The sequence below is a fragment of the Artemia sp. Qi Xiang Cuo genome, chromosome 8 (genome assembly GCF_049724085.1).
Source record: "Artemia sp. Qi Xiang Cuo chromosome 8, ASM4972408v1, whole genome shotgun sequence".
NCBI lineage: Eukaryota > Metazoa > Arthropoda > Branchiopoda > Anostraca > Artemiidae > Artemia > Artemia sp. Qi Xiang Cuo.
Window position 1 is genome coordinate 16,778,728 of NC_142801.1, and position 144,179 is coordinate 16,922,906.

The 144,179-nt window shown below is 36.2% G+C and overlaps 1 protein-coding gene across 3 annotated transcripts; it reads left to right on the plus strand.

The window, feature by feature from the left end:
• The first annotated feature begins 28,690 nt into the window (after positions 1-28,690).
• Positions 28,691-92,263, plus strand: rngo (DNA damage inducible 1 homolog rngo). Of its 3 annotated transcripts, none has more exons than XM_089092866.1 (9): positions 28,691-28,822; positions 37,999-38,082; positions 48,175-48,275; positions 51,693-51,855; positions 55,176-55,361; positions 57,594-57,848; positions 77,604-77,836; positions 88,403-88,532; positions 91,462-92,263. In XM_089092866.1, the coding sequence occupies exons 3-9, from the start codon at positions 48,195-48,197 to the stop codon at positions 91,686-91,688; spliced, it is 1,275 nt and encodes a 424-aa protein (XP_088948992.1). In that variant the 5' UTR covers positions 28,691-28,822; positions 37,999-38,082; positions 48,175-48,194; the 3' UTR covers positions 91,689-92,263. The 3 variants fall into 3 exon arrangements, with proteins under 3 accessions (XP_088948992.1, XP_088948994.1, XP_088948993.1); XM_089092867.1 differs by having other exon boundaries at positions 28,754-28,822; positions 37,958-38,082; XM_089092868.1 differs by lacking the exon at positions 37,999-38,082 and having other exon boundaries at positions 28,711-28,822.
• Positions 92,264-144,179: the final 51,916 nt, after the last annotated feature.

The window sequence follows — 144,179 nt, forward strand, 5'->3', positions numbered from 1 at the left end:
TTCTAGACACTCTCCCAAAAGATTCATCCTTCAGCTCAGATAGCTCTTCACACATGGATATAAAATGAAAGAATCTCATTGACACATTAAGCAAAAGTAGGGACTGCTTCCCCCTAGTGCTCTTTAGCTCAGGAGTAAAATCTCAAAGATATGGATTTGTCTTTTTGGGCTTGCCACTTGAATATCCTGGTTGGTTATGGTTAGCTGTACTTCCTTCCATGCTTACACAATCTCATCCATCAGTCCTTTTCCATCATTCTACATCTCTGACAGGCCACAATGGTCCATTATTTTTCAACTAAATTTGGCATAAATCACATCCACCATCCTTCAAATTCTCAAAATAAGGGAACCTACAAATCCAAACTCTAGGTAATCTGACTATTTTTCTTCCAAATTGTGCCATTTTAATCAATCTAGTACTGCTTAAAGTAAAAAGCCAAAAATCTTCTTTTAGCGATTTCTGAGATTATTGAAATTATTAAAGAATTTCAATGGGATGTTGAATTATAATCAAAAAAGTGTACCAACAATAACTCTCAATAAGCTAAAGGTATGAAGTTAAAATGTTCAGGGAATGTTTAACAAAATCAAAAGAAACTACATGGATCCACATTGTGAAAAAAGCGTACCTGCAATATCTCTGGATTGGCTTTAGGTATCGAGTCGACACTTCCAGTGAATATTTCACTGAATATATGACACACATAGGAAAAATTCTTTGGCAATTTCTCAGTTGGAGCCTAGTAAAGAACAAACCCCATGGAATTGGGAAGCAGAATTACTCAAATAAGACACCATATCAAAGAACAAAAACTTGCAAAGGATGCTTTTGTTACATCATCTTAAATATAAAGACACAGGATTAGCCAAAACATGGCTTTTATTTTAATACTATCTTTTGTTACTTAAAAAAGGTAAATATATATAAAAATTAGCTTTCAATTTTTTCTTAAACATCTCTTATGAAACTTGAACTTCTTAGGAAGGAATACAGAGCAGGGGCGTCCCGAGACTCATTTCATTGGGGAGGGGGGGGGGGGTTGGATCTTCGTAAATTTTACCGATTTGCTACCTGATTATGCCGAATTTTCTGCAGAAATCAAGAATTTTGCTAAATTTCGGGCAATTTTACGAAATTTCTCCCGAAACTTTTGCCTTCAGCGAAAATTCTATTGAATGCCAAAAATGTTGGAGGGGCGGCGCGCCCCTCCCCGCCCAACACCCTCCACCCCTCAGGACGCCCCTGATACAGAGTGATGCTTTGAATATAGTGGTGGAGGAGGGACAGGAGAGTGTGCTGCAGCGCAAGAAATTAGACAAGCAAAAAAGCCAACCGTTCCTAGATAAAAAAAATAACCCTGCAAAATGGGTCTTTTAGCTAGTCTATGTACAAAAGTCAATGGTTTTTTTGTTTTTGTTTTTTTTTTACACTGAAGAATAAGCTAAACTAATAAAGGTAGATACCAAACAACTAATGCAGAGGATAATTAGAACCATGAGAATGGAAAAAGACTATAAAAACCCAAAACGTTCAAACTAAAAAAAACCTAGGACTTTCATGTCATGGTAACAGGTATGGAAGGACACATTCTGTATACATTTTCTTATTTTTAGCTTGATATACAGGATTAAAATGCATAAAAAACTATTATTTCAGTTAAGCTTGTCTAATACTATACAACTACAATATCTCTTTGCTATACTTCAGATTTGCACCTGCATCATGTTTAAAAAAAATAAAAAGTAGGAGAAAAAAAAACCTCCCACAGTACTTTTGAGATATACCTTCATCATCACTAGGACTTGAGTCAGCTTCTAGGGAGTCAGAAACACCGCCAGAGAGATCTTGATGTTTACATAATGAAACCAAATTTGCCATCCTAAAGGTCTTATTGTATTACCTTGTAAACATGCATTTAACTACTAAAAGATATAATAAAACTTATAAATATTATTTCTATGCTGTAGTACTAAAATTAAATATGGTATAAACCAATAGCATTTTACACAAATGCGTGTTCCAGAAGGTCTTTTGGTGACCCAGGACACCAAGTGAATTCTACCATCTAGCCACATGTCTTTTGCTCAGCTACAAAAATATATATCCCTCTTCTTTACATTAAACAAACATTATTACTTAGCCTATAATATAAATATCAGTAAGCAAAAGATTGTAATCTGCAGGGTTCACATACTCACACTTAGTTGAAGGTCAAAAGAAGACCCATTTTTAAACTACTTGGAATATGCTGTTTCTTAGTTTTCATACAATCCAGAACAAGGGCCTTCAACATCAGCACAAATCACCTGTGACAATGACTTTTGGTACAGATTTGATGATTGGGCCCTCCAGAAGGTAGCACTTTAAAATTGTGGAAACTACTTTTAAAAATTCTTTAGCGCTTGCTTATATTATCATAGGCAGCGCAATCGCGCTGCCTAAGAAAAGAACGTTATTGGCACAATGTATTATTATTTTTTTGTGTTTTTTTTTGTCTTCCATACCAGGGCACTTCGTATCGAAGGAGTTATCGTAGTAACTTCGAACAGGGTCCGTTCAATCGGAAGCTGAAGTAACAATTGTTCTATATATTAGCCAAGCGTGATAGGCAGAAGACTTACACCCCTTCCGCGGAAATTACTTCTCCAAACACATTCAATCCAAATTCTGGGCTGGCCATTTTTTTCCGTGCAGCCGGTATTCGGGTGGAAATTATATTTTTGAGGACACTCCCGCACAACCCTCGGGGCAAGGATTTTGAGATACGCCCTGGGGGCATATAAGAACGATGTTGGCACAATGTATTATTTATTATTTTTTTCCTTTAGACCAGGGCACTTCATATCAAACAAGTTATCGTAGAAACTTCAAAAAGGGCTCATTCGATTTGAAGTTGGAGTGGCTTGTGTCCTTTTTAATAGTCGAAAGTGATTGGAAGGCAACTAACACCCCTTCCACGCCCATCATTTCCCAAAACACATCCAATCAAAATTTTGAGATAGCAATATTGTTCAGCGTAGTTGATTTTCACATAGAAACTACGTTTTTGAGGAGGAAAGTCCCCCACAACCGTCAGGGCAAGGGATGTAAGTTATGCCCTGGGGGCATATAAGGTTTTCTCTAGAAAGCGTTGTCATAGAAACTTCAAAAAAGACTCATTCGATTGGAAATTCAAATGGCTAGTGCCCTTTATGTTAGTTGAAAGTGATTGGAGGGCAACTAACCCCCCTCTCTCGTCCACCTTTTCCTCAAACACATCAAATCAATATTTTGAGATAGCCATTTTATTCTCAGTAGTTTTAAGTTCTGGAAATTAGGTCTTTGAGAATGACAACCCCCACAGCCCTCAGGGCAAGGGTTGTAAGTTATACCCTGGGGGTATATAAGGTTTTGATAGAACGCGTTGTCATAGAAACTTCAAAAAAGGCTCATTCAACTGGAAATTGAAATGGCTAGTGCCCTTTTTAATGGCTGAAAGTGATTGGAAGGCAACTAACACCCCTTCCATGCCAACCATTTCCCTAAACACATCAAATTTTTGAGATAGCCATTTTGTTCCATGCAGTTTAAAGTTCAGGACATTATACCTTTGAGCAGGACACTCCCCCCCCCTCCCGTCTTCAGGGCAAGGGTTATAAGTTATGCCCTGGGGACATCTAAGGTTTTTATTGGAATCTTTGTTGAAGAAACTTTAAAAAATGGCTCATTCAATAGGAAATTCAAAGGGCTGGTGCCCTTTTTAATGGTCAAAAGTGATTTGAGAGCATCTAACCCCCCTCTCACGCCCACCTTTTTCCTAAACACATACAATCAAAATTTTTAGATAGCCATTTTATTCAACGTAGTTGAAAGTTTTAGAAATTAGGTCTTAAGGATGACAATCCCTTCCCCCCACAGCCCTCAGGGCAAGGGTTGTAAGTTATGCCCTGGAAGCTTATAAGGTTCTTATATAAAGTAATGGTGTAGAAATTCAAAAAGGGCTCATTCCATTGGAAATTAAAAGGGTTGGTGCCCTTTTTAATAGACGAAATTGATTGGAGGGCAACTAACCCCCCTCTCATGCCAACCATTTTCCCAAACACATCCAATCAAAATTTTGATACATCAACTTTGTTCAACATAGTTGAAAGTTCTGGAAATTAGATCTTTTAGGATGATAACCCCCTCAGAGCCCTTATTGCAAGGGTTGTAAGTTATGTCCTAGGGGCATATAAGGTTTACAGGGGTCGGCCGCGACGAGGTGCGGGAAAAAAGTGACTTTAGTTACTTGAGGACACCAAAAAAGTGACAAAAAGTGACTACTCAGAAGCCGTCAGAGCACAGGCACATGGATTACAAGGATCACAATTACTACCGTAAGATCATCACTGGCCTATCAGAGCCCAATAAGTTATGGACAGAAAGGCTGAAATCCTTATTTTTTTCTTCAACTGATTTTATTTATTTACTTATACAAAACGATAACTTCGATAAATGTGTGACTTCGATTATGGTACTAGGAACGAAAACTGAACTTCGGTAAAGAAAAAACTTCAGTTATTGAAAAAGAAGTGTCCGCCACGACCAGGTATAAGCAATCACTGGATATTATGTTATCACTTCTTTGACTTCTTATCAATTCGAAAGGCGATCAATTAGTTAGGATTTCCTCTTCAGAATAAGTGCTTCAACCGATTCAGCATCATCTGCCATTTCCTTTTCTTCGGAGCGAGCTTGTAATGCTGCTTCCAGCATACTTTGAGCAAGACCAATGTTCAATAAGTCCTTCTCTTCCACAGCTTTCTTCATTCTTTCCCCTGCCTCTCTCAGAAGGGTATCGCATATTTCCTTCTTCTGCTAAACCATTTCTTTTTTTCGTACAATGTCTGATCTAGGTCCGCTATTTTTTGCTTCTTCCGCGCCATCTCCTGGATTTCTTGTTCAGCAGCTTTCTTCTCAGCTTCAGGCTTCTCTCTCTCTGATTCTTCCTGTCTCTGCTCAATAAAAGGTATAGTTCATAGCGGGCTCTAGCTGATCTAGCCAGAAAAAGCAGCTTCTTTGAGATCAGCACACGCTCTGGTCTGTTCTCATAGTCGCGGAGCGTATCCGCAACAAAAACCTTAGCATTCAGCGTCCGCTCTTCTGTACGTGCTTGAAGGCTAGTCATCAGCAGAGATGACCGAGAAAATTCTCTCTCTACGTCTGGACTTCCATGGCAGAGTGACAGAGTTGCCCGGACGATCTGACCTAAGGCCTGATATTTGGTTTCACCAGATGGTGTCTTCAGTTCCAGGATCTTTTGCCAATAGCTGTCGATTCGAAAACTCTCTGTGGGTGGCGGCACGAGATCTGACTGTAATAACAATCATTCTCCCTGGACTTGCTCGATATCCGTCTCAAATGGAAGTTCTCTCGCAATGTGGAGGATATCACTACAACTCGCGCTTTGGCAATCTGGCCTGGGAGGGCTTAGGCAGGCAAGACTTCGGAAAAACTCATTGTTCACAGGACATTTTGTCAGCAGGTACTGTACAGCAGGTTTGATATGCTTCCTGATTCTCAGAAAAAAAAATTCCTGTCTTTCAGAATAGCTTTCTAAGAATACAGAGCAGCGAGACCCTTTCATTACACAAGGGTTGCTGTAGGTAAACATCTGCAGTACTATCTAAGCCTTCAAAACCACCGAGGATCCGGAGATTGACATCATCAGCCGGCATAATCTGCCCCAAAAGAACTGTGCATAACCGTCTCAGCTCAAAGTGTACCACATGAATTAACGGCTCCTGTCGTTGAAATACACCAGTATAAGCGATGAAAGTTGCTGCAGAGCTTACAATGAACTCAATTTCGGCTTTCATTGTTTGTTTTTTAGCCAACTTACAATTCTAAAATATTTTGCATTTGACATCAGGAACTTAAGACTATTTTTCTTTGGCACGAATTCTAGGAAATATTCCATCAATGCAGGCCCCTGTTCGATCAAGCGGCTTGCTGCTTCCTCTATGGCGAGCCATCTCGTTGGGACGTGCTTGACAAGCTTATGCTGAGGAACTTTAACTTTCCGTTGGCACTGGCTGAAATCGTCAGAACGAGCAGGCCATCCGCTGAAAAAGTGGTAAACAGCGATGATCATATCATACAAACTCCCCGAATTCTTGTAGCCCTTTCAGGAATGCATTATGCACTGCATGAATGTTGCAGGTTCAGATATTCAATAGGCCTTTTGAATACCTTTTTCTCTTTTCTGAGTCTACGATTGACCACACTTTCTCATTGACACTTTCTTATCACTTGCAAGCATCAACAATCTCTCAAGTGAAAGTCCTTCATCTTCAATACTCTGCAGGATTTTCTTACTCAGATCTTCACTCGTTGCATGTCCATTATAATATGTCCGAAGATGCCGAGTAACCACTTGTTTCCGCTCTTTTGACTAGCATCGAGCTCTTTATTTGAAGCTCCTTTACCCCAACATTGTTCGTTGTTTCATCATATTCCAGCACAAAGTCAGATTTCTGGATGTCTTCAACTAGAATTTCTCGACAGTACGGATAAATAGCCTCCGTCAGAAAGTATGTCTTTTTTTTAGCATTTAACGAGAAGCCTTCTGGTACAGCATCAGGGAACATTGTTCGGAACACCTCGGCAATATGATCACACGAAGCTGCAGCAAACGAACTAGCAATAGTCTTTAAAACACAAACTATCTCCGCCCTTGACGCTGCATCTCGCTCGCAGAGCATTTCCAGATTTTTTCGTAGTACGCTATCGCCACTCTATGAGTTTAGGTGGTTTCCGGTTGAAGCTGATGCAGTGAGTCTCAACTGATGCTGATTTAACATGGCAGAAGCATTCTTTTTGTGATCTTATGCGGCTGCATGTTTAAGAAGGGCCTGGAACCCTTTTTGGCAGCTGAGTGTCTTTTTACAAGCTTTACAATAGAACGAGCTGTGATTATCACTCCCTTTTGTACACCACTCTTTCACTTTATGCCCAGCGCCGTATTCCCTACTGAGCCAGCTCTCCAAAAATTTTGTTTTGCCCACTATTTACAGTGGCCTGAAATAAGAATGGGTTTTAGGACGGAATTTGAAAACACATAAAGCTAAGACAAATACAAACTGACAAAAAAAATGAAAACACGAATTTAATCTTACATTTTGACGTCCTCAGACCTGTGGGCATGCATGCCTTTTACAGGAAACGGTCTAAAATCAAAGAAACTGCCTAACACTGAAAACATACAGAAGGAATCTCGGCCTAACTGTCTATTTGCTAAGCAGCCACGCAAAAATGGATGCTAAGTGAACCAACGTCCTGAAAAGAACCATATCCCAATCACTTTCGACTATTAAAAAGGGCACTAGCCATTCCAATTTCCAGTCGAATAAGCCCTCTCCCAAGTTTCTACGAAAACTTCTTCGATACGAAGTGCCTTGGTCTAAAGGAAAAAGAAATAATAAATAACTTTGTGCCAAAATCGTTCTTTACTTAGGCAGCGCGATTGCGCTGCCTATGATTTCTGATCGTTTTTTAAATAATGCTGGGAAATCCGATGCCCCCGTTCATAGAAGTGTCCCTTCCCCCATGAAAATATTATCCATAGAAACATCCTCCCATGTAACCCCCCCCCCTCTCCAACCCCCTATCTCAACCAGAAAAAAACCCTCCTGAAAACGTCTTTATACTTCCCAATAACCAATACTATATGTAAATAATGGGCAAAGTTCATAACTTGTAGCCCTTCCCCTGGGGACTGTGAGGGAATAAGTCATCCTCAAAGACAAAGTTATTAGATTTTTGACTATGCTGAACAAAATGGCTATCTCAAACTTTTGATCGGGTGAGTTTGGGAAAAAATCACCCTTGGAGGGGGCCTAGTTGCCCTTCATTTTTTTGGTCATTTCAAAAGAGCATTAGAACTTTTATCAGTTCGAATGAGCCCTCTTGCGGTATTCTAAGACCACTGTATCGATACGGTCACCCATGGAAAAAAAACACGCATCTGTGATCTTTCTTCTGGCAAAAAAATATAAAATTTCTCATTTTTGCAGACAGAAACTTGAAACCTCTACAGTAGGGTTTCCTGATACGCTGAATCTGATATTTTGATTTTCATTAAGATTAAATCACTGTTAAGGGGTGTTCTCCCCTTTTTTTGAAAATCAGGCAATTTTTCTCATGCTCGTAACTTTTGATGGGTAAGATTAAACTCGATGAAACTAATATATTTTAAATCACCATAAAAGTCCAATTATTTTGATGTATCTATTGGTATAAAAATTCCGTTTTTTTTAGTTTCGGTAACTATTGAGCCGGCTCGCTTCTTACTTATAGTTCGTCACCACGAACTGTTTGACCAAAGCTTGGCAGGACAACTTTAGATAGTCTCTGATATAGATTATAAAACACATCTCTATTAGTGCCGTAGCAGAATTTCACACAACTGCAATCAGGTTTTGGAATAAAGAGAGGTGCTTTCGTACCATTCCTTTTAAAATTGGTTTAACAAAAATGACTTGGCTTGTCTTTATTTGTGCCCATTGTCATAGCTGGCTACTGTCAAAATCAACTGTTTTTTACCAAGGTGTCTGAAAATGTGAGTCTTTCCACGAGAAAAAAATTTACTTGGACACTCTCTCGCTGAATTAAGCAAACGAGACCTGGTTGAGGTAAAAATAAACTATTGATACGTGATACGACTTTAAAAAAGCAGGGGCAAGCCACACTGGCAAGCATCGTTTTAGCACAGGACGAAGTTGACTCATTTTGGAACCCCCGAAATTACTGTGCGTTTAACTAAAAATACACTCTTTTTTTTGAAAATTTACCTAAACTTTCAACTAGTTTTGGCATCATGTTGCTATTTTTTTTTTCACAGAGCAATAATTGCTTACAAAGGTGAAACACAGGTTTCAGAGATTTCAATCTCTATTGAAGCTTTCAGTCCTTGAAAAAAAAACTAAGTTTATTAAGGTGCTCTATCAAACACTTCGTGGTAATGAACTGTAAGTAAGAAGCGACAGTGCTCAATTGTAACCAAAACTCTAAAGAAAGGAAGTTTGATGCCAATAGATATGTCAAAAGAATCGGCTTATTATGCTGATTCCAAATATATAAGTTTCATCAAGTTTAGTGTTACTCATCAAAGGCTACGAGCCTGAGAAAAATTGCCTGATTTTCAAAAAAGAGGAGAAGCAGCCCTCAAACATAAAATAATCTTAATGAAAATCACACCATCAGATTCAGTGCATCAGATGCATATATTTGAATATAGGAGGTTTCAAGCTCCTATATGCAAAAATGTGGAATTTCGCTTTTTTTTTTTTTTTTGCCAGAAGAATGATCACGGATGTGTGTTTTTGTTTCCCTGGGACGATCTTACCGACCCAGTGGTCCTAGAACGTCGGGATCGGGCTCATTTGAAAGGAAATTTAAAGTTCTAGTGCCTTTTTTTAGTGACCCAAAAAGATTGAAGGGCAAAAAGTCCTACTCCCGCGCCCCTTTTTTCCTAAAATCGTCCAATCAAAATTTTGAGATTGCCATTTTGTTCAGTATGGTTGAAAGGCCCAATACCTATGCCTTTGGGATAACTTGGCTCCCCACAGGTCCTGAGGAGAGGTCTTTAAGTTATAAGACTTGTCCATTGTTTCCGTATGGTATTTGTTATTGGGAAGTATGCACACAGTTTTGGGGTGGGGGGTTCAAATTTTCTGCTGGGGTGATTTCCCACGGGGAGAATTTTCCATAATGAGGGAAGTTTCCAGGCATAAACTTTTCAGGAGAAATTTTACACGGGGCGAATATGCCAGAACTCCTACACGGAATTCTTTTTATATGTCTTACTTTCTTTTTGCCGACTAAATTTTGTGCATGAAGATGTTAAGGGTAACTGTCCAGGGTAAATTTTCACCGGAATTAAATTGTCTAAAGCATATTTCCATGGGAACGGGGATTTTTCTGTGGAGGTGGAGTCAGGTTTCCTGGCATTATTTAAAAACGATCAGAAATTAAGTAAAAAAACGAGTTTTTCAACTAAAAGTAAGGAGTGACATTAAAACTTAAAACGAACAGAAATTATTACGTATATCAGGGGGCTGCCACCTTCTCAACATCTTTCTCTTTACGCTAATGTTTGAAATTTTTTCCCAATTCTTTAAGAACGTCTCCTGAAACACGAGTTGCTTAATTAGATCAAACAAGAAGCTTTTTTAGGAGTACAAAAAACTTTAGCGTGAAGAGCGAGGTGTTGAGGAGGGGGTAACCCCCATCATATACGTAATCATTTCTGTTTGTTTTAATTTTTAATGTTGCTCCTTACTTTCAGTTAAAAAAATGTGTTTTTCTTACTTAATATGAACAAAGATTCGACTTAAATGCTTGATTCTAATTAACTCAGGAATTAATTAAAATAAGACCTTTTGTCAGCTCTTCCTTACTTTAACGGCCTATGAAGTAACTCCCCGATGTCCTAAATTCTAATTACTTTTTTTCTTGTCGTGACTAATGATCATGCCTATGATCAGGAATTTCCTCCAAGGAGTTTGTTCTACTTAATCAAGATTTCCCTTGATAAGATTATCATTATAAGATTCACATTATGTTTGCAAAATGTTTTTCTTCTCATAAAATAGCTTTTGGTTGGCTAATAAAAGATGGGTACATATGATATCGCAAAGGTAACAATGTTTGATGTTGCAACATCCAAACCAAATTTTATTCAGTTTTTTGTGGTTTAAATTGTAACATGTAATAAAACGGCGTCTAAGCTCGCTTTAGCTATGGAGACTGAGTACGCTGTGTACTACGAGCGATAATTTCGATAGGACTTTCGCTAAGTTAGCTCAGGCTTTTAGCACAGGTTCCATGGAAATTTTATACTCGCACTCCATGTCATATAGCCTACAGGAAAATCATATTGTTATATTTTATAATTAGGGAGGCCCTGTAAAATACCATTTTAAGTTATGTCATATAAAAAATATAGCTTGCAGGAAAAAGAATAAAATTCAAAGATATTTTTGTGCCAAATATAGATTTCGAAATTATACAGATTCTCTACTGGTTTCAGGCCGGGGCCTGAAACTAATACCGCTGAAAATGGGTCCTTTTGATGATGAGTCTAAATAAAGCAAGACGGGTTTGTTCAGTAGGCTATATTAAAAAAGGTATAACATACTACACGGTCATAGCAATAACATGAAGCCCCATTAGCATCTAGATTAGCTAGAAAGTGACAGAAAGTTTTAGTAAAAAGGAAGAAACTTCTATATCATAGGCAGCGCAATCGTGCTGCCTAAGTAAAGAACGATGTTGGCACAATGCATTATTTTTTTTTTTTCTTCTTCTTTTTTCATACCAGGGCACTTCCTATCGAAGGAGTTGTCGTAGAAACTTCAAAAAGGGCTCATTCTATTGGAAATTGGAATGACTAGTGCCTTTTCTAATAGCCGAAAGTGATTGGAAGGTAACTAACACGCCCACCATTTCCCCAAACACATCCAATCATAATTTTGAGATAGCTATTTCGTTCAGAGTAGTTGATTTCCACATAGAAAATAGGTTTTTGAGGAGGTCACTTCCCCACAACCCAAAGGGCAAGGGTTTTAAGTTATGCCCTGGGGGATAACAAGAACGATGTTGGCCTGATGTATTATTAAGTATTTTTTCCCTTTAGACCAGGGCACTTCGTATCAAAGAAACTGTCGTAGAAACTTCGAAAAGGGCTCATTCAATTGGAAATTGCAGTGGCTTGTGCCCTATCGAATAGTCGAAATTGATTGGGAGACAACTAACGCACCTTCCACGCCCACCATTTCCAGAAACACATCCAGTCAAAATTTGGAGAAAGCCATTTTGTTCAGCGTAGTTGATTTCTACATAAAATTATGCTTTGAGGAGGGAACTCCCCCAGAACCCTCAGGGCAAAGGTTTTAAGCTATGCTCTGAGGGCATATAAAAACAATGTTGGCACAAAGTATTATTTATTATTTTTTCCTTTAGACCAGGGCACTTGGTATTGAAAGCGTTGTCGTAAAAACTTCGAAAAGGGCTCATTCCATTGGAAATCAGAGTGGCTTGAGCCCTTTTTAATAGTCGAAAATGATTGGTAGGCAACTAACACCCCTTCCACGCCAACCATTTCCCGAAACAGATCCAATCCAAATTTTGAGATAGCCATTTTGTTTAACGTATTTGATTTCCAGATCGAAATTATGTTTCTGAGGAGGATACTCACCCACAGGCCTCAAGGCAAGGGTTGTAAGTTATGCCCTGGGGGAATTTAAGGTTTTTACAGAAAGCACTGTCGTAGAAACTTCAAAAAAGGCTCATTCGATTGGAATTTCAAAGGGCTATTGCCCTTTTTAATAGTCGAAAGTGATTGGAGCTCAACTAACCCCCCTCTCCCGCCCACCTTTTCCTGAAACACATACAATCAAAATCCTAAGATAGCTATTTTGTTCAACGTAGTTGAACGTTCTGGAAATTAGGTCTTTGAGGATGACAACCTCCCATAGCCCTCAAGGCAAGGGTGTTAAGTTATGCCCTGGGGGCATATAAGGTTTTTACAAAACGCGTTGTCGTAGAAACTTCAAAAATCGCTCATCCGATTGAAAATTGAAATGGCTAGTGCCCTTTTTAATAGTCGAAAGTGATTGGAAGACAACTAATACCCCTTTCACGCCCACCATTTCCCCAAACACATCCAATCAAAATTTTGAGATAGTCATTTTATTCCACACAGTTTGAAGCTCCGGAAATTATACCATTGAGCAGGACACTCTCCCCACAGTCTTAAGGACAAGGGTTATAAGTTATGCCCTGGGGGCATATAAGGTTTTTATTGAAATCTTTGTTGTAAAAACTTGAAAAAGGGCTCATTCGATTGGAAATTCAAAGGTGTATTGCCCTTTTTAATAGTCAAAAATGATTTGAGGGCAACTAACCCCCCTTTCAAGCCCCACATTTCCCAAGACACATCCAATCAAAATTTTGAGATATCCATTTTGTTCAACGTAGTCGAAAGTTCTGGAAATTAGGTCTCTTAGAACTATAACTCTATCAGAGCCCTAAGTACAAGGGTTGTAAGTTATGCCCTGGGGGCATATAAGGTTTATATAGAAATTTGTTGCAGAAATTTCAAAAAGGGCTCATTTGATGGGAAATTGAAATTTCCCTGTTTAATGGTCGAAAGTGAGTGGAGAGAAATTAACCCCCCTCTCACGCCCGCCTTTTCCCCAAAAATATTCAATCAAAATTTAGAGATTGCCATTTTGTTCAACGTAGTTGAAAGTTCTTGTAATTATGTATTTATAGATGACAAACCCCCCAGAGCCCCCACGGCAAAGGTTGTAAGTTATGCCCTGAGGGCATATAAGGCTTTTAATAGATATAATTGTCGTAAAAACTTCAAAAGGGGCTCATTCAGTTGGAAATTGAGAGGGCTAGTGCCCTTTTTAACAGTCGAAAGTGATTGGAGGGTAATTAACCCCCCTCTCACGCCCACCATTTCCCCAAACACACTCAATCAAAATTTTCAGATAGCCATTTTGTTCAATATAGCGGAAAGTTCTGGAAATTAAGTTTTTGAGGATGAAACCCGCCCCCCAGCTCTCAGGGCAAGGGTTGGAAGTTATGCCTGGGGGCATATAAGGTTTTTATTAAAAGCGTTGTCCTAGAAACTTCAAAAGGGCTCATTTGATTGGAAATTGAAAGGGCTAGTACCTTTTCTAATAGTTGAAAGTAATTGGAGAGCGACTAACGCCCCTCTCACGTCCACCATTTTCCCAAACACATCCAATCAAAATTTTGAGATAGCCATTTTGTTTGACGTAGTTGAAAGTTCTGGAAATTATGTCTTAGAGGATGACAACCACCCTCATTTGATTGGAAGCTCATTCGATTGGAAATCGAAAGGCCTAGTGCCCTTTTTAATAGTCGAAAGTGATTGGAAGGCTTGACATTTTTATAGTAAAGATCGATGCGGGTATAATGTATTAATTTTTTGTTGTTGTTGTTTTTTTTTTAGACCAGGGCATTTCGTATCGATGGATTTGTCGCAGGAACTTCAAAAAGGGCTCATTCGATTGAAAATAGAAAGGGATTATGCCCTTTTTAATAGTCGAAAGTGATTGGAGGGAAACTAATCCACCTCCTACGCCCACCCTTCCATTTGCCTTCATGTTTAAAAACTAAATGTTGCCTTAAGATTAAATCAAAATGCACTGTCTGAATGTTAATTCCCAATAAGGTATCTCAGCAGTATCACAAGAACGACTGAGAGTATTATGTTCAAACTTTTGGGGCTACATCTGATCTTCAAATTTAACCAAATCAAAATAGCGTAAGTGTATCCAAGCTATCAAAGAAAGTAAACAGATTCTTGTGCGAATGGTATCAAGTTATTCATTTCAGGTCAACTAGAGGAGGTGTAAAACTAAATTAAACACTACTATTTGTGTCCAGATTTTTAAAAGGGTGTAGGTTGTTAAAAATTGCTGAAAATTTTTCTTCAGCATACAAATAACAGGCCAAACTATAAAGTCTTAAAAAAACGAAAAGATTTCAATTCAATTTATTCAAATAAAAATGAAACATAACACCAATAATAATAGGGATCCTGGAAGCCAACTTGTTGACGACCATAAAAACAAAAAATTGAAACTGAAAAAAAGAGAAAAAAAGGATAAAAAAAGAAAAAAGAAAGAGAAAACACGGGTAAATTAAAGCAAATTCATTAAAAATTTAGAGAATTATAATATCAAAGTTTAGTAACATTTTTATACAGCGTGCGAAAACTTGTGGATAGCTCGATATTGGAGTGAATTATATTCCATTGAAGTATAGATTTATAAATGGGAGATCTCTGGGCGGAGCTAGAAACACACTTGGGGACAATAAAGGAACGGTTGGATGAACGAAGACAGAGGCCTTCAGAATTATTACAAATAAAATAAGATCATAATTGGGGAGGAAGATTTTTATGATAAGCGGAGTATGCAAGGGATATTTTTAATTTTTTTAATGATTTGTTCAAAACGGATAATACCAAAATCGGAGCACAAGTCCTAGGTGGGATATAGTCGGGGCAGCCGAAAAACTGCTTTGATGGCAAGGTTTTGGACAGATTTTAATTTATTGGTAACTGAAGGATAAGTGTTGCCCCAAACAGATCCATAGTATGAGATATATGGGTAAATAAAATAGTAATAAAGGGTGACAAGGATATCAGGAGGGAGAAAATTATTCACACGATTAATCATACTTACCTGTCGCCAGATTATGGCTCTGATGTAGGAAACATGTGTTGCAAATGATAGGGAGGCGTCTATGTGGACACCAAGAAACTTGGCAACTTCGACCGGCAGGAGGAAACTGGTGAAATCCTTGAGGCCAAGTGTTTTCTAAACTCCATTTTTTTGTAAGGGGCTCGAAATTATATAGTCTGATCTTTCTTGTTGTTATTGGTCATACAGTTGAAGAAAGGCTACTCATGCAGTCTATTCAGAAGGATTTGAGTAGAGGTGACGATAGATGGTAAAAAAGGGCCGGAGATGAAAAAGTTGCTATCGTCGTAACCAAATCATTAATATAAAGGAGAAAAAGTATTGGACCAAGAACAGAGCCCTGCGAGACGCCCCTCCGGACAGGTAGGGGATGCGAGGTCATGCCGCCCAGACTCGCACTCTGTACCCTACCATAGAGATAAGATCCGAACCATGAGAAAGAAATTCCGCGAATCCCTATATTCTTGAGTTTACTTAATAAAACACTGTGATCAACCATGCCAAAGGCCTTAGAAAAATCCAGAAATAAGCCCAACACAGTATTTTTAAGGTCAAGTTGGGAACGTATAAACTGTGTGGCGTCGATTATTGCATGAGCAGTTGAAAATTTGGAACGGAAGCCATATTGATGAAAAGAAATCAGAGAATCTGAAGGATTAATCCCAAATAAAAAGGGAGAAAGACGTCGGAAGATAATTCTCTCGAGCACTTTAGATATCACTGGGAGAAGTGAGATTGGACGATAATTACTTATCTCAGACGGATCGCCTTTTTTTATGAATCGGGATAACAATTGCTGATTTAAATATTTCTGGGGAGACTCCATTGGTCAAAGACAGGTTTTCTATGTGCACAATGGGTTCACAAACATGGGATGATGCGGTCCTAAGAAGCTTATTACTTATGCCAAAGAATTCCGGTGTACTACTATTAGAGAGAGATTCGATAACTTGAAGCACCTCTTTACTATCAGTTGGAGAGAAAAACATGGATCTGGGATTCTTGCTAGGGTGTACTGACTCGAAGGGGGAACAGGAGTTAGCATTTAGAATATTGGTGTAATAATTATTAAAAGCATCCGGTACTGAAATTGGGTCAATTAATCTGTCACTGATGTCCTTAAGGTTAATAGGTATAGATCTTGAATTCCTTTTTTTGAAAAAATTTCATTTATTGTGAACCAGATTTTTTGCAAGTTCTCTTTGCAGTGAGAGATTTTTGAATAATAATAATTTTTTTTGCTTCCCGGACGAGTTTGATATATAAGTTTTGTATTTTTCATAATTAGTTAGGTCAATAACGCTACTGGTTTTGCAAGCTAATTTGTATAGGTCAGTTTTACGATATGAAGAGATTATGAGGCTATTGGACATCCGGTGGCGTATATGGGTAGTTTTTCGGTTTGATTTATGGATTGGAAAGGTTGAACTGATAAGATCACTCAGTCCCTGCGTGAAACCATTTGTGGCTGAATTAGCATCCCGACAATCCAAAACCATAGACCAGTCAAAGGATTTAAAACGATCCGTGAACCTCATACTGGTTCATACTCACAATATTATATATTCTATTATACGTAGGGGTATTAGTTGTAAAGAGTTGAGTAGTTGGTAGGGAGGGTAGAGAGAGATAGATTGGAAAGTAGTCTGACAGGTCAGAGAATATTATTTTGGAGGACAGGTAGTTTCCCAGGGAAGTGGATACAAAAATGTTATCAATTACAGTAGCGGTAAATCTCATAGGATCAACTCTAGTCAGAAAAAGGATTGCTGGAAGAAGACCACTTGGTGTAAATATTTTCAAAGAAGGTATCACAATCATTATTATTGCTAACATTTAGTAAATTACAATTGAAGTCCCCAAAAACTATTACCTTCTTTTGTGGTAAATTAATAAAACTAGAAAAGTCATCAAACAGATTACAAAAGAAAGGTGTCGGAAATGAGGGTGGTTTATAAAACAATGAAAAAATAAAAGAATTGTCGTCAACAGTTATGTCTACAATTATTGAATAAATGCATCTATTATTTATAGGTTGCGAGAATAAGGATTCACTGTCTAATTGCCTGGTGAATTTTAGACTTGACCGGATGTAAAGAGAAATGCCACCTGAGGACTTGGTTAATTTTCTTTCAATATGAATAGCTTGAAAGCCAGGGAGGGAAAATTCATTGGTATCATCAATTTCTGAAAGCCAACTCCCCGTTATTCCAATTACGTCGAAAGGGCTGTAACCGTTGATTAGAATTAAATCTTTAAAATTAGTCCACTTATCCCATATGCTTCTGATGTTAAAGCAAATTACATTAAGTTTGGTCTCTTCCATTAGCTTAGGTTTTACATTATTTAGTAAATCAAAAGTGTCGAGATATTCACAGTTAATTTGGTTTAAGGGGCTAGCTAAGGGGTTGGTGGGCAAATTATTTTAGTCATCGTAATAGTTAAAAACAACATTATTGCACAGTGATAAATTCATGAGAAACGTAAAATCTTGCATAGTACACATTTAAATATCCATTGTGGTTATGAGTTTCATCATTTGCTTGATTTGAATGTTGAAATTCTTCTTCAGCAGATGAAATATCATTTGTGGCAATTTTAGACTGGGATGGAAAGTTTGTCGGTTTTTACTTAGATTTCTTGCCTTTGACTAAGGCAGTGGCACTGATTTGATTTGCAGTTGAGTCAACAGGCTTAACTAGCTTCGATGTGGAATCTATGTCCTTTTTGATGGAAGATAGTTGAGCTATAGCTGTTTGTAAGATGTAATCACCTAGGAGTTTAGCGATGGATTTCTTCTTGACAATATTTTTGGTTTCCTCAGGTTCATTACTAACTTCAATTAAGTGACTGACTGTGAGATAAGTTGCAAGTCTTTGCCATTCTTGGCAACTCTCGGATTAATCTTTCGGAGGGCAGGATGTTGAAGTAAACTCAGGTGATGGATGGGGGGACTGACTAATACCTTGAGTAGGAAGGTGTTGAAACATCCAATGGGTATTTTATCCATACTAGTACTACTATATGGTAAACCTTTTCTCTTTTACCTTCTTACCTACAATTCATTAAAACGATGTGTTTGCTTATATAATTTACATTTGAACATTTAAACAATATTCTACATAATAAGTGACAAACAGGGTACAATAGTGGCGGTGTGGTGCAATTTAATCCTATCCACAGGTGTGACTATAGTGTGGCCTGAGACTAACCTAATTATATTTACAGCAGAACATAAATAAATTTTGTTCTATGTTCCAACTCTCTGGCCGTGCTTTTTATCTGCGAATCCTCTTTTTTCTTATGATGTCAAAAAAATACTTTAGCTATTCCAACAGAATAGCGAAGCTATCAACGAATTATAGGTAATTATACCAAGCATTTAGAACTTGAAAGATTTTCTTTTTTATTAAAAGAAGAAATAGAAGGGTTTCTTTTATATTGTTTTGATCCTTTTAATTAGGAATAATTGCAATGATATTGATCGGAAATAGATTCAAATTTATTATCAAGATTTGTGAATAATAAAGTATATTCCGTTAAAAAAGAAGGAGAAGGAAAATGTCTGATAGCAAAAAGGATGAAGTATTTTATGTAAATCACTATGGACATCTGAAGAAAGTTTTTTTTTTGCGCTGATCCTACGTCAACTCTGTCCTCAAAGCCCTTAATTTTTGAAAGTGTTGGGTTTGTTTCAAAATTACAAAATTTTCAGGGTGCTGCCACAGTTTTGTCAGTGTCATCACGTAAAATTATGAAAATAAATAGACGAATCTAATCATTTAAATTTGACAATACTTTTTGTTCGAAGAAATCACACATTAACTGTCCCTTGGTTTCTAAAGACAATTTAACCTTCACAAGAAAGTCACATCTTTTTTAGCTGTATGATGCAATTTTTGGTTAAGTTCACCTTTACGAAACAACAAGCAGTGCTATCTAAGCAGAACCGTTAAGTTGAATAAAAAAAGATAAATAACATATTAGGCTTTATCACCTTTTTAACCTTTACTTTGTATTGGTCCCAATATATAAAGTCGAATCAGCAAGAGTGAAAAAATTGATATAGCTGTATACCGTTTTTCAACCTATTTTCTAACATTCGACTTAACCTTGACTGAAATTGAATCTATAAAAAAAAATGTATTGACCTTGCTTAAATGAATTGCTTAAGTGTTAGTCTATATTTACCTAAACTTCGAGCTTTAAATATGAATCCTATTTCTAATTTAGTTTTTGATTTGAGTTCTTATAAATCTTAAATTAAGTTCTAATTAGCGCTTAACTAATATCAAATAAAAACTAGAATTTTTTCTGAAACGACAGTAATGACGGTATTAAAACCTAAACTGGAAAGAGACTATCCCATATGAGTGCTGTCCCCTTAACTTTCAGCTCTTTATTAAAGGGTTTTACTAAGAGGTTATTTAAGGCGTTTAACACGCAACACATCTTGCCCGTTAGTAGATCCCAGAATTTCTGTCTACCGATTGTTTATACAAACATTTAGACTAGGTATTGTATTGTTTAAAGAAATTACAAACAAATAAGCCCTCTCAATTTTGGAGCACTGGAACTAAAAAAATATATATTACTTAATCCCTCTTGTATGAGACTGCTTGTTCCTTAAAGTATTGGGAGAAAAATGACTGTATTTTTTATTTACCGCGGTAATGTTAAATTAAATAGTTGTTTAGATTTTTAAAAGGGGAGTTAAAAGTAAAGTAAAGTAAGAGTAAAAATAGAAAATGTAAAGAAGTAAAATTAGAAAAATTGAAAGCAGCACGATCTCTATAGTAAAAGTAGTGGTGTAAATTGAACTGTTTTAGTGGATATTCGTTTAAATTTCACTTTTTGACTCTCTATATGAATTTGATTCAATATTAAAGAAAGCATGGTCAAGGAAATGATTCTTTACCATAATTACGGTTGCAACGGAGGCTGCAACCTAGTAAACCACGAATATAACTAAGGAGGTGGACTTTCATTCCTAGACCTGGCTCTTTACACTGAAATTCAGCTTTTCAATAACAATGCATAGAAGAGAAGGACTCAATTAGGCGTATTGAATTTTCAAAATTAAATAGAATTTTCGTAAACTTTGTACTTTTCAATGAAGTTCAACTTCATATCATACTACTTTGATGTTTAAAAGTTTATATCTACCATTATATACAGTCTTTTCAACAATAATATGAGAGCTTTCACCCCCAGTCCCAATGCTGCGGGCTTATTACGAAAATATTCCTAAAATTAATGGGAGGTCAAGAGTTACTCATTGCTAGACAATTGGCAGAAGGAGGGTGGCTGCTTGGAGGTCAGATACTCATTTAAATATTCCAATCCTACAAATTGGATATGCTTGCATTATTACTTTTTAAAAGAATAACATATAACAATTTTCTGCAAAAAAGGTTGACGGAGTACGAGGAGTTGGCCCGCTTGGCCACATTGGCTATACTACAATATACATAAATTTTGTGTGTGATTTTAATTTAAAGTAGGGACAGCACGGTTTCTTATACCCACCAGGTCATTCTGCGGATCGTTTTCATCACATACTTTGTCAGGACTTAAATCATTTTTGCAGTGTGCCACCTTGACTCCACGCCCTAGACTTCAGTTAGTTAGATGTCCAGATTGAAGTGTATGTCAAGAGTCCATTTTATTTCAATCACCGAAAATAGTCTGGTAACTCTGTTTTTTAGGCTAACTGGAAATATTCGAAGTCTGGTTACTGCCTTTGCTCTGGGATGATCAAAACCTTCCAAGTCCCAAAAATTTTTGTATAGATAAGGTGAATTTTAAATATTCAAGTGTCCATTTTACAACTATTGGCTGTTTTTTCCTTGAATTTTAGCACAGTATGTCTTCGTTTAAATGATAGCCATGTTTTTAGGTTCCAGTAACTAGTATTGCCTGAAATTTTAAATATATCCCAAATATTGTGCCTCCCCAATCACCCTCCTGGTCTCATTTTCACCAGCTATTACATTATTGGTCTTTTACTTACTACGGACAAGCTAAGCATTTTTTTCGCGACGTTTTTTTTTCTTGATTAGTTCTTTATAGGAGTTTTTACACCACAGTTTAGTTTTTCTTTCCAACTTTTCTTTTTAACTTAATATCACCTTCTTTGTTATACCAAGTATTTTTGACGATTTTCTGAAGAATGAGAGGGAGGTCCCAATTGGCCTCCTGGTTTCATATTCATCAGCTATTACATTTACTTATTTCCGGCAAGCTAAGCATCTTTTTCACGACTTTTTTTTCCTGATTACTTTTTTATTGCAGTTTTTATTTCCACAACGTTGTTTTTCTTTCCAATTTGGCTTTTAAACTTAATATAACCTTCTTTGTTATGCCTATTTATATTTGACGATTTTCAGAAGAATTGTGATTTTTTTTTCTTCTTATCCTAGAAAAGAATTTAGGTAATCAAATAACTGAAATATTGAACAATAAGATGAGAAAATGTTTATAACTTACTTAATTAACACGACTATGGATCCAATCAACTACAAAAAAAAAAATTATTTCTTTTTGCAATATTTTTCCTTTGATTCAATTTTATTAAAAACTATGAAAAACATACAACTAAAAAACCCTTAAAACGTGAATTTGTGTTCTGAATTTTTCAATTTGTTAGTTGTTCATCAATTGCATTTATATATTTTTGAAAACAACAAATTTAAAAAGGAAGAAAACACTGATGAAATTGCAATATATATCGGAACAATGACATTAAAAAGTAAAAAAGAATTCCAAAACACTAATGTGAATTTTATTTTTTCCAAATAAATCACCGGGGAATAAAACATTGTAATTTGTTTTAGTTTCGCTACATTACAAATGACAATTTAGTTTTTTGAGGCGTTAAAAGAGGCTAACCCTCCTTTTTCTTATGTAGTAAATTAAGGTCATTTTAAGTTGGATTTGATTTTAAGGTTCCTGGTTACGTTTTGCTAATTTGTTGTTGTTTCTTCTTTTACTACTATTTATTTTTCTTTACCTTTCTAGCCATATGTATATAAGCCTACCTTCTTCTTTTTCGGCTCGCATGTTCAAGTGTAGTAATTATAATAATGAAGAGCTTTTTATTTGCACATTATTTTTTTTACCTACTTTTTTTCTTTGTTGTGTCTGATCGGTTTAGAAATTTCTCTCAAGAAAAATAAAAGTGCACTTGAGAAGCCACTGTCTCATTTGGGACTTTGAGGACGAGTTAGGGAGCAAATGTACGAACGAATATTTAAGAAAGGTGTTATTTCCATGCAGTAAGGACACTGGGTTTTAATGAGCCAAAATACAAATTGATTTTGGTATGAGCGAAGAAATGTAAATTTTAGTGAGTTAGAGGATTAGATTTTGCGATAGGAAAACTTCAATGGGAACATTGGCCAAATTAAATTTCACCATACTACTACTGCTAACAGCTCACCCCAGCACCGAGCCGCGAAGCCAAAAGAGCTCCGCACAGTCCTCCTCCATTCCAATCTATTTAAAACCTCCCTCTTTACATCATCCCATAAAGTTTCAATTTCACTTAAATCGTTCCTTAGGCCATTCTCTCACCCCAATCCTGCATAGAAATCAGCTTAAGGGCTGGGCACACGTAGGTGATTTAGGGAACTGGTTTCCAAATCAGCTCCGATTTTAAAAGAAATCGGCGTCGATTTGAGCTTGAAAAGGTTTTTAGTTTTCGGTGCCGATTTTCATCATGATCATCACAAAAAAATAGGGATACAAATAATTAGTCAGCCAGAGATGTCTGTGGTGAAAGACCCCGCTACTGAGCTGAGAACTAAGCTGAGATCAATCATGCAACTATTAATAAACTCCAGTTGACTATTTGTGTCAACTGGCGCAATAAATTTTTCTCTCAACACATTTTTCATCAGCTACGTGCGCCGAGCCCTTTAAAACTGAAAAGGAAAAAGACGTAACTGTACTTACGCTGCAGTCCGGGAGCCAGACTACTATAATGTGACAAATAGGTGGTCAGAAAGACACAGTCAGTTTGACAATAGTTTCCGACTATATCGACCACGCTGAATCTGAATATGGGTGGGGGCAAAGTTGGAGATCACGGCTTGACCTTGTAAAAGCAAAAAACACCCTTTTTAGGCCTATAAAACGTGTACAAACTGTTTTTTTTTTCTAAGGTTGTACCACTCCGATTTAGTGGTGCGACATCTCATTGTGGTCCTAATATGGTGTGCTCATAGAATATGTTAATTTTTTTCCGATATCTTGTATAGCCCAGGAGCTATAGGCTAATATTTATTAATTTTACCCGAAAATCTCAAAATTCAAAGGTTCATTTTCCACTAAACCACGTATCTCGGACCTTTCTTTATTTTTTGTGTTTTTCATTCTTTTCCAGAATTTACCTTTCGTATTTAGGTTCACATTGCCGTAAAGTTCAAAGCTCAAACTGTTCGGTTAAGCCGTGTAGAATTTTTTGAAAAAGTATAGGCCAAAAAATATATGCAAAAATTCATTTTTCCAAAATGATGTGACACATCTTTTATGCTAGAATTTAACGCCCAATCCGAATATTAACTTTACTTTTCAGCCAAATATCAACTTTTTTTTTGTCTTAATTCAAAATGTATTTACAATGTGGACTGATTTTCAGTTTATCTGCTGATAAGACTCCGCAGCCCAATTTTAACTTCGTTTGTTATAGGCTAATTACTTATTTGTAGACCTAATTTTTATTTTTTTTTATTAATGGTATTGCAGGACATATTTTTATGCCAAATTTTGACGCCGAGTCCAAGGGTAGTGTTAACTTGGTCATCATGTTTCAACTTTAGTTGCTATATGCTATTTAATTTGCTATAAACTCCGATTTTCTTACAAATACAGATTATAATCAACCTACGATGCTTTGCAAGGTAGTAAACGGACACGGAGGAACCATGCTCGACAGAAGCTGTAAGCTTAAACCTGTAACATGATTAAAGAGTGTTTATTATTTTAAGTACTGTAAGTAAAGCTACAGGTAAAGCCTGTAGCTTCTTGCTTACTTTGTCTGTAACTTGCTTCTTTGTCTGATTCAATGTAATACTGTTCAAGAGTTATTCCAGGAATGGGTGGATTGCATCTGTGTATGTACTTCCTTGGTTAGATTGGGTACCTCATGAAAGGCTCAGGGCTTGAAGAAATCTTTAGTAAGGTTGGCATCTTACTCTCTGGAACTGCTAAAAAAGCTATGACTAGAAAACCCTATTACAGGTGTATGGAGGCTCACATCATCGTACTAGAGGCCTTGTATGGAGTATATTGGAATGGTCTTGAACAGTATTACATTGAATCAGACAAAGAAGCAAGTACTTTTGATGAGCCGTCAGATTTAATGTCTGCGTTCATGAATTGTGGAGGCTCCTTAGACAACCTAGACAAACACCTGGAATCTTATGAAGCCTTTGATGATCCAGTTCAACAAGTAGCGTGACAAAAACCTTACAACGAAGTTGTGGATGGAGTATATGAATCTTGTGCTGATTCTTCTCCAGTTCGTGATTGCAGAGCGTGGGGGAGACTGGGAAGGTCATAATATCGGTGTAACCCTCATGTTGCCGTATTTGACAGCTGCGGGGCATTATAAGTACACTACATGCCTACTCCAGTATTTGAATGACATGAAAACCTTGCCACCTAGCTTGCATCATATCTTTGTCAAAGGACTATTCAACGTGAAGCGGAAAAATTGCAAGATGAATTTTGTTTCCCCAGATCATGCACTGGAATCCACACTCAACCTTAAATCAAAACAAAAGGAAGGAATAAAGGGAATCACACTGAACTCCATGACAGTTGCCAAGTGGACTACCACCATACCATTCTGTGCTGAGGTTTCCTCTGCCTTTTATTAACTTGCTGGAATTGAGAGCATGAGTGAATTTGATGGTGAAGGAAGCAAAAATGGAGCCTTCGATAAGCGCCGAGAAAACCTTGTCAGTAACGTGGTCTCTGTTGTCGAAGACCCCATTGATCCCTTTACTTGTGATAAGGAATCATTGGTGAATATCATTTCAAATCAAGTCGCTGATGAAGCAGTTTCAAAGAGCCTCCTGAGTGCAGGTACTAGTGGTTTAAAAGCATTAGAAGCATACTTCGATGGAAAACCCAACCCTTTTTCCAAGGTTCAAGTAAAGACTATGGATTGCGATACAAAACAGGCCAAAGGTTCAACGACCAAGACCGGTAGCAGCGTTTATACTGAGTTGTAAGCTGTTAAAAGGATTTTGGCTACTGTTGGCACTAGTCAAGGATCTACGCTTGAGATGCTAGGTAACTTTTGCCACACGAACTTTTGCCCTACGCCCCAGCAATATTTAAAGCAGTAGCTAGTGAACATATTAAACTTAGATCGGGTACGAAGTCAAGTTTTCTCGAGTTCATTTGCACCTCTGCAAGTTTAGAAAGTTGGCCTAGCGAAGTACCGATTAACACGGTCACGGGAACTAGTGTGGCGGTAGATTTCTTGCCGTTAATCCGGTCCAAAGTGCCAGACAAAACCAAAACCGTTGAGGCATTTTCGATACGAATCGTTGCACGGCTCTTAAATCGACTCCAAAAATTTACAACCGAGCTGCCTATTGTAGCTGATCGGTATGGTGGAGTGTTTGGCCTTGTAAACATTTCCGGGAATCCTATTGTTCTAAAAGACAGCAGTGGATGTCATGAGCAGAGAGGAAATACAGTGACGAAGAGTTTTATCATTACGAAGAGCATGGTGCTAGCAAACGGGGATATTTTGCTTATGCAGTCAGAGAGTAAGACAAGACTTATCGAATGTATTTTTGAATTGTGGAGCCATGTCTGTCTTTCTGAATTACGATTTACCATTTACCTCTCTGGTGGATTCAGTGATACAATGAAGGTGCTAAAACTGGTCCCATCCAATATGACTTTAGATCCGAATCCGGACTACGAAGCGAACTTGTGCAGCACACATGAAGAAGCAGACACGCGTGCTCTCCTCCATGTTGCCGAATGCTACAGAAATGGATGTTCCCAAGTAATTATTGAAGCAAAGGAAACAGACATTGTTGTCATTTTATTACAGAGCTATCGCGAAATATTTCTCTGCAGGTGTGACCCAGGCTATGAACCCGAGCTCTACGTTCAGTTCCGTGACAAAGTCTTTCCGATACATAAAATTGTGAATAAAACATCGTGAGCTGTTGTAAAGTCAATAGGGCTGCTACATTGCATTAGTAGATGTGATACGGTCAGATTTTTCTTCTCGAAGGGCAAAAAAACATTTGCTACATCTGCTGTTAAATCACAGCTCATTCAAGAAATTGCTGATCTTGCACAGAAAGTGAGGAGTGATATCAAAAACATCAGTATGTACGAGCCCGAAATATTGCGTATCTGTACGAAATTGACTGTATCGGTATATAGCAAAAAACAGTCCGAATTTGATTTTCTCAATGACCTCAGAACTCATTTATTTCCCAGAAAAAAGAACTTGAACAGCTTACCCGTAACAGATGGTTCTTTCGTATATCACGTCAAGAGAGCTATACTTCAGTGGAGCATTATTCTTCAGTCTATGATTCCTAAGCCCTATATCTTCAACCCATTTGAGTTTGGCTTGACCCATCGCGACAATTTAGGAGTCAGTCCAGTAACTTCAGCGCTGACCCTCTGGCCTCCATCTGTCAACAAGACTTCAATCTTTTGTTACTGTAAAACTGTAGGTGGTAAAAAGTGCCCTTGTTTGGGGATAAAGCCATGCGACATTCTTTGCGCATGTGGTTGGCGATGTGCTGCCGACAGTGACGATTCGGAGGAGGATTAGCGGGATTTTTTGTATGTTTGAGGAAAACCGTTGGGATGTGCAGGAATTGTATATTGACAGGCTTTACCAGTAGCTTTACTTACAGTACTTTAAATATTAAACACTCTTTAATCATATTACAGGTTTAAGCTTTCAGCTTCTGTCGAGCATGGTTCTTCCGTGTCCATTTATTACCTAGCAAAACCTCGTAGGTTGATTATAATCTGGATTTACAACTATATTTGTAAGAAAATTGGAGTCTATAGTAAATTAAATAAGCCCAACTTCCGAAAATTGCGTTTGAAGGAAGGATTGATGCCTCCCGTCCAAAGGGACGACCTCCCAAGCGCTGGAGGGAAAACTTTCCCAGCCATCCCCTGTCGGTACTCCTTCAGACTGCAGCGAACAGGGAATCGTATAAGAAGCTTTGCCATAGTTCAGTCAGAGGAGAAGCCCCGAGTCGGCCAATCCGGCCGGATGGGAGTTAAAGTAAAGTAAAAGTAAATTAAATAGCATATAGCAACTAGAGTTGAAACACGATGACCAAGTTAACACTACCGTTGGACTCGGCGTCAAAATTTTTCATAAAAACATGTCCTGCAATACCATTAATCCAAAAAAAAATGTTGGCCTACAATTAAGTATTTAGCTTATAACAAACAAAGTTAAGATTGGGCTGCAAAGTCTTATCAGCAGATAAACTGAAAATCAGTCCGCATTGTAAATACATTTTGAATTAAGAAATAAAAAAGAGAGTTGATATTTGGTTGAAAAGTAAAGTTCACATTCGGATTGGGCGTTAAATTCTAGCATAAAAGATGTGTCACATCATCATTTTGGAAAAATTAATTTTTGCATATATTTTTTGGCCTATACTTTGTCAAAAGATTCTACACAGCTTCACCGAACAATTTAAGCTTTGAACTTTATGGCAATGTGAAGCTAAATACGAAAGGTAAATTCTGGAAAAGAATGAAAAACACGAAAATTATAGAAAGGTCCGAGATTCGTGGTTTAGTTGAAAATGAACCTTTGAATTTTGAGATTTTTGGGGAAAATTAATAAATATTAGCCTATAGCTCCTGGGCTATAAGAGATATCGGAAAAAATGTAATGTATTCTATGAGAAGACCATATTAGGACCAAATTGAGATGTCGCACCACTAAATCATAGTGGTAGAACCTTAGAAAAAAATAAACAGTCAGTACACGTTTTATAGGCCTAAAAAGGGTGTTTTTTTGCTTTTGTAAGGTCAAGCCGTGATCTCCAACTTTGCCCCCACCCATATTCAGATTGAGCGTGGTCGATATAGTCGGAAACTATTGTCAAACTGACTGTGTCTTTCTGACCACCTCAACTCAGCAATAAACTAGATACGCTTTAGTGGCTCCCGGACTACTGTGTATGTAAAAGATATAATTCAGCCAAAAATACTTGAATATGGATGCTATAAAAATTAATTGGCTCTTTAGAGGCGATCCTTATGATTTCTAGTTTGGTTCATTTAAAAAGGCTTCAATCTTCAATGATCATATTTTGTAGTGATGAATCAATACATTTGTAGTTTAGTCCAAAGAGTATGGGAAACTATATAGTTTCCCATACTCTTTGGTTTAGTCTAAAGATATAGTATTGGGCAGCTCTGTCTCGACCCCAGCCAAATTCAAATAAAACTTGTCATTCCTGTCTATTGTTAATATTTTCCCGAGGACTTTGCTGTCAGTTGTGAACTCAGTTGACAATAGTTTCTGGTAACTTTTTATTTAGGTCTTAGATAGCATGTTAATCCAAAATCATCACACTTTTGTGTCCCTTAGCCTATTTCTAAATTTACTGGATATTTTCCACAAATTCATGTGTTGGGTAGCCTATATTCTGGTGAAAATGCCAGGACAATTATAAAGTTCATCAAATATCTAGTGATTGACTGTATCTTAAGGGAACATGCTAATAAACAAAAGCAGTATCACTAGATTATTTATTTTATGCTCTTTCCAAATGTCATGGCTGGATTTCTTAGAATGTACCTCATATAGGGTAAAAAAACAGTATCCAATTGAGCAAAATTATGTAAAACTAAAACCCTCACATCTTGTTACCAAAGAGGAATTGAGAAGGATTGGGTATATTAATGAATAGCTAAAAGTCTAAGCTATTCTTCAATAGCCTATGGTTATTATTCAGATTATTTAAGATCAGAGGCTTGAAATTCTTAGTTTATTGATTTACCTGCAGGGACCTCTTTTTGGAAATACCAATTATCCTATTTTGATGTATATATCCTTTTAGTGTTTCAGTTTTATTCATATAGGCTACTAATAGAAAGCTGATTTTCTTCTGATTCTAGAAATGTAACTTTTATTTTTATTTATTTATTAATACCAAGATACGGTAAGCTTTAACAAGCTTGTCGCACAAAACAATTATAAAAAAGTCTATAACAATGTCAATGATATAACAAAAACATATATACGCCATCTATAGTATATTCAAGGCTGTTGTGTCTGAGTTTGCATCTTGGCTGGTAACTTGGAAAAAGTTTCTGAATTATTTTGAGGTCTTTTCTTGTTGTTGTTTACACTCTAAAATTAGTTTTTTTTGTCAATTAGTATTTGCATGACCTTCTCCAATTGTTAGAATAAGCCCTCTTCACTGGGTATTCTCACCAGCGCCATCTTTTTTCTCGGGTAGATTGGCACGCCATCTACAGTTTCAATTTTATATTGTGCCATTTTTGATTCTTTATCGGTAAGAAGTGTACTGGGAACTAGCAGAAGAGGGGAAGGAACCTCCCGCAAGCGACGTATTGTACCGGCCGGTATTAAGTTACCCGTAAATTGCGGGGAACAGTTGAGGGGGCCTTACACTTCCCTTGTTCCTAGGTTCCTTCGTTGCCGAGCTGTATTTCATTTCGTACGAAGATGCCGCCCGATCGACTAGTCCTGAATGCGGTTTTAAATTTTGCTGTACGGGCAAGGAGTACAGGAAATACGTCTGCTGACATTATCCAAACTGGTTGCGGATTTTTTCCTGAAGAGAAAATTAATGAAGCAAAGAAGTTTATTTGGTCCGAGGGACAGATGTCTACCCGCCAAACGGATAGGCAGAAGAAAGCGGATACGTTTGCGGACATTCTGAAAGTGTTGGATTACTGTGATAAGAATAATGTCCAGCTACCGAAGTTCGTCATATATGAGCCGGATGAAGTACCCTCTATTCCTGGCGAAGTTACAGCGACTCTTTCGCGCAAAGTAAATGACTTGTGCCTAGAGTTCCGGAACTTCGTCTCAGCCCAAAGCTACGCTGTTCCGAGTATGTCTGCAACTACTGAAGTTTCTATCAACAGTGTCTCTATCAATAATGGTCATGCTCATGTCAGTACTAAGCCATCCTATGCCGTTGTACTGAAAGACCTACCAGAGACGCTAGACAACCCAATTGCTCGTAAGGGTTTCGTGGATAGTTTATGTCCAAATTCTGACGACATTAGCGAACTTCGCAAGACTAAACAGGACTGGAAGCTCTACGTCAAGTCGAAGGCGACTGCAGAGAAGATTATGGAAAATATGAGGTCCAGGACACCCACGGTTACAGCGTCACTGAAGGAGCGCTTGTTCATCGGAGTTCTAAAACGAGTCCCAAATAGTATGTCCCACACGGATGTCGAAACTATTGTCCCAAATGCCGTAAAAGCAGTGGAAATAGGAAAATACGAACATTCGAAAGTATTCAAGGTGTACTTTGAATCCAGAAAGAATCTAGACCGTTTTCTCGCGGACTCCGTCCGCGTTGGCTACGAGAAGCTGCCTGCCGAGGAATTTAATTTCCTACCGAAACGTTGCTACTCCTGTCATGGACTCGGTCATGTGGCGGCAGATTGCGCCGCATCTCCCATCTGTGGCCGCTGTGGTGGCATTGACCACGTATCTAGTAAGGACAATAAGTGCAACAACGATATGTTCTGTATCACATGCAAAAAAAGAGGTCATACATGTTACAGTGTTCGGTGCCCTTCAAATAGACCTACCCCAGCGAAGAAATGAATCGAGGACCCTTAGCCTCTTATGCGATTGCCTCGTGGAATATAAATGGAAATCTGTTAAGTCGGTCTGTGTTTTTGAAGGACTTTTTATCGAAGTGTGACATAGTGTGTATTCAAGAACATTTTGCAAACACTTTGAGCCTGAGCCTTTTGGAACTATCAACTAATCACAAAGTGTTCTCGGTTGCTGCGCGCCGCTCTCAGTCTCATGGCCGGCCTTGTGGTGGTCTAGCGACTTACGTGAAGTCATGTTTTACTTCTTCTGTCTTTGATTCAGCAAGTGACTTTTTAGCGGTTAGAATCCAGAATGTGGTTGTGCTGAATGTATACTTACCCACGAACTATCGCGATGACCGTTCTGAGAGACTTTTTGCCATTAGTGTCGCTCGTTTATCTAAGTGCTTGTGAAAAATAAAAGAGCAGGGCTTATGCTGCATCGTGACTGGTGACTTTAATTGTGACCTAACTGACTCACTTAATTCTTCTGGTGATTCTGTTCGTCCAAGTATTATTTTCGGTCTGTTTGATGATGATTACTTGGTTACGCCGAAGAATAAGAGTTTTACTTACGTCCATAATTCGGGTAGCACATCTAATTTAGACCATGTTTGTCACACGCGATCTGTAACTATTGTGGAAGTTGGTGTTAGTGATTCTAGTTTTACGTCAGATCATTTTCCTCTGTTTTTTAGTGCTCGGTTTGATGATGTCGGTCCTTCTTTTATCCCGTTTGCTAAAAAGCGATCTGTGTTTTATATTAGTGATTGGGATAGGGCGTCATCTGATCTCTTCCAGAATGCGTGTAATGATATTCTGGCGAAAATTCACGTACCGTTTGATTTATTAATGCGGAGTTCAAAACAGAATATGCGGGATTCTCGAATTCGGCTGAATCTATATTGTAGTGAACTTACTCATGCCCTATCCCTTGCAGAAAAATCGGCGGTACCCATTAGGCGAGTAAAATCTGGAACCGAAGAGCCCGGTTGGTCAACTAATAGTAACTTGCGCAATGCTTGCTTTTCTGCTAAATTTTGGCTCTCGGTCTGGATTGAAGCAGATAAGCCGCGGGATGGGTGGCTGAGAAAACTGTACATCTATACGAAACGTCAGTTTGCAAAGCAGCTCTCTTTGCATCGGAATTCGATTATTTCGTCTTGTTCGGAAGAAGTTCGGTCGCGGCCTAATAAGCTGTGGTCTAGTCTTGTGAAAGAAGCGCCAAGTCAAACCCCGTCTCTTATACCACTTTCTTCATGGATTGAGCATTATAAAAAAGAATTTTCTGCTCCGGATCCCCATCTTCAAAATAGTTATAAAGCGAGACTCTAAGATTTCTTTGAGCATGCATCTAGTCTGGGACCGATTATTACAAAGAGTCTGATTATTTCTGCAATTGGGAAACTGAAGAAAAAAAAATCTAGAGGATATTATGGGAGTTCTGCACAACATTTATCGTTGTGTGGGGGTATGTTTATTGAGCATTTGGTCCTCCTTTTCCAAATGATATTTAATTTGGGAATTGTGCCCGAGTCTTTTTCAATTGGATGTCTGACTCCTATCCCAAAGAAAAATAAACCTCCTTCCGATTGTTCGTCTTTTCGCCCAATAACGGTTTCAACTGTTTTTTGTAAAATATTTGAAAATCTGATTATTGAGGAGCTTCGTACTAAATGTACAGTTCAGGCCCATCAGTTCGGTTTTCAGTCTCGCCTCGGGTGCGGCTATGCTCTTTCTGCTTTAGTATCCGCTTTAGTTGACGCAGAAGACCGCGGTGAAAGCATCGCTTTAGCCACTCATGATGTAAGGCGCGCGTTTGATTCGCTTCTCCACGAGGAGATTATACTGGATATGGGTTTGGCCGGTGTTGATCCCTGCTCTCTAGCCCCACTGGCTGACATGTATGAAAATCTAAAAGCGGAACTTAAACTTCCTTTACCAGCGAGTGAGTGCACTAGCCTGTTGAATGATGTTGCTGTTTCTCCGCATGGTAATCCCCTTCTCCCGGTAAAGAAGGGGGTAAGACAAGGTGCCATTTCGTCACCGACAGCATTTAATAACAGTATCGTAAAACCGCAATCGAAGTCACTTATGACATACATTCTGCGCGGTGTTGATTTATCTTTGATTGGTTATGCGGACGATGTACTGAACCTGAGCCGCTTTCTGCAAGGACTAGAAGATAATTTTACTCGACTACAACAAGAGTATGCTCAGATTGGACTTCAGTTTAATGCCGACAAGTCTGAAGTACTGCTGTTTAATTCGAAATCTGATGCTGGTCGAAGCATCACACTTGGTGTTTCTACTGTTGGGCTCGCCGGTGGCATTGTATATCTGGGCCTTCCTATTGGACGGTCTATACTAGAGACGCGGCGGTTACTGCTTTCTCATTTTCAGAAGCGGGTTTCATTTACGTATAGCCGTATTGTGGCAAATAAGCGGAAGTTTGACCGTCGTCTGCTGGCCCGGGTGTACAATGCTATGGTTGTGCCCCATTATTTGTACCTCAGCCCATTCTGGCGTATATTTACGGCTACAGATAGACTGAAATTGCGTTCAGTGTGCTACAAGTATGCAAAGTTTTTGTTGCGTTTACCACCATGGACAAGCAATCGATATGTTTCGCATCGGTACGGCATCATGAATCCTGAAGAAGCTATCCTAGCGCAGATTACTCGATATAATTTGACACTTAAGTCCCATCCCTGGGCTATGATTCTCCAGCAGTAGTTGGCATAAGCTGTTGGTTGTTGTGTTTGGTTATTTTTTTTGTTTGTTTCAGAAGAATTAGTGTTTTTGCGTTTTTTCTTGTCTTTTGTTGTGCTCCATCTGTTTTATAATTGATGGGTAATAAATGCATTCATTCATTCATTCAGTAACTGAAAACATTGGAAACAATATTACTGAAACATACAATATCATACCAACTTAACTAAAAAAACATATCTGTTAATAATTGAAACCTACCAAAAAGTAAGCCTACAAAATAACTGTCACACTGTCACAAATCAGCTAATACAAAAGTAAAAATAATCTCAAAATGGATTGTGATAGGACCTAGTATAGAAATCTGTAGAGGCTAAACTACTTTTGAAAGACTGGACCATGGTACTTGGAACTATTTCTGATGGTAGTGAATTCTAAGTCTTCCACACTCAGCTAGACAAAGAGTCTTGACCCATTCTTTACTGTGAACATGGTGGGTAAATCTTGTGTTGATGTTGACGGGTACTACTGTATTATGTAAAAGGGAAAAAGTGAGTTGGTGTGGTATTATCAATGTTCCTAACAATGCAAAATGTATTTATTATGTCGGCTCTATCACGTCTGAACTGGAGAGAAGGCAACTGTAGTCTCTACATTCTCTGGTGGTAAGGTAGATGACTCAGGTAAGGTATGAGTTTGATGGCCCTACATTGCACTCTCTCAACCCTCTCTCTATCTCTCTTATTAAGGAGATGCCATACTGATGAGCAATACTCAAGTATTGGACACATAGTGGATGCATAAAGTGAAATCAGTGAATGAAGATTAAACTTAGAAAAAGTATGCCTTAGACGTAATAATTGGTAATTAGCCTTATGGGTGATGTCTGATACACGTTTGTTAAATTTGAGACTTGAATCAAAACAAATCCCAAGGTCTCAAACATACTCCGAACTTGAAATTAATTTACCAACAACAAAGTAATGGTAATATTGAGGGAGTCTACACAAATAATGCACAGCGTCGCACATTGTTTCATTAATGAACATAGAGTTTGCAGTGCACCACTGGCCAAGAGCAACCAAATCCTCTTGAAGTAAAGAAATCTCATGTTCACTCATGACTGGCCTGTAGATTTTTACATCATCTGCAAACATTTTTATGGTCAAATTCCTAACAACGCCTGGCAAATCATTGACAAAAAGGCAGAAGAGTACTGGCCCAAGACAACTGCCTTGTGGAACTCCACTTATGACAGACATAGGTGATGACAAAGCATCACCTACTGCAACCTCTTGGGTTCTATTTGTAAGATAATCTGTTATCCATGCTTTAGTTTGCGGGCCTATACCATATAGTTGACATTTGTTTATCAGAAGTGGAATGGAAATTTTCTCAAATGCTTCGGAAAAGTCAATATAAATACAATCAAACAAAATACCATTATCTACCATCAATTGAAAATCATAAATCACCTCAAGAAGTTGCGTGTTACAAGATTGTTGTTTATAGAAACCATGCTGAGCAAAGTGCCATAAATTATTTTCCTCAAAATGTGCTTGGATTCTACTCACCACAATTTGCTCCATTATACGGGAAAAGATTGATGTATTTGAAATTGGTCTGTAATTATTGAAATGGGATTTTGAACCATTCTTGTACAATGGCCTAATAATAGTTCTTTTCCAAGCTGAATGACATTTACCAGATGAGAGACAAATATTAAAGAGATATGTGAGTGGTCCAGCAAGCACTGATGTAAGTTCACATAACATCACATTGGAAAATCCATCAATATCTGGTACCTTTCCTGGATCTAGATTTCAGAGTGTCAGATAAACCTGCTGGACTGTAAACTCAGAATCATGAAATTCTTTTGTTAAATCTGGAGGAATAAACTGAGTGTGTGTTTGAGTAAAAACTGAACCAAATACCTTATTGAAAAGTTGTGATTTTACAAAATCATCATCTATATATAAGAGCAATATGTATTATTGCTTGATATTTATTCTATAAATCACAAATATTTAAATATAAATTTTCTTTTCAATTGCTTTTCAAAACAGAAACCATATTTTCAGTTTATACTGACAAATCATTGGTGAAAATTTGACCAAGAAGGCAGGGTTCTTGTTACTGCCCTCACATTGTTTCATGTTGTAGTAAAAAGGGGTGGTCCAAAAACCCATTGCTATTTTTCTGGAATGCCAAAGAAAAGTGGTCTTTCCCAAAAAGAGGTCTTTTAACCTATCCTTAAGGGTCTAATGTACAGCCTTAAATAATATATTTTTCTTTTGCTTTACCTTAATTGTATTTTAGAGCAAACTATGCGTTTTGTATTTCTTTGTTACAGGTTTCTTTATCCATCAAAAGCATTTGCCATATCTGACTGCAAAATAATTTAGGATCTGTTCAATATTAAATATTATTTGAAAGCAATGTAAAGAAACATAAAAATTGGGTAGTATAAGTCTATAAATAGGGCTGTTGAGAAGGAGACATGTTAAGAAAACAATTCTTACTGCATAATTTGCATAATAATTATAGGCCTAGTTTAAACATTTTGACTACAGTTTCATTAGGCTATAGTTACCACTCCTCCTCCTCTAATGTGCAAGTATATAGCCCAAATAATATATTTCCCATGTGATTTCTGGTTTTTTATTTTGGCACAGTTGTTTTAAGTTATAGGTCCATAGGTTGAAACAAGAGTGACATATGACAAATACAGACGAAATGTATAATTTAGGCTATATATTTGCACACTTGGGTGTTGATGATAATATATAGTAAAGCTGCAGTCAAGACATATAAACATATTTACAATTATTCCAAATAATATAAAATAAGGGTACTTTAGTTACTTTTGGCTATCTTGGAAAAGGGTTAGGTTAGGAAAATTAAACTTTCAGGGATGGGTCTAAAGGCTATGGTATGTGCTGGGAAGGTATTTTGAAGTACCTACCTCTACTCCTCCTTCTAGAGGGTCCTGACCTTTGATGACCTTTAAAAATTTGTGTGTTATAAAAGTGAAACCTTGCAAAATAGATTTTCTGCTTAAATGAAGTACAACAAAAGGTAAATTTCTACAAATTCATATTATTGACTTACAAATAAAGTAAACATACTACTTGATGCCTTTTTTTATGCTCTTTCCAAATATAATGATCATTTTTGTCAGAAATGAATTTTACCCCCACCCCTATTTATACCAATTCAGGGTATATATTTACACAATAGGGGGGTGGGGGTAAATTTTATTTCTGATGTAAATAGGAGGTAAGCTTAAAGCCTATAGGCTACTATTCACTTGCTCCTCAATCGAATTAAAAAAAAACTGAAACTTTTTCTGTATACAAGGGGGATTGCCCTTGCTTGTTGTGTTAAAGTTTCACTGCTTTGAAAAATTTTCATATTTCAGTTCAAGAGCCCTTGTATTTTAGCAGTCATTCTTTAAGAATTGGGATAAAAAGTCAAGCTTTAACATAAAGAGCAAGGGATTGAGGAGGGGGCAGCCCCCCTCATATACAGAATAATTTCAGTATGTTTTAGTTGTCAGTGTTCCTCCTTACTTTCAGTTGAAAAAGCTTGTTTTTATATTTAATTCCCGATTGTTTTTCAAACCATGCTTACTTACAACCTAGATATGATGTGGGAAACCAGCCCCATAAACCCCATCCTTGATTTCTTGCTGTTGTATCTATCACTAATTGTAAAATCATTGGCAGTGTTCAACTTTTTCAGTTTTTTGAAATTTAGATGTTGGATTATGATTAAAGTGATGGGCAAAATTTGAATATTTAATACAAATTTCTGATAAACAGTAGTTTTGTTGAATATGTACCACTACTACTAACAACTCACTATGGCATCAAGCCACCTGAGGCCAACTCAACTATGCATGCTGCTCCTCCCTCCCAATCTTCTGTCATTATAGCCCTAGAAAGTAGGATAGAACCACACTTTCCATACAGCTTTCTGTTTTAAATATGGTTAATCAGATGTATCCCCAACAGAATCCTTAGACAATTCCTCTTGAAGGCATCTAACAAATCCTCCTTCATCTTTTAGAATATCCACATTTCAGAACAATACTTGACCACTGTCATCTCTTTATCGTACAATATTCTAATCTTAGGTTGCAGACTTGTCTTCTTATCCTTCTAAAAATTTTTTTAGCTGTGGAAAAACACTTCTGGCCTTTGCTATTCTATTTTTAACATCTTCACTGCGACAACCAACTTTACTAGTAGTACTACCAAGGTAAGTGAAATTATCTGCTTGATTGATCTTCTTGTTACCTAGCATCACCTCTTCATCTTCACGTATTCTGAGTACTAGCAACTTAGTCTTGTTAGCATCAATTTTAAATTCTATTGTTGCACCCTGAACTCTTAAAACTTCTAAAAACCATTCATTTTGCAAAAACATTTTCATTTAGGGCACCCAAATCATTAGCATAATCTTAGTCTATAAGAGCTTTGCTATCCCATCTGATTCTCTGCTCTCACATAATGTTTTCTGTGTTCCTTAGGACAAAGTCCATAAAATTATCCATATAAATAGGGACATAATACAGCCCTGCTTAACTCTTGATTCAATCCAGAGCCAGCTACTATCATCAATTTGTACCTTAACTGCAGCAATATTATTCTCATGCATAACACTTATCACTTTAGTGTATTTGTCTGGTATATTATGCAAAAATAGAAATTTTTCTAAGACTCTTCTATTGGCTGAATTAAATGCTTATTCATTATCTATAAAATTGAAGACAAAGGGGATTTGATGACTCAGGAGCTTCTCTATTATTAATCTAAGAGCAGCCAATCTAAATTTGGTGAATACACCCTCTTCCCTTCTTTAACCACAATTTTCTTCTGTTAAAACTTTATCTACAGCCTCTCTAAGTCTAAAAAGTATCATCATACTAAGTAATTTGCTTCCTACTGAAATCAAGCTTGATTCAAGTTTTCTGGAAATTACTAGGTACTTCTCCTTTTTCATAATCAATATTTGTATTCTTCAGTAACTTACATCTAATTTTACAACCATCATATTTTAAAAACTCATTCACCAAATTATCAGCAGTTGTGGCCTTATTCTTTTTTAGTCCTTTTAGTACTGTCTCTAATTCTTCCTTGCAACATAAATGTTCTTTCACTTCTGAAGTGTCACTTCTGAAGTAATCGACGAGACCTGATGGTCTCAGCCCACGACTGATGAAGGAATTAAGCCCTGCAATATCAGCCCTACTGGTAAAACTATTCAATCTGTCGCTGGCACAAGGAAAGCTTCCAGGGGAGTGGAAGAAGGGACTAGTCATCCCAATTCACAAGAAGGGTAGCAAAACTTCTGCAGCAAACTACAGACCTATCAGCCTTACATGTGTGGCATGCAAGGTCATGGAGAGAATCATAAACAAGCGTATCATTAACCATCTCGAGGCCAACTCACTTATCAGCAGTAGTCAGCATGGTTTTCGCTCAAAGAGATCGGTGGACACAACCTTCTTGAGTCATATAGTCTTGTAACTGACCTACTAGAGAGAGGATTACCTGTGGATATAATATTGTTTGACCTAGCCAAAGCATTTGACAAGGTTTGTCACTGATACCTCATTCACAGGCTACTTACTCTATCTGTTAGTCCACAAGTGGTCAGTTGGACAGAGGACTTTCTGAGGGACAGAACACAGCAAGTGAAAGTGATAACCAGACCAAACAGCCATGTCCTTTCTGACGAAATCAAAGTCACTAGTGGGGTTCCCCAGGGCAGCGTACTGGGCCCCACCCTGTTCAACATCTACATAAATGAGCTACCCCTCATCACCAGCAACAAAACCACCCTATATGTGGATGATTCGAAACTCATAGGTCCTGCCAACACCTCTTCCTCCATCCAATCCCTCCAAACTGATCTCAACCGCATGTACTCTTGGGTCAAAAGATGGCTGCTGGAATTCAATGCAGAAAAATGCAAGGTCATACACTTCGGACACAAAAACCCCAAACATCAGTACCTCATGACCCAAAATTCTGGAAGTCACCACACAATTGAGCCTGTTCAGGAGGAGAGAGACCTTGGCGTCATCGTTGACTCCCAGTTGAAATTCAGCTCCCACTCACAGAAAATCTCAGCCAATGCTAGTAGAGCCCTAGGCATCATCAAACACAGCATCACCAGTAGGAGTAAACACGTAATCACCAAACTCTACAAAGGATTAGTATGACCTAGACTGGAGGTGGGGACAATACTGGCCACTCCTCGATTCAAAAAGGACAAGGCAGTTCTTGAGCAAATCCAACAAAGGGCCACTAAGATGATTGCCGGCATGGAAAACAAGACATACAGTGAACGGCTGAAGGACCTCAACCTCCCCTCCTTAGTATACAGACAGAAACGTGGAGACATGATCCAGGCGCACAAACTCCTCTCAACCAATCGAGAAAATGAGATCCTGGAGATTGACACCTCCCACAAAACATGAGGACACCCTAGACGAATCCGCAAACATCATACTACAACTGGAGCAAGATGCAATTTCTTCTCGAATCAGATCGAGAACCTCTGGAATAACCTCAAGGAGGACACTGTTGCTGCTGAATCAACAGATGCTTTCAAACGCCATCTGGATGCTGAGTGGAAAGATACACCGTGGAAGTTTGACTGGGAAGCACCAGAATCTTCCACCAGAACTTAACCAACTACAACAGTCATCACAAGGAGTGATTCAACAGGATCGAAAGTCCTTATTTCACTCCAAGCTGTGATTTAAGGTAATTTTTTAAGGTAAACTTTTTCCATCTTGTCCATACCATTTCCAAGAACTTTATCACAGTTTAGCACATCAAAATGTTCTGCCCATTTATCTTTAACCATCCTTGTCACTAATTGTATCCCTATTCCTATCTTTAACTGGGACAAGTCTGGATTAACTGTTCTCAATTTGTTAACATGCAAGTACAGTATTTTACTTTTATGCCATATAGCTGCCTCTACAAGATCATGAGCAGTTTTATCTGTGGCCTCCATTTCACATCCCCTTAATTCATATTTTTATGCTTTCTCTACTTCCCTTAAAGCATTTTGACTAATATTCTCAGCTGTGTTTCTAACTTTCCTCCCTTAGATTCTATCTGCTGCATCACAAGTTATTTTCCTAAAAATCATTCCATCCATCTTCAAAATTATCAAATTTTAGACTCCAGTTTAATATTCAATTTTCCCTTGAAAGTTTCTCTCAAATTCTCATCCTGGAGTCAACCAATATCATATCTTCCCAAAAGGTAGCTCCCTTCCTAAATGTTGGCTTTTGATGAGGACTTATTTTATTGGTAGTAAATGAGATTAGTAACTGGTTTTGTATTAAATCAGGAGTTAAGCAAGGTTCTGTTCTATCCCCATTCATATTTGTCATTTTGATGAACTTTTTGTCTCAAGCAGCACAGGAAAGGCAATGGGAGAACATGGAATTGAACAGGGAAGAAAAATTTTCCTGAACATAGATTATGCCAATGATTTAAGCATCCTAGATGAAAGTGTGGGCAATAAGAATAACTTTCCGAGGTTTTACAAGTTCAGGGTACTAGAATAGGTTTGAAAATTAATGTTAAGAAGACTAACTATGACAATGTAACTAGTGTTGAAGAAGTTGGTTCGAAGCATGTCCTGAAATCTTTTGGTTTTATTTCTCTATAAGTTTAGCAACAGTTATAACAGGATCTGCTATATGATCTGCTTTCTTTAAATAAAAAAAAAAAGCAAAAGTGCACTATATAACTATGACAATGTAACTAGTGTAGAAGAAGTTGGGTTCCAAGCCTGTTTTGACATCTTTTGGTTTTATTTCCCTATAAGTTTAGCAAGTTATAATAGGGTCTGCTATATGATCTGCTTTCTTTAAAAAAAAAAAAAGAAGCAAAAGTGCACTATATAACTATGAAAATGTAACTAGTGTAGAAGAAGTTGGGTTCCAAGCCTCTTCTAAACATCTTTTGGTTTTATTTCCCCATAAGTTTAGCAACAGTTACAATAGGGTCTGCTATATGAACACTATTGATGATGTTTGAACTGTATGTCCAAATTGGATATCTCAGTTGGTATTTTACAAAAAAGAAGAAAATGGAGCGGATTTTCAATTTATCAGCATTTGTAAGAATCTTCTAAAAGGGTGCAATGTAGAGAATGATGGGGAGAGCAACAGTGTTGTACAGCGTTGCAAGGTAACGGCGGTTGAAAAGAAGCTTAGCAGAGACTATGGAAGCATATGAAACTGATATGTGGCATTTGATCCCTTCTGTTAGGAAATGACAAGTGTGAAAAATTGTATTTCCAATGGGAATTTCAAGATAAATAATTTGGTCAGACAGGTGAATTTTTGAAAGTTTGGCTGAAATTGAAAATGTCATCAGCATAAGTGAGGCAATGGCACCTTGCCTGGCTCCTCTCTTAACTGGTATAGTTCCATTGAATGGCCTTACCATTTCATCTTTCTTAAGAGGTATTTTAGGTTGGCCTTGTAGCTTAGCATACATATCCCTGTGGGATCTGATGATAGCTGGATTTACTCCTCTTTTAGCAGCCCTTAAAAGCATACAGGGTAGATCAGGGAGAGGGGAGGCTTGGTGAGCATCTTAAGTGGCCAAGGCGAGTGAACTTCATGCACAAGAAGCATCAAGCAGAGCATTATAAATAACCACTAATTGGTGTGCACATCCAATGCCATGCCAAAGGCTGAGTTGATATGGAGGCATGTAACATTTTCTTCAAGCTATTTTATGAACCGTAGTTCATAAAGCCTGCATTAACTGGTTGATGCAGTTATTAGTCAGAAAGATGTGCATTAATAGGAGGTTTTTTGTTTTTTTGGAATAGGAGAAAGATCTCCCACACAGAATATTGATGGAACCAAGTCTTGTGTAAAAATCATCTGCAGTAGTTATGTGAGATGTTCTAAAGGTACAGGGCCACCATTTTTGATATGTAGAGCATGAACTCCATCCACGCGTCATGACAACTTTATCTTAAGACACATAATAGTATCATCCACAGACGTTACAGATGCTGTATAATCAGAATCAGGGAATTAATGCTAAAATTGGTTAAGCTCTTCCACATATTTTTGTTCAAGCTGGGGGTCTGGTGGAGAGCAGTTGGCCTCATAGAAAGAATACCAGTCAGATAAAAGAGCTTTGGAAGTAGAAAGGGAAGTTTTTGGAATCCTTGGATGGAGTGTTGGCCAAAGGAAAAGAGGGTTATCTTTGTTTTTTTTGTGGTGTCTGTTCTTTGATTTGCTTGCGATGGTTTGGGAGTTCCTTCTCAAACTTCTTCTTTGTTGCAAATAAGATATTGGAAGCTACAGTGATTACAGTGGTTAATTATGATTCTGAAGCATGGGCACTCCCAAAGACAGAGGAAGATTTGCTAGGTGTTTTCCAGAGAAATTGCCTATGGATTGTTTTTTGTACCTGATTGACTGACATTATTTCAAACAGTAGACTGTACGGAAAGTGTGGTTCAATCTTGCTTTCTAGGGCTATAATGAGAGAAAGGTTGAGATGGCTAGGGTATGTTCTGCAGATGAAGGTTGACAGATTGCCAAAAATTGTCCTTTCCAGCCAACTCGTCCTCAATTAGGGTGGGAGGATGTCGTAAGGAAAGATTTAAGGGAAATGAGAACTTTCTGGGAGGATGTAAAGAGGGAGGCTTTGAATAGATTGGGATGTAGGAGGAGCGTGCGTTGCTGTGTTGGCATCTGGTGGCTTGGTGCTGTAGTGAGTTATTAGTAGCAGTTGTAATAGTTACTTTATTGAATAAACCCTTAATAATATTTTCGCTTCAGAATTTTGGCTGGATCGAAAGGGATATTATTGTTCATATGATGGAAATTGTGGGTGACTTTTGATCTTCTGTGCAGCTAAAGCCATTGCAACCCTCTAAAATAGGATTCTTTGAGGTTTTAACACACTGTATACATATATTAAACACACAGACAAAAATTATATATAAGTAGGAAAAGAGAAATATCACTATTTCCAATTTCTGAAAACAAACCTCTGGTTGCACTTACCCCCCCCCCCCCCCAAGGAATTTCGTGGCAAGGCTCATAATACCCCCGTCTTCTTTTTACCTCTATGCTGCTAGCTTTGTGAATAATATATTTTATGCTACATAGAAAAAGATTGCCACAATCCCCCCCCCCCCCATTAACACCGAAAATAAAGGTGTAGACCAATTTTTTCCAGAAAGTAAGAGGGATTATATATTAACCACCCCCCCCCCACACAAAAAAACTTGTATATTTAAAACTATTCTTTGACACGTCGGATCCCATCCCCCCCTCCCCCCACCCGCCCCTCCTCCTCCTTGCACCTACAAAATGACCCACCACCTCTTCTTCATAATAACTGATGCGTGCTAACAGATTACTGTGCATAATTTTATTTATGAAGTATGAAGCAAATAAGTTTTTTCAAATGGAGCTTTAGAATAAATGTCGGAAACATTTTTTGCAACAGGAAGAGAGGTATCATCCTGCAGTATGGTACCCTTTTTTAGGCTGAGTTTAAATAAAGGAAGATTAGAGATTGTCTCCTCCCCTCTTTCCTCATAGCCCTTTCTATATTTATCTGAAGGCCTGTGGAGAGTTAGAAAATTTGGGCATTGAATCGTGCTCTTATCTGACTTGCCCCCCCCCCCCCCGCCTGCGCAAGGTCCCACCACTCCTCCTTCATAATAGCTGATTGTGCATTTACACTTCCCTAATTACAATTTTATTAACAATTAACAGGAGTAACTTCGTCAAATTAGGCATTAAGATTAATGTCTGTATTCGCCAGTTATTTTGAATGTACTAGATGACTTCTCAGGAGCAAATGTGCCAATATTTAGTTTTTGATATTTTAAATTGAGAGGTATCTCAGAATTTTCAATTGACATCAACTTGGCCAAATAATAGTTTGGCAATAGTTTTGCTTTCTGTACTAACTCTGTGATGCAATAAAAGAAGTAGTAGAATATGATAAGAAAAGGGTTTTAAGAAGAAAGAAGTTTCAGAACAAAATTTTGCTGGTAATCATGCTTCACCTTGATTTTAACTTTGGAAGTTACTTTTCATTGAGAATTTAAATTCTTTTATTATCAAGGTTGGAACTACATTCATATATCAGTTGTAGGAGTTGTTCTCCAGCTAATTGAATTATGTCTTTTGTGGATTAGATTTTGAGTAAGTTGTCTCCTCAACAGCATAGGCTACTACTGTAGATAAGGTCTTTTATTGCAACTCATCAGATGCTTGCAGTACAGAAGATTTGTGTAAAACTGTTATGTTATTGACTAGTTAGACTGTCAAATTTTCTCTTCAAGAGTAAAATAAGGAACATCATCACTAATAAAAACACGTTATTATAAGAAAAAGAAAATGGATCTCTTTTTATCTCCAACCAACCACCAAGGTTGGAACTGTATTATTATAATTAAGAACTATGATTTGATTCTAAGCTTTTTTCCTGGAAATAGCTTTTTTTCTCTGGAAAAGCTATCATCTAATAGATTTAAGTATGCTGACTCCAGAAAAGAGGAAATGCTGTGGATTGTATCCTCTAGGCCGTTCAGTACTATTATTCCGAGGACAGCTCAGACTTCATCAACATAGTCTAATTTCCAGTCTTCCAATCGGTTAGCTTCAGGATAAGAAGTTGCCTTTAAAAATGTTTGTTAAATCTGCCACGCTTCTTGGCCAATCAATTCATCATCATATTCAAATGACACAGTCTGCTTTTACCCATGCATCATTTGCATTTTTGAAGAAGGAGAAAGTACTTGTTTCCTCCCAAGATGTGCGTTTTATCTTTACTTAAATTGAACGTCTATCAAATTAACTCTACTGCATCATTTCCTAACTGACAATGCACCATAGGAGCAGAAAACCACATCAGGCAATTGCCCCTCTCCTGCTAGACTCCAGAAGAGAGGAGTTGCTGCGGATTGAATTGTCTAGGTCATTCACTAATATGATTCTGAGGATGCATCAGACTTCAATAATACAGATAAATTTCGAGTCTTCCATTGAGTTTTGTCTCAGAAGAAGAAGTTGTCTTTGAAAATCTTTGCTCAATTTGGTATGCTTCTCAGCCAATCAATTCTTGCTCTCCTTAACCACTCCTTGCACCAAGTGACTAGATGGCATTTTAAGGAACTTTTGAAGCAGCATTGTAGCACCAGAGAAAGAAGCTACTTCTTTAGCCAGAGAGTAGTCAACATGTGGAAACAACTCTTGGAAGATACAGTATCTTCTGTGTCAATAAACACTCAAAGACAATACAGACAGAGAGTGGCTCCATCAGGAGTTTCTGTCCACTCATCAGGAGTGGCTACTAGGAGGTAGCCAATTCTTCAACCAGGACGCAACAAGCAACCATACAAGAATAAAGGCCTGCAGAAGTCATCATGGAACATAGCAAGGATGTAAATCTTTAGTTTGCTCAAAGTTACAGTTTTAAACTTTTGCTTTTATTTTAGTGTCACAACATATTTCTTTCACATGCATCTTCTGCCTTTTTTTGCTTATGAAGGAGGGTAAGGTTCTGGTTTCCTTGCAAGGTGTTTGCCTGATAAATACCTAAATGTATATCTATTAATTTGACACTGGCGCATTTATTACTGAGTGATATTGTAGTTTTGATGTGGTATCATCTTAGTAATACCAGAAGACCACATCAGTATGAAGACTACATGACGCAATTGCCCCTCCGTCCGTGGATTGGTTACCTCTGCTCCCCTTTTATTCTAAAAATACTACTGCTGTTTTTATTGTTTTCATTGAAAAATACCTTTCTGTTGCATTTTCCTTGAAAAAATCAGAAACAACTGGATTCCCATTCCCCTGTAGATTTTGAAAAATACCTTTTACCCCTGTGTACATTCTTATGAATTGATGAACCTGTTTTCAGGTCAAATGCCTTATAGCGTATTGCTGGAAGCTAAACTTTCGTAACACACTGAGCACAATAAGATGATTTAGATATCTCAGTGGCAGAATGCAAATGATTGACCATTTGGGTACTCTTTTATGGATATTGTGGGTGATTCTTAATCCTTTTTCTTGTTAATCCTCATTTTGCCCACAATAAAAAGATTAATGGAGATTGCTGAAAAATAGTTTGGTTTGGTTTTTATAGTATTCCTTGGTCTTTGTTTGTGACAAACAAGAAAAACTGTCTTGGAGCCTGCAAAATATTAATGTTAAAATAAAACTTGAAGCAAAAGCAAAGTTCAGCTAACTTTTTTTTGAACCTGGTTTTATATATAAATAAACAAAACAATGGTAGGAGCTAATCTAAGTCATCCAAGAACGTTGAAAATCTTTAGGCTATGCAAAATGCATCTGCATCTTTTAAAGATACCATCTTGATTTCTAATATTCTAGTAATTTGGTGTGGATCCTACACCATTTTTCCATGTCTGTTTTTGCTGGCTGAGACTGTTTTACGAGTTGGCCAGAACTTACTCTAACTACCATGCTAAAGTGGTTAAGATCCTACCTCTTTTCAGATTCATATCCTGTTTCCATTGGACTTGAGTCACTTTTGTCCATCAAAACTATCCAACAGCTTCCATTCCAAACTCTAGTTTTCTCTATTGGTTGGTGCATGGAAAAAATCTGCTAATCAGTCAATTTTCTTTGGATGAACTCCACCTCTTCAACTCGCCTCTTTCTACAAATCAGCATGGAATACTAACGTAATGGTTGACGACCATCACAAGACAAAATATATTTTTGGGCTCGTATATGAGTGTTTTTTGTGTGTCAAAAATATGCCCTATTTCCAAAAAGGTGTAACTATTGCTGTTTGCCAGGCTTCAGGATTTCTAAGTAGCAAAGGATTATATTTGGAGCCATAGCAGTATCTCTACAGCATGTTTCAGAAGCTCAGTAGATAGTTATCCTGTCTAAATGTGTTTAATGATCTAATAAAATCTCTATTTATGCCTATCTGAACTATTAATCTGGGTGCAATGTTCTTGAGAAATTTCCTTTTCATGAGTTTATCTTTACTGTTAATAGTGTAGCAATGGAATAAATAACATGGGCCACATTTTCAGCTGTACATTCATGCCACGTTTTTCTTCTTTCTTTTTCTCTCTCTGTCTCTCTTTCTACCTTTAATTACTTGTTAGTAAATTTTGGGAAAGATTGGTCCTTGTCAATAGTAAATGGTATGTTAGACACTGGTATTTTGATAATAGTATGCAAGAGTTTGAACCAAATCTTGAAAACAAGATGTGCATGATTAGTAAGCTTGTTTTGCAAATTCTAGACTTTGTTTTTCTTATATGTTTTTGCCATTGCAGGTTATTAATATTGGTTTAATATGAAAGTAACAATCACCACCCTGTCTGACAACATATTTACTTTAGATGTCAGTGAAGACCTAGAATTAGTCAATTTCAAGGTATGTACTCTCCCAATTGATTAATCCCAGGGACTTTAATTGGGGGAGGGCAATTACCCCTATATTTTGAAAAATACCTTTTTTTGTGTACAAAGTTGTCCCCTCTTCCCCCAATATTTTTTAAAACACTATTCACCCTGCCCAGTAATTCAGGGATTCTAACTGTCAAACTTTTGTGCACCTATTTAAAGTTAATCTTTCTCAGTGAGATCTAACAATTCTTGCAATAAAAACGTACAAGATAGGATTTTATTGGTTAAAATGCTTGTTTCTAAGCTTATCGAAGGGAAAATTTCTCTCACCAAAGGATGTGTCTCAAAATTCTCCACCAACAAATGACTGAACTGGACATTTATACATGCAAAAAGCAGAATATTTATTTCAGGCCAAAAATAAAAACTTACTATGCCATCAAACCACTTTGGAAAAAACCCTTAGAACCCTTCAAAGTTTGTCTGTCTCAAAGCTTCTGTTGGCTTTTAGACATTTTAGAAAGTTCAGTAATTCTGCTCCTTCTCATGGACTAACATGCTGATAAGAGGATGGTTTCATTAATTGCAATTCCCACAACACTTAGGAACTTCTTGGGGCTACCTTTTCACAAGGCATGAGGTCTTCCTCTTAGTAGAGACCAGCTGTGAGCTACAAAATCAAACCAATTAGTTGTATTCAGCAAGGTACTTGACAGGATGTAGATTAGGTGCCTGAAACATACATCTGTATAGTCTTTCAACAATATGTCTGACATTTGACTGTATCAACAAGGCTAAAAATAATTATTGTCTTCAGTATGGTCTTCAACTGGTGGTTATTTTTCTAGGAGGTGGTAAAGGGTTTGCCAAAGTGGCTGCTGTTGTCAAAGTGGAGACCAAAGAAAATAGGATTTTTTGTGGCACATAACATAATCTACAAGTAGTCAAACATTAATGGAGTTCCAAAATCTTCTTGGCAGATTCCATTTTTTTTTATGCTTGAACCTAAGGTTTGGTTTGCATTAGGTTGAGCACGACACTTTGTTCCCTTATGTATATGCTTGAACAGCTCGTTTTATTTATTTATTTATTTATTTTGTAAACCTGTGCTCAGTATCAGTAACAGGTTCCAAGTTAGCCCTAAAGGGCACAAGCTTTCATTCTAAACTCTAGTTTTCACTATTGATTGGTGCATGGTAAAAATCTGCTATACTATGAATTTTCATTGCATGAATTCAATTTCTTCACTCTCCTCTTCCTACAAATCTACATACAATAAATGATATTTTTTTTATAACAATAAATGATATTTGGAGCCATAGCAGTACCTCCACAATATGTTTCAGAAGCTCAGAAGATATTCATCCTGTCTAATTGTGGTTTAGTTTAAATCCAATATTTTTTTTATTTTTTTTGTGAAATTACCTACTTAAAAGAAATCTGCAAACTAAAGCTAACTTTCGTTTATGAATGCTACCTTCTCAGTTCTGGAACCAAGTGAGGTTGTGTCCTTTGGCTTGTCTTTGGGGATGTTTAGTCAGTTGAAACTTTCCCAGCACCAACTCCAGTCACTAGAAAACATCTGACCTACTTATTCAAAATATCACACCATATTTTCAACAAAAATAAAATGTTAAACTACTGCAATATTTGCTATAAATAGTTTCAAAGTTTTTTAAATCAAATAAGAATCAGCTCTTTAGGCTGTTTTAATAATGACAAATCACATAGCATGGCAAATTGTATACGGTAGGGCTCCATAGGGGAAGGACACAATTGACCACATGTGAACTTTAACATTTTAATTGGTTCTGATCTGTTAGACACTTGTTTAGAATTTAAATTTATGTTACAAAGAAAAGAAGACCCTGATGAATGTAAAGTAAACGTGTCCACAGGTTGAGGGGGGTCCTGTCCTTTGAAATTGTCTCTAAGGACCTCCTCCCTGGAAAAAATAGTGGTTTAAAAATTATCTTTTCATGTTTGACATCCCCTCACCTCTCTTGGGGTTTGAACCTGTATATACCTGGGTGAAAGTAAACGATATAATCTTTAAACAATTCAAAATACCATCAATAAAAGAAACTAAACATTATTACTGGTTACTGAAGCAAATAAAAACTAATACTGGTGATTGTAATTTTTAAGTTTCATCAGAATTGTTTTCTTATAGAGAACTATGGATCCAACTCCATAGCTCTAAAAAAAATTATTGACTCCGTAAGCCAGCTTCTCCGTGTGACGCGGTAGTAGTGTATTGTTAAACCGCAGCTATAAGTCTCTTTAGACCCACTCCCCCTTCTGTGTGGAGCCGTGGTGGCTGTGTATCTGTATAAAAAAAGACGTCTCTTATGATCATACTAATTGTGTAAAAATTACACAAAAAATATGTATTTACAATCACTCGTCAGTGGAAAATGATATGTGCTTATCAAAAAACAAAGGAGAAAAATGATGTGCAATTGTTGCAAATACCTCATAAAGAAAACGTCTAAAGCATCTATTGGCTGTCAACAGAAAAAATATGTTATTTTAAGAAAAAAATTATTGCAGTACAGCTAGTACAGTACCTAATTATATAGGCTAAAATCAAGCCTTGGGTTAGTCAACCATGATTTTTACCCAATAAAAGTTAGAGGGTTGTCAATTGAAGTACGATATTCTTCAAAAAACATTCTCTAAGCTTTAAGTATATCAAAGAGACTATGTGGTTATCCTTACCAGTCAGAATGACACAAAAGGGGGAATGCAAGTGGATCATTAAAAAGGGATAATGTCCTTGCAAGGATAAGCTGATGACCTTTTTGTTTAAAAGTCAGCGATTAATGGTAATATGTAATTTGAGGCGTCATCTGCCAAACTTGTTCCTCGAATTATACAGACTTTGATTCTTTGCATGATTTTGGTTTTAAGTCTTAACAAGGTGCAAGATGCCAACGCTTTCTATAATTCAAATGGTTGAAACATTGTGCAAAACTACAAGAAGGTTTATTCAATTGCAGCAGAAAATATGCCAATACTGGGCATATTAAATGAAAAATATAGGAGGTATGATAAAATATAATATATATGTATATATATATATATATATATATATATATATATATATATATATATATATATATATATATATATATACCCAAAATTTGGCTAATGGTTACATTCACCTGTGAATGTCCGAAATTCCTGTTTCTCTACTTGGATTCGATTAGCTTTTCGAGTCAGCTTTTTCAGTCTTATGCGGATGGGAAAAGTTAAAGTTAGGTTAGATTATATCAGTTTAGGTTAGGTTAAACTTGGTTATAAATATCAGAAATGGGTTAAAAACCTAACAAAACCTAACCTGTCATGACCTTGCATTAAACTGAAAAAGTTGACTGGCAACGCTAGTATACGTATCTAGATAAATTTTAAACTATTAATGCATTTTATTTTCTGTTGGTAGGCCTTTTGTGAAGTTGAAACCGGTATCCCTGCTGGTGAAATATTGCTGACTTTTGATGGAAAACCTTTGTATGGTGACACACAGACATTAACATCCTTTGGAATTAAAGAAAATGACGTGATTGTAATCCAAAAATTGCCTGGAACTGCTCCAGCTGCTCCTTGTAAGCTTTTTCGTCTTTTTCTTATTAAATTCATAGGGATACGTTTAGTTTTTAATGAAAACAAGCGTTTGTTGCTTATAATGAGGTGGCTTAGCACTGGTGGCCTCGCTTGATTTAGCATCTCTGGCGATGCTACAAGGAATTTTTTATGTTCGATTCGATTCTCTTTCGATAGGGCGGGCATTTAATTTTATATCATGTTGACATTTGTCGTCTCTTAACGACATAAAAAAAAAAACGTCTTTTGTGTTCCTTGTCGCTATGTAAAGTACCGTATGAATTGAAGTTGCATATTCAAATGCATTGGTGACACTTTAAAAAAACAATGTTTGTTCATGTTCATGCATGGTAAGGAGCATTAGAATCATTTAGCTTAGCAAAAGCTGTCAGTAAATAGTATTTAAGTATTATATTTGGAACTGAATTATATTATATTATTCAAAATGTATTATATCATTATATAAAAAAAAAAGTATTCTATCATAGAAAATGTGCTTTATTCGCTATTTTCAGTCATCATAGAAAGATACAAATCATCCGCTAAAGAGCGACTACGTTTTTTTTTTTTTTTTTTTTTTTTTTTTTTTTTTTTTTGTGATACACAATATCAGGATTGTCATTTCGCTAGAAATAAACTCGCTATTTTCCAAACAAAAATATTCAATCAGAGGAAATAAAACTCTGTTAAAGAGGGGCATTTCAGTAGCTGAGGAAGTTTTTATGCTAGCTAAATCAAAGTTTCGGAAATTAATCTACAGTTCAGGACGTTGAAATCTGTTTTCAAGCTCTTTCCAACACCCCCCCCCGCATTCTCTATTTTTGAGGCCTAAATGTTTTATGCAGACCTAAATTTGACACAACAATTCATTCAGTTATAAAATAGTACTCGAATAGTCAAATAGTTTATTTCGTGCTATTATACATTTTCTGACAAATGGATTATTTATTTAAGTCTAATAATAAAATCGCATAATAATTTCATTTTTTATATAAAATTTATATTTAAAATGGTCTCGCAATGATACGAAAAGAACAGTTCTCTAATGAATTCTAAGAAATAGGCCTAGTCAATTGTAAGGAAAAATAAGAAGATCAACACACAAATAGAAATTAAAACTGATGAAGGCCAAAAATATCGAAAAAAGCCTGAGCTTATGAAAAAATAAGCTTTGAGCTGCAGAGACAGCTGGATCACTGTGACCAGAGATTAAAACTAAAGAATTGGAAAGCATGAAAAAAAAAACATCAGAACAGCATTTTGAATTTATAAAATTGCATCAGAATCGAAAAAGTTCTATATGATCTAGAAAATAGCCATTATCAATAAGTTGAATTTTCCAATAGATAAATTCAATAAATAAATTTACATTCAATTAATAAATAAATTTAGAAAAAAGTGGATGTCCAGTTTAGTTAATCTAGAAAAGGTGAAAAGGAACGCCTCTAAATATCCCAACGTTTCCTTATTTTGGCCTACTTCGTGCTTAATTGAGAAAGCCGTTTCTTAATTTTATTTTCATTAAAGACATAATAGAATTTATCACAAAACTGCCGTCCTAAATTTTTTTGAAATTTTATTTTAAAATGTCAATGTACAAAATACTCTTGTTTAATCTTGGTTGTCGGCTTTTTGGCTGTCACTATTTAATCCTCTACTTTTTGCTGATGATAGTTAGTTTTTTAAATGGTCAAATTGGGTATTTTATGTATTTTACCGTAATTTTGCCGACCCCCGTGAAAGTGGTATTTCACCTATTTTACGTAATTCAAGTATTTTACACATTTTACCGGTAATTTATAAGTTGTACTTACATATTTTACAGGGCCTTATAGTTTTTACCGCGCAAAACCACCCAGAGGCTGGGAGAAACAGGTTTGGATAAGATATTGTTATTGTGATTTTAACTGGATACACAACAGGGTGAAAGAAAGCGATAGAAGTATCAATTGCACTGGTTAATTTCGTTGTGAGGCGTTTGTGATTGAGTGATAAATTGGTATTCGACTAGCTCTTCTCTTGCAGTATATCACCTTATTTACACATGTTTATTATCTCTTAGTGAACAGTTTACGTAATCTTTCCACTAAAATAATTTCAGAAAGCAATATCATTTGGTCCGTGGGTCTATAGCGTTATTACCTAGTCTAAAAGGCCGTCTGACTTCAGTGTCTTTTGTTGGACAAAGCGTATCAGAACAATAAAATGTATCAAAGTATAGTGGTTTATAATTTTAAAATGTAGAGATATTACCTGAAATAAAATTCAGGTAATAAAATTACCACACCCAGAATAAAATTCTGTGTGCGGTTATAGATAATCTACAGCCTCATTTTTATGAAGTTAAGGTTGTAAGCAAGAATTTTATTTCTCTTTTACAGCTATGATATATAATGTCTGCAAGCAAAAATTTGGGTAAAGGTCTACATTAGGGGATATTGAGAAGGAAACATGTTACGAAAACAATTTTTACGCGCAATCACCACCTCACTAATGTGCAAACAGATAGGCCAATTATATATTTCCCATGCATTCGACCAATACGTCTCTCTTGTTTCAACCCGTGTGCTTGTAAATTGAATCAATCGAAGAATCTCTAGAGGAGGGGCATTACCTTTTTTAAGTCCAGGGAAACTAAAATTAAAAGCAAAAAAAATGATGGACTAAAAAAATGCTCAACTGGTGTTATAGCTGCAAGGCAACTCTAAAACAACAATTTTAACCTAGATATCCTAGGGAGTGACTTATTTTACCCGATTTTACCGTATTGTACTGATTTTGCCAATTTTACCTACTAGGTTATCGTTTCACAGTCGTTTTCACAGCAGTAATGCTCGTCCATGGGTCGTTGAAACTTCATGTGACTTCTTAGCCAGGTGTATAGGATAATTAATTGATGGTTGAATACCAAATTGAATTATTCAACTTCAGCATTTTTGTAAAGATTTCCTTCCACTAGGCTGTTGAAGAAACGGGTTTGTTTCTTAGAGTTTCTATAAATTACATAAATATTTTTTTTGTTATTCTCAGGCCACATAAAATGATGTACCATCTGTCTGTATAAGAGGATTCCGGATAGTTTAATATAGACGGCATGGCTGTTTTGTAGGCTCTCTTCTTTTGGAAGCCGTCTATATCTCCCTTGCCCTAGAAGCTTTTTGTTGTACATGTCTTATTCCGTCGCTGAGAGCTTCTAGTAGTTCTGGCACACAACTTCTGTTGATGGGTGTGTTTTTCGGCTTACAAGTATTACTTATCTGAGAAGTAATCAAATAAGCCACCTACTGCAGTAGCTTTTTTTTTCTATGTTTTTTTTTTTCAGTAATGGACTTCAGCTATATTCGAGTACCAGACGCCTTAGCTTCTAGTTCTCGTGCACAACCCACTAGGCGACCTGAAGACGACCCAGTGGTCGTTAGAGATATGCTTCTGGCCAACCCGGACCAGCTCTCCCTATTGAAACAGAACAACCCTAGACTAGCGGAGGCTTTACTTAGTGGCGATCTTGGTGAGTGTAATTTTCTGAAATTAGTTTTCAGAACGACGTCTTAGTCGTTTTATTCACTTGACAGAATCATTTGCTAATAATCTGTCAAATTTAAACAGAAATCATTTCAAATTTTCTCTGTCAACCTCATTTTCTATCATGCAACGTCAAACATTTCCTTAAAGCAAGCCAAGTACAAAACAAATCCTTGATTTAACAACCTTATGTCCTATGACAACTGGATTTGATTCGTGTTCTTACCAACCAATTACTGCCTGTTGAACTTTAAGTAAAGTCTTTTAATATAATATATGTTAGGGAGAGAACCAGTTTGGTTTTCGGCCTGCAGTAATCTATGCGCGTTGTGTATTATATTTTTTTGCTCCTTGAAAATTCTTCTAAGGGATAAGGGATCTTTGTGCTTTTAGGTCAAGGGTGTTAATATTTCGGTTAAAATGCTTCTTCATTTCATTTTTTTTTTTTTTTTTTTTTTTTTTATATATATAATCCGGTCCAACAACTACTATTAAAGTGAAAAGAGGATTTTATCTTTCACCCTATCTGACATATTTTTGGGGTATTCTGGCTAAGATATGGGGCACTTATCCCTTTTTTTTCGAATGTTTCACATCTTGCCTCGACCTGCTTCGTATAAGCCGCACCAAAACTGTTCTTTCTAATATAGTTTCTCTCGTTGCCATTCCTTCTCGGATATAGGCATATCTCTAAACGTAAATAAATGCGAATTTCCTTCTTTTAACAAAATTTTCAGCTCTCCCCTTCTCTGAAATAGTCGTACTGTCACTCTTGTAGATGTTCTCCTCTGGTTTTTTATTTCTATTTCTAACAGTCTTCAAAGCCTGCGTCATCGCACAGAGTCGGATATTAGTAAGCAAATCAAATTAGGATAGATTAATATTGTTGCTAATAGAGTAGGGTCTACTCAATTTTCTTTGATCGCTCAATTCTCTTTGCTTCTGGGATTTTTCTACTTCTCAAAAAAAAAGAAAAAAAAAGAAGAGTAATCCGTATTAATTGTTTTAGGTGTAGTAAATTTTTGTTGTTTCTTCCGCCTTTGAAAAAACTGTGTCTTTATTAGAAAACTAAATAATAAAAAAACAAGTTTTTTTTAACTGAAAGTAAGGAGCAACATTAAAACTTAAAACGAACAGAAATTATTCCGTATGTGAAAGGGGCTGTCCCCTCCTCAACGCCTCGCTCTTTACGATAAAGTTTTTATTGTTCTAAAAAATACTGTTGTAAGAAAGAGTCTAACTTTAGCGTAAAGAGCGAGGCGTTGAGGAGGGGACAGCCCCTTTCATATACGGAATAATTTTTTTTTTTTTTTTAATTTAACTTTTGAACGTTTTTGAATTAATGCAGGTTTTGATTTTGGCTCACCGTACATGAATAATTAAAACAAAATTTGCATATTAATTGTACTTTTATTTGGTTAAATGGCTTTCTCGAAAGTTGTTAAATTTTATTTACGTGTAATTAGGACGGGAGGTCCTAATTACACGCATCCGTGATCTTTCTTCTGGCAAAAAACACAAATTCCGCATTTTTGCAGATAAGAGCTTGAAACATCTACAGTAGAGTTCTCTGATACGCTGAATCTGATTGTGTGATTTTTATTAAGGTTCTATAACTTTTAGGGGGTGTTTCTCCTTTTTTTGAAAATCAGGCAAATTTTCTCAGGCGCGTAACTTATGATGGGTAAGACTAAACTTGATGAAACTTATATATTTGAAATCAGCATTACAATTTGATTCTTTTGACGTATCTACTGGTATCAAAATTCCGTTTTTTAGAGTTTCGGTTACTATTGAGCCGGGTCGCTCTTTACTTACAGTTCGTTACCACGAACTGTTTGATTTCTTGTTCCGAATATGACAGTAAAATTAGAATTATGGCACAGAAAGCTCACAAACACAGCTTGCGTTCTTATTTCTCTGCATCATAGCTTCATTAGGTTCACTTGTTGATGTTCTTTTTTCTGTTTGTGTTTATGTTTGTCGTGTTTACTTACTGTGTATGTGTTTTATGTTTGTGTTTTTATATTTTGTTATTTTATGTTTATTTATGCGTTACTTTATATATTATAGTATTATATGGTGTGGGTGAAAAATAAATAATAATAATTAAGAAGAAAGGGAATTTCCTTTTCTTTTTAATGTTTCCCTTTCATTAATCTAGAATATGGTTTAAATATACCTTAAAATTTAAAGTAGAACATCTCTTTATTTTCAGAGAAGTTTTCTCTCATATTACATGAGCAAAAATCTGCAAGAATTGAAGATGAGCGTCGCAAACTGAGATTGTTGACGTCTGATCCATTTGACGCAGAAGCACAAAAACATATAGAAGAAGAAATTAAGCGGAAAAACATCGAAGCGAATATGGAAGCAGCCATGGAATATCACCCTGAATCGTTTGGCACAGTTACAATGCTATATATCAATTGCAAAGTCAATGGCTATCCAATTAAAGCCTTTGTTGATTCTGGTAAGCCGCTTTACAAATTTTGTGTCTTGTTCAGCTTTACAAATATGTCAAACTGTTGAGTCGAAATTAGCGATTCTACGTAATTTGGATTCGTCCTTAACAGGACAGAACCGGTTGAGCTACGGTATTTAAATAATAAGTTTGAATAATGAATTAATCGTTTATTAAATAGATAAATAGTAAACTGAATAATAATGTATTAATTAACGATAAACGTGCAGATGATATATAAGCTAGTAGAAAATAAAAACATGAAGTGAATGATGAGTATGTAGCTGGTAAATCCATCTAGACACCCGGTAGCGTCCAAAAGAAAGAAAAAAAAATCAAACAAAGGAAGCTAAAATTTGGAGATTCCCATTCACTCCTGTTCGAGCGTCAGATCTCGCAGGCCCGTTGCCCCCAGACCTTCCAGAAAAATAATAATTACTAGTATGAGGAACCAAAGATGGATTTTCCGCCCAACCTTATCATAAACATTGCCAGCTATCTTTTTCCCCTATTATCTCCTCCAGTTTAACATTTAACTCATAAAATCTATAGCCGGTGTCTACTACTTGCTGGACATTCTTCTACCAGATGTCTCCATGTTATCGCCGCCCTTTTACATTTTTGGAAAAAATGGGGAATAGGACCTCCCGAAATGGGCAAGGTGCCTCCCTGAATTTTCAATTCATGTTATGGCTTCAGTCACTATTTTTATCTCTGACCTTCTTAGCCAAAGTACGTGTTTAGTCATCATGGAGTTAAGTTTCAGAAGCACTTTCTTTGTTTCATTATATCCCATTTTCCTTGGTTATCTTTCTCAATACCAGGTGTATTTTGATATTTTCCTGTTCCAGTTCCCAGTTTCCCATCAAATCGTGAGCCGTCCGTGAAACGAATTATCGCGTTATTCTCTTGGAACATCTCTACCTCCAGCCCCATTTCTTTTCTATCCTTTGTGGCGATCTGAAACTGCCTTTTGGGCTTTACTTGTGGGATGATGTTACCCCTTGGCATCTGTAGCTCCTTGCACTTGAGTATAATTGAATTACAAATGTCAACATGGCTTTCAATTTTCCTTTTTCGTATCCACTGTCTTTTCACCCATTGACCACTAATCTGCAGTCTGACAGCACTTTATACTGCTTCCTCCTCTAAGACAAACCTCTATAGGTTAAAGTCCTAGAATTAGCTCTATGGATGCTGTGGCTGTTCTTTGGTATGCTGAGGTTATCGTTAGGTATACTAGCATATGTGCCCTTTTAATAGAGTTACGTGGTTTTTTGGAGTCGAATTGATCCCTGCCATTATTTCATCTGACAAAATCGGTCAAGTTGTAGTCTTGTAAAGTTACTTTTATAGGATGGTTTAGGATATATTTCTTCTGAGTCATTTACACACATTACTCCAAGTATGCTGTTTATGGTTTTTTTCCGGGCCAATTGTAAGAGAGCTATCAGCTCCCGATACACTCTCCTAGTGTCCCTGCTGGTCTTTCTCTAGAGAGTTTTGTAGCTTAGTACTAGCTTCGTCTGACTAATTTTTCGCAGATGTATCTCCATGAGGCTCTTTTTGCTCTCCTAATTTCTTTTTTAAGGAGTTTTAGTCCTTCTGAGTATACATCCCAATCTTCGAGAACATTTTTTCGGAAACTTCTTCCTAGTAGTATTCGTATCAGCCTTCGTTTTTTACTTAGCCCTGAAGTCCGTCAATTATTTGCCTGATCGCCTTCTTCCACCGGAGATAGGGGAGAGGTTGCTTTTTGAAAGCCGTATTCATTCAGGTTGTTCATAATTTGATGGCAAATGGAAGGTTTTTCAGCCAGAACTTGAATATGAGTAACCCAAAACGTTTTCGCCGGTTATATCCCTTATAAGCGTTCTCCGCTATGGAAGTATATCAAGTTTAAATCTTGTACGGTACTTAATAGTCTGGGAATGACGGAAGATCGCTCAAGTGCCAGTATTTTACCACGTTTTCATATTGTGAAAAGATCAATGTTAAATCCAACACCTCTTCTTCTTTTTGTTACAAAAGTAGATGTTGATCCCTGTTGCACCAGGTGAGGCTCTCCCCAGCCAAGAACGCTAGGAGCTCTACAAGCCTTCTTTTTTTTATTAATGTTTCACCGTAAAGTATGGTGTATATTTGCATCACGTGATAACACTACATGAATTCCGTCATCTTTACAATATGTCACTAGTTATTACCTTCCCTGGTGGTGCTTTTTCATCATTTGTCATACATACTGCTTTAAAATCTACACGTTCATTGCCAATAAGATTTTTTACTATCATAAGCTACTACGCCTCTAGAATAATACTTGGATAATTTCTAATTAACCAAATTTTTGTAATGATAAGTACATGCTCTGGGAGCAGGGCTTCCCTCATTATGGACATGGAGTTCAGCTCCTTTGACTCTCCCCATGATTTTTCTGGTGACGGTCCATGGTTCTTGTACCATCGCTATGAATCTCTCTGCTTCTGCAAGTAACCTCCCAAGATTATAAGAGGCTGCCTGAGATTGATGCAGATGGATCTGCCAGCATTCTAGTCCCCGCGGCTCATATGCAGGCATTATTTCAATTTATGTTTTGTTGGAGGGTCCTGCTTCGTCCCCTGGGGTGGACTCCACGGCCCTTTTAAACAGAGGTTTGAGAAGCGTATGTCCTGTCATCCCAAGTGGGAGACGGAAGTTTTGCTTTTCTATTTCGTCGACCAATTCCGCGTCAACTGCGACATGTAAATATGTTTTTCCCTCCTTGGCATGGATCTTGGTCAACTCAATTTTCTTCTTAGAGTGGAAGTGATCGCAGGCTGCCAACAGCCCCTTCAGCTTTTTGGGTGGCCCAACCTTAGCATCCTCAATGGAGGCTCAGAGGTTTTGTCTCCCGCGGCCAGAGCGAGGTATCCCTGCTCCAAACCGTCCATCTACCCCTTGGCCCATAATGCCGTCGTCTTATTTTGGCATCTAACATTCACTATGCTGTCTTCTAATCTTGTCGAGCCGACATCAGGTCCGAAGTTCAGATTGTCCTCCATAACTCAGAACGAGCATAAATTAACATAAGTTGGGCGCAAAACCCCTATGCCTTATCAAGACCAGAACAAAATTTGCACTTTACTGAAAAAATATAAATGTTTTTACTTTTATAACTTTAATTAATCAAATTAAATAAACATTTTGCTTACTAAATATAAGCTTACTTATATTAAACTGACAATACACATTCATTTATATTTTTTCAGTTAAGTGCAGATTTTGTTCTGGCCATAGAAAGATTTAAGGGTTTTGAACCTAACGTATATCAGGTTCTGCTCGTTTCGTGTCTGACCCGGTTAATTATTGAAATTTATGTTCATTTTGGGTTTCATCTATTTATTAATTCTGGTGTGTGGTAGTTTCACGCTTAGTAGATCATTTGATCTTAGTTTTGCTAATTTTTTGGTTAATGGAGTTCTTCACTTTTCTTGGAAAAAATTATTTTGTTGAAAAAGTTTTTTGCAATTAATTTCTGTTCGTTTTGTATTGACAATCTTTTCAGGGACACAGAAAATAATACTTTAAATCTTTCCGTTTTTAAGACTTTATAGTTTGGCCTGCTATTTGTATGCTGGAGAAAAATTTTCAGCGATTTTTAACAACATACAGCCTTTTAAAAATCTGGCCACAAATAGTACTGTTTAATTTAGTTTCATTCCTCCTCTAGTTGACCTGAAATGGAAAACTTAATACCATCCGCAAAAAAAATCTGTTCACTTTCTTTGACAGCTTGGATACACTTACGATATTTTGATTTGGTAAATTTTTAAGAGCATAATGGGAAGGATGGGCGTGGGTGGGTGGCAGTGGAAGGGGGAATAGGTTGCCCTCCAATCACTTTCGACTATTAAAAATGGCATCAGCCCTTTCTATTTTCAATTGAATGAGCCCTTTTCGAAGTTCCCACGATAACTCCTTCGATACGAAGTGCCCTGGTCTAAACAACAACAACAAATAAAAATGATACATTATACCCATTTCGATCTATACTATAAAAATGTCAAGCCTTCCAATCACTTTCGACTATTAAAAAGGGCACTAGGCCTTTCGATTTCCAATCGAATTATCACTTCTGGGAACGACAACGCTTTCTGTAAACGCCTTATATGCCCCCAAGGCATAAATTACATTCCTTACCCTAAGGTCTGTTAGGGTGGTTGTCATCGTCTAGGACCAAATTTCCAGAACTTTCAACTACGTTAAACAACTTTGCTTTCTCAAAATTTTGATTGGACCTGTTTGGGGAAATAGTGGGCGTGAGAGGGGCGGTAGTCGCTCTCCAATCACTTTCAACTATTAAAATGGCCCTAGCCCTTTCAATTTCCAATCAAAAGAGCCCTTTTGAAGTTTCTACGAAACAACTTACAATAAAAATATTATATGCCCCCAGAGCATAACTTACAACCCTTGCCCTGAGTGCTCGGGGGGGGGGGGGTCTCATTCTCAAAGACCTAATTTCCAAAGCTTTCTACTGCGTTGAACAAAATGACTATCTGAAAATTTTTATTGGGTATGTTTGGAGGAATGGTGGGCGTGAGAGGGGGGTTAGTTATCCTCCAATCACTTTCAACTATTAAAAAGGGCACTAGCCCTCTCAGTTTCGAATTGAATGAGCCCCTTTTGAAGTTTCTACGACAACTCTATCAATAAGAACATTATATATCCCCTGGGCATAACTTACAACCTGTGCCCTGGGGGCTCTGGGGGGCTTGTCATCCTTAAATACCTACTTTGCAGAGCTTTCAACTGCATTGAACATAATGGCTATCTCTCGGCATCGATTGAATTTTTTTGGGGAAATGGTGGGCGTGGGAGGGGGGTTAATTACTCACCATTCACTTCCGACTATTTAAAAGGGTAATTTTTATTTCCAATCAAATGCGCCACTTTCGAAATTTCTATAACAACTTTCTATATAAACTTTATATGCCCCCAGGGCATAACTTACAACCCTTGCACTGAGGGCTCTGAGGGGGTTATCATCCTAAAAGACCTAATTTCAAGAACTTTCAACTCCGTTGAACAAAATGGATATCTCAATATTTTGATTGGATGTGTTTGGGAAAATGGGCGTGAGAGGGATATCTCAAAAACTTTATATACCTCAGGGCATAACTTACAACCCTTGCACTGAGGGCTCTGAGGGGGTTATCATCCTAAAAGACCTAATTTCAAGAACTTTCAACTCCGTTGAACAAAATGGATATCTCAAAATTTTGATTGGATGTGTTTGGGAAAACGGGCGTGAGAGGGGCGTTAGTCGCTCTCCAATCACTTTCAACTATTAAAAAAGGCCCTAAAGCTTTCAATTTCCAATTGAATGAGCCCTTTTGAAGTTTCTACTCTTTCAATAAAAACCTTAAATGCCCCAGGGCATAACTTACAACCCTTGTCCTGAGGGCTATGGGGGGTGGGGGAGGGGTTGTTATCCTTAAAAACCTAATTTCTAAAATATTGATTGGATGTGTTTGGAGAAAAGATGGGCGTGAGAGGGGGGTTATTTGCCCTCAAATCACTTTCGAGAATTAAAAAGGGCACTAGCCCTTTGAATTCCAATTGAATGAGCCCTTTTTCAAGTTTCTACAACAAAGATTTCAATAGAAACCTTATATGCCCCCAGGGCATAACCTGTAACCCTTGCCCTGAAGACTGTGGGGGGAGTGTCCTGCTCAAAGGAATAATTTTCTGAACTTTGAACTGTGTGGAACAAATTGGCTATCTCAAAATCTTTATTGGATGTGCTTGGGGAAGTGGTGGGCGTGGAAGGGGTGTTAGTTGCTTTCTAATCACTTTTGACTATTAAAAAGGGCACTAGCCATTTCAATTTCCAGTCGAATGAGCCCTTTTTGAAGTTTCTACGACAACGCGTTATATAAAAATCTTTTATGCCCCCTGGGCATAATTTACGACCAATGCCCTGAGGGCTGTGGGGGGGGGGTTGTTATCCTCAAAGACCTAATTTCCAGAACTTAAAACTACGTTAAATAAAATGGCTATCTCAAAGTTTTGATTAGATGTGTTTAAGAAAAGGTGGGTGTGAGAGGCGGGTTAGTTGCCGTCTATACACTTCTTTTGACTACTAAAATGGCCATAACCCTTTGAATTTCCAATCGAATGAGCCTTTTTTAAAGTTTCTACGACAACGCCTTCTATAAAAAAAAACTTATATGCCCCCAGGGCATAACTTACAACCCTTGCACTAAGGGCTGTGGCAGACTGTCCTTACTTTTTTGACTTATGTCTCCTGCCGGGCGCTGCTCGGTGTAGAGAGTGACGTCTGCCTCCTCCATCCACTTCGGTCCATGGCAAGCGTTTGCACATCGCTCAACCTCATATTTGACATCGTCAGGAACTCGGACAGGCTGTCAGACCATCGTTTCTTCGGTCGGCCGCGAGGTCGCTTCCAACCGGCTTTGACAGGGTCGAAGTCATGGATCGTTTTCGCAGGTATGTGTGGAGGCATTCGAAGTAGGTGTCCGAACCATCTTAGTGTTCGCTCGGCTGCTTGGGTCGAAAACCGAGACTGCTTGGTGAGCTGCAGCAGCTTCTCATTGCTGACGAAATCGAGCCATTGTGGACCTTCAATCCTCCTCAGGTTCTTCGACTGAAAGACATCAATTGCCTTGAGGGTTGCGGCTGAAGCTTGCCACGTTTCAGCTCCATAGAGCATCACAGAGCCGACGAGCGCGTTGAAAATCCGCAGCTTCGTTGTGCGACTGATGTTTGGTTCTCGCCAGAGGTGACGGTTCAGTCTGCCCATGGCAGAAGACGCTTTTGATATTCTCGTTTGTAGTTCAGAAAGAAGCCAGCCATCTGAAGAAATTATGGAGCCCAGGTAGGTGAACCTTTGGACAACTTCGATGCTAGTGGTGCTATCCAGGCTAACTGAAGGATTGGCTGCAGGGGAGGATGGGTCTATGGTCATAATTTTCGTTTTAATCCAGTTTATCTGCAGTCCTACCTTTGCAGCCTCTTCTCGTAGGATTCGAAGCGCTTCCAGCAACTGCTCCATGAAGTCCGCCAGAATGGCTAAGTCATCGGCAAAATCAGCATCTGTAATGACACGATCTCCAAACTTGAGTTCAAAGCTCAGACGTGAAGTATTTCTTGTCATAAGGTAGTCTATGATGAAGGAGAAGAGCTTTTGGGCCGTTTTACTTCATTGGTACGTTTTTGTCAGCGTTCCTGAGAACGGGCTGCGCTAGCAATTTACTTTAACACAGCTCTCCATTCTAGGGTGTAGAGCTGTGAAGAATGTATAGAATATCATAGTGATACCTTTCGATTCCAGGTTACACCAAAGAAGTTCTTGGTCTACTGAGTCGAACGCAGCACGGAAGTCGACGAAGGAAAAAAAAGCTTTTTGTCGGAACTCCGTGGCTTTTTCTATGATTTGTCGGATCGTAAAAATCTGCTCGATGGTTGAACGGTCCGACATGAAACCAGCTTGCTCCGGTTGCCGGATTTTACGAATGATATTTCGACATCGATCTAGCAGGACCATTGAGAAAAGTTTTCCCGGGACAGACAGTGGGGTTATTCCATGGTAGTTCGAGCAGTCGCTTCTAGAGCCTTTCCTCTTCCATAAAGGGATAATGACACCCTTCTGCCAATCTTCAGGAATTATCTCGATTTGCCAGATTGTAGAGAACAGGGTATGGAGAAACTGGAGCATAACAGGACTTGCATATTTTTCCAGCTCTGAACTCAGGCCACAGATAACGGCAGCTTTAGTGTTCCTGAGTCCTTTTACTTCATTTCCAATTTCTGAGGGGCTGAAAGGCTTGTCAGGAGGAGCATCTGCTTTGGGTTTTGGACTGCCAGATTGGCTGGGACTATCAGTAGGAGGCATAGCCAGGCTAGTGTTGTTCAGGAGTGATAAAAAGTGATCCTTCAAGCGCTCGAGACAAGAACCCTCATCAGAGAAAAGTTTCCCATCCCTGGGTAAGACGGGTCTCAGTGCTGATGTTTTATTTTCTTTGTGATCACGTATGTGGTTGAACAGGCTACTAATGTTTTTCTTTTTTGCTGCTAGTTCGATTTCATTGGATTTCCTTTCTATAAGTTGGGCTAGGTTCCGGTGACCAAGTCGGTTCCGCGCTTCTTTGAGCCTTCGATAGGTGGCCATGTCCTCAAGAAGTCTTGCCCTCCGCCTTTGCTCTATGACCTGCAGTATTTCGTCAGTTAGCCAAGATTTCTTCGGGAAACTTCGCTTGCCAAGCACCAGCTGTGCTGCTTCGCTGGTCTGCGATTTAAAATACTTCTAGGCGTCTTCGCTGCTGTTGAGTGTGCCAAGGAGCTCAAAGCGATTTGATATCTCAACACTATACTTCTGGCGAGTATCTGGCTCTTTTAGTTGCCCAATATCCGCTGCTACTGGTATTCTTTCCGATCGCTGTGCATGGAGGCGAAGCTGGACGTCAGCACACACTAGCCTGTGATCTGCATTTCCGAGCTCTGCTGATCTGTAAGTTCTGCAGTTCTTCAGCGATGATCTCCAGCGTTTAGAACTAATGACGTAGTCAATCATCTTCTTTGTGCGACCGTCGTTACTATACCACGTGTACTGGTGGATAGTCTTACGTTGAAAGTAGGTGTTTGCGATCACAAGATCATGGGATCGGCACAGTTCGAGTAGGCGAAGGCCGTTATCGTTCAGTGGGTCGGGGGATACAGGTCCAATTGTGCCACGCCAAACACCCATATCATCTCACACTGTAGCATTGAAGTCACCGAGAAGAACAGTGACATCGTGGGGGGAAAATGTTGACAGACATCTGGACAGAGCAGATTAGAACTCTTCCTTGGTTACGTCGTCGGAATCGTTGGTCGGGGTATAGCATATGAAGATTGCCATCTTGCCATTCCTGTGCCCAAAGCGGGCCTTCATTATTCTGTCTAATACAGCTTCGTGCAAGAGTAAGGCCTTTCTTGCAGGGCCGTTTAGCGAGAGACCAACACCATTTCTCCTCATGCTCCCTCCAGACCAGAGTAACGAGTGATTATCGCCTATTCGCTCTTCTCCACTTCCAGTAAGACGGGTTTCTGTGAGACCTGCAATCGCCACTTTATTCTTACGAAGTTCTTGAGAAAGTAGGTTCTTTGATGCAGGTGCATTCAGGGTCAAAACATTCCAGGTGGCTATTCGAAGCCCCCTTTGGTCTAGAAGGTTTAGTCTGTCAGTCTTTCTGACGTCGTCAGCATGTCCGTTGACGCGCGATGGTCGAGATCTTAAAAGGGGGTCCGGATCCGAGGCTATGTAGTCACTTTGCGTAGCACTTGATTTTCAGGTGGAGGGTCGCTAGCCCAGCCGACCCTAGGCCTGGAATCTGATTAGAGCTAGGTTTAACCTAGATACTGTGATTCCCGGGGTGGGCTCCACCCACCACATGAGGTTGCAGCCACCCTGATCGGAGTGTTTAGTTAGGAGATGACCCCATATACAGAGGCACGTGGTCAGCAGACAAGGTCTGCATCATTCCGGACGAACTCCATCCACCTCCAACTGTCCTCAAGAACATAATTTCTATCGGGAAATCAACTACGCTGAACAAAAAGGCTCTTTCAAAATTTCGACTGGATGTGTTTCGGTAGCTGGTGGGCTTGGACGGATTGATAATCGACTTCAAATCACTTTCGACTTTTAAAAATTGCACAATCCACTCCAAATTACAATTGAATGAACGCTTTTCGAAGTTTCTACGACAACTTCTTCGATACAAAGTGCCCTGCTCTAAAGGAAAAAATTAATAAATAATACATTGTGCCAACATCGTTCTTGTATACCCCCAGGGCATAACTTAAAACCCATGCCCTTAGGATTGTGGGGGAGTGTCCTCCTCTTTACTTAGTCTCCGTTTCATGTCTCGTTCTCGAGTGTCTCCTTTCGTTACTTAGGCCTATGATTTATACGACAACTTTCTATATAAACCTTATATGCCCCCAGGGCATAACTAACAACCCTTGCACTGAGGGCTCTGAGGGGGTTATAATCCTAAAAGACCTAATTTTCAGAGCTTTCAACTAAGTTGAACAAAATGGATATGTCAAAATTTTAATTCAATGTGTTTGGGAAAATGGTGGGCGTAAGAGGGGCGTTAGTTGCTATCCAATCACTTTCAACTATTAAAAAAGGCACTAGCCCTTTGAATTTTCAATTGAATGAGCGCTTTTGAAGTTTGTACGACAACGCTTTCAATAAAAACTTTATATGGCCCCAGGGCATAACTTACAACCCTTGCCCTGAGGGCTGTAGGTGGAGGGGTTGTCATCCTTAAAGACCTAATTCCCAAAACTTTCAACTACGTTGAATAAATAGGCCATCTAAAAATTTTGATTGGATGTGTTTGGGGTAAAGGTAGGTGTCAGAGGGGTATTAGTTGCCCTCAAATCACATTCGACTGTTAAAAAGGGTACTAGCCCTTTGAATTTCAAATCGAATGAGCCCTTTTTCAAGTTTCTACGACAAAGATTTCAATAAAAACCTTATATGTCCCCAGGGCATAACTTATAATCCTTGGTCTGAGGGTTGTGGGGGAGTTTCCTCCTCAAAAATATATTTTCTATCTGGAAATCAACTACGCTGAACAAAACGGCTATCTCAAAATTTTTATTGGATGTGTTTGGGGAATGATGGGCGTGGAGGGGGGGGGCTAGTTGCCCTCCAACAACTTTCGAGTATTAAAAAGGGCACTAGCCCGTTGAATTTCCAATTGAATGAGCCTTTTTTGAAGTTTCTACGACAACGCCTTCTATACAAACCTTATATGCCCCTAGGGCATAACTTAACACCCTTGCCCTGAGGATTGTGGGGGAGTATTCTCCTCAAAAACATATTTTCTATCAGGATAGCAACTACAATGAACAATATGACTATCTCAAAACTTTGATTGGATATTTTCGTGGGACTGATGGGCATGGGGGGGGACTATTTGTCCTCCAATCACTTTCGACTATTAAAAAGGGTACTAGCCCTTCGAATTTCCAATTGAATGAGCCTATTTTGAAGTTTCTACGACAACGCCTTCTATAAAAACCTTATATACCCTCAGGGCATAACTTAAAACCCTTGCCCTGAGGGTTTTGGGGGAGTGTCCTCCTCAAAAACATATTTTTTATCTGGGAATCAACTACGCTGAACAAAATGGCTATCTCTAAATTTTGATTGGATGTGTTTGGGGGAATGGGGGGCAGGGGGGGGGGCTAGTTGCCCTCCAATCACTTTCGACTATTAAAAAGGGCACTAGAACTCTCAATTTCCAATCGAATGAGCCCCTTTTGAAGTTTCTACGACGACCCATTCCATATGAAGTGCCCTGCTCTAAAGGAAAAAATAAGAAATAATAAATTCTGCCAATATCGTTTTATATGCCCTCAGTGTATACTTAAGACCCTTGCCCTGAGGGTTGTGTCCTCCTCAAAAACATATTTTCTATCAAGAAATCAGCTACGCTGAACAAAATGGCTATCTCAAAATTTTGATTGGATGTGTTTGGGGGAATGACGGGCGTGGAGGGGGGGGCTAGTTGCCCTCCAATCACTTTCGACTATTAAAAAGGGCACTAGCCATTCCAATTTCCAATCGAATGAGCCCTTTTCGAAGTTTCTACGACAACTCCTTCGATACGAAGTGCCCGGGTATGGAGAAAAAAAAAACACATTGTGCCCACATCGTTCTTTACTTAGGCAGCGCTAGCGCGCTGGCTATGATAGTTATTGGACGATGTATTGTCCCCTCGATCTTAAAGCACCAAGTAGAGTAAAAATGAAATCTGCTTTTTTTAATTTAGTCGTGTGAAAGCTTATGCAGCCATATGTATTTTAGTAACTATAAAAAATCGAGATTACGATTTCTTAATGAAAAAGACCTCGATGTATAGTTATGCAGTTTTTGGTAGTAGCGGCCGCCCAATAAAAAATTTCAAACGGGGAGGATTCATGGCAAATAAATTTATCACTTTTTCGACATAGGTTTCTCCTTCAGTTTTTACTTTTTCTTTATTTATTTATTTATTAATCCACATAACGGTAAGCTAAAAAGCTTGTCGTACTAATACAATATATAATAAAATGAAAGGCAACACAAAGGTCTAAACTGAAAAGGCACTTGTGTAAAACTGGCTATCAACCAACATATTCTTAAACGATTCAAATGATCCGGCTTCAACAACTTCTGGCGATAAATTATTCCAAGAGTCTGTGACCCTATTAACAAATGAATTGTGTCCAATTTTCCTGTGGGTTCTTGGTGGGTAAATTTTTTAAGGATGCTGTCGTGTCAAGTGGTAGTGGCTGAATTCGAAAAATTTTCCTACCTCAATATCGTCCACGCCTTTGATTATTTTGAATGGGTTTATGAGGTCAGTACGGCGACGTCGGAAATGCAGTGAAGGAAGTTGAAGCCTAGTTAGTCTTTGTGAGTAAGGAAGGTGTTTCAAATAAGGGTTCATTTTTGTCGCCCGCCTCTGAATCTTTTCAACTCGGTGCTCGTCTGTTACATTCAGAGGAAACCAAACAGAAGTATTATATTCAAAAACTGACTGAACAAATTATTTATAAAGTATCATAAAATTCTTAAGATTAAACTTCCTGAAATTCCGTTTTAAAGTAAGGAGTTCGTAATTTGCATTTCTTACTACAGTCGAAACATTTCTATCAAATTTTAAATGTGTATCAAAGTGAACACCGAGGTCGCGTACAAATTCTTCTGACGGTATCTATGAGCCAGATAGGGAGTATGCACGGCTGGGCTGATTTTTGTTCCCGTAAAGAAGCACTGCACATTTTGATGCAATTGCAAACATCAAATTAGACTCGCACCATCGTGTTATTGAATCTAGATCTTCTTGAAGCATAGGCTCATCATCGGTAGTTACTATTGGTCGGCAAATGTTAGCATCATTAGTAAACAACTTCACTTACGAATGACGAACACAAGATGGTAAATCATTGATGAAAATACAGAGGAGTATAGGGCCCAAGCAACTACCCTGGGGTACCCCACTCAGGACATCAATTGATTGAGATGCTGCTTCACCGACAACTACCTGTTGAGACTTACCACGCAAATAATCAGCAATCCAATCAACAGTTCTTACACCAATATTATAGAGTCGATATTTTTCAACTAGTTGTGACATAGAAACTTTGTCAAAAGCTTTGGCGAAGTCTATCTAAATGCAATCAAACAGTATACCCAGATCAGCATAATGCTGAAAATCAACAATAACTTCCAGAAGTTGAGTGTTGCAAGACCTTCTCTTACGAAAACCATGCTGAGCAGGATTCCAAAGATTATTTTCATCAAAATAAGTTTGGATTGTTGCAACAATCAGCTTTTCCATAACCCGGCAAAATATAGATGTGAGGGAGATCGGACGGTAATTTTTAAAATCTGATTTTACACCGGCTTTGTGTAGGGGTTTAACCATTGCTTTCTTCCAACCTGAGGGACAGGAACCTGTCGCCAAGGACTGATTGTACAGAAACGTAAGTGGTTGTGCAACTACATCAGCTATCTGTATTATCATAGTGTTAGGAAATCCATCTATATCTGGGGACTTAGACGTATCAAGCTTTTTAAGTATTTGATGAACCTCTGCAACACTAAAGTCTATATCATTACATGATAAAGTCCCACTTTGTATTCCCTGTACTAAATCCTGGTCATGATGTGTCTGGTTAGGTGTAACAAAAACTGATGCAAAAGTTTCATTAAATATGCATGCTTTATCAAAATCGTCATCAATTTTTTGTTGTGTAACCAGATGCATGAATGTGCAGTTACTCGGTGAAAAGTTAGGCTTGTTTCTATTTACATATTTCCAAAACTGCTTTGGGCAAGTTTTGCTTGACTGAATAATGTGTGATTCCACTACTTCCCTATTTGCTCTTAACAACTTTGTGGCCCTGTTCCTAGCACGTTTATACAATGGCCACGTGTCATCATCCTGATTCATAGAACTGGGTTTTTGCGGAATCTTTTGTTCAATTTTTAGTTTAGTGTAAGATCTCCAAAGATGATTTTTTTTCCTGGATTGACTTGAGTATATGTCTAGGTAGTTTTGGTCTCTTCCTTTGGCCAGAATATTTTTTAATCAAAGGAACAAATCTATCCCTACATTCTATAAATGTCTGTTTAAAAAATCCAAATACAACGTCAGGCACCACTTTTCCTTTCTGCAGCTCATCCGTGATATTCAAAGACACAAGGAATTCCCTCATTGACTGATAATCAGCCCTAGCATAATCATACCTACGAGAATCAGTATTTTCTTGCTGGACAAACGTATTCATAGTAATTTGAATTACAGAATGGTCACTTTTTCCTAGTGGAGAAAACATTTCCAAGCCTAAAATATCATCAACATGTTTCGTAATTACTAAATCCAATATTGAGGGAATAGAAACGCCTCTTTCCCACGTGGGGCAATTTACAAGTTGGTGCAAAAACAAATCATCAAGTCTATCTAAAAAAGTCTGTTCATATGACTCACCTGGCTGACTTGTGCTCAGCGTCTGCCAATCAATATTAGGGAGGTTGAAATCACCCACCACAAGTAATTTGTGACTATTTTTCACAAGATAAGTCAAACAATTCAAAATATTGGCATCATTTACACAACTAGATGGACCAATTGTTGGGCTCCTCTAAAAAGCAGCAAGACGCAGATAATTATTCAGCAAAGGTAACTTAATATCAACTACAAGGCACTCAGAAACCAAATCAAAAATGGGGTTAACAATCTCACTGAACTTAACGGATGTATGAATATAAATGCATATCCCTCGTTTTGCTTGTTTATTAAACACTAAACTATAATCAGTTAGATGCTGAAAGTAAGCTAATTGGTCTTTACAATGTTTTGGCAAAACTTCAGTTACAACAACCACATGTGGCACACGGACCCGCGTTCACTCACTAAATTATTCCCATATAGTAGACAAACAGTCGGCATTAGTATAAATCACTTGCAGATTTTCACTCGGACATCTCAAATCCGGCTTGGCGACGAAAAGGCTCCTCGTGAACTAATTCCGGTCCGTTTTTGCGTGTCTTGATCTTCCAACCGCTCTCTCCGGCTGCAATTTTCTCATTCAGCTCTTTTTTTAGAACATCATACTTCTTCTTATCGATTAACTCGGCTTCACTTTTGTCATGAGAAACTCGAAAATTTGGTATTTTAGTTTTAAGAGCATCTTGTTTACTCACTAAGAAGAAGGCGGCCAGATCGCGATCGAGCGGGGATTTGAATATCATTTTTATAGGCCTACTTCTATTAACTTGTTTACGACCCAATCTCACAGAAAAGGAACATTTCACAGAGCAATCGCGCAAGAGTTCTTCGTTGATAAACTTTAAGTCCACCTGATTCTGCAACTTTTGGTTCACTGCAGCGTCTTCTTCTGGGCCAAATAAAATTAGATTCTTCTGTTTTTGTGCAATGTCTCCAAGCTCACGCTGAACCTGGTTAGTATCCTGCACTGGAACTCGGCTCTGCAGGTCTCTGTCAATTTTACCGGAAATTTCATCGAACAGGCTTTGTTTAGCTTTAGAAACTTCGACTGACACTACGGTGGTGACCTGTTGTATTAAATTACCTTGGGAACATTTAGAAGCTATTTCTTGCTCTACTAGGGAAATTTGTTCAGCCAGAGGTTTCAACAGTGACTGGAATTTTGTCTCAAGTTCGTTCTGTAGATCTGATTTGAACGTGGCAAGGGAATCAATCACTATTTCACGAATTATTTCAGGTGTGATAGGCTTATCACTATGTTTACACCTAGGGCAGTACCAAGTGGATCCCGGACGGCGACTCATTCTAGTAAATAGTTCATATTCGGGATCAGACATGTCGATACATGTGACACACAACCAGAGTTCACAACCGTCGCAAAGGCCGGCTTTTCCGTCTTCTTCCAGTCCTAATCCACATGCTGAGCATTTATCTACACCTTTTTTGGGAGACTGACGAGGACGTTTTGATGCTGTGCTCATATTCGTCACAAATTTTTTTTTTGCTTTTTTGGCTAATTTTGAATCAGCACACAAGGTGGCAACACTGCACTACGACTTTCGGGCACAACTCCTCCAGCGCAACAGTCAATCTCCGGCATAATCCACTAAGACCGTCGTCTGACATCGTACTTCTCGTCCATGTCTTCTTAGCGTGCTGAAAACTGTACACATATCTAACGGTGTACTATGGTGTATTATGATGTTATATTTTATAGTTGGGATTGACTTATTTTTATTATTCGAAATTGGGCCTCGGAAACAAATTATCTACAGATTCAACAAAATTGCAAGAAATCTACAATAAAAAAAAAACAGAAAGCACAGCAATACTTTGGAATGGGGGGTAAAGCTTATAATGTGTTTTAAAACTCAAAATATATCTGAAGTGAAGTTTAACCCATAATTAAAAATAGTGGATAAAGATCAAGATATTATTTGAAAATGACAAATAATGATAATTTAATTGCTGTACCCTAAATTCATGGCATTGTAAAATAAAAAAATACATGTTAAGTAACATAAACACTAAAAAAAAGAAAAAAAGAAACACGCCTAGTAAAGGAACAACTCATCGCTCATCCACGCTTACAAAACACTCCTTTCTCTTCAAACTCACAAGCCATCTTTGGTCAAACCTCCTATCTCCTTACAATTCCTTTTCCCTTTAACTCAATTCTTCATGTACAAACATCATTTGACCTACTCTCTGATCAATATCTTCAAACATGGGGTAAAAATAAGGACTATGTAGCCCTTTCCATATTCCTTAATCATTCCTTCTTGCACCAAGAAGTAAACTATGCATCTTCAACTCACTACTGAAGGTTAGCTCCTCTCTTCGTAAATTGACTTTAGAACCCCCCTCCCCTTGCCCCATGTTTCCTTTACAGCTAAGCCGTGTCATAGTGCTTCTGAGAGATTCCTTTCGTACTGCCAAATATGCACCTCGCGATTACGTAAAATATTGATCAAGGTTGCCAATTTTTGGCCACCTCATTATCTACGACCCGATCCATTATCTTATATTTCCCTCACTCCACAATTTTTTGAAATCTTCCTTGTCTATAAAGGCCGCAAACTTGGAGACAAGTTCAAGTTCAATATGGGTTTTAATTTTTTTTTTTTTTTAATATAAAAATACACTTAACTCAATTCCTTATGCATTGATGCACGTTTGGGCCAGTAATATTTGCACACTCTATATACAGCGTGGTCCCCTGTCCTCTCCAATTTCCACCGCGAACCGCCATCAAAAATCAATAAATTTAGCACAACTTCTCCTCCGCTCACACCCCTTGAAGTATCAAACTAAAATATAATAAATAATAATAATATCAAAAAATTCTAAACATAATAATAAAATAAATCTAGTAAATAAATTTTAATCTTTTGGATATTTTTTTACATTCTTTTTATAGGAGCCAAGAGACCTATATGATTTCAGCTCTTGCGGAAGTGCACTTCACTCGTTAGTACACGCAATTCTAGGAGAAAATTCCGACCTAGCTGTCGGTGTCGGGGGTATGTAAATGTCTGATGAAGATCGTGTATTTAAACTATGGATTTGTGATGCTCGTGTCAATAAGCCTTTAAATGGTGATAGGAGTGTTCCTGAAAAATATTTAAAACAAAAAACGGTGCAAGATAGTCTCTAAAATGATGTCATTGATAGTCTGTTCGGTGTTGGGCCTAAAATTTGAAGTGCTTTGTTGTGAAGTGAGTTTAGTCTCTATAAATGTGTCTTGAAATTAGATTGCCAAACTGTAGAACAATATTGAATGTGAGGCTTGATAACTGTATTGTGAATCCGGATCAGTATTTTTTTAGGGAATTGGTGACTGAGTTTTCTCAAGATTCCACGGTTCCTTGAAAACTTCGTCGAACGAGAGGTTTTCGTCGATTAAAACCCCTAAGTATCGAACGTGTCCTTTTTCTGGTGTCTTGATAAGTCCACGAGAGGTTTCAATGTCAATCACATCAGAAGCCAGCGAATCCATTCGCTTCTAAGCCAGTTTAAATAGCCGCACTCGTGGCATATTCAGAATATATTCCCGGAACTTCGTTATAGTCAATAGCCTAGGACTTTTAGTGACAAAACCGCAAATATCTACACAACTGCTAAACTATCAATGTTTTCACTTACACCTGACCATCTCTTACAACAGCCTAGTTGTAGAGCTTCTAATGCTGGAACCCTCAACCTTCTGAAGCATTAACTTCCGATCAGAGCGGTTCCTAGGGCAAAATTAAATTGCCCCCTCCCGACTCAAATTATAAGCAAAAACGCCAAATCAACGTGAAAAATTTGATCAGAAAGGGCAGCACCCTAGCCTTGGACCCCCCCCCCCCGCCATGGCACCTGGGACACAAGTTTCATAGCAGTTCTTAAAGACAGAACCAAAACAAGAAATTGTTTTTCTTTGATTAGTTGTTACACTTCTATTTTCTTCCTAGTCTGGTCTAAATTCCAGGGGGGTCATGCCCCCCCCCCCCCTGTGGGCCCCCATGTTTTGTATAGTAAACCAAAACTTACTCTGTCGCTCAACACTTTTCTTCTCTTATGTCTTTCTTATGTATAATTACATAAGAAATCTTTCTTATGTATAATTCTTATGTCTTTTTCATAAGAATTATCCACAAAGAAGGTACCGGACATTTGCATTATTAAAACAATGACATTTTTACAGCTGTAATCCTGTTCCTTTTTTAGCTGAAACAAGAATTGATCTTTAGACTTTTACCTAATCCCTAAAGTCTGTGTCAGTGGTCGGTAACCTGCGGCTCACGAACTGCACGTGGCTCTTAGGAGTCATTCTGATATGCCTTTTTCACCATTAAAATGAGCCGCAAAAAAAGAATGAACACATTAGATTTTCTCTTAATGTGTCTGTCAATATGAATCATTAAATCAGAGGCACTTTACGCAAAACATATCCATATTTTTACCCCAGCATATTTGAAACTTTTGGGTGTTAAGCGGAAATACTCAGACTTTTATTTTCGCTTGTACAAAAGTTGTTCTTTTTAAGATAATGCGGTCGAAACAGTTATTAAGAATTCATTGATTTTTCAAAAATAATACTGAAAGAGATCATTCAGGCATGTAGGGAGGGGCTGGGGACGGCCGTCAACCTGTACTTCCCCCCCCCCCCCTTCCTTACCTTCCATTCCAGTACATTATAATCTTAAGATTTATACAAATGTTTCAATAGCTTCCAACATTTTGTATGTAATTGGCCTGTTTTTGTTTTGATGTTTTTCTTAAGGGAAATCACCCCCCCCCAAAGGGACCGATTAGTATCTTCAACGGAAAAAAGCTGATAATTATTTTGGTGGTGTGATTTTGAAGAAAAAAGAATCTGAAGAATAGTAGGTTAGTGTCTTTGGTTATGTTTGAACTAGATTAGGAATCCTAGGGTAGTTTTTAATCGTTTTTTTTGCGTCCGTTGACGATGAATTTTGTCTCTATTCCAAAGGACATTTTGTCAATGTCCATTTACCTTTTTATCTGGTTTGGGGCTAAAACTATTTCTTATGTACCATTTTGTGTGTTTTGTATCAAATCACAGAGTCTCAAAGTATATTTCTCCAGAGGATATTACAATGATCGTTTGATTGATCTTAAATAGGCTGAATCACCATGTCCAGCAAAAATATGATTTCCAGGCTAAGATCAATAACCAGTCTCTTTTTTGATCAATTCACAGGAGCTCAGGCCACTCTCATGTCCTCAGCATGTGCCAGGCGATGTCATATTGAACGCTTGATTGATCATAGATGGGCTGGAATTGCTAAAGGGGTTGGAACACAAAAAATCCTTGGTCGTGTTCACATGGTTCAGATTCAAATTGAAAATGATTTTCTTCCTGCATCTTTCTCAATCTTGGAAGATCAACCTATGGACATGCTATTAGGACTGGATATGCTGAAAAGACACCAGGTTAGTTGATCAATACGGCTGTCTTGTGACATAGTTTTATCGTTAAGATGAAATTTTGAAGTTTGAGAAGCTTTCTTGCTTAAGTTGTAAATATCTCTTATGATTGTGGTCCAATATAAACTCAGTATAATTTTGTAGGGATGGAAATATTTTTCTACTTAGAGGGTTTCAAGACCATGCCTTCACTCCTCTGCTGTTTAAAGGTTTGAAAGGTAATATGAAAGTAAGTTCAAACTTGGAAAACAAAACTTTGCCAAACTGAAATGGAGTGAAGTAGGCTTCAGCTAAACTGGATTATTCTTTTCAAATTTATACAGTTACTTACTCCCAAGCTTTGGAATGGAACAAGCCTTCTCATGCTCTAATTTGAGCATTAGATCGGTTCCTGCAAGAGCATTTAGCTTACCAAAGCCGTCAAATGGCAAAGGTCAGTAAACTCACTTTTCGTTGCCCTGGGAAATCGCGATTAAGGGCTTACCATGGTTTGCAGTTTGTGTCAGGCTCACAGTGGAATTGGAAACTCGTTCAGTATGGAAAACACTCTACTAGATAACAAAAACTAGAGCCTTTAAATATTTCATCCACGAAGAGAGAGTTTGAATATTCACATCACCTTACAAAGAAGTTAAAAAACAAATGGATAAACGTGAGAAGCCACTTCAATCACATGTTCTACTACTACTACTAACAGCTCACTGAAGCAAGAAGCCACCTGAGGCTGACACAGCTACGCATACTCCTCCTTCATTCTAATCTGTTCCAAGCCTTCCCTTTTGCACCCTCCCAAGAAGTACATATTTCTCTTAAATCTATTCTCACATCCTCTCATCCCCTTCGAGGGCGACTTGCTTTCCGTTTTGCCCTGGATGGTAGGCCGACAATGACAATCTTAGGCAATCCTTAATCTGCAGAGCGTGTCCTAGCCATCTCAACCTTTCTCTCATTATAGCCCTAGAAAGCGCGATTGAACCACATTTTTCGTACGAATTACTGTTTAAGATGCGGTCAGTCAGTTGGGTACTCAAAACAATCATTAGGCAATTTCACTGGAAGACGTTCTAACAAACCCTCCTCCATCTCTCGGAGCACCCACGTTTCAAAACCATGTTTGATTATTGTCATTACTGTAGATTCCAATATTCTAGTCGTGATTCGTAGACTTATCTTCCAATCTTCCAAACTTTTTTCACCTGTGAAAAAACACCCTGAGCTTTGATTATTCTACTTTTAACTTCTTCACGGCGCCCACCATATTTCTTAATAATATACCCTACGGAAGTGAGACTGTCCACTTATCATATTCATCTAGGATGTTTAAATCATCAGCATAACTTAGATCTAGGAGAGTTTTACTTCCCCAATTGATTCCGTGTCCTCCCATTGCCTTTCCTGTACTCCTTAAGACTAAGTCCATCAAAATGATCCACATAAATGAGGATAGAACGCAACCCTGCTTAACTCTTGATTTAATACAAAACCAGTTACTAATCTTATTTCCTATCTTAATCGCAGCACTGTAATTCTCGTACATAGCACAAATCTATAAAACTGAGGACTAAAGGTGTTTAATGACTCAGGCAATTCACAATTTTAACCTAAGAGTTAAAATTTGATCAATACATCCTCTACTCTTCCTAAAACTGCACAGTTCTTCTTTTAAAACTTTGGCTACAGCGTCTCTTAGTCTAGAAAGTATCATCATACCAAGGAATTTGCTACTTACAGAAACCAGACTAATGCCCCTATAATTAGAGTTTTCTTAAAATAAGTTTTTCTAAAATCACTATGTATTTCCCCTTTTTCGAAAACCATATTCATAATGTTTGGTGAACCATCTCTAACCTCATAAGTCATAACCACTGTATTTAAAAAAAAAAACAACTCAATAACCACATTATCAGCACTTTTGGCCTTATTATTTTTTAATCCTTTTAGTGCTAATTCTTCCTCACAAAATAAATCTTCCTTCACATCCATAATGTCAAAAACTTTCATTCTTTTCTATATCTTTTCCTGTAACTTTATCCGGTTTAGCACATTCTCAAAATTTCTGCCCATCTCTCATTAACTCTTTCCTTAACACTAGCTGTGACCTCGTTCCTATCTATAACTGGGACAAGTTCAGATTGACTATTTCCTCTCAATTTATTAGCATGCCAGTACAATATATACTATTATGCCATCTTGCTGCATCTTTCAGATATTCAGCAATTTTATTCATGGCGTCCAATTCACACCTACTTAGTTTATATTTTAATGCCTTAATTATAAGGTTTAAATATAGATTATGATCCCCGTCCTGCACTGGTATCCGGGATCATTGCTTTTCCTGAGGCCAAAATAATTTCAATGATTTAAAGAGAATGAACATTGGAACTTGGAATGGTGCGACGTTTAAAAGTAATTATCATATCGACATTTTGACTGACGAATTCAGACGATTCAAACTGGACTTACTAGGAGTTCCGGAAACTCATATCCCAGGGGTAGGAAGCATGAAATTAGATGATATAGAATTTGTTTACTCAGGAAGGAAGGATGAGGTACAAAGACAGGGAGTAGGGCTCATGATGAATAAGGAAGCCGCGTAGTCTTGTTTAGGCTGGGAAGGTATTAATAATAAAATGTTAGTCGCTCATTTTATGACTAAGAAGTGAAGGGTTTCAGTCGTAGTAGTATATGGCCCCGTAGAACCGAATGACGAAGATACTAATGACTCATGTGAATTTTACTTACAGCTACAGGAGCAAATAGACTGGGTCTCAGGCAGAAATATGGTGTTTTTATTAGGAGATTTGAAAGCCCAGGTCGGTAGAAATAGGGATACATGGTATCCTAGCCTACGTAAATTTGATTTACGAAAAGAAAACAGTAAACTTAGCTGCAATTTTGTAGGTATAACAATCTAGTTGCAACCAATGCAGTATTTGGTTATAAAATGGCCCATAAGTTAGCATGGTATGTACGTAATAGCAAGACACCTAAGTTTATTAATTTGTTATTATAAACCAAGACTGGCGGGATCAATACGAGATACTAGGGTATAGATTGTAAAGTCACTGATGGTGTCTTAGGGAAGAAAGTTAGGAACGCAGCTAGAAATATTAGTGAAAATGCTTTTTGTTTAATAGAGACGTGGAGGAGTTTGCACATAAATCATCTGAGGGATAGATCATATGAAAAAGGAAGAATTTCAGGAATGTGGAGAAATCATTAAAATATGAACTAAGGAGGTTTGAAGTGGAGGTCGTGGATAAAATTGCCAAGGATCTGGAAGATGCAGCTAGATGACACAATAGTAAAATATTGTACTGGCATGTTAATAAATTGAGAGGGAGTAATCAATCAGGACTTGTCCCAGCTAAAAAGAGGAACGGGGCCACGATTAGTGATAAGGAAAGAGTTAATTTAGAGACGGGAAGAACATTTTGAGAATGTGCTAAATCATGATAGAGCTACAGAAAAAAGGATATAGAGGAGAATGAAAAAGTTTGTGACACCTTGGATGTGACAGAAGACATATTTTGTGAGGAAGAATTAGTGACACTAATAGAAGTATAGGATATGCATAAGAAAGGGATAAGATTGATCGTGGTAAGTAGAGGTATTAGTCTGGTTTCTTTAATTAATAAATACTTAGTATGATTATACTTTTTAGACTTAGAAATGCTGTAGACAAAGTTTTAAGAGAAGAACAGGGTGGTTTTAGGAAGGGTAGAGGATGTGTCTACCAAATTTTCAATTTTAGGTTAGTAATCGAGAAGTGCCTGAGTCATCAAACACTTTTAGTTCTCAGTTTTATAGATCATAATCAAGCGTTTGATTCAGCTGATAGAAGAACTTTAGCGAAGGTCTTATCCTTGTATGGTATACCAAATAAATATATTAAAGTGATTTGTGCTATGTACGAGAATAACAGTGCTGCGATTAAGGTAGGAAATGAGATTAGTTGCTGTTTTTTTTATTACATCAGGAGTTAAGCAGGGTTGCGTTCTATCTCCATTTATATGGATCATTCTTATAGACTTTGTCTCAAGAGGTATAACAAAGGCAATTGGAGGACACCATCAAATGGGGAAGTAAAACTTTCCTAGACTTAGATTACGCTAAGGATTTAAGCATCCTAGATGAAAGTTTTAGCAAAATGAATGAGCTTTTAGAGGTTTTGCGAGTTCAGGGTATAAGAATAGATTTAAAGATTAATGTTAAGAAGACTAAGTCTCTAAGTCTAGGAATAAGTGAAGATGAAAAGGTGACTTTGGGTGACGAAAAGATTGATCAAGTGGACAGCTTCATTTATCTAGGTAGTATTATTAGTAAAGATGTGGGGTGCAGTGAAAATGTTGAAAGTAGAATAGCTAAGGCCCAGGGTGCTTTTTCATTGTCGCAAAAAGTTTAAAAGAATAGGTAGATAAGTCTGGGAACCAGGATTAGAATATTGGAAGCTACAGTGATGACTATGTTCATCGACTGCCGGAGATAGTAATGACTCGTATGGATCTTACTTATGGCTGCAGGAACAAATTGATAGGGTCACAGGTAGAAATGTGGTCTTTTCATGAGATTATAATGCCCAGGTCAGTAGAAATAGGAATAGATGGTATGCTAACCTAGGTAAATCAGGTGTACGAAGATAAAACAATAATTGCTACAGACTGCTGCAATTTTGAAGGTATAACAATCTAGCTATAATCAATGCAGTATTTGATCATAAAATGGCCCATAAGTTAACATGGTATTCATATGATGGTAAGAAAGCTAACTTTGTTGATTTTGTTATTATGAACTGAAGACCGACAGGATAAAAACGAGACACTATTGATTTTAAAATTAAGGATCACTATCTAGTAGTGTATAGGGTTAATTTAAAGCTGAAATTTAGGAAGGGTAACTACCTTCCGGGAAGCTATGATGTTAGTAGGCTCCAAGATGATAATTTGAGAGCAGCTTTCCAGGAACAGTTGAATACTAAACTGGAGAGTTTAGAATTTGACAGCATAGGAGATGGAGTGAGTAATTTTAGGAAAATAGTTTGTAAAGTCACTGATGGTGTCTTAGGGAAGAAAGTTAGGAACGCAGCTAGGAATGTAATTGAAAAGGCTTTATGTTTAATAGAGAGGAGGATGGGCTTGTACAAAATCAAGTCATAGATCTGGAAGATGCAGGTAGATAGCATATTAGTAAGATATTGTACTGGCATGTTAATAAATTGAGAGGGAGTTGTCAATCTGGACTTGTCTCTGTTAAAGATAGGAATGTGGTCACAGTTAATGTTAAGGAAAGAGCTAAAGAGAGATGGGCAGAACATTTTGAAAATGTCTTAACCCTTGATAGAGTTACAGAAAAGGATACAGAGGAGAACGAAAAAGTTTGTGACACAATGGTTGTGAAAGAAGATTTATTTTGTAAGGAAGAATTAACGACGCTAATAAAAGGGTTAGCGAAAATAAGGCCCCGGATGCGGATAGTGTGGTAAATGAGTTTCTTAAATATGGGGGTTATGAAGTTAGAATTAAGATACTGAAGATTATGAATAAATTTTTTGAAAATGGGGAAGTACCAAGCGATTTTAGGAAAACCCTAATTAAAGCCTGTATAAGAAAGGGGATAATATTGATTGTGGTAATTATAGAGGTATTAGCCTGGTTTCTGTAGGTAGTAAATTACTTAGTATGATGATACAAGGCCAAGGGTGTTTTTTCACGGTTGAAAATAGTTTGGAAGAATAGGAAGATATGTCTGCGAACCAAGATTAGAATATTGGTAGCTTCAGTGATGACAGTGGTCAAATATGGTTCTGAAGTAAGGACGCTCCGAAAGACTGAGAAAAATTTGCTTGATATTTTGCAGAAAAATTGCCTACAGATTGTTTTTACTACTCGACTGATTGACTGTACCTCAAACGGTAGGATATACGAAAAGTGTGGTTTAATCCCGCTTTCTAGGGCTAAAATGAGAAAAAAGATTAGATGGCTTGGGCAGGTTCTACGGATGAAGGATGGCATTATGCCAAAGATCGTCCTTTTCGACCTACTGCCCAGCGTTAAACGAAAACCATGTCGTCTTTAGTTGGAGCGGGAGGGTGTCGGAAGGAAATATTTAAGGGAAATTGGTATTTCCTGGTAAGGTGTAAAGAGGGAATCTTTGAACAGATTGAGATGGAGGAGGAGTGTGCGTAGTTGTTTTGGCCTCAGGCGGCTGGGTTCTGCGGTGATTTGTTAGTAGTAGTAATAGTATCACTCAAATGATTCTTGTTCAAGCCCCTTCTTCTCTCTGTTACATATAAAGCATTTTCACTGATATTCTTAGACTTTCTTCCCTAAGACACCACAAACTTTCAGCGACAAAAATCAGCGACTTCACAAACTTTTTTCCTGAAATTATACCATCCATCTTATATTGTCAAATTGCTCCATCTTATATTGTCAAGACTATATTGTCAAATTTTAGAGTCTACCAACGTCATAGTTTCCCGGAAGGTAGCTACCCCTCCAAAATTTCAGTTTTATATTAACCCTTGACACTATTAAACGGTGATTTTTACTTTCAATCGATAACTATCCGAATCGATAACTAACCAATCGATTATGATCCTAGCATCAATAGCAGCGCTCCAATATGCCCGAGTGTCTTTTATCGATCTTGCCACTCTTCGGTTTAAAATAATTTAACCAATAAGGTTAGCCGTCTTACTATCATGTAAATACCATGTTAACTTATGGGGCATTTTATGATCAAATACTGCATTGATTATTACTAGATTGTTATATCTACAAAATTGCAGCAGTCTGTTACCATTACTCTTTCCTTATCCTTCGCCATACTTCTGTAGGCTTCGATACCATCTATCCCTATTTCTACTACCTGGTTATTAAATCCTTTTTAAAAAATATCACATTTCTACGTGGAATCCTGTCTATTTGTTCTTCTAGCTGTAAGTAAAATTCATCTCAATTGCTACTATCTCCATCAGTCGGTTCTATAGGGGCATATGCTACAATGACTGAAACCCTTCACTTTTTGGTGATATTAAATAAAAAAAGCAAGTTTTTTTTACTAAAAGTAAGGAACGACTTTAAGAAATTATTCCGTATATGAAAGGGGCTGTCCCTTCCTCAATGCCTCGCTCTTTACGCTAAAGTTATCATTGTTTAAAAAAATAGAGTTGCGAGAAAGTCAAACTTTAGCGTAAAGAGCAAGGCGTTGCCCTTTCATATACGGAATAATTTCTATTCGTTTTAAGTTTTTACGTCGTTCCTTACTTTCAGTTAAAAAAAAACTTGTTTTTTTATTTAATTTTTGAACGTTTTTAAATTAATGCAGGTTTTGATTTTAGCTTACCGTATATGAATAATTAAAACAAAATTTGAATATTAATTTTACTTTTATTTGGTTAAATAGCTTTCTCGAAACTTCTTTAATTTTATATTACGAACATTTTTATTAGTAATAAATATACGTTACTTACGAATTAACTTACGTATATTCATATATTTTTAATACTTATATTAGAGTGTCCCCCCCCCCTTGCCAATACCTTGCTCTTTAAGCTAAAGTTCGAATTTGTTCCAATTCTTTAAAAATGACCCCTTAATCACAAATTCCGTTAATTAGAATAAATAGCTCTTATGAAAGTACTAAAAAATCTTTGGCTTAAAGAGCGAGGTATTGACTAGGGGTTAAACCCAATCATATACGTAATATTTTGTTTCGTTTTAAGTTATGATGTTGCTCCTTACTTTCAGTTAAAAAACTTGTTCTTTTTATATAATTTCTGGTCTTTTTTTTTAATAATGCTGGGAAATCCGGCGCCCCCTTTATAGCAATGTCCCTTCCCCCATGAAAACTTTGTTCATGGAAAGATCCTCCCACATAACCCCCGACCCCGCCCCCACACTACCAGAAAAAATCCCCCCTGAAAACGTCTGTATACTTCCCAATAACCAATACTATATGTTAACATTGGGTAAAGTTCATAACTTTCAGCCCTCCCCCCGGGGACTTCGGGGGATTAAGTCATCCTAAAAGACATAGTTATCATATTTTCGACCATGCTGAACAAAATGGTTATCTCAAAATTTTGATCGGGTGACTTTGGGAAAAAAATGAGCGTGGGAGGGGGCTTAGTTGCCCTCCATTTTTTCTTTCACTTAAAAAGGGCACTAGAACTTTTAATTTCCGTTCGAATGAGCCCTCCCACGATATTCTAGGACCACTGGGTCGATAAGATCACCCCTGGAAAAAAAAAAAAAAATAAACACGCGTCCTTGATCTTTCTTCTGGCAAAAAATGCGAAAATCCACATTTTTGTATACAGGAGCTTAAAACCTCCATAGTAGGGTTCTCCGATAAGCTGAATATGATGGTGTGATTTTTATCAAAGTGCTATAACTTTTAGGGGATCTTTCCCCTTATTTTCGAAAATCATCAAAAATTTCTCGGGCGTAACTTTTGATGGGTAGGACTAATCTTGATGAAGCTTATATATTTGAAATCAGCATTAAAATCTGATTCTTTTGATGTATCTATTGGTATCAAAATTCCGTTTTCTAGAGTTTCGGTTACCATTGAGCCGGGTCACTCCTTACTTACAGTTCGTTAAGACGAACTGTTTGAAAATGAGCAACTATCATTCTATTATTAAGACCTTTTAAACCTCAACTAGACTTAGCAGTTTCCTTATTTATCATAAACCCTACTCCGTGCCTATTTACTCCATCCTTCCTGTCTGCGTAAACGAATTCTATATCACCTGCTTTCATGTTTCATACCACTGTAATAGGAATTTGTTCAAGTAAGTTCTAATAAGTCCAGTTTGATGCGTCTGAAGTTGTAAGTCAAATTGTCGTTGCGATAGTTGTTTCTCAACGTTGTAACATTCCAAGCTGCAATTTTTTTATTCTTTAAATCATTCAAATTATTATTACCTCGGGAAAAGCAATGGTCCCAGAACCAGTGCAGGACGGCTACTAACACATCTTCTCAAGTCTAGACGAAGTGCTTAAGCCGGCTTACAGTCGAGCAACAATAAGTCCGTGGGACCTCCAGTTAGAATGGAGGCTTCGTGCAATTGTGGGCCCATCTTGGTAACAACGCGGCTTTCAGCACTCAGCGATCCTCTTTTATAAACACGAATCGAAGTCCTGCACAGACAATCTGAAGCCTTTTACCTCCAATTCCTTATATATTCATGCCTACAAATATTATTCTACTACGCGGAGGCAATCCATAATAGATAACTTTAATGAGAAGATATTTTTCAACCCCTCCCCCCCCCAGAAGAACTGTCCATCGATCAGAATCCAGTGCAAATGTTGTGTCGTTTGCTAGGCTATAATTTCCTCCAGGAGTGCCACTCTTCAAGGTCACGGTGCAGCGCTGTTAGCAATCACAGTTTTAGCTAGGGAAACTCTTGGAAGGTCCACTCTGATGCTACTATGAGGCCAAGCAGGTCGGATTTCCCTATCAGGGACAGAGAGAGAGAAAAGGAGCTTATGACGGAGCGGAAACCTCGAATTTAGTTTTGGTTCATTGACATTCTACCTTTTTTTGTGGTAAAAAAGCGTAGATATAGCGTACGAAAGATATAGCGTACGAAAACAGCAAATGTTTAAAAAAAATCAATATTTTCTCTTGTATAAGTTGTAGGGTATTTCGTTGATCCCCCAATACTATTTCATCATAGCAATGTCTTATAAAATGTTTATATTTAAACTCCTGGAATGTAGAGGACATTAACTTGTGAATTGGAACTAAATCAGGCAACATTCAATTGGAGGAAAGGAGTGTGGGTGAAATTGGTGGATCAATTAGTCTCATCGGGCTAAATTCTACCTTAAGTTTACTTAAACTTATGTATGGGAAAGAATCTCCTTCGTTTCTCTCTGTAATCGCTGGAACCGGGAATCGGGTATCAGTGTCGTTTGTCACCTCAATAAATTAATCTAATGTGAGTGAATCTTTTCATTTATTGGTCAACAGGAGACAGGTATTTTCACATTTCTGAAGTAATTACCAATAATTGTTTGCAAAAATGTTCTCAAAGGGAGTATTAGCATGATAATGTAGACCAGGGGGGTCAAAATGTGATTGAATATGATTGCAGACACGACCTTTGATTGTAGTCCCAAGTTTGAAAATGACAGATACTACCTTTAGGCATGACAGCGACAAAATGTCCTAGTATTCAAACATGAAGATGACATCAAAGTTCGCGCGGTATTTGAAACTTGAGAATAATCTGGATACCCCCTGTAGGCTCTTTTATATGTGTATGTTCTTTTATATGAGTAAATCTTCCATTAGTGAATATGGATCTCCCCTCCACCTACTGGTCCGTGAGTGGATCCGTCCCGGTGGCCAAATTACTGAGACAAGAAACAAAAATTTTAAAAATATCGTAAATTGTTCAGCTAAGGAGAATCAAAGCATAACACATTATTTAGTTACAATTCGGGCCATAAATATAGTAGTTCTATCTTGTGATTCTCCTCTTATAACTTTGTACGATTTTTTGAATTTGTACTAGTTTTCTAGGAAATTTGTAACACAACTGTATAATTATAGTGCTTGCTGGATCTAAAAAAAAACGTGCTGGTGATTGGAACGACTGGAACAGACACGAGATTTTTACCCGAATCTGAGCTTCCTGACTGTGCGCGTCTGAGTGGACCATCAGTCGATGAAGCAATGGAAGGTACTTTCTTGGATCATTTTCTTACTTCCCTTTAATTTTTACACATAGTAAATACAGGTAAATATAGACGATAGTCACCTGAAGATGTAGCTGTCTCCGCTTTGACTCGCATATTTTTGCATGTGGTGCAGAGCTGCAGCTTGGACAGTATTTGAAACTCGTCTTTTGCAAGGTCTTACCCCTCGAGAAATGGCAAACCTTAAGGAAAATATAGTCAAATAACTGACAAGTCTTTGTCCTGCCTTAGCCTTAGGCAGCTATGTTCTGGATGACTGGCTTATAGCAGTAGTAGTAGTAGTAGTATAGCTGATTAGGCCTACTGATTTTTCGAACTGGTTCTCAACATACTTTTTGTTGTGTGATTACTTACTTGTAATTTTACCTGCAGCAGGGCCGGGCATTTTCGTCTCACCTCATATCTGAAGATTTGATGTGGGAATTTGTTTAACCGTAAGATCTCTAGATCCACGGTGACTGAGCTTGCACAGTCACTTCGTTGTGTGACTGGTTCCAAGTTTTAGTCTGATTTGTTGCAACTTTCAAAAGATAAGGGACTTGCCTCAAAAAAAAATAGAAATAAATAAAAGCTTATATTTTAAGATTATGTGCGAGGAATTTCTTTAAAAATCAATTACATGATGTTTTTCTTCTTTCATTTTACATGAAAAAGAAGGCTTTTTTTGTGAGCTTATTAATTTTGTTTTCATATCCCTCTACGTATCGTTATGTTTGTATAACAATCTAATATATCAGGTCTGAGCTTCTGTGCAAGCTGAGTTGAATTGGAAAACCGAAAGAGTGGGCTGTTAATTTTGCGTTCATTTTCCAGAATAGTATTAACAAATTAAAGTTTTATTACTGCTTTAATGGTAAACTATAATAGTTTTTTCTTGAATTTTGCTTTGCGAGTACTTATAAGTATTCTTTTTCGATTTCGGGAAACGTTCCTTCTACTCGATTTTGTTTTAATTTTTCATAATGATACTTTGCCGCTGAAATAGAGTTTGTGTGCAAGTTGGAAAAAATTTTGACATCGGGAAGTCCGTAATCAGAAATTCGTATTTACGATGCCCTAGTCCGGTCTGTCTTACTGTACGGCTTTGAGATGTGGCCCTTAAAAGTCGGCGAGGCAAACTTCCTCAATACTTTTGAACACAGATGCCTGAGGAGCATAATGGGGTTACGTCTCAGTGACCGAATCCCTAATAGGATAATCCGCCAACGATATGACCAGAAGTACAACATCACAACTATCATTCGACGCCACCGCTTGCCCTGCATTTGCATTTGCAAATCAAAGTCTACGCTGTAAACCAACGCCTGATTTGAGGAAACGACGTTGTGGATAAGCCAAAACTTGGCTCAACACCGTCAAATCTTACCTCGAACCGATTGCCGGGTTCCGGTCGCAGAACTCGGCAATTGGTTCGACATGGTCGCAGATGGGACCCTTCATGGCTCGAAATTGTCGCCCCATTAACCCAAGACCGTAACCTGTGGAATTCAACAGTCTGCCGGATCCTGTCGCCAGGGAGAGCTACATAACTTGTGTCCTGATAAAAGTACAAGTAAGTAAGTTAGCCTTTGGAATTAAATATTTCCCCAAAGAGTTAAATTGGAAAATCGTTTTTACGTTACGTTTATGTCTTATGTTTTTCATGACTTCAGGATTGATAATCTATTTTGCCGTTCCTGAAAAAGTTCTGCTATTAGAAATTCAGCTCAATCCTTCCAAACAAATAGTGGATAGTTTTATTTTTTTAATGAATTACTATCTGTATTATAATGCCCAAAAATTTTTTTAATTTATTTTATATGAAGTTGTGTATACCGGTACAAAAAGTCATAGATCCCATATTGTGGGATACTGCTTATACTTAGACCTAGTGCTACTACTGGTACTTAATCACGGGGCATTGCCGGCTGAGGCCAATAAAGCTGCACACGCTTCTTTCCCGCCCACTCTGTTGGAAATTTCACTCTCCTTTGCTTCCCATGAAGTTCCCAGCTTTCTTTTTGTGATTTCGCTTAGTCCTAGCTAGATTACTAAAAAGTTAGATTTTGGGAAACCTGTTATGCGTAAAGTGTGATCTTGACACCGTAGCTTTACCTTTGTTATTTCCCTAGAAAGCGGATCGAACCTACTTTTATGAAGAACGCCACTTCTTTTGCTTTTCAGACTTCAGTTAAGTGCACTACAGAGATAGGGATATCCCCTCTCCCTTGTTATCCGGTCTCGTCGTATATGTATAAGAAAAAAATTAACTAATCTTTGAAATCGTCGTTGACGTGAATTAACAAGAATTTGTATTTAGATATTAGTTTGTATTGCTTTTCAAAATTCATTCAGAATGGGAAATGGTTCATATTTTCAAACTTCTGGGAGCCTCGCTATTGACGATTTATTAGACACTATGTTTACATCATCAAATTGGAGCATACGCTATCTTGAAATCCTTTCTAATTTTTGTCAAAGAAACGAAAATCTAACAAGACAACTAATTGGGTTTTGCCTTTCATAATGTTGATAAGTCAGCAAGACACCAAGTAACCTACTGACTAACCTCCTCACCAGTGTGAGTAGGTTGGTCTGCTAATCTGAATAGGTTGTTTTTTCAAATGTGTTTATCGTACTTACGTGAATCGGTAAAGCTAATCTAGGTCTTTCACTCTCTTTCTTTCTTTCTCTCTCTCTCTTTCTTTCTCTCTCTTATCTCTCTTCCTTTCTCTCTCTCTCTCTCTCTCCTTCTTTCTTTCTCTCTCTCTGTCCCTCTCTCTCTCTCTCTCTCTCTCTCTCTCTCTCTCTCTCTCTCTCTCTCTCTCTCTCTCTCTCTCTCTCTCTCTCTCTCTCTCTCTCTCTCTCTCTCTCTCCCTTCTTCTTCTTTCCATCTTGAGAACTTGAGAACTTTCCACTTCCATTCTTTTCTAGAATCTGGGAGAGAAGCAGAAGATAGGGAGTTGGCCAAAGCGCTAATTGAAAGCTCTGCAGTGCATACCTCATCATCAGCTGCAAATGAACCATTTACAGAGGCCCAAGTACAAGACTTGATATCCAAAGGGTTTAAAAAAGAGGATGTTCTAGAAGAATTAAGACGATTTAATGGTGACTCTACTCAAGCTATTGCAGCTCTCATTGCCAAATCCTTGAAATTCTAAATTGATTTTAGTTAAAGGGGCTTTTGTTGAATAGTAACTATTCTATTCTTTATTTGAAAGTGGCATAAGTCCAAAGGGCGTAATTTTACGTTAATTAGGTGTTTGCATTTTTGGTTGCACTATTTTTATAACATAATCATAAATATTTAATTTTCAGTTAAGGAAATATTTACAATTCCTAATTGATCAAAGCCGGTTTTTTAAGCCTGCTATCGGTCTATTAAGGCTTATCAAGCAACTCTAATTCTAGCGACGATGAACAGTTTCACGTTGTCTTAATTGTTTTTATCCAACTTCCTTATAGTTGTCTTATTGTGAGTTGTTTTTCTATCGAAAATTGTGCACTCAAGTTGTTGAAAATTGTACACAATATATCAACAGAGTTTGGGCAAGTTAATCGACAAAAAAGCAAATTAGCTAGGTGACCATGTCTTTTTCTGATTTTGAATTTAGTGTGTGTGATTACTTCTTTTGATTGAGTTTTTTAAATAAAAATACATTAATTTTGTTGCAGTTAAGCCCCAAGAATCGGTTTTCGGTTTGATTTGAGCTATGAAGAGGTTTTTTTTTTTTTTTTTTTTTTTTTTTTTTTTCCGAAATAGCTCTTCGTTCTACACTTTACGTAAAAAAAAAAAACTATAGGCTAACTAAAAATTATAAGTACACCTTATTAGGGACGTAATACGTTCACCCCTCCACCTCTATCGTTCAACTGGTAAGACTTATTGTATGGTGTATACATTTCAAATAAATAAACAGTGTCCTCTATTTTTAAGTTTTATGTCAAGAAATCTATACTAGGGAGTAATTAAAACCAACTGTATATGTTAAAAAACTGCCAATTTTTTTAACAACACATAGAAAAATAATGCTTCAATAATAACAAAAGTCTGAATATAATGGAGTTTTAAAATCTTTTGTGTTTTTTGTTTATACTCTGTCTTTTAAAAATATCTATTTTTTACATTTTCGCTTTGTTTTGCTTATAAATGGACAACAAAGGAAATGGATATAATTAATGAGTAAGTAAAAAAATAAAAGTAAGTAAAGGTAAAAAAAACTATTACAAACATAAATAAATCTAACAGTGCGTTCCAGCATCCCAGGGTGACCTTTCCGACAAAGATTCTATGTGATATGTCAACTAAATGCCAAAAGTTCAGCCACTCGCAACGATACTGTCCTAACAGTGAGAAGTGTTCCAGGTGCTCTGGTGACCACGAAAATTTTAAAGACAATTTATGTACCGATGATACTAAAGTGTGCTAATCATGGTTGCAGCGGCAGCTGCAACCTAGTAAAGAGCGAACCACAGCCCATAGTAATCAAAAGTTGAAACCAGTGTTTTTAAAAAAAACTGTTTGGTGAGAAAAAATCCCCATCTGACACTGAATCAGAAATTGTAACTGTTGTTTCGGTTCATTTTAGAAGTAAAAGTTTATTAAGAAAAGAAATGTATGATGATTTCGAAAAAGAGCCCGAAACCCCTTGAAAATGGTGTAAAATTGAAATAAAAAGTGAACCATTGGAATCAGCATTGTCCAAAACTTTTGGTAGGATAATTACAGTCCCTCACCTTGAACACCAAGGAAAATGACTTTTTTGCATGGGCAGCACTAATCTGTCTCCCGTGAAAAAAATTCCCGTCTGACACTTACTCAGGAATGGTAACTATTAATCTCGTTTGTCTTGGAAGTCAAATTAATTGCAAATAAGTATTTATGGTAGTTTAGAAAAAAAGCCTGAGACCCCTGAGAAATAGTGTAAAATAAGAATAAAAAACGCATCATTGAAACCAACATGGTCAAAACTTTGTACGAATACATTACAACCCCCCACCCTGAACAACAAGGAAAACCACTTTTTTGCATCGGTAGCACTGATCTGTCTCCCGTTTTGTTTTTTGTTTTTTTTTTTCTTCTTTTTTTTCAACAGGTCTAGCGGGCTACCAGAACAACATAGAGAGATTCTTAATGGCTCATTTAAAAGCTATTTTTCATATCTACATGCTTTTCATAAATTCTGACATCTGCAAGAGTCGTATAGCACTAAAATGGCACTTTTTGGGTTATTTCTAAGGGGGTGGCACTGGCAGGCTACAAGAACATCGTTGACAGATCTTTTAGCACTTTTGGTGTCTTGTCTCAAGTGGAAAAGCTGCACTGTAAATTTGATTTCCTACAAAATATTTTACTCGAATTCAAACAAGTAAAAAAAAATCCAATTTTTCTGTTGGAATTGTGACTTGCTCATTGAATTCCAACAAATTTTTGAAATTACTCGTATTAAGATTTATTTACTTTTAAGTAGAGAAAATGTAATTTTCACCGTGTAATTTGCTCATTGAATTCCAACAAATTTTTGAAATTATTAAGATTTATTTACTTTAAAGTAGAGAAAATGTAATTTTCACCGTAAATAGGTTATTTCAATCAACTTCAACACGTTTCAACTTCATAGGTTATTTCAATCAACTTCATACGGTTTGAACTTCAACAGTAGATTGAAGTTTCTTGAATATCATTTTAAATTTGACTATAGGAGCATTGAAAGTAATATATTCAATACAAGTTTAATTTAAGTATTTGAATTAGTGTAGTAAAGGGGAGATGGACGCTGATTTTCGTGCATAAAATGACGATTATGACCACTAAGAATCGATTTTTTACTCCAAAGCACAATGAGACCCAATTTCTAGGTATATAGCCTAGGTCAAGGCAGGAGCAAAAGTTATCACAAAGCGTTAAACATCGCTTTTTTAAATACATTTTCTTGTGAGTTACTGATTAGAGGAAATGTCTTAAGATATTACCCTGACCTTAACAGTACTAACGGTGAAAATATATTACTTTCTGAATTCAATTTTTTCTAATTAATAAAGAAAATCCTTTTGTGGGAACAACTTATTTTTTTGCGATAAATGTCATTTTTGTAATGAGACCCAAAAAGCGTTTAAAAAAAAATCTTCCCTGGATTTGCCATAAATTTGCTGCTTACGCAGGATAACCAAGTAAGCAAATATATCGAAGAAAACAAGACGCCTGTAAGGATATTTCAGTCCTTTACGTACACGTAAAGGAACCAAAAGCTTCCCCAAAAAAGAGAATTTTCTAAAATAGTACATATTTCAACTGGACTGAGAAATACTACACTTTTATAGCACAATCGTGCTTCAAAACTCCGGTTTGCTACAGGATTAATTAAAAAATAGGACGTAAGCCCAATAAGTTTTATCAAACAGTTCATAGTGTTAAACTGTAATTAAGGAACGACTCAGCCCAATTATAAGCGAAACTCAAAAATGGAATTGTGATAACAATGATAAGAATTGGATTTTGATGCATATTGCAAATATATAAATTTCAATACGTTTAATATCTACCCACCAAAGGCTCCAAGCCTCAGAAGAAAAGGGATTTTGAAAACAGGGAGCCTGATTTTCGAAAAGGGGAGAAACACCCCCCAAAAAGTCAATAAATCTTAATGTAAATCAGTCCTTCAGGTTCAGCGTATCAGAAAATGTTATCGTGGGGGTTATGATCTCCTATCTGCACATATGTAGAATTGTATGTTTTTGCCAGAAGACTTATCACGGATGCGTTTCGATTTTTTTTTTTTTTTTTCTAGTGTCCTTTTTACGAGACCGGGAAGATTAGAGGGCAACTAAACCTCCCAAGACCTAATTCGTCTCTTATTTTGTTTTCAAATGTTATGATTTGAGATCAATTTGACAAAAAAAATCATCTCCTTCAACTACCTATAAACGTATAATACAGAAGTAGATTTAATGTTAAGACCCTTAACCGATGATTTTGCCTAGGGGGCATTCAGATCAGAGAGACAAGACAGTCTGATTGTGATGGTAAGTATTCAGTTTAGTTTATTAATATTGATAACTTGTGTCTTATGTTTCCCAAAATTTTTAAGACAGTATGTTTATATGAATAAAAAAAAAAGGTTTTGTAAAATTCTACGGTACTGGTCTATTAGCTATAAACCATGCAAGAAGTGAAGTTTGGTTAATGCTAATGAAATAAAACAAGTTATGATAAAAATATAATAGTTTAGTAACGAAATTCGGTTATATATTTGCACATTAGGGTGGGGGATGGGGGTAAAGCATAGCATATATTACATAGTTAACTTAACCTAAGTAACTTTTTCCCCCTAAACCCCAAGAATCTAAAGTTTCAATATTGTTAAAACAGTGAGGAACCACTGTTTGCAATCCAATTATCCATTGAGACAAACTGTTTGACTAGTTTCTTTTATCATCTATCTTGCGTGGCTTGCAGCGATAGAACAGTACTAATTCTACTTTTGGCCATCTTGGAAAGGGGTTAGGTTAGGAAAACGAAAATTTCAGGGATGGGTCTACAGGCTTAAGTATGGGTACTTATACACTATCCGGAACAAGCACGAAAAGTGAAGTTTGGTTGTTGCTAATGAAGTAAAACAAAATAGGATAAAAATATAATAGTTTAGAAACAAATTTTGGCTATATATTTGCACATTGGGGGGGGGGGCTAAAGCATAGCATATATTAAATACCTAACCAAGCCTAGGTAACTTTTTCACCCTAAACCCCAAAAAACAATAGTTTAAGTATTGTAAAACCAATAACAAACCACGCTTTACAATCCATTTCTCTATTGAAAGAAACCCGCATCTTCCCTATATGATATAGCGCGTGTGTTTCAGATATTACATAAGCACCAAAGTATGTCCCGGGAAGGTATTTTGTAGTATCTACCTCCACTCCTTCTCCCTCTAGGGGTCCTTAAATTTGCCTACATGACAGGTCTATACTTATAGAAATTTTGACTGACCAATATTTTACCTTAATTTTCAGTTATTAGTTTCTATTTCTCAAGGCTTAGTTTCAAAACTGAAATTCCGGTTATTTGAATTAAATTTTAAGCCCTATCCATGTTTTTTCTTCTTCAAAATTTAGGAAAGGGTGTTTGCATATCTTTAAAACCTTATAAATTGGGATTGAGCAAAATGGTGAAGCTGAAAACAATTTTGTTGTACTTCGTCTAAGCAGAAAATCTATTTTGCAAGGTTTCAATTTTGTAACACACAAATTTGATGAGGCGGCGAGCAAGAGATCTAATGAGTAAGTCAAAGGTATTCAGAAAAGACGAGATTCGTGGCATTATTATTGCAACCGCTCAGCTTTGGAGGTAGAAAAAAGGGGGGAAGTCTTTCTTTTATTGGTGCCTTGATTTGATTCCATCTTCATTTCAGGTCCGTGTGTCACTGTTTTCCTGACTGGAAGATATTTCTTACTCAAGTGTCTTCTGTCAACCTGCTACTACACCATTGATTTACTGATTTCTGCCATGAAAAATGCAGCCTTTAAGAGGTGTCATTTTAGCTGGGAAATTTTTTTGGTAATTTTCTGTTCTTGTAAAATAAATTAGATTTTTTTGGTATTTATTGATGCTTCAGAAAGAAGAAAGGGAAAATAATTCCTGATGAATAGATGTTAAACTGCAGACTAATGAAATTGAACCGTACTAGTAATGTAAATACAATAAAATAATGAGAAATTCAGCCAATAATACAGTTACTTAATTAAAATGTTTTAGATGAATATGTTATTTTGTCAACAAATTAAAAATTCAATTAGGGTATGAGAATTCAACATTTTGTTTCTCAACAAATTGGAAACTCAATAGTGACCGTGAAATTCCAAAATGGTCTCCAATATTCACTTTAAGCTGTTGAAATTCCAATTTTGTTGTAAACATTACAAACAATTTTTGTTGAATCTCAAAAAAAATTTTTTACAGTGTGGGACTATTGGGCTAGCAGAACTTATAAAAGTGATGTTTAATGACTCATTTGAAAACTATTGCTCTTATATACGTGTTTGTAAAATTTTTCAATTTTACATTCCTAAGTGCGATATAACACTGAAAACAAAGCTTATGGTGCCACTTTTTAAGTGGAAAAGATGTGAAGTACAAAACAGGTATCATTGTAATAGTTATGTCCCAGAACCCTTAACTGGAGGTTCACAAGAACCCCTCCCGTCCACTCCCCTCCCAGCCCCCTTAGTAAAATTCATAAATCGTCTGCTCATCAGTAAGCTACTGAAACATTAGCAGGCTACCACGCCATCGTAGATAGATGTTTAATGGCTCAATTATATGCTATTGTTTATATTTACTAGGTTTTTTAAAATTTTTACCATCTATTAGATTTCACAGATTTTAATGCTAACTAGTTTCTGAGGAGAATTTGCATTGAACTCATTGTCTTGGTTGAAGCATTAGCTGCAACATAGTAAAGAGCGAACCACAGCGCATAGTAACTAAAAGATAAAAAATGTTAAAACGGTCGTTTTTCTTCTTTATTCCAGGCCTAGCGGGTTACTAGAACATCATAGAGAGATGCTTAAGAGCTCACTCAAAAGCTATTTCTCATATGTACGTGGTTTATATAAATTTTGCCGTTTGCAAGTGTCATATGGCACGAGAAAAGGCACTTTTTATGCCGTTTCTTGAGGGGTGAGGCTAGCGGGCTACCAGAACATCTTAGATAGATTTTTGATAGCTCATATTTACGTTCTTTCTATAAATTCCACCATCTCCAAGTTTCAAATAGCACTAAATACGGCACTTTTGGTGCCATGTCTCAAGTAGAAAAGCTAGGGCGAGTGGGCTACTAGAACTTTTTAGAGTGATGTTTAATGGCTCATTTGAAAATATTTGCTCATATCTACGTGCCTTTTATCAATTCTACCATTCGTAAGTGAGATATAGCACTGAAAATAACATTTTTGGTGCCACTTCTTAAGTGGAAAATCTTTGAGGCACAATACGGTATCATTGTAATGATTATAGTCCAAAACTCTTAACTGGAGGTTTGCAAGAACACCTCCTGCAACTTCCTCCTCCAGTCCCCCTTAATAAGCTACACAATTAAAGTCCTACAAACACCAATATATTAAATTACATTATTAGAGGCGTGGTTCTGTCAGTACAGTGCTAGACTTCAAATTAGATTATCATGCGATCAATTCCAGCTTGTATTTTTATTCAATCATGGTTTGTCCCTTCTTATGATTACTTTTCAGATAATCCACTATTTCTGAGTGGATTATCTGATGCACATATTTTTTAAGGCATATCCTAAGAAGGCAGATTTTAAACCTATTACTCATATCTACATGCTTTTTATCAATTTTACCATCCAAAAGCGCCATATAGCACTAAAAACGGCACTTTTGGCACCACTTCTTAAGTAGAAGAGTTTGGAAGTATAAAAAAGTACCATTGCAATAATCATGGTCCAAAGCCCTTAACTGGAGGTTTATAAGATACCCTTACATATACCTTCCCCCCAGACCCTCTTAGTAAGTTTCATAAATCAACTAGTCATATTAAAGTAAAAGATTATTGCGAAAACAAATTAACTAAAACTAAAAACTTTTCAACTAAACATCTACCAAAAGTTAATCTTGATTGATGAACAATTTTGAATTGAACCTTCAAACTTCACTCTGTGATGAAGCCTGTATGCTAGTTCTAACGGCGGTAATTGAGGGGAAGGGGTGTCCTTATCCCCTTAGTTTTTGTTCTTGCCTAGGTTTTGAAATCGCCTGTTTTTTTTGTCATTTCATTGGAAAAGGCACTTCTTTCATTTTAAAAAGTTGGGGAAAGAACCGAAAGTGCACTTTGTGGGAATGCGCTATCAAGTCAAGTTTATAAAAGGCGATTAGGTATAAATATAAGCTTTTAAATGAACTCTTAAACAGCTTTATTTTGTTACAGTAGCCTTCTAGTTTCTGCTAGTCAGTAGGCGATTTATAAAGCCCTGTCTTCATTATGGCTTTTTCCGGCAAAGTCGGCCGAGTAAAAACAGCTTTTTGCTCATCGAAAAACAAACGTTCCTGAAAAACGTGTATTGTTTTGTGAAGTATGGATAATGAACTTTATGTTATAGAGTGAAAGTTTTTCTTAGCTGTCAAGGTTGTTTGCAGTATTTCTTAGAGCTGTCTCATCTCCCCTAGATCGGTGATAATTAGAAATTATATTAAAAATAAGTTTTAAACTGAAACTAAGAAGTGACAATAAAATTTAAAACGAACATACATTATTCCTTATAAATAAAAAAGATCATGGCAGCATTGTTTCTACATCAATTTCTTATAAAAAACGAACAAAGATTCATTAAAAAAAAAAAAGTTTTTCAGAGGGAAGTACAGAGAGAAGTTGAAACTTAAAACAGACAAAAATTATTACTTCACAGCATATTTAATATATATTAATATAAATAGTACAAATAAATCAACTAATTATGTTGACCTATGCTTTTATGATTATACAAAACTAGCGCTTTACTGAAAACACAAAATAATATAGGAGTTAAGGTACAGTACAAGCAAACCAATTAAGGATACTTTTTGTAGAATCAAAATATAATCAATCCCTTTTAGGATCAATTCCTTTTAAGATAAAGCAGCAATCCATTTTAGGATTTTCTTTATTTTTTACGTTTAAATTGGTATCACTTCTGCACAATGGCTCAGTTCAATGACTGGCTCTCGTTTTGGTTCTTAAAAGGACATGTCAGGATTAGTTTGTACACAAGTTCGAAGTAAGACCATCTTGATAGTATTAGGACTATAGACTAGCTTTAAAATTTGTATCATAGCTTGAAATTCACTATAGTATAGAGAGAAATAATCGGATTTCCAGAGTTCATATTATGTCATATTTGATCTTCATTTCCAAGTGACACTAAAGCATATTTCTTACAATCTAAGACTGTATATTACCCACTATTGGTATTATAGCTGGTGAGAGCAAAATGCTGCTTGATAAATCAATCCAATATTTCTGTATGCTGTTCAATTACTTCGTGGTTATTAAAAAACATTTAGTTTTACGCTTATGTTTTTAAGATAATTTTAATTGTATACTGATTGTTGCTAATGTTACAACTGGTGTAAGACTATGAAAAGCTTTATAGATTCGTTTAGTGTTGTCATGCTGCATACTCACTTTTGACTCTTAAATCAATAATCCTGTTTTTTATACTTGACTTTTGTGTTTTCAGTAAAACGGTAGTTTTGTGTAATCATAAAAGCATGGAGAAACATAATTAGTTGGTTTATTTGTACTAGTTATATTAATATATATTAAATTGGCTGTGGAGTATTAATTTTTGTTCGTTTTAAGTTTCAACTTCGCTCTTTCCTTCCCTCGGAAAAATTTTGTTTTTTTAAATTATTGCTCTGGAAAACATCCATGTGAAAAGATAAGTACGGTACCCTTTTCATTCTTCCTAGCCTTTTCACTCCAGATTTGGCACCATAAGTTCAATTTTTGTTTTTTGGTATTTTTTCTAAGACCACACTGCCTTTCTATGACAAACAAATAAGAGTTCCAATAGGGATAGGTACTTGTATTAGACAGTGGAAAACAGATACACAAATTACTGGATATTTTGATTACATACATTAGTGATCATCATCAGCAAGGATAGTAAAGTATTATAACGAACACAAACTATATTTATACAGAACAAAATAATTACTTCCGGGTCACAGATAGTTTCCAGTCCATTAGCTTAGAGGGTTCAATAACAATAGCTGAGCTGGGTTCATTCAAAGTTTTGAGTTCTTTAATATTGCCTAAATGTAAGATGATTTATTAATAAAGGTGGAACAGTTCTTCTTCTTCTCATTGCAAACAGAATGTTGCTGAATTTACATTTACAAAAGTTGCTTGGTCTGTCATCCCCATATATATGACATCGGTATTCTTTCCCAGACCACACTGCCGTTCTATGAAGAACAAATATGAGTTCCACTAGGGATAGGTCCTTTCATTAGACATTGAAAAAAAGATGCAAAAGTTACTGGATTTTTCGAACACATATATAAGTGATCGTAATCAGCAGCGAAACTAAAGTATTACAATGAAAACAAACTATATTTATGCAGAATAATATAAATACGTCCGGGTCAAAGATAGTTTCTGGTCCATTAGCTTAGAGGATTCACTAACTGGGTTCATTCAAAGTCTCGAGTTCTTTAATATTGCCTAAATGTAAGATGATTTATTAAAGAACGTGGCACAGTTTTCTTCTTCTCATTGCATACGAAATATTGCTGAATTAACAGCTATAAAGTTTGTTTGGTCTATCATCCACATACACATATATTCGTTTGCAGTGAGAAGAAGACGAAAATTGTGCCATTTCCATGAAAAAATCATCTTACATACAATTAGGCAATATTAAAGAACTGAAGACTTTGAATAAACCGAGTAAATGAACTATCTAGGCCAGTGGACTAGGAAATTATATGTGACCCGGAAGTTATTTTTTTGTTCTGTATAAATATAGTTTGGTTTCATTGTAATACTTTAGTTTCGCTGCTGATGTATGTGATCGAAATATCCAGTAACTTTTGTTATCTGTTTTTCACTGTCTAACACAAGGCCTTACCCATATTAGAACTCTTGTTTGTTCATTTTTGGTTTTATGATGGATTTTATCAAGACAGTTTTATAATGAAGCACGTAGAAATAAAGATTATCCTTTAAACGAGATCTTAAACAGCCTTCTGTGATGTTGCAGTAACCTGCTACTGTTAGTCAATAGATTACTTAAGGAAAATAGTAAGGGGTCTGGAAGGGAGAATACATAAGAGGAGGAATTGCAAACCCCAGGCCTAGTGTTTTCAACCATGGGAATTGTTATTGTACCCTTTACATTCTTTCCGGCCCTTCCATTCCAGAAATGGCACCCAAAATTCACTTTCTGGATGCACATGACACTTTATAAAGGCTTTCACAAGTCAAGTTTTTTAGAAGCGATGACATATAAAGATTAGCTTTTAAATGACCCTTTAAAATTCTCTCTATGACGTTCCAGTGTCCCACTATGCGGCACTAACAGCACACAGAAAGGTAAAAGAGGACACATCTGTTCTACTCATGAAAAAAAGGGATTTTCCTTATTGCTCAAGGCGGGGACTTGAGCTTTTCTATACAGGATTTTTGACAATGGCAATTCCAATGGTACACTTTCTATTTCGAAATGACTTTATTTACGAGGGATTTCAGGCTCTTTTTCAAATTCTTATGATTATTTTTTTAAATGACGTTTGCTGTTAAGATAAATCGAAATATCAGTTACATTCCTGAATAGGCTGGAAATAGTTTTTTTTTTCTGACAAAACATTGTTTTAGACAGTTGTTTTTTAAATTTTATTACTATGGCCTTTGGTTTGCTGTGTACTAGGCAGCAGCTATTGCTGCATCTTATATATGAAGATTTAGTTTTTGTCACAAGTTGCCTTTTATTTAATATCAACTTTTGTTAGTTACAAAAGGTACTATATAGAGTAGTTTACTTTCAAATAAACCCTTAAACGATCTCTCTATGATGTTTCAGCGCTCCATTAGTGGTGAGAGAAAGAAGAAGAAGGAGGAAAACACTTTTAAAAAAGGAGACATATCACTGCTTCCAATGGAAAAATGTGATTTTATTTGTTACTTAAGGAGGATGACTGTAATTCTCCTAAATGTGGTTTTTGGCTTTGGGGATTCCAATGGTGCTTGTTCATTTAAATCTGACAATATTTTTATTATTCTTTTTCCTATTTGGGCTATTTTTTTTAAATTCCCATCCATCTGTTTTCGCAATAAACTTTGACCATTATGATCAATCGAAGCAAGAGCTTCCAATCCTAAACCAGCTTCAAATGAGATTCTTCCTCGCTTAACAGTTTTTCTGTTGCTGTTTTCCATATGTGTTTTTAAATTCTTAGCTACTATGAGCTGGAGATTTTTTTTTTACTTCATTACGGCCATAGAACCATGAAAAGCAATCATTTAAGAAAAAAAATGCCATCAATTAACCTTATATTTTCAACTTACCGCTTGAATTTAAAGTACCAAGGCCATCAAGATGAAAACATTTTATACTCTTTGGCTCCATATGAGGTCTTTTCAAGTCTGAAAAGTGGGATTTTCTACAACTTTTCTTTTGCTTCTTCTTCTTCATTGAAAATAGAGCTCATTGGGTACTGGCGCATTTGGCCAATTCAATTTTGCACACAAAGTAGGGGGTTTACACCAATAGTAGGCTATATGCTGCAATGGTTTCGGACAGATCAAACTATCTAAGTGGTCATAGGAAGGGGCCTTTTTATATTGAGGGATAGGGGGGGGGGGGTTAACAGCACCTAATAGAGGGTGCAGGGCAAATCACGGCGCTCTATAGTGAGTAGAGATGACCTTCTGGATTCTATGGGACGTATAGGAAAACATTTCTACGAGACATATACACCTTTTCAAAGAGAGTAAGTAGCCCCTTGCATATAGGTAATACTTCTACGAGACATATACAATTTTTTTCAAAGAGCACACGGACAATCATCAATTGATACAGACGGTACAAGACTTGGCAGACATATTTTTCTAAGTTCAATAGCCAAAAACTAGAGATAGTCAAATTGCGTATTCAAAGTTGGTCTCTTTGTAAAAATACTAGTTTTGACCCGGAGGCCTTATAATTATGTTTTTTTTCGATATAAATTAGTATGCAATTAGTTTTTCTAGATCAGTTGAAAAAACAACTTGAAACGATAACCCTTTATTGTTAAATTTATTAGTTTTTCTAATGGAGAACAACAAAAGAATTATGATGGTATGTAAATATACATTATACTTGAATTATCATAAAAACATAATCCTTTTTTTCCCTATAGATATCTGCCAAAATATCTTTCGGATTTGGTAAGATTTGGCGACTAGCATTGAACGATATTTAAATCTAGCTTTTACTTTAAACGGTGAGCAACGGATTTTTTCGTTATAATTGTCTTTTAATTTCCTGTAATAGTTTTCGAATTGACAAGAGATCGCATATTTTTCCCTAGATTCATAGCAGATGTCTAGGTATAAAGATATCTGGTTAAAATAGAGTACGCAACTGCATATTTCTATTTTAACTCAATAGATAGCAATTATCTTCCGTGTGATATATAATTGAAAACGATCTGTAATTGTCATCTTTTGGGATTGAGTATTGTGGAATTGCAGGGGCAGCGCCCAGTGGAGGGTTTTGCCACTTTCGTTACTAATGAATTATCCACGAAGGCTTAGATCTGTATGAAAAAGATTCTGGTTATAGCCAATATAATACTGGGAGGGGAATTAAGTTTTGAGGGGGGGGTGAAAAATGGTAGTTATTTAGTACCCGGTAAACATGTGACTAGACTTGAAATGCTTCATTAGAAATAGGTTATTGCTTCTTACTGAGCTAATGGTACCTCATCGACAAATTTTTTTATTGTATTTTATTGCTATTACCCCAAACGTTGCGTTGTGTGTGCTATACCAACTAGTAAATATTTATCCGGCTTTTTTTCTGTTCAATTATTTTCAATGTAATTAATAAAATAAAAATTGTGAAATATAGAATTGATTAAGCTCTATTTGGCTACTTTATATGGGTGAGGGGTGGGGGCAAGTATATAGTCAATATAATACGGGGAGGGGAATTAAGTTTTGAAGGGGGGGGGGAATAGTACTTATTTAGTACCCGGTAAACATGTGATTAGACTTGAAATGCTTCTTTAGAAATAAGTTATTGCTTCTTACTGAGGTGATCGTACTTCCTTGACAAATATTTTTTTATTGCACTTTATTGCTATTACCCCAAACGTTGCTTTGTGTGTGCTATACCAACTAGTGAATATTTATCGGGCTTTTTTTCTGTTCAATTATTTTCAGTGTAATTAATAACATAGAAATGGTGAAATATACAATTTATTAAGCTCTATTTGGCTACTTTATATGGGTGAGAGGCGGGGGCAAGTATTTAATTAATATAATTCTAGGAGGGGGAATTAATTTTTGAGGGGGGTGAAGTATGGTACTTATTTAGTAGCTGGTAAACACGTGAGAAGAAAAAATTAAATTTATTTTTATTTCCGTGACTCTGATATTCAAACATCAAGTCAAAAGCGGTCAAAGATGGATACCAGCCCAGTTAGCAATGACACGGACATAATCAGAAGCATGAACTTGAGGACGGATAGTGTGATCCACTTCGCACCCCGAACAGTTTATACCGACCAACCTTTAATTTTCAAGGTAAGCACCATTTATCAGATAGCTTTCAAATCTATAATATGCTCGCGATTTGGAAATGGAAAAAAGGAGTGGGTGTCTTGATGAAACGGGTGGAGAGATGGTGAAAAAAACTTTTACTTTGCAGAATGTATTTTGGTACTTAATTTGTACCTGGTAAAGATGACAGTGGAACTGTAATGAAAGGCTTTAGGAGAAGTATCTTACCGCTTCTTACTGAACTAATGTCACCCGCTCGACAGATATCTTTTTATTGTATTTTATTGCTATTACCCCAAACGTTGCGTTGTGTGTGCCATACCAACTAATAAATATTTATTGGGCTTTTTTTCTGTTCAATTATTTTCAGTGTAATTAATAACATAAAAATCGTGAAATATAGAATTTATTAAGCTCTATTTCGGTACTTTATATGGGTGAGGTGTGGGGGCAAGTGTTTAGTCAATATAGTGCTAGGAGGGATAATTAAGTTTGGGGGTGAAAAATGGTACTTATTTAGTACCCGGTAAACATGTGATTAGACTTGAAATGCTTCATTAGAAATAGGTTATTGCTTCTTACTGAACTAATGGTACCTCCTCAACAGATATCTTTTATTGTATTTTATTACTATTAACCCAAACGTCACGTTGTGTGTGCTATACCAACTAGTGAATATTTATCGGGCTTTTTTTTGCTCAATTATTTTCAGTGTAATTAATATCATAAAAATGGTGAAATATAAAATTGATCAAGCTCTATTTGGCTACTTTATATGGGTGAGGAGTGAGGGCAAGTATTTAGTCAATATAACGCTACAAGGGGGAATTAAGTTTTGATAGGGTGAAAAATGGTACTTATTTAGTACCCGGTAAACATGTGATTAGAATTGAAATGCTTCATTAGAAACAGCTTATCGCTTCTTAATGAACTATTCGTCATTCTTTGAAAAATATTTTTTTATTGTACTTTATTGCTAGTACCCAAACGTTATTTTGTGTGTGCTTGACCAACTATTGAATATGTATTCGGCTTTTTTTTATGTTCTGTTATTTTAAGTGTGATCAATAACGTAAAAATTGTGAAATATTGAATAGATTAAGCTCTACTTGGCTACTTTATATGGATGAGGGGTGCGAGGCAAGTATTTAGTCAATTTAATGCAGTGAGGGGAATTAAGTTTTGACGGGGTGAAAAATGGTACTTATTTAGTAGCCGTTAAACATGTGACTAGACTTGAAATGCTTCATTAGAAATAGGTTATTGTTTCTTACTGAACTAATGGTACCTTCTCGACAGATATTTTTTTATTGTATTTTATTGCTATTAGCCAAACGTTGCGTTGTGTGTACCATACCAACTAGTAAATATTTTTCGGTTTTTTTTTGTTCAATTATTTTCAGTGTAATTAATAACATAAAAATGGTGAAATATAGAATTGATTAAGCTCTATTTGGCTACTTTATATGGGTGGGGGTGAGGGCAAGTATTTAGTCAGTATAATGGAAGGAGGGGGAATTCAGTTTTGAGGGGGTGAAAAATGGTACTTATTTAGTACCCGGTAAACATGTGACTAGACTTGAAATGCTTCATGAAAAATAGGTTATTGCTTCTTACTGTGCTAATGGTAACTCCTCGACATATATTTTTTTGTTGTATTTAATTGCTATTAGTCAAACGTCGCGTTGTGTGTGTGTGAATGCTATTCACAAAATTCGTAATTTATTACGCACTTGTTTTATATTTAATGCTTTAAGCAAAATGTTTAATTTATTATGCATTTGTTTGATAAATAATGTGAATACAAATCCAATTAAGAAAAAAAAACAAAAAAGAAAAAAAATTTGTTAGATAAATAATATGAATACAAATCAAACTAAGAAAAAAATAAATAGCGTTTTACAATTGTGATGAAACTTTCCTCGAAGAAAGAAAAAAATCAATCCATTCATTTTAGTTTCAGGGGAAAGTTAAGAAATGAACTACGTTCCCAGGTCCAGGACTTCTGCACTTAATGGATAATTATCAACTCTCGTCAGAACAATCAGATGATGCTAGTGAAGGTATTTCGTTTAGTATCCCCCCAGAATATCTGTTTACAACGGAATAGATGAATGGTCTTATAGAAATTGTTGGATTTGATATATCCGGGGAATTTTTCACGACAACTTTTTTATTTGTGAACTTGGTCCTTTGCAAATAGTTACAGGTTTTGAAAGCATTGTTGCGTTTCCAGAACTGCGTGATTTTAATTTGTTTGAATCTGGTCTAGGACACTTGTAAACACATAGGGTAGATTTTAATCCTCCTGAGGAATACTTGGTTGACGGGAGTGTCATTTTAACAGACCCTGTAAATGTTCTTCATACCTACATTAAGCGAATTCGAGCACTTATTGAGATTCAGATTCAGAATTGGGGCTGTCAGGGAGGGGGGGGTTAATGTTTCAGTCAATCAAAAAGTTTATTTACAAAAGGGGATATCAGGGGACATTTTTTATTTTTCTTTTTCAACCGGAAACCAAACTTTTCAACATGGCCAAAATGAATATTAGGTTAGTTGTTTCAATTTTGTCAATAGATTAAAATACACTGTGGATGAATTCATTGATCGGGGAAGCGATGCTCCCATTTTGTGCATTACACATGTAGAATCGAATATCAATATATTTAAAAACAATTTATTTTGAGGGGAGGGCGGGGTAACAAAATAAAATGCCAGCAAGATTGGTCGGCTGCAAAAGGGGTTCAGGGTTTCAATTTTGAAACGGGGTTGCAATGTTTTAAATATGCATTTTTAGCAGCAGCTCATAAAACATTGAAAGATGATTCAACAATAGAAAATCTCGACAAACTTGCACGTAATGGTTCAAGCAATTTCCCTAAAGTAAATTTTGATTGTTTAGAGGGAAATTATCCGGTGTCGTTAAATTAAATAACCATGTTTGAAAAAGCAAATGGAAATCTTGGGTTGGGGGTGGTTGTTCTTCAGTATGACACAGAATGTGTAAATGGGGGAAAGAAACCAAATAAAAAAGGAGTTTTATATTCAGTTAGGACACCGTTGGTAGATAATGTTAAAAATTTGGTTTGGATTGTCTATGAACCTCCCAAAGATGTAAACTCCTACGGTCATTTTTTCCCCGTTACGACAATAAGTTAACTCTTATATAAAGGCAAAAAAAATGGGGAACTTACCTTATGTCCCGTGTCTCTTTCCCTATTTAGATCCGAAAGAATCTTCATGGATCACAAGAAACACTACGAGTTTCATGGAAATCAAACGGTAGACTTACCAGCAGGAAAAAAAGCTACTTTACTATTCAAAAACTTCTAAAATCCCATGTTGCAGATCGACTGTTACAAGAATTATGTCCGGACTGTGAGGCAAGACTGTTGGAGGTATCGGACCCATCAAGGCCAAATATAATTAAGGAACACAAACTCGTAGCGTGTTCTTATGCGCATGCCCGACGCGATTCCAACAATAAAATGCAATTGGAAGAGTTTTTTGTGACTATGGATGAGGAGGGTAGCATGGAGAAATCATTGGTGTGTTTAATAAAAACAGCAAAATAAATCTATTTCACGATTGCGTAACACCAACTACCCAATGTCATTATCAGATAAGGAGCAACGGGCACTAGAAAAGGAGACAGTTTGTTGGATTTTTAGGGGTGCTCTTGCCGCGAAAGATGCTATTCAGGACCATAACCACCATATTGACCCCAATTCAATGGGGAATTGTAACTTTCGGGGGTGGGCTCACAATTCATGTAATTTAAAAATTAAACAGCAGCTCTTTCTTCCGGTTTTTATACATAATTCTAACTACGATCTGAAGTATGTGCTACCAGCAACGGCACAAATTCAAAGAAATGAAGTTGTGGATGATGCATGGGTGATAGACAGCTTTTCCTACAAAATCATTCCTAAATCTGCGGAAAAGTTGCTTGTTTTGGAATTTATGAGGAGATATGTTGAAGACGACGTTGAGTACACGAATAAAATTCGCTTTTTAGATTCCTTCAGTTGTTTTCTCAAATATTTGAGCGAATTAATTCAAGTGCAGAGAAACGATGACGGCTGCAACGCTTTCCCCCTTCTCAAGCAACAATTTCCAAATGATTTATATGATTTGTTGACGGTCAAGGGTGTGTATCCTTATGATTATTACATCTCCATGTCGAGATTCACCGAGGAAACTATTCCCTCAATCGAGTCGTTTTAAGACAGTCTAAACGATCGTAGGTATACTCCTGATGAATAAAGTTTTGCTAAAAAGTGAGGGCAGAGGGCGGGTGTAAAAATGGGCTTGACCACTGCAATCTGTATTTGTCAAGTGATGTACTCACTTCGTTGGACATTATGTTTAAAAATACGGACAAAATATACGAGGAATTTAATCTGGATATAGGGTATTATTTTTCACCTCTTCATCTGGTAATGTACCTCATACTAAAAATTAGCGGGGAAAAAATCGGGCTCATCACTGACATCGATCAGCACCTGTTTATCGTAAGGTCAATGAGGGGTGGATACGTTTTCATGGGGATCGTATATGGGAAACTGATCCAACTGGAGAGAAGACGGGAACAAAATCGGATGCAGTGTTCCTTCATATGAATTCCCTGTACCCCTCGGCTATCTCTCATTATGCAATACCCTGCGATGACTATAAATGGCTCAATGACCCTCAAGCCTCCAATTTCCCCAAAATTGACAGTTTTGAGGACAATAGGCCGGATGGATGGTTTTTTGAAATTGATGGGGAGATACCTGTGGAGCTTCATGATTCGGTAAATAATTTTGTTTTTTCATGCATCAATACACCTGTGTCTAGGGACTCTTTGAGTCCCCGCAACAGACGTTTCGTTGAGGTGGAGGGATTGCATTGGACACCTTCAAAACAAAAACTTATTGCCAACCTCCTACCGAAGAAAAATATTGTTGTGCATCATGTGGCTTTAAGCTCCATATTAACCAATAATGAATATATACTTTGAATGGAGAGTAAGGTAACTTCAGGTCGAGGTTGAACTACTTTATCACCGGTGCCACCTTGCACCTGGCTATTTGTGTATTCGAACGTAATTCGATTCTCTAAAGTTCCATGCAGGTTTAATAGTATTGAAAATTTCGAAAAACTACCTTTTTTTCTGTCAATTTATTACTCTAGTTTAACGAGTTTGCGCTCGATTTATTAGTTTATCCACTACATCTTATCGCTAAACGCTATATCCTATAAGGTGCATCCACTTTACTATATTTACTATCATGTATTTAAATCCCTGGACATTCACTCTAATTCATAGTTTTATAAATATTAATACACTACTAATTTATTCATTTAATGCACTTTTTAAAACATGATAATCTATTCACATAGACAAAAAACTTCAGGTAATGTTGGCGGGCTCTTCTATTATTCGTTTCAACGAGGTTATTTATATATACAGTTTCTTCCACTAATATTGGCTTTTAATTTCAATATGGGTGCATCATCCGGCAGTGCCGCTTTTGAACTTGGAGATGTTAGCATTTTGGCAAGTCGATAATTTTCCCATGACGATACATTTGAACTGAGAAATTTGAGTTCAAACACTATATTATTTTTACCGCTTTCAGGTGTATTTAAGTACATTAAATACACTAATAGTTTGTTTGGGAGGTGCAAGCCCTCCAATTTAGCAGTTATGTCATTCTTTCGCATATTTTGTCGAATGACTTTCCGGCACAACTGAGATAATGACAACGCGTCATTTATTATTTTTACTACGGAAAAACTTAAGTTTACGGGTGATGGGCAACAGCATAGTTGCTCGCGCACGATTACGTCTAAGACGGGGAATATTTTTTTTCCAAAATTTTTGTCTTCTTGGAAGAAATTCAGGGTTATTTTCTTTATGTATTTATAATCTCTTGGGTTAACTTGAAAAATAGCGGATCCCGTTAAAGGGTTTATTGGATTTAGATACGTGTTATTTACACAGTTGATGTATAAAGCCTTAAGGAATCTTTCACCCTTTAACATATGTCCTCGGTCTATTAGTATGGAGAAAAATTTAATGGGCCAAATTGTAGTTATGTTGTTATCATCTTGATCATACCAAATATTGTCGGGGATATAATCAGACAACAAGCTATATTTTGTTGTTGGGATACTTTGTATTAAAATTCGGAAAGCCAGGTTGGCACTTAGTCTAGTGTTTTCGGTTGTTCTTGTCATTGTACGCGCACTAAAGTTATAATGTACTAAGATTGCCGTTAATCTTAGAATCATCTTTTGTTCCAAGATTGTCCTTCGAGATTTCAGAAGATAATGTAGCGCTGGACAGTCGAGAGTCTCCACTGCTCTAATAAGTCCCCATTCTTTTAATGAATCATTAATGTTATCCGCACTATGGCTTTTCTTGAGCTTTCATGAGGTTACATTATCTAGTCTACAATTACTTAACTGTTGCTGGCTTGGGTATCTTATCATGATTGCTGTTTTTTTTGTAGTTATTCTACTAGATTTTAGGTTAATATTGGCAACGTACCGTATGGTCGCTTGTTTCGGCGTTTCCCTTAGCCAGTGGTTGACGTTTACTCATGTACCGTATCTGTAAATGTGTTATTGTATAATATTAATTAATGGTTTCATAGTAAATGATTATATAGTAGTAATGTGTTTTAGAAATAATTATGTTATGTTGTAGCAATTTAAGGTATGACAATGATTACGTAATAGCGATGCATTCTCAGACTAATAATGTTTATCGTAAGTTATAATTGTTTACTTGGCCTTTTTGATTTTATGAAATTTTATTTTTATTAGTATTTTACGTCCTCTTTCTTAGTACAAGTTGTTCTTCGTAAGGAAATACTTCTGCTAGGCGTCTGTCCACCAAATAAACAACCGTGAAAACACGCCGAGCAAAGGTACTCCCCACGTATCGGACTTTTTGCCCATCTCCGTTCCATATTCTCGTATGGTCACTTTTGTTATCACATTTTCTTCTTATGGCAGAGGTGAGGTAGGGTAATTCTGGCGGATCACTTTTTACAGAGAGATTTGTTGATTTTCTCATGAGAGTCCGCCGGACAAACGGTTATGACAAATGGGATATAATGCACCACATGTCACAACAGTTGACCAGTGGGTCCCCACATTGTAGGGTTATTTCATTTGAATGTAATTTATAACTCCTTATTATTCAGAAATTTATTCTTCTACTATACAATTGTCTCACGCAGGGAGTTAGATACCAGGGTGGCAGTTGAGGGGTAGTAGACACTAACACTGTCACCTTGACCACAACTCCCCACGACTGAGGATCCATCCATTCTTTAATTATTTCCCTTCTACGTAATCACAACTCTTATCGGTATAGTTGTTTTTCATAGAGAGGTAGGGCCAAACGGTAACGGGAACGGGATGACATGACACCGCTCCCATCGTCCTGTGGCCACCGCCTTTCATGATTGAGGGTCCACTTGTCGAAGAAGTTTGACGAATAGGCAGTTAGTGCTTGCCAAGCGATTTCTTGATGTGTAATCAAGTCTCGTATTTGTTTAATCTTTTCTCAACAGAAGGTGGGAGTCAAGTGCTCGCGTGGTGGGTTAATATACACCACGCCCATCCTTGGCTCTGACCTCCTATGACCGGGGGTTCATCCGTTTTCACTATCGCGTATCGTATGGATATTTGAATTATTTCTCCTATACCACTTTCAAAGTATTTCATGGGGTTGCTCGCTTATTATTTATGTATTTCGTTTTTATGAATGAGAATTGTCGTGTATATTGAGCTCTTACTACTTATCAAGACTAAAAAAAAAATTTTTTTACCGACCGGAGTGTGAGGGATATCCCTACTGATTTTTAGCTAAAAGTGCATTTTCACATAGTTTTGAGTGGGTTTTCGGGCTTAAATCGTTAAAGAAAAGGTTGCAGCATATTATTCGCTAGCATGTTTTAATTAATGCGAGAACTGTCGATCAATTTGAAGGGGTTCTTAAATTTTCACTTAGGATTTAATGTGGGCATTCGATCTTTATACTTGGTAAATCCTCATATCCAACAATCTTTTAAGTATCTGTAGTTACTTAAGTCTTCCTGTTTAAATGAGTTAAAGAAATAATTCACATTTAAGGTGTCGACTTATTCTTCTCCCGTGGCGGAGTTATTGCCACGTTGCAGAGGTACTTATTATCAAGCGCTATTATATCTAAAAGATTTTCTAAGTTTGGCATAAGGCATAAAAATTTAATTACCTTGTATTCCCTAAATGAAATTAAAATATATTTACGTTTTGTAGTGAACTTATTGGTGGGTTGAAACCAGTTTAACCTAATTTAAATGTAATAAGTTACAATAAGATGTAATCTATTTTTTTATAAAGTCGTTGGAAATGCGACTTGAAAATATGGAAATCAAACTGTGGAAGACGCGCTGTTTAAAACTTGTTTGTTTTTTTGTGAAAGCAAAATCATAACGTACAAGAAACTTTCTTAGATGTCGGTCTTAAAATATTGTAAAGTAAAGTTTTTTTTTTATATAATCAACATCTATTAGTCCCACCATTTTGCTTCTGAGGCAGAGATTGTGCCACATGGCAGAGGTATGATATTACCTAAAATTTTGCAGGGATATGTTTATGCTTTTTGCGTTTTGCCTAAGGTATAAGAATTTATTTACTTGATATTGTTTTAATCGTAAGATTAGTCGGCTTGGCTATTTCTCATTAAGTTTAGCGTGAACTAGTCTTGTTTTCATACGACTCAGAATTGTCGTATTTTTTCAAATTTTACTATCCTTTTTTTCTCCTTTTTATAAATCATTCTGTAGTAATATGCTGTGACTCATTACTTTTCTGAAAGAAATCCGTTCGATTTTCTTACTTGGATCTCTCGGCACCACACGTCGGTACCACGAAGAAGCTGCACGAAAGTGCCACCTGACTAGGGGGGGGGTCATACATTTGATTATAATATTACCTATATCCTCTGTTTCTTTTCTTTTCTTAGGGTTCTATCGCGATATATTTTTTATTAGGTTAGCCTTTTACTGGGGTTTGATTTGAAGAGAAAATTCTAATGGTATTAAACCTTATTGATATATATTCCAATCTTGGGTTTTTCAAACATGTTTCTGAGCAAAAACAAATTTTAACTTCGGGCCGTTGTTACAATTTACAGGTACTAGGATCCTGTTCACCTAGTCATAAAATTTTGGCGGTTTATGGCTTCCACTTTTGTTTGATTAGATTAAAAATTATCCTTGACTCATTTATACTCCATATAGATGTTCGTCTCTATTTTATTACTTTTAGTTCAAACTCATGTGTGCCTTAGTGAATACATATTTTTTGAACTCTTAAATAGCGTGCATTTCGTAAAGCTTGACTTTCGTGAATAACATGTCGTTTACTATGTTACACTTCTTCTTTGGGGGGATAAGGTTTAGCAATTATCTAAGGCCGTGACTAGTTTATAAGGTTAGTAAAAACTATTAAATACTGTGTTTCTTACTATATGTGCGTTTATGAATTACGATAATTTTTGGAAGAATCTTCTTATTTGTACACTAATTGGTTAGTTTGTGAATAATGTTGGTTGCTAGTCTGTACTTTGGCAGGCCTATATTCGTCTGAATTGGATTACGCTATTCTTTTTTTTTATGCAATTTCTCGAGAATTAGGCTAAACTTGACTTGTTCTTACAGGTAACTATAGCGCAGGTTAGTTTCAAAAGTTCACTGCCTATTTTATATATATAACATACAAATGATTGCTGGATTATAAGCGAATAGTTTTATTCGAGACGGTTCTTGTATTTGACTTACTATTTGTGATTATTTTCGAATTACATTGCCCAACCTTTTGAAAATTAAGGATTCGTCTGGCCTAGGAAAAAGTTTTTATTTCGTTATTCTTATTTTTACGGGTTAGCTTTCATATTCTTTAATTGCGGGGTTCATTTTTGTACGCTTTGATTCGTTTAAGATAATCCCGGTTGAATTTATTGCTGCAATTGTTAGGGTTTTTGACGATTGTTTTGCCCTTTGCCTATCGGCTGTATGGGTTCCGCTGTTTTTGCTAACAATGATAAAACTAATGGTTCAGTTAGCTAAGCGTTGGTTACAATTGTAGTTTATGGTACAACAGTTTTTTATAGCAAAAAATACTTTCTCTATAGAGGGCCATCAAAAGTCGAAAAAATTAATCAATATTTGTCCTTTTTTCTTTGCTTTAGTTCTGTCTTATTTGTGACTCCCAGATATGATATTTTAGAACTTTAATAACTAATATCATGTATTTCTGACTTGTGGAAGGTTCCTAATTTTGTCTCTAGCGAATATTTTCCTTCGTTCATTTAGGTTTCGAAACAGATTTGTATATTATTTTATTTATCTTGGATTATACCACGCCAACCTATAATCAATATATCATCAAATATATAGATAAAGATATATCGAAAATATCAATATTTCAGATCAAACTATATTTTCGAATCTCCTCCTTTTCACCGGGGCCAATTTTTTTGCCACTGGGGTTGGCGTTTTTATTTATTGGTAATTAAGGAATACTTTAGCATGGTAAGTAATTTATTCCTTAAGATCCTAGTTTTCAAGCAAAAGGACTTTTCGTTATAGGTATCCACGTAGCTTAGATTACACACAGTGCTTATATTATCATTATAAGAACTGAAAAAGGGAAAGTATTTTAATTCGAGAACAATATTCTTAGGCAACTAAACTGTCATAAATCTTTGTGAGTTTTACTGTGCGAATTGGTTGCCAAGAATTAGCATTTACATAGGTTCACTTGAACTGCATAGGCAGTTTATAACGCTTGGAGAAGTGGTATCAATTTAGTAAAAAATTGCGAAAGGAGTTTTTTGTCTCGCTAGGTGATTTGCAGGGGTCTTTAAATAATTAAATTTATTTTTAAACGTAAGAATAATTCTTTCAGTTCCCATTGGCTGCTTTTAATTTTATTTTTATTTTGCCGATAAGGATAATTTTTTTTTGATAATTTAATCGTTTCGTTATCAAATATCTTGCATATGGATTAATAATCCATGTACGTTATCAAGGAAAAGATATATAATATTACTTAAAATTAATTTCAATTAAGGAATTTTTTTTTCCAAATTCTTGAGTTCATCTACATGCTAACAGATTATGCCTCACTAAGGAACGTTGGTTTTAATTAATGCAATAAAAACTTGTACATATTTCGTTGTTGATTTAGTACTTTGGGTTGTCGAGTATTTTATAAATTTTACAACGAGTTAGGGTTGCTACTTCCAATCATTTTTTCTCGTCATTAAATTTGAACTTCTTTATTATTTTTTGAAAGAATATTATTTTTGTTGATATAAGGGTTAAATTTTTTGAGTTTTACTGTGAGAAGTGGTTATTAATTATTTAGGTAACTAATACTGCGTTTTATATGTTAGGCTGTTGTGCTAATAATATTAATAATGAGATATTTCTAGACTAGGGTTTCACAGTGTTTGATTATGTCGTTGGCATGTCATTTTTTTGAATAGGATATCCCATAAAATTAATTTCAGGAGAGGTAGGATTGATCCTAAAGGAAGTTTAATAAGCTGAGGGTCCATTTGTCTAAGGATTTCCAAAATTCGGGAAATACTATATTCTGGTCAGCAGAAATATAGGTCCACTAGTTTAACGAGTTTGCGCTCGAGATATTAGGCTATCGCTACATCCTTGCCTACGCACTTTACTGTATTAAACTTGTAAAGAAAATATTTCTCTTTTTTTTGCATTTAAACGAATAAAGATTTTTTACCTCCTTTTTTTAGTTCAATTAATTCCCATGATTGATATTCCTTAGTTTTCTGTATCTTCTGGTAATGGTTGTGTTTTGGGCGTTCCTTGTGGTGAAGAGATCTCTGATGAGTCTTGGCCAGTTGTAACATTTACTTGGATATTGGGGTATTGGGTCCTAATAGTTACATTATTGTCCGTTGGGGGGTTTTGTTGAGTAGACTCCATTTGGGGTTTCACATGGTGATGCGGGGCTTGGTTTGGGATTGCAAAATACGAGGGTTGCGATGGCCCCTCGTTGTAATTGTTAGCAAGAATATTTTCCAAATGGGGATTAAGGGGTAGGTCAATTTCAACTGTGAAATAGGTTGCCACCATTTTCTCTGAGTTTGAGCAAAATTCTCTCTGTTTTTGCAGTTCTCTGTTAATTTCAAGTTGGTTTTCCTTCAATTGTTTCTCTAAGCTGTCCTGTTGCAGTTTAATTATTTCTTTCTGTGCTTTTAAGTGGTCATATTTATGTTGTAAGTCTAGGAGCTTTACTCGTTCGGGTGCCAGGGCTTCTTGTACCGCTATTGTTACCGATAGAACAGTAATGTTTCTATAATCTTGCACTTTTTTACCAATTTCTTGCATTTTATTCTATAATATTTGTAATTTTAGGACCTTGTCGGGATAATTATATCCCTCAACAAGCGTGGCGTCGCTTATTGATTCCATTTCATTCTGTATTTTGGCGGTCTACTCCTTAACTGCCATAAACTGGGTCTCGATTAATTTATCCATTTGTTTAGCTACTAGGATCTCATTTATTTTTTGTTCATTTTTTCGTTGGAAGCCTTAACTTCTCTAAGAGATTTAAGTATGGCGTCTATGAAATTCTCGATTTTCAGTCTTTCTGTTATCAATTGTGCCGAGGCGTCTAGAAGTTTCGATCGTATCTGAAATAGCTGGTCCATAGTCGTTCCGTCTGTAACGAGGTGATACTAGGTATTTTTTTTGGAGGAGGGGTTGAACAAATCTCGTTCTGCTTCTATCTTCAGGGTTTTTTTATCAACCCGGGATTCAGTTTATCTGGAAAAGTTAACTATTAATTTCCTTCGACCTTTTACGGATAACTATCGTTGAAGTGTCGTATCCATACATATTCGTTTAAGTTTTTTTGCGCATTTTCATACTCGTTTCGTCTTAGCATTATTTTCTGGGTTTCTAGGGTACTCAATCCCTAGACGTATTTTCAATTATCTGTTTTTTTAATTACTCTGCCATATTTTGAGGTAACTTTCTGTTCGCTTTCTGGCGTTTTATTCTTTTTTGAATTTTCCATGGAGATTAAGTCAAATTGCTTGTACTGTTTCAATAGAAATTTTTGACCTTTTAATTTAGCCGCCTTCTCATGAGCCGCGGCAGAAGCCGGTTTTTCGTTTTTGGGCATCTTGGGGGTTGTCAGGACCTGATTCATCATTGGATTCAGTAGAAGTAGTCCCTGAAGATTCATCATTGGGGCTTTCCGGGGTGGTTTTTTGCGATTTAGGAGTATCACCTGCCCTCGCTTCATATATTTCGTCTTCTTTTGAGGTAGCGGTTTTTTTTTCCGTTTCCTCGTGCTGAAGTCCTATTTCGGGGGGAGTTAAAAGATTCTTGGGAGCTCTGGGAGGAGTCAAATGTTTGTGGAGAGTGTCTCCATTGTTTGAATGCCATATACTCCGGGGGGCGGTGTATATTTTGTAACTTGGTCTGTTTCCAAGAGTAAGATTCCTTGGGCTTCACTTTGGATACCGTTATGTGATGGTATTGTCCTAGATTTTTATTTTCGGGGTGTTCCTGCGTCTAAGGTAAGGTATTTCGCCTTGTTTTTATAGGATAATTGATGATGTCCAAAGTTTCCCTCAATATTTTCTTTTAGCTCGTCTACCTGGATGGAGTTTTCTTTATTTTTACACCCGGGGTTTCAATAGCTCTATTCAATTCATCCTGTAGTGATAGGAGTCTCTCTGTTGGGGTTGCTGGTGATACCATATCTTCTGGAAATCTTTTGGGAGGACATAGGGTTGAAATTCTATCGGGGAAAAATTGGGTTTTTGGGGACAGCGTATAATCTAATTCTTCCGAGCTTTCTGATGATGAACTTTTTGGACCTTTTGGGATTCTTATTGGTATGGGTATTAAGGGTTTTCTTTTAGTGATGAATAAATTTTTCATGGCTAAAAATTCTCATTTTCCTCGTCGCAATGATTCTCAAAATAGTCTTGTTTGAAGTTAAAGGGTTTTAACTCGGCTAGCCTTGACTTGGGGAATTCATTTTCCGCGCTTGATGAATCAGTAGATGAGGGTTTCGGTGCCCACCTGGCTGGGTACTTGGCCCGTTTTATACGGCTAACATGTGCCTTATATGTTCTTCCGTTGTCAGGGTTTATCATTTTAAAGGTAAAATCATTGTCGTATTTCTTGATTATTCTGTAAGGTCCCGAAAACTTATTGGAAAGATTTTTGCCTTCCACTTTTGCCTAATTTTTTAGATATGCACAATTTTCTACTTTAAAATATATGTTCCCTTTGACCTTGGATTCGTTTCTCAACTCTTGGCTCATCTTAAATTTTTCTAGTTCTTGTTTAACTCCTTTATAGGTTTTCTCATCCTATTTATAAAATCTTGCTTGTAGTCCTCAGTATTATTGTTATATTGTCTGGATTATATAATTTCCTGATAAGGTATTTTAAAATCGCGCCCGAATAAAAGAAAAAATGGACTTTCTTTAGTCGTTTCTGAATAGGCAGTATTGATTACATTGGTTAAGTAAGGTAGATATTGATCCCAATCGTTTCGGTTGTCTTTTGTGTAAATACTCAGGACGTTGGAAAATATTTTGTGCCTGTTTTCAATTTTCCCATTAGCTTGGGGATGGTCGGGGGAGGTCAGTAATTTTTCTATTTTAAGGAAACTCATTAAATCTTTTGTTACTTTAGAAACAAAATTACTTCCATTATCGCTAATAACTTTGTTAGGGACGCCAAATTTGAAAAATATTTTTGCTAACGCTTTACTTATAGCGTATGCGCCTTGATTTTTCAATGCTTTGGCAAAAGTGAAGCCGGTAAAGTGGTCTATAACTGAAAGAACGCAAGTATGACCTCTGTTGGAAATAAGTAATCCTCCACTTGTTCCATATAAATCGAATGAAACAATGTCGAAAGGAAATCTTGTTACTGGCACTCTTCCCATCGGGGGATTAGGGTACGTTTGGGAATTTTTTCTTAAGTTACACGCTTCACATGTACTTATAAAATCCTTAAGTTTTGTTAACGCCGACGGTACGTAAAACTATTGTTTTAACTTGTGAAAGGTTTTAGTTATTCCTAATTGTCCACCTATATCGGAATGGAAATATTCAAAGGCAGGTATTATTAATCTTTGGGGTAGCACTGGGACTACTAAAGTTTGATTTCTATTTGTTTCACCTGTTACTATCCTGCAAAGGATTTCCTTGTCTAAATCAAAATAGAAATTATCTATTTCCCTTTTTAGGGCTTTGAACTTATCAGGGAGGTTATCAGAATTCACAAAATAATTAAAGAGAGTCAAACACATTTCATCCTTAATTTGGTTTCTTTTAATGTTTGCCAGCGATAAGGGGCAATCATTAATCTGGTTTTCTTCTATTTGAATTTTTGGCTTATTCTTCTTGTGTTTTCGTTTATTGTGATTGATGGCATTTATTTCTTTATTTTCGTTATCTGAGGGGTTATTTTTGGGGTATCTACTCAAGTAATCACAGGGTCCATTCTGTTTACCGGTCAAATGTTCAAATTCGTAATCCAGATCTTGGATTTTCATTATCCATCTATCTAAGATTCCAGTTGGATTTTTGAATGTGCGTAGGTACTGCAAGCTTTTTTGATCCGAACGCAGCTTGTATTTCCGGCCCACTAAATAATGTCTAAATTTGTCTAAATGGTAAATTATAGATAGTAGTTCCAATTGCGTTGCAGAATAACTGCTTTCGCCTTTTTATAGAGTTCTACTTGAATAGCATATGACTTTCTATATACTGAGGGGGTTCTTGTAGAGGATCGGGTCAGTTTTCTACGGGGATTAATCGGGAAAGGATTGCACCGATGCCCAGAGCTGAGGCGTCAGTGGTGACTACAAATTGTCCTTTTTCAAAATCTGGTAGTAACAATACTGGTTCAGAAGTAAGCGCTTTCTTGAGAGTATCTAAGGAAGTTTGAGCTTCCTGGGACCAGGTAATATTTTGGCGGGTCCCTTTGGTTAGATCCGTTAGGGATTTTGCAATTTGTGCGTATTTACGTATAAATTTTCTAAAATAACTGGTTAAACCAAGAATTGCTCGCAATTGTTTTATAGTTTTTGGGGGCTTGAGGTTTTCTACGCATTTTATCTTTTCAGGATCTGGTGATATTTGACCTTGGATCACTATCATTCCTAAGAATTTTATTTCGGATTGAAGTAAATTTACTTTTTCAGGTCTACATTTTAGATTACCCTCTCTGAACTTTTCAAAAACTGGCTAATGTGTTTAAATGATCCTCCGGGGTTTCTCCTACACAGATCACATCATCCACAAAATGAATAATATTGTCTACACCTCGTAATAAGTGTAACAGAGGTCTACATAGTGCACTTGAACTAGTTTTGAGTCCGAAGGGTACTCTTAAATATTCATAAGAGCCACATTCAGTCATCAAAAAGGCCGTTTTATAAACGTCATTATCTGCTATCTTAACCTGATGATAACCTTGCGTAAGGGCGAGAGATGTAAAGATTTTATTTTTGGTTGAGATGGAGTCCAGGGTTTCATCGATTCGGGGCAGGGGAAACTTGTCGCTAACTACCTGTTTATTTAAGGCTCTGTAGTCTACTACAAGTCTAAGGTCCTTGTTCTTCTTTGGTACTAGTATAACAGGGGCTGAATACGGGCTTATGCTTGGACGTATAATATTGTTTCTTTCTAATTCGCGGATTTTTTTTAACCAATCTTTGTAGGGATGAGGGATGCGATAGGGTTGTTTAGCTGCAGGAAAACCTGTAGTTTGGATAGAATGTTCATAGAACGGTATCAATCCAATGTCTTCTACACATGTGGAAAATATATCTCTAAAATTCCAGAGCAGTTCACATAATTTTTCTCTCAATACCGTATCTTGGATATGATCTAATTTGAATTTTTCCAAAAATTGGGGTCTTGTTAGTGGGTACCTATTCCTTGGATTACTGACACCAATGCTATTAACCAAACTCTTCTTGGAGTTTTTCCACTTGTTTAGCTCGTGCTCAGAAATCACTTGTATTTCAACGAGGCAAGTTCTCTTTTTTAACGTAATCGTATCATTTTCATGTGTATTTGTCAACCAAATAAAGTCTTCTCCTTTCTCATATGAAATGATCTGTTCTTCGCAAAATAGATTTTCGGGGATTTCTCCACACGGGGATGCAAACCAAGTTTCGGAATTGTCATTTACAGGGGTGATCATTTGTGAGATTTGAACTCTGCATTGTTTTGGGGGGATTTTTGTTTTACGCACCGAGAATCCATAATATTTTTCTTCCGAGTCATTTTCTATTAAATTAAGATTGGCGCTTGGTTACGTCAAATCTTCCGCTTGTGGAGTTGGCTGTAAGGGGACAGTACGGAGATTTATTATTTCGTTCCATAATTCTGCTATTTTCTTCATTTCTGTTTGCCTATACTCCTGCATTTTCCCTATTTTAGTTTTTATTGACTCGATCCATTTGCTGCTTGAGTTTCTCCTACAGGACTAGAAATGGGGTACAAAAGACTTTATTCTATTCACAGTTGCTTCCCCTTTCTCCAAACGTCAGAGAATAAGATCGCATGGATACACGAGTCTGTGATTCGCTGTATCTAATAATACTTTATTAGATTTTAAAAAATTAACACCGATTATGGCCTCATATGGGACATTTTTAAATATTAAGAAGCTGTTAGGAAAGACTATATTTTCTGTCGTGACGTATAAACTTATGGAGGCTTATGATTCTAGTTTACTCCCTGTCACGCTACTTGAATTGGAAAAATTGTAATATCTCCGTTACTTAATATATACTAGTAATATATTAAATACATTCAAATTTATGATGTAAACCGATGCACCGGAATCTATTAACGCTTCGAAATTAGTACTTGCAACACCAAAATCATTTAATATAGGTAATATGTCATTATCATCACTTAAAGAAGGTACAATTACTGGAAGGGACCTATAAAAAATACTGGCCTCCAGGGTCCCAGTTAATTTTCTTGGGGGCCTGATTCGTTTCCCTGTGCATTTATTTAGTAGGTTGGTATTTGACATTGGGGCTCAGTGGGAACTTCCCTAGCAAGTTGATTGACATTTGATTGTCTTGGTTGCCACGTATTGTTACGTGGGTTGGAATTTCTTGTTTCCGACGGCTCGCGGCATTTGTTCATTTTGCATTGACAAAAAATTTCTTTCGTTTCCCGACGGGAAGAAATATCTCCTGTCATCGCTCATATTCCTGTTAAATCTAGTCGGATATACTGTTCGTGAATTAAATTGGTACATATTTTGTCGCGTATTTGGGTTGGGGAACCGATAATTATTTTGTCGGTTGGGGGAAGGATTTGAATTCGCAAATTCTTGTTGGAAGGGGCTGCGGAACAATATGAGACACGAAAGATTACTTCTATATCTTCCTGACCCATTAGCATTTAAGTTTGTTCTCCCGAACAAACGGTTATTAAAACTAGGGGTTGCTGGTGTATATTTGTTTCTAGTACGGCATTCCCTGGCAATATGTCCCTGTTTATTACATGCATATCATATAATTGGGGGGTTATTTACGTAGTTTGCCGTTTTCGTGGGTATGAAACGTACCAATCTTTGCCTGGTAGGGGTTGCGGATCTATTTTGGTTCGGTTTTGGTGAATTATCTCTCGAAAAAAATGCGGGTGAAATTCCTCGTGATCCTCCTGGAGTTGATTCTCCTACATTATTTATTCTTGACTTATTGTGATTTGCCACAATCGTGTCAATTTCAACCATTCTCTCTAATTCCTGAACTGCCAGCTCTAATGTTTGAATGTTTTTTTTTATTAACATTCGGTACGATTTGGGGCTCAATCCTTGCAAGAAAGCATTTAGTACAATTTTATCATATAAAGGACCAGATTCTTTCCCATATTTAGCCTCAATGGATACCATTACTTTGTGTAGGTATTCCCTAACATTTTGGTTTTTGTCGAAACATAAAGTTCCGTGCTTTAATTTGTGTGTTGAACTGGTTTCAACAAATCTTTCTCGGAACGCTTTTAGCAATGTTTCTATTGAGTTTATTGGAAGGTTGTTATCTTCCCCTATTGTGTTTTCTATTTGTTTTAAGAATGTTAGTGCTTGTCCCTTAAGTCTCATTAATAACATGCCTACTAATGATTTAAGTCCGTTTTAGTTACTTTTACAAATTGGTTTAATTGGATACTAAATTCATCTACGTCTGAGTCTCCGTTATATGAGGGAAGGGATTTTGAAATTTCCACTGTTTTGGCAATAAGTTTTTGCTTTAACAATTGTTGGTTTGGATCTAACGACATATTGATTATTTTTATTTCAAAATAAATTAAAATTCGGCACTGGTTTTTATTTTTTTTTTATATAATTCAAATTTGACACTTCCAAACTATATTTTTGTTACTATTTTAAGGGGACTTAGGCCTAACAAAATATTGCACTTCAAATACTGCACAAAATATTGCACTTTCTTTATGCGTAATATTTCTCAATAATCTTTTTTTTGTAGAAAATTTTGTCCTTGTGTTTTGCTCCTTTAAACAGCGCCACGCCAATTCTAATGGGGGGGGTTTTCAATTTTTTTATTGAAATACATTTATTCTTGTATTCTAATGGGGGGTTTTCAATTTAAAGCTTAGTTCTAAATTGATCGTTTGCTCTTATTCCTTCGGTTAATTCTTTATGCGGGAATTTTCAATTAAATCTTTAGTTGGTGATTCGCGAGTGGCATACCATAGTAGAGGGGGAACTTCGTGTGGTGGGGGGCTTAAATCAGCGGTTCAAATGGGGAGCATATATTAATGGCCATACTGGTATAAAATCAGATTGAAAGGATTCAGGTTCTCTTGATAGTGATTGGAGCCACAAGGACTAACTATCTTGAGAAATACTAACATAAAGAGAAATAAATAAGAAAGTAATGTATTTATTTTTACTCACATGATCGGTACAAAGCGTGTCAGGGGCAATACAATGCAATAGTTAATTCACTGATAGTAAATGTTTTCAAAAGTTCATTCTGAACCGATAATAGACTGCAAATAGACTCACATAAAACTGCTTCTAAACTCACATCAAACTCATCATAGACTCCAAATAGACTAACTCAAACTTGCTAAGTTCGAAGATACTATACTCTGCGATTTCACCGAAGTTTACATTCAGGCGTTTCTAAGAAGTACATTACACTGATTCTATTGGTTCAGACTGTATGTCCCATATTACTATTGGACAGGGATGTACCAATCGGCTAGTCGAATTTAATTAACTTCGATACGATTTATAACTTTTAAAACTTCACTTTGGAATTTTTCTTGAAAGAAATAAATTTTTACATTGTAATTACGATGGGATACATAGTTCTACTTTGTATCAAGAGAGACTATTTTTTCTATAATAAATTCTACCATATCTTGACAGTTTGGAAATTCAAGCTCTTAAGATTTAAATTACATTGTTGGTGTCGTGTTATGTACAATTGGTCACGCTGATATTTATTGCTGTTACATTTTCCGTGAGAAGTATTTTTTCAGAGTTACAATTGTAATACAATTGTTTCGCTACATTTTAAATTCGACAATTAAGTGTTACTTGATCTGTGGGTTAATTGAATTTTCGGGTTCGTATTTTGGGCGATTTTATTTTACTTGGAAAATTTCGGGGTTTTGAAAATTGATTCCATTACAAAAGTCGGAACTGAAGGATATCTTTTTTCCCTCCTTCAGAAAATATTCCGAGTTGAAGTATAACTTTTTCTATGTTCTACAGAAAATTCAGAAGTAAAGTGAGACTTCTTTCTCTTCACTGAGAAAATTCATAAGTGAAGTAAGAATTCATTCTCTTCTTTGAGAAAATTCAGAATTGAATTGGAACTATTTCTATTCGCTCGAAAAATTCAGAATCAAACCTGACGTTTTTTTTTAACTTAAAAGGGCTTCTTTTCCTCGACATGTTGTTTTTAGCTAGGGGACTTTTATTTTATTTACAACATATTTTTAATTTGCGACGTTCTTTTTTACTTTGAGACCTTTTTTGTCTTCGAGACATTTTTTTCTTTGCGACGTTTTTTTTCGTTCGAGACGTTGCTATTCTTCTTGGAGACGTTTTTGTAGTCTTTGTGAAGTTGTTTTTTTGCGACGTTCTTTGGGAGATTTTGTTTTTAGCTTAGAAGTGTTTTTATTTGGCAATCATTTTAAGACATAAAAAAAAGTTTTAAGAAAACTTCAGTTAAAAAAAATTCTTTGTGACGTTTTTTTTCTTCGAGACCTTATTTTTTAAATTAAAAGGTTTCTTTTTTACTTTGAGATATTTTTTCTGTCTTCGAGACGTTTTTTGCGACGTTTTATTTACTTTGAGCCTATTTTTTCTTTGCGACGTTGTTTTTCCTTCGAAAATTTTTTGTTTTCTTTGAAATATTGTTTTTTTTGCGACGTTTTGGTATATTTGAAGTGATATTCAGACATGGAAAAAAATTAAACAAAAACAATGCAAAAAAAGGTAGGGGTTGGGGGCCTGGAGGGGGGTCGGAAGGAAGGAGGGTGAGGGGGATGTAGGGACAGGGGAAGGACTTGGGACCCAACCATCAGAAGAAATTGTCTGTCCAGTATGCATCTCAAATCATCGTGGTATGCATATTCTCAAGATGATAACATAAATGATGCCCCGAAACAGATCACTCTTAACACCTACCAAAAATCCAACACATTGAATTTGATAACCACAAAAAAATATAAACAGAACAGGAAAACCATAGGAGTGTGAAAAACAGCAATAAAAACCTAAAATGTTCAGAATCAAAAATAAGTAAGATTCAGGTCAAGCTCGCTAACCCTTCAAAGGCAGTGTTTACGCACTTTTTAGTTTTGATATTGCTCTTTTTAAATTTACTCAATGATATAACATATCTGCTAAACATCTCATCCTACTCAAATTTTAGTCGGGAATCCTTTCCAATTTCAAGTGCTTTTTAACTGAAAGTAAGGAGCGACATTAAAACTTAAAACGAACAGAAATTATTCCGTATATGAAAAGGTCTGTGCCTTCCACAGCGCAACGCTCTATACGCTAAAGTTTTTGACGTTTTAAAGAATAAAGTTGTGAGACAGAGTCAAACCTTAGCGTAAAGAGCGAGGCGTTGAGGAGGGGGCAGCCTCTTTCATATACGGAATAGTTTCTGTTTGTTTTAAGTTTTAATGTCGCTCCTTACTTTCAGTTAAAAGAAAACTTGTTTTGTTTTTATTTAACAAATAGCAGAGTCAAACTCAAAACGAGCAGAAATTAACATGAGCAGGGTTCAAAACCCCCTATGCTTTCTAAAAGCCAGAATATAATTTGCACTTTACTGAAAAAAATTCAAATGAATTTGCATTGTCAGTTTAATATACATATGCTGATATTTATAACTTGAAATTTCAATTAATTTTTGATTTCTTAAAGTTATCAAAGTGAAAACATTTAAAAGAATTTTTCCAGTAAAGTGCAAATTATATTCTGGCTTTTAGAAAGCATAGGGGTTTTGAAGCCTACTCATATTAATATCTGCTCGTTTGAGTTTTCAATTGTTAGTTATTTTAATTTCTGTTCGTTTTGGGTTTCATTTATTTGTTGATACTGATTTGTGGTAGTTGTATGCTTTGTAGTTTATTTGATTCTATTTTTGTTCAATTTTCGGTTTAATGGAGTTCTTTACTTTTTTTGAAAAACTTTTTCGTGGAAAAAGTTTTTTTATTAATTTCTGTTTGATTTGTGTTGACATAGTATTTTTCAGACAGGGGAAAATAATAATTTGAATCTTTCGGGTTTTTCTTTAAGAATTTATAGTTTGGCTGCTTATTAAATAAAATAAAAACAAGTTTTTTTAACTGAAAGTAAGGAGCGGCATTTTAACTTAGAACTTACTTACTTACTTAAGTCCCATCCGTCCTTGAAGGTCGTCTTGGGGCCTCTTTCTTCGTAACGGCGTGGATGTGCCTTCTGTATTCTTCACGGTCTTTTGCTAGGCGAAGAAGGTCCGAGAGGCGGTGAGGTGCAAAGTTTTCCTTCCACCTTTTTGGGGGACGACCAAAAAAACTACGCTTCCTTCGCTTATTGGTATCTGCTTCTTATGATATTTACAGTGAATGATGAATAATGGACTTGTTTTTTTGCTGGTTTTAAATTTTTTGCAATTTAACCGTGATAATGGAGTGAATGAAAGCGAAATACTAAAGTTTGGAAGGGCTTTTTTTCTGGACTTGCCGAGTGTAATCGAAGCTAAAAAAAACTCCTCTACGATACGGCCGGACTTGGGACTTAGCTTCCGAGAAGACAGGGGCCGAAGGCTTTTGAAATCCATCTGAAGGATATGTTAAGCATATTCGTGAAATGTGACGATGAAGACATAGACCTACCGATGTTTGTAATTCGTTCTCCAAATGATGTACCTGTTATCCCTGCTTTGGTTTATTCGAATTTGAACGCAAAATCGAATAGAATGGAACACTTCCTAAAGAGTGTTTCAAGTAAGTTCGATTCGTATGATAATCACTTTCCACCACTGCCTGCCCGTACGATGCCCTCAAATGACTCTCACACTACTGTTGTTGTCTCTAAAGTGCTGCAAACACTAAATGATCCGATAAAACGCAAAGAAGTGCTCAATAAAGTAAGCTGTCATGATGATATTACCAAGCTGAGTTTGCGAGGTAACAAATGGCTAATTAATTTTGAAAAATATACTGCTGAAGAATTCAAAGACTCAATTTCAGTGATTTTAGCAGAATCTCCATCCAAGGTGATGACTAAGCGGTTTTTCGGGATAGTCAGAGGAATATCGAAGGACTTAGACCTATCATTCTTTCAAGGATATCCAGGTGTGGTGGAAGCTATGCGGCTGGGTGAGACTGGTACGGTTAAGCTTGAGTTTTGTGACTCCATGTCAAAAGTCAAGGCTATTAAAAATGGTGTTAAACTTGGATATGAATACTTATCTGTGAAAGAATATCTGTCGGCACCTCAGTGCTGTCTCAAATGCCGTTCGCCAGACCATAGAGTAGCTGATTGTACAAGTTTGGTTGCGAAGTGTGCACGCTGAGCAGACACTCATATTTCAACCAAGGATTCTCCCTGCCAGCTTGATGCAAGATGTGCCAATTGTGGTGAAAATCATGCCTCCTTTAGTCTTAGATGCAAAGTGCTGAGAGATATAATTGCCAAGAAGAAATGATTTTGCCTGTTTCGATTGTTTCGCTTAATATAAATGGTACTTGTTTAAAGGAGCATAAGATTGATGAATTGTGTGACCGGTTTGACATATTATGCCTTCAAGAACACCTCTTGACTTTTACTAGTATTAATGTGTTAAAAAGTAATCATTCCGTTTTCACAAAGAATGCTGAGGTCACTTTTAGTAGACCTTCTGGAGGCCTCGCGTGCATTGTTAAGAATAACCTGAGTTTTTTCTCTCCAGTGTGTTTTCACAGTGATAAATTCATCCTTTTGGTTCGGTTTGGTAATACTGTGCTGATAAATGTGTATTTTCCATGTAACAAGAAAACTATTTCCGCTTTAAACGCGTATATGAAAGCCTCAGCAAATCTTAAGGCTATTCTTGCGTCTGTTGTATCGACTGGTTATGATATCATAGTGGTTGGTGACTTCAACACAGATAATACAAGTCAGTCAGTTCGATCCGATATAGTCCTTGATGCTTTTTCTGCTTATAAAATAGTCGAGAAAAGTGTTGATTATTCATATATTCACCAATCTGGAAGTTTGTCTAATATTGACCATGTAGTTTCCTAGCCAAATATTAATGCAACGACTGTTCTTGTTCATGAAGACGATCGTGATATTGACCACCTCCCGATTTCGTTCTCTGCTACACTAGTCGCTTTCCGTTCTACTAGACCATATACACAAAGTTCTAGGTGGTTTTACAGGAATAACTGGAGTAGAGCTAATTTTGCACTTTATATTACTACGTTGTCCGCGTTATTGGGTTCTATAAAAGTTCATTACCATTGTCTTCAAGTTACTGACCGTTTCTCAAATGATAAGAAGTCTCTAAATGAATATTATGATAAAATAATTTGGTGCTTAAAACAAGCAGAGGTGACTGCCGTTCCTCTAGAAAAGATTAAAGTTAAAAATAGAAAACCAGAATGGGTTTTGGACCCAGAGTTAAAAGTTGTAAAGAATAAAGCTAAGGTTTGGCTACGAATATGGATGTCTTGCGGTCGGCCAAATAGAGGAGTTGTCTTCGATCTGAAGGTAAGTACCAAGCGTGCATATAAAAAACGTTTACGGCAGTCTAGGTTATCTGGTTTTGATTTTCCTGCGTTGAGAAAGGAGTGGTCTCATGTTCTGAATTCGGATAAGCTTAGTAGTGAGTTTTCTGAATGTCCTATAGCAGTTCATACTTGGGTGTGGTATTATAATGATATTTTTGGCAAGGTGAACTGGGAAGTTGAAAAGATTTTTAGTAATATTCTTGAGTCGTGTTTGCCTAATCGTATTTCTCCGAGTAATGTATTACCAGTATCTAATGTTGATATTCATCAAGCTATTAAGAACATGCTCTGTTGATCAAGACGGAATTTCTTCTTATCATATGAAAGTAGTTTGTCCAACTTTGATAGATCACCTTCAGCTACTGTTTCAGATTTGTTTATCTACTTCTATGGTTCCCGACACTTTTCTTCTCTGTGGCACAGTCACCTCGGTTTTAAAGCGTGGAAAAACTTCGTCAGAGTGTAGTTCTTATCGACCAATTACTGTTTTGTGCAATCTTAGCAAAATATTTTAGTATAATCTTCTCCCATTTCTTCAGAAAATGTTAATTTTGGTGAAAACCAATTTAGTTTTAAAAAAAGGCTGGGATGACAGCACGCCCATCGTCTTCTAGCTTCCCTCCTGTTGCAATTTGTTAACAATAAATCTCCTCGTCATATCTGTGCTCTTGATCTTTTGAAAGCTTTCGATAGTATCGTCCACTCACATGCACTCTATTCACTTTTTTCTAATAATATCAACCTTTCTATTGTTGTTTTGTTACGGTACTGGTATTCTAACTCTTTTATTCGGGTAAAATGTAATGGAGTAGTTTATGATTCAAAGGTGATTCTGATTCTGATTCGGTGTGGGGTCTGTCAAGGTGGTGTGCTTTCTCCAACTATTTTTAAGTTATGTATTGCTCCTATCCTTTCATCTTTGCCTTCGACTTTAATTTCTGATGGAATTGATGCCTCGTATCTCGCTTATGTGGACCATGTTCTCCTTGTCAGTCGTTCTAGGGCTGGGCTCTCACATTCTGTCAGCTGGATATCAGACTAGTTCAGACGAATTGGGCTTATGTTGAACGTTGATAAGTGCGAATATAGTTCATTTAATTCGAGTTCGAGTCTCCCTCTTAACTGTTGTTTTTTCTCTATTCTCTGTGTTTCTTCTTTTCGGTGGCTTGTTCTTTACATTACTAATAATCTCAAAACACTTCGGGCTCTGACAGTTTCTAATGCAAAAAAAAGTATGCAAAACAGTTTCTAATGCATTCAGATAGGACATTCAATTCTCAAGCCTAAAGATCTGAAATCTATCCGAATTTATTATTTAAAATTTTCTCAGTACCTTTTGTGCCTTCCTCCGTGGTTCTGGAACCGGCATCAAATATCGCGATTTGGCCTCCCTGATTTACGGGATAGATAGATGGATAAAGTGTATTTCATACAAATATAAACAACACAAATAATTAAATAAAGCCAACAGGGAGCTAAACTCGAAAGGAAGGCTAACAATTATTACAATGAGTTCAAATACACCAAACATAAAGATAAAGAAAATAAACCAAAAAACATCATAACATATAGAAGGAGAAGAGCGATTGAGGCTACCCCAACACGGTAAAATCTAAAAATAATGCTAAGAAATAAATTATCAAGATGAATCACCCCGTCATCAAATGTTAATAGCATATTCTACTAATCTAATCTTTAAAAGTGATCGGCCATTGAGATTTTTAAATTTACTATTTAATTTTAGCCTATTTGCTATAGAAGGGATTTGGTATCTCATTGAAAATTTATCTTTTTCGCAATTAATTAAAGGGATTCTATACGCTCCAAAACGAGCCGACGAAGAAGCGAGTGAGCGAATAGGGGTAACAAGAATTTGTAATTCATAAAAATAACTCGCCGGAGACTGAATATCATAATACCAGAGCGATAATTGCAATTCCCTAAGTTGATTAAAAGTGACTATGCTTGCGGAAAAGCTGTCGTTATCTGCAGGTCTTACTGTGCATCATAATTTACGTCATTTTATGTAAATAATTGTTAAGTGTGCGAGTTTGCTTTTTTTGTTGTTTTTTTTTTTTTGTTCTTGATGTACTCCACTTCTTTATCTAGACGTTCGGAAATAAAATTTCTGACAAATATCAACTAAAGACGTTCAGAAATAAAATTAAATAATAATTCAAGCGTCAAATGACAATAAATCACTATCAATAAATAAAAGAATGCCAAAACGAACAGAAATTATAATAAATAGTGAAGTCAAACTTAAAAGAAACAGGAATTACCACACTCTTTGGTTCCTTTTTGTCTCCCACTAAAATTCCAAACAAGTAACCAATAGCTTAAGCAAAGAAAGTTTTCAAAAAGTAATCAAAGCCTGTTCAACTTCTCTTCTGGATATTTCCATGGAAGTAAAAAATGCTAAGGTTTAATTCTGAATTTTTTCCAGAGAACAAAAGAAATCTTAAACTTCAATTCTGATTATTCCAGAGAAGAAAAACAGAATCTCTTTGATTAATTGTGAAAGAGATACATTTTCAATAAGATACCAAATCCCTTCTATAGCAAATAGGCTAAAATTATATATGGCTTTCTGCTTGGAGTATTGTAAAAGCTTCAGAATGAACAGTCTTCTGACTGAATAAATCAATAAAATGGTTTACATCAAGAACGAGAGTTGAAAAAAACGTCACAAAGAAAACAAAAACGTCTCCAAGAAAAAAAGCAACGTCTCGACGGAAAATAAACTTTCCAAAGAAAAAAAACGTCTCGAAGACAAAAAATTTCACAAATAAAAAAATACATTGTAAAGAAAATAAAAGTCCCCAAGCTAAAAGCAACGTTTCCAGGAAAAAAGGCCCTTTTAAGTTAAAAAACGTCAGATTTGATTCTGAATTTTTCGAGACAACAGAAATAGTTCGAATTCAATTCTGAATTTTCTCAAAGAAGAAAAAGAATTCTCACTTCACTTCTGAATTTTCTCACTGAAGAGAAAGAAGTCTCATTTCACTTCTGAATTTTCGGAAGAGGATGGAAAAAGTTATACTTCAACTCTGAATTTTTCCGAAGGAGGGAACAAGATATCCTTCAGTTCTGAGTTTTCATAAAGAAGAAAGAGTTCTACTTTAGTTCTGAGTTTTCACAATAATGTGAAGAATGAAGATAAAAAAGTTCCACTTCTGTTCTGAATTTTAAAAGAAGAAAAAAAAGTTCAACTTCTCTTCTGAATATTTCCATGGAAGTAAAAAATGCTAAGGTTTGATTCTGAATTTTTTCCAAAGAAGAAAAGAAATCTTAAACTTCAATTCTGATTATTCCAGAGAAGAAAAAATGTTACACATCAGTTCTGAGGACCCTCAAAGAAGAAAAATTTCCACTTAAGTTCTGAATCTTTTCAAAGGAGAGAAGAAAAGTACAAAGGAGAGAAAAAAAATGTTACACATCGATTCTAAATTTTTCAAAGAAGAGAAAAAGATATATTCCAGTTCTGTGATTCACCAACGAACATAAAAAAAAGTTCAATTTCTGTTATGAATTTAAAAGAAGAGAAAAACAAATTCATGATCTCTTCTGGATTTTTCCATGGAAGTGAAAAAATGCTAAGGTATGATTCTTAATTTTTTGAGAGAATAGAAATAGTTCTAATTCAATTCTGAATTTTCTCAAAGAAGGAAAAGAATACTCACTTCACTTCTGAATTTTCTCAGTGAAGAGTAAGAGGTCTCACTTCACTTCTGAATTTTCGGTAGAAGATGGAAAAAGTTTTACTTAGACTCTGATTTTTTTCCGAAAAAGGGAAAAAAAGATATTCTTCAGTTCTGAGTTTTCCTAAGAAAGAAAGAGTTCCACTTTAGTTCTTAGTTTTCTCAAAGAAATGAAGAACGAAGATAAAAAATTTCTACATTTGTTCTGAATTTTTCATTCAGAGCTTAAGTGGAACTTTTACTTCTTTTAGGGAGCTCAGAACTGATGTGTAACTTTTTTATCTTCTCCGGAATAATAAGAATTGAAGTTTAAGATTTTTCTCTTCTCTGGAAAACATTCAGAATCAAACTTTAGCATTTCTTCACTACCATGGAAATATCCTGAACAGAAGTGGAACTTTTTTATCTTCGTTCTTCACACCATTGTGAAAACTCAGAACTAAAGCAAAACTCTTTCTTCTTTATGAAAACTCAGAACTGAAGGATATATTTTTCCCTTCTTTGAAAAAAATTCAGAGTTGAAGTATAACTTTTTCCATCCTCTAATGAAAATTCAGAAGTGAAATGAGACTTCTTTCTCTTCAGTGAGAAAATTCAGAAGTGAAGTGAGAATTCTTTTTCTTCTTTGAGAAAATTCAGAATTGAATTGGAACCCTTTCTGTTCTCTCGAAAAATTCAGAATCAAACCTTAGCATTTTTTCACTTCCATGGAAAAATCCAGAAGAGGAGATGAATTTTTTACCTTCTTTTAAAATTCAGAACAGAAATGGAACTTTTTTATGTTCGTTGGTGAATCACAGTAACGGAGTATATCTTTTCCTCTTCATTGAAAAAATTCAGAATCGAAGTGTAACATTTTTCTCATCTCAGGAAAAATTCAGAAGAGAACTTGAACTTTTCTTCTCTTATTTAAGAAAATTCAGAGCTTACGTAACTTTTTCTTCTTTGAGGGGACTCAAAACTGATGTGTAACTTTTTTCTCTTCTTCGGGACATTCAGAATTGAATTTAAGATTTTGTCTCTTCTCTGAAAAAAATTCAGAATCAAACCCTAGCATTTTTTTCAATTCCGTGGAAATATCTAGAAGGGAACTTGAACTTTTTTTTTCTTTTAAAATTCAGAACAGAAGAGAAATTTAAAAAAAGATGAAAAAAACTAATAAAAAATTAAAATGTTTGAATTCGTTCCAAAAAATTGTTTACAATATTTTCTATTGACAGGGTGCTTAATCCATTTCGGTGTCATATACGACAAGAGAAGTTGAACTTTTTTTCTTTGAAAAATTTAGAACAGAAGTAGAACTTTGTTATCTTCGTTCTACACTTCATTGAGAAAACTCAGAAATAAAGTAGAACTCTTTCTTCTGTATGAACACTCAAAACTGAAGGATATCTTTTTTTTCCTTCTTCGGAAAAAATTCAGAGTCGAAGTATAACTTTTTCCATCTTCTATCGAAAATTCAGAAGTGAAATAAGGCTTCTTTCTCTTTATTTAGACAATTCAGAAGTGAAGTAAGAATTCATTTTTTTCTTTAATAAAATTCAGAATTGGACTGGAATTATATATATTCTCTCGAAAAATTCAAAATCATACTTTAGCATTTTTTCACTTCCATGGAAAAATGCAGAAGAGAAGATGAATTTTTTCCCTTCTTTTAAAATTAAGAACAGAAATGGAACGTTTTTGTGTTCGTTGGTGAATGAAAGTAACGGAGTATATCTTTTTCTCTTCATTGGAGAAACTCAAAATTGAAGTGTAACATTTTTCTCTTCTCAGGAAAAATTCAGAAGAGAACTTGAACTTTTCTTCTCTTATTTAAGAAAATTCAGAGCTTACGTAACTTTTTCTTCTTTGAGGGGACTCAAAACTGATGTGTAACTTTTTTCTCTTCTTCGGGACATTCAGAATTGAATTTAAGATTTTGTTTCTTCTCTGAAAAAAATTCAGAATCAAACCCTAGCATTTTTTTTCAATTCCGTGGAAATATCTAGAAGGGAACTTGAACTTTTTTTTTCTTTTAAAATTCAGAACAGAAGTGAAATTTTAAAAAAGATGAAAAAAACTAATAAAAAATTAAAATGTTTGAATTCGTTCCAAAAAATTGTTTACAATATTTTCTATTGACAGGGTGCTTAATCCATTTCGGTGTCATATACGACAAGAGAAGTTGAACTTTTTTTTCTTTGAAAAATTTAGAACAGAAGTAGAACTTTGTTATCTTCGTTCTACACTTCATTGAGAAAACTCAGAAATAAAGTAGAACTCTTTCTTCTGTATGAACACTCAAAACTGAAGGATATCTTTTTTTTCCTTCTTCGGAAAAAATTCAGAGTCGAAGTATAACTTTTTCCATCTTCTATCGAAAATTCAGAAGTGAAATAAGGCTTCTTTCTCTTCACTGAGAAAATTCAGAAGTGAAGTAAGAATTCATTTCTTTCTTGAGAAAATTCAGAATTGAATTGGAACTATTTCTATTCTCTCGAAAAATTCAGAATCAAACCTTAGCATTTTTTCACTTCCATGGAAAAATCCAGAAGAGAAGATGAATTTTTTTTTCTCTTTTCAAATTCAGAACAGAAACGGAAATTTGTTATATTTGTTGGTAAATCACAGAACTGGAGTATATCTTTTTCTCTTCTTAGAAAAAATTCAGAATTGAAATTTAACTTTTTTTTCATTTCCGGAATAATTCGAAGAGGACTTGAACTTTTCTTCTCTTCCTTGAGAAAATTCAGAACTTAAGTGGAACTTTTGCTTCTTTAAGGGGGTTCAGAAATGATATGTAACTTGTTTTTCTTCTCCAAAATAACCAGAATTGAAGTTTAAGATTTTTTCTCTTCTCTGGAAAAAATTCAGAATCAAACCTTAGAATTTTTTCACTATCATGAAAATATCCAGAAGAGAAGTTGAACTTTTTTTCTTCTTTTAAAATTCAGAACAAAAATGGAGCTTTTTTATGTTCGTTGGCGAATCAAAGAACTGGAGTATATCTTCTTCTCTTCTTTGAAAATCAGAATCGAAGTGTAACATTTTTCTCTTCTCAGGAAAAAATTCAGAAGAGAACTTGATCTTTTCTTCTCTTCTTTGAGAAAATTCAGAACTTAAGTGGAACTTTTTCTTCGTTAACGGAGCTCAGAACTGATATGTAACTTTTTTTCTTCTCTGGAATAATCAGAATTGAAGTTTTAGATTTTTTCTCTCCTCTGGAAGAAATTTAGAATCAAACCTTAGCATTTTTTCACTTCCATGGAAATATCCAAAAAAGAATTTGAATTTTTTTTTTTCCTTTTTTAAAATTCAAAACAGAAGTGGGACTTCTTGATCTTTGTTCTTCAAATCATTGATAAAACTAAGAAGTAAAGTAGAACTCCTTCTTCTTTATGAAAAGTTGGAACTGAAGGATATCTTTTTTCCCTCCTTCAGAATTTATTCCGAGTTGAAGTATAACTTTTGCCATCTTCTACCGAAAATTCAGAAATGAAGTGAGACTTCTTTCTCTTCACTGAGAAAATTCAGAAGTGAAGTAAGAATTAATTTTCCTCTTTGAGAAAATTCAGAATTGAATTGGAAATATTTCTATTCTCTCGAAAAATTCAGAATCAAACCTGACGTTTTTTTTTACTTAAAAGGGCTTCTTTTCCTCGAGACGTTGTTTTTAGCTTGGGACTTTTATTTTCTTTACAACGTATTTTTTAATTTGCGACGTTTTTTTTTACTTTGAGACGTTTTTTGTCTTCGAGACATTTTTTTTTCTTTGCGACGTTTTTTTTCCTTCGAGACGTTGCTTTTCTTCTTGGAGACGTTTTTGTATTGTTTGTGACGTTTTTTTTTGCGACGTTCTTTGAGAGATTTTGTTTTTAGCTTAGAAGTTTTTTTATTTGCCAATACCTTTAATAAATAAAAAAAAGTTTGAAGAAAACTTCAGTTAAAAAAAATTCTTTATGACGTTTTTTTTCTTCGAGGCCTTATCTTTTAAATTAAAAGGTTTCTTTTTTACTTTGAGATATTTTTTCTGTCTTCGAGACGTTTTTTGCGACGTTTTTTACTCTAAGCCTATCTTTTCTTTGCGACGTTTTTTTTCCTTCGAGACGTTTTTGTTTTGTTTGAAATATTGTTTTTTTTTTTTGCGACGTTTTGGTATATTTGATGTGATTTTCAGACATGGAAAAAAATTAAACAAAAACTATGCAAAAAAAAGGTAGGGACTGGGGGCCTGGAGGGGGGTTGGAAGGAAGGAGGGGGAGGGAGATGTAGGGATAGGGGGAGGACTTGGGGCCCAAGTATCAGAAGAAATTGTCTGTCCAGTATGCATCTCAAATCATCGTGGTATGCATATTCTCAGGATGATGCCATAAATAATGCCCCGAAACAGATCACTCTTAACACCTACCAAAAATCCAACACATTGAATTTCATAACCACAAAAAAACATAAACAGAACAGGAAAACCATAGGAGTGTGAAAAACAGCAATAAAAACCTAAAATGTTCAGAATCAAAAATAAGTAAGATTCAGGTCAAGGGCTAAGCTCGCAAACCATTCAAAGGCAGTGTTTACGCACTTTTTAGTTTTGATATTGCTCTTTTTATATTTACTCAATGATATAACATATCTGCCAAACATCTCATCCTACTCAAATGTTAGTCGGGAATCCTTTCCAATTTCAACTGCTTTTTAACTGAAAGTAAGGAGCGACATTAAAACTTAAAACGAACAGAAATTATTCCGTATATGAAAGGGGCTGTCCCCTCCTCAACGCCTCGCTCTTTACGCTAAAGTTTTTTGACGTTTTAAAGAATAAAGTTATGAGACAGAGTCAAACCTTAGCGTAAAGAGCGAGGCTTTGAGGAGGGGACAGCCTGTTTCATATACGGAATAATTTCTGTTTGTTTTAAGTTTTAATGTCGCTCCTTACTTTCAGTTAAAAAAAACTTGTCTTTTTTATTTAATAAATAACAGAGTCAAACTCAACACGAGCAGAAATTAATATGAGTAGGGTTCAAAACCCCTATGCTTTCTAAAAGCCAGAATATAATTTGCTCTTTACTGAAAAAAAATTCAAATGAACGTGCATTGTCAGTTCAATATACACATGCTGATATTTATTCCTTGAAATTTCAATTAATTTTTGATTTCTTAAAGTTATAAAAGTGAAAACATTTAAAAGAATTTTTCCAGTAAAGTGCAAATTACATTCTGGCTTTTAGAAATCATAGGGGTTTTGAAGCCTACTCATATTAATATCTGCTCGTTTGAGTTTGACTCTGTTAGTTATTTTAATTTCTGTTCGTTTTGGGTTTCATTTATTTGTTGATACTGATTTGTGGTAGTTGTATGTTTTGTAGATTATTTTATTCTATTTTTGTTCAATTTTCAGTCTAATGGAGTTCTTTACTTTTTTTTGAAAAACTTTTTCTTGGAAAAAGTTTTTTTTATTAATTTCTGTTCGATTTGTGTTGACATAGTCTTTTTCAGTGAGGGGAAAATAATAGTTTGAATCTTTCGGGTTTTTCTTTAAGAATTTATAGTTTGGCTGCTTATTAAATAAAATAAAAACAAGTTTTTTTAACTGAAAGTAAGGAGCGGCATTTTAACTTAAAACGAACAGAAATTATTCCGTATATGAAAGGGGCTTTCCCCTCCTCAAAGCCTCGATCTTTACACTTAAGTTTTTTGTTGTTTTAAAGAATAAAGTTACGAGAAATAGTCAAACCTTAGCGTAAAGAGTGAGGCGTAGAGGAGGGGACAGCCTCTCTCATATATGGAATAATTTCTGTTTGTTTAAAGTTTTAATTTCGCTCCTTACTTTCAGTTTAAAAAAAAAAAATTTTTATAATATATAATAAATAACAGAGTCAAACTCAAAAAGAGTAGAAATTAATATGAGTAGGGTTCAAAACCCCTTTGCTTTCTAAAAGCCAGGTTATAATTTGCACTTTACTGAAAAAAAATTCAAATGAATGCGCATATTCAGTTTAATATACACGTGCTGATGTTTATTCCTTAAAATCTCAATTAATTTTTGATTTTTTTAAGTTATCAAAGTGAAACATAAAATAATTTTTTCAGTAAAGTGCAAATTATATTCTGGCTTTTAGAAAGCATAAGGGTTTTGAACCCTACTCATATTAATTTTTGCTCGTTTGGGTTTGACTCTGTTTGTTATTTTAATTTCTGTTTGTTTTGGTTTCATTTAATTGTTGATACTAATTTGTGGTAGTTGTATGCTGGGTAGATTATTTGATTCTGTTTTTGTTCATTTTTTTGTTTAATGGAGTTCTTTACTTTTTTGAAAAACTTTTTTGTGGAAGAAGTTTTGTTTAATTAATTTCTAATCGATTTATGTTGACATAAATCGGACAGTTCTCATTTAGCATTTGACCTATGAACATCTATTGATATTTAAGCCGGATTAAATTTGGAATGAATTACAGCGGATTGCAGTGACCGTCAGTTTGGCAATAAGTGAAATAATAAATTGATATTTACGGACTATTTTACCATTGGATATACTTGCTCACTCATATGAGGTGCTCTATTATTCCACTATCTTTTTAATTTGATTCAATAATCAAATATCTTTTTAATTTGTTATGTCACTGACATTGTTATAGACTTTTTTATAATTGTTTAGTGCGACAAGCTTGTTAAAGCTTACCGTATCTTGGTATTAATAAATAAATAAATAAATAATATGATTATAATTAAGTTTTACTGATAAGCGAGCAGAAGAGGGGAGATTCTTGTCGCAAGGGGCCGTTGTACCTGCCGGGAGAGTTACTCTCTTAAATTGCGGGGATCTGGTAGCAGGAAACTACGCTTCCTTCACTTATTGGTATCTGCTTCTTATGATATTTACAGTGAATGATGAATAATGGACTTGTTTTTTTGCTGGTTTTAAATTTTTTGCAATTTAACCGTGATAATGGAGTGAATAAAAACGAAATACTGAAGTTTGGAAGGGCGTTTTTTCTGGACTTGCGGAGTGTAATCGAAGCTAAAAAACTCCTCTACAATGCGGCCGTACCTGGGACTGAGCTTCCGAGAAGACAGGGGCCGAAGGCTTTGAAAAGCCATCAGAAGGATATGTTAAGCATATTCGTGAAATGTGACGATGAAGACATAGACCTACCGATGTTTGTAATTCGTTCTCCAAATGATGTACCTGTTATCCCTGCTTTGGTAGTAGAGTAGTACCTACCATTTCTATAGAAGCTATAGGAAAACATTTCTATAGAAGCTCTACACCTTTTCAAAGAGTGTGAGTAGCCCCTCGCATCTAGGTAATACTTCTATAGAAGCTCTACACCTTTTCAAAGAGATTCCTTTCTGTGCTATTCTGGACCTTGTATACGCCGTTTCAAAAGAGATTCCTTTCTGTGCTATTCTGGACCTTGTATACACCCTTTCAAAGAGAGTGAGTATCCTCTCACATAGCCTTATACTTCTGCCACTTTATGTTCCATCCTGTTTTATTTGCGGCCTACAGGTCATCACACTCTTTGCCAAGAGATTAAACCAGTATTGTCTATAACTTAATTTACGTTGGTTAAACTTCTGATGGTTAAGAAAGCGTAACAGGTAATTAAAGTATGAGAAATGGGATGCTATAATTAGAATGATTTTAAGTTGAAACATTGTGACGTAAAAATAACTCAGTTATTTGCTTGCGTGTATAGGAATTCCCATGTTATTTGCTTGCTTGTATTTTGTGTTAAAATAATTAGTTTTTATATCTTTTAAAAGAGTTTTAAGGGGATTGAGAGACTCAGTTGCCTAATTCCGTGTGATGTTAAAATTCAGATGGTTAAGAAAGCGTAACAGGTAATTAAAGTATGAGAAATGGGATGCTATAATTAGAATGATTTTAAGTTGAAACATTGTGACGTAAAAATAACTCAATTATTTGCTTGCGTGTATAGGAATTCCCATGTTATTTGCTTGCTTGTATTTTGTGTTAAAATAAGTAGTTTTTATATCTTTTAAAAGAGTTTTAAGGGGTTTGAAAGACTCAGTTGCCTAATTCCGTGTGATGTTAAACTTCCGATGGTTAAGAAAGCGTAACAGGTAATTAAAGTATGAGAAATGGGATGCTATAATTGGAATGATTTTAAGTTGAAACATTGTGACTTAAAAATAACTCAATTATTTGCTTGCTTGTATAGGAATTCCCATATTATTTGCTTGCTTGTATTTTGTGTTAAAATCAGTAGTTGTTATATCTTTTAAAATAGTTTTAAGGGTTTGAAAGACTCAGTTGCCTAATTCCATGTGATTTTAAAATACATATGGTTAATAAATAGAAACATTTAATTATAGTATGAGACCTGGGATGATATAATTAGAATGATTTTAAGTTGAAACATTGTGACGTAAAAATAACTCAATTATTTGCTTGCGTGTATAGGAATTCCCATGTTATGTGCTTGCTTGTATTTTGTGTTAAAATAAGTAGTTTTTATATCTTTTAAAAGAGCTTTAAGGGGTTTGAGAGACTCAGTTGCCTAAGTCCGTGTGTTTTTTCTTTACTTGATGGTCATTAAAAACGAATTTTTTGTGTTAAATTAGTAGTTTTTTATCTTTTAAAAGAGTTTTAAGGGGTTTGAGAGACTCAGTTGCCTAATTCCGTGTGCTTTTTCTTTACTTGGTGGTCATTAAAAACGAAATTTTTGTGTTAAATAAGTAGTTTTTGTATCTATTAATATATATTTACTTGGTTAGATAGACTCAGTTTCCTAATTCCGTGTGGTTTTTCTTTACTTGATGGTCATTAAAATCGAATTTTTTGTGTTAAATAAGTAGTTTTTTTATCTTTTAAAAGAGCTTTACTGGGTTTGAGAGACTCAGTTGCCTAATTCCGTGTGATTTTTCTTTACTTGATGATCATTAAAAACGAAATTTTTGTGTTAAATAAGTAGTTTTTGTATTTTTTAAAAGAGCTTTACAAGGTTTGATAGACTCAGTTGCCTAATTCCGTGTGATTTTTCTTTACTTGATGGTCATTAAAAACGATTTTTTTATGTTAAATAAGTAGTTTTTGTATCTTTAAAAAGAGATTTACGGGGATTGAGAGACTCAGTTGCCGGATTCCATGTGATTTTTCTTTACTTGGTGGTCATTTGTTGTATCTTTTAAAAGAGCTTTACAGGGTTTGAGAGACTCAGTTGCCTAATTCCGTGTGATTTTTCTTTACTTGATGGTCATTAAAAACGAAATTTTTGTGTTAAATAAGTAGTTTTTGTATCTTTTAAAAGAGCTTTAAGGGGTTTGAGAGACTCAGTTGCCTGATTCCGTGTGTTTTTTCTTTACTTGGTGGTCATTAAAAACGAAATTTTTGTTTTAAATAAGTAGT

Excerpts from the sequence above, each read along its gene's own strand:
- rngo (XM_089092866.1), top strand. The coding sequence starts at position 48,195 with ATGAAAGTAACAATCACCACCCTGTCTGACAACATATTTACTTTAGAT. Across the intron at positions 48,276-51,692 it reads TAGAATTAGTCAATTTCAAG|GCCTTTTGTGAAGTTGAAAC; the intron begins GTATGTACTCTC and ends TTCTGTTGGTAG. Across the intron at positions 55,362-57,593 it reads TTTACTTAGTGGCGATCTTG|AGAAGTTTTCTCTCATATTA; the intron begins GTGAGTGTAATT and ends CTTTATTTTCAG.